Source organism: Ipomoea nil, unplaced genomic scaffold (genome assembly GCF_001879475.1).
Source record: "Ipomoea nil cultivar Tokyo-kokei standard unplaced genomic scaffold, Asagao_1.1 scaffold1074, whole genome shotgun sequence".
Lineage (NCBI taxonomy): Eukaryota > Viridiplantae > Streptophyta > Magnoliopsida > Solanales > Convolvulaceae > Ipomoea > Ipomoea nil.
Genome location: NW_017617502.1, coordinates 4,089,974 through 4,234,152, shown reverse-complemented (window position 1 = coordinate 4,234,152; position 144,179 = coordinate 4,089,974). Strand labels below are relative to the sequence as shown.

General features: G+C 37.5%; 11 protein-coding genes and 1 pseudogene across 19 annotated transcripts; 7 read left to right on the top strand and 5 right to left on the bottom strand.

Annotated features, from left to right (window-relative positions):
- Window positions 1-2,369: 2,369 nt before the first annotated feature.
- Window positions 2,370-4,105, bottom strand: LOC109182673 (E3 ubiquitin-protein ligase BAH1-like). 2 transcript variants are annotated; one of them, XM_019332824.1, is made up of 5 exons: window positions 3,681-4,105; window positions 3,458-3,650; window positions 2,999-3,136; window positions 2,864-2,922; window positions 2,370-2,760 (listed from the first exon to the last, which is right to left on the bottom strand). In XM_019332824.1, exons 1-5 carry the CDS (start codon window positions 3,965-3,967, stop codon window positions 2,652-2,654), a joined length of 786 nt encoding a protein of 261 aa, XP_019188369.1. In that variant the 5' UTR covers window positions 3,968-4,105; the 3' UTR covers window positions 2,370-2,651. The 2 variants fall into 2 exon arrangements, with proteins under 2 accessions (XP_019188369.1, XP_019188368.1); XM_019332823.1 differs by having other exon boundaries at window positions 3,458-4,105.
- Window positions 4,106-18,271: 14,166 nt separating this feature from the next.
- LOC109182510 (pleckstrin homology domain-containing protein 1-like) lies at window positions 18,272-20,296 on the top strand. Of its 2 annotated transcripts, none has more exons than XM_019332637.1 (2): window positions 18,272-18,829; window positions 19,969-20,296. In XM_019332637.1, exon 1 carries the CDS (start codon window positions 18,367-18,369, stop codon window positions 18,823-18,825), a length of 459 nt encoding a protein of 152 aa, XP_019188182.1. In that variant the 5' UTR covers window positions 18,272-18,366; the 3' UTR covers window positions 18,826-18,829; window positions 19,969-20,296. The 2 variants fall into 2 exon arrangements, with proteins under 2 accessions (XP_019188182.1, XP_019188181.1); XM_019332636.1 differs by having other exon boundaries at window positions 18,273-18,829; window positions 19,981-20,296.
- Window positions 20,297-25,215: 4,919 nt separating this feature from the next.
- LOC109182914 (anthranilate synthase alpha subunit 2, chloroplastic-like) lies at window positions 25,216-29,959 on the bottom strand. The gene is made up of 11 exons (XM_019333167.1): window positions 29,638-29,959; window positions 29,368-29,552; window positions 29,008-29,197; window positions 28,553-28,704; window positions 28,064-28,179; window positions 27,720-27,966; window positions 27,544-27,600; window positions 27,224-27,376; window positions 26,425-26,505; window positions 26,068-26,154; window positions 25,216-25,835 (listed from the first exon to the last, which is right to left on the bottom strand). The coding sequence occupies exons 1-11, from the start codon at window positions 29,804-29,806 to the stop codon at window positions 25,512-25,514; spliced, it is 1,761 nt and encodes a 586-aa protein (XP_019188712.1). The 5' UTR covers window positions 29,807-29,959; the 3' UTR covers window positions 25,216-25,511.
- A 4,349-nt stretch (window positions 29,960-34,308) lies between these two features.
- LOC109182660 lies at window positions 34,309-36,036 on the bottom strand. The gene is made up of 3 exons (XM_019332810.1): window positions 36,027-36,036; window positions 34,737-35,915; window positions 34,309-34,628 (listed from the first exon to the last, which is right to left on the bottom strand). The coding sequence occupies exons 1-3, from the start codon at window positions 36,034-36,036 to the stop codon at window positions 34,309-34,311; spliced, it is 1,509 nt and encodes a 502-aa protein (XP_019188355.1).
- A 7,996-nt stretch (window positions 36,037-44,032) lies between these two features.
- LOC109182659 lies at window positions 44,033-45,181 on the bottom strand. The gene has a single exon (XM_019332809.1). The coding sequence runs from the start codon at window positions 45,179-45,181 to the stop codon at window positions 44,033-44,035; it is 1,149 nt and encodes a 382-aa protein (XP_019188354.1).
- Window positions 45,182-47,098: 1,917 nt separating this feature from the next.
- On the top strand, window positions 47,099-51,867 carry LOC109182658 (annotated as a pseudogene).
- Window positions 51,868-56,199: 4,332 nt separating this feature from the next.
- LOC109182657 lies at window positions 56,200-57,012 on the top strand. The gene is made up of 2 exons (XM_019332808.1): window positions 56,200-56,644; window positions 56,804-57,012. The coding sequence occupies exons 1-2, from the start codon at window positions 56,200-56,202 to the stop codon at window positions 57,010-57,012; spliced, it is 654 nt and encodes a 217-aa protein (XP_019188353.1).
- A 4,413-nt stretch (window positions 57,013-61,425) lies between these two features.
- Window positions 61,426-63,196, top strand: LOC109182554 (60S acidic ribosomal protein P0-like). The gene is made up of 4 exons (XM_019332702.1): window positions 61,426-61,762; window positions 62,065-62,133; window positions 62,261-62,359; window positions 62,450-63,196. The coding sequence occupies exons 1-4, from the start codon at window positions 61,505-61,507 to the stop codon at window positions 62,990-62,992; spliced, it is 969 nt and encodes a 322-aa protein (XP_019188247.1). The 5' UTR covers window positions 61,426-61,504; the 3' UTR covers window positions 62,993-63,196.
- A 904-nt stretch (window positions 63,197-64,100) lies between these two features.
- LOC109182553 (cell division control protein 6 homolog B) lies at window positions 64,101-68,596 on the bottom strand. Of its 4 annotated transcripts, none has more exons than XM_019332700.1 (17): window positions 68,163-68,596; window positions 67,961-68,066; window positions 67,524-67,744; window positions 67,047-67,121; window positions 66,865-66,971; window positions 66,614-66,720; window positions 66,438-66,497; window positions 66,234-66,307; window positions 65,769-65,819; window positions 65,540-65,589; window positions 65,265-65,388; window positions 65,072-65,161; window positions 64,896-64,958; window positions 64,704-64,799; window positions 64,513-64,602; window positions 64,389-64,428; window positions 64,101-64,336 (listed from the first exon to the last, which is right to left on the bottom strand). In XM_019332700.1, the coding sequence occupies exons 1-16, from the start codon at window positions 68,385-68,387 to the stop codon at window positions 64,396-64,398; spliced, it is 1,572 nt and encodes a 523-aa protein (XP_019188245.1). In that variant the 5' UTR covers window positions 68,388-68,596; the 3' UTR covers window positions 64,101-64,336; window positions 64,389-64,395. The 4 variants fall into 4 exon arrangements, with proteins under 4 accessions (XP_019188245.1, XP_019188244.1, XP_019188246.1 ...); XM_019332699.1 differs by having other exon boundaries at window positions 64,101-64,335; window positions 64,393-64,428; XM_019332701.1 differs by having other exon boundaries at window positions 64,101-64,372; window positions 64,412-64,428.
- An 11,979-nt stretch (window positions 68,597-80,575) lies between these two features.
- Window positions 80,576-81,007, top strand: LOC109182656 (metalloendoproteinase 5-MMP-like). Its single transcript, XM_019332807.1, has one exon. The coding sequence runs from the start codon at window positions 80,576-80,578 to the stop codon at window positions 81,005-81,007; it is 432 nt and encodes a 143-aa protein (XP_019188352.1).
- Window positions 81,008-94,921: 13,914 nt separating this feature from the next.
- On the top strand, window positions 94,922-98,381 carry LOC109182900. Of its 4 annotated transcripts, none has more exons than XM_019333142.1 (4): window positions 94,922-95,062; window positions 95,301-95,345; window positions 95,440-96,820; window positions 97,654-98,381. In XM_019333142.1, exons 3-4 carry the CDS (start codon window positions 95,448-95,450, stop codon window positions 97,886-97,888), a joined length of 1,608 nt encoding a protein of 535 aa, XP_019188687.1. In that variant the 5' UTR covers window positions 94,922-95,062; window positions 95,301-95,345; window positions 95,440-95,447; the 3' UTR covers window positions 97,889-98,381. The 4 variants fall into 4 exon arrangements, with proteins under 4 accessions (XP_019188687.1, XP_019188686.1, XP_019188690.1 ...); XM_019333141.1 differs by having other exon boundaries at window positions 95,301-95,351; window positions 95,434-96,820; XM_019333145.1 differs by lacking the exon at window positions 94,922-95,062 and adding an exon at window positions 95,125-95,215.
- A 345-nt stretch (window positions 98,382-98,726) lies between these two features.
- LOC109182654 (zinc finger BED domain-containing protein RICESLEEPER 2-like) lies at window positions 98,727-137,276 on the top strand. Its single transcript, XM_019332806.1, has 6 exons — window positions 98,727-98,804; window positions 102,809-104,220; window positions 104,312-104,895; window positions 104,972-105,022; window positions 105,116-105,239; window positions 136,919-137,276. The coding sequence occupies exons 1-6, from the start codon at window positions 98,727-98,729 to the stop codon at window positions 137,274-137,276; spliced, it is 2,607 nt and encodes an 868-aa protein (XP_019188351.1).
- The last annotated feature ends 6,903 nt before the right edge of the window (window positions 137,277-144,179 follow it).

Sequence of the window (144,179 nt, the reverse complement as noted above, 5' to 3'; positions counted from 1 at the left end):
AGAGTCGGAGCCCGTGGGAGATGGACAAACCGAGTCCCAAAAGGCCGGCATCAAGGGGGGAGCCACCGGCCCAGCATCTCTCGCGTAAGTCTCCAGGAATCGAGCATAATCAGCGTCCGACAGTTGATCGGTGGATGGCTCGGTAGGATCGTAAAGAGGGATCGTGAAGGTCATCTTAAAAGACAGTTGCTCTGGAACCGCCACGTCCACGAAAGTCCCGTCCTCGGTAGTTACCTGGGCGGTAGTCGAGCGAGGAGGGTCAGCGTTTGGAGGCGGCACATCCTCCGTCATGCGAGGCCCAGAGGAGGAAGGGCCCACGGAACGCTTGCGAGAATGAGACTTCTTGGCCTTCTTTTTCCCTTGTCAGGCTTCTGCCGCTTCGACGGTGGGGAGTCGGAAGGCGAGCCGAAGTCGATCTTTTTTCCATTCAATGGAGGACAACCCCATGGTGGGAATAAAAGAAGAATGAGGTGAAGATATGACAGTGGAAGGAGTCCATTTATAGGCTCAACGGCGAATCAGAATTAAAGAAAGGAAATCAATAGTGATTACGGTAAATCAGGCGGCGATCTGGACAATTAAGACATGCGCGTGAAAAAGGGAGGATAGAGTTAATTTCGCAGAAGATAGATACTTTCCAATACTCGGACAAGAAGGGCCCGGTTTCGTTAAGTGAGGAACTAGTTGATGGGGTGCGGACCCAACGGGCTTGGGGCCCAAAGAAGAAAGAAGACAAAGAAGGAGCGAAGGTTGAGCCCATGGAAGATAGGGCCCAGCCGTAGGAAGTTCATGAGCCAATAGGCATGAGCCCAAAAAGCTAAAACACGAGTGGGCCGTCGGCGCAAGCGTGGAGTCGGCGCGATTAGGAGGACGGCTCAGCAGAAATAGCCGTTGGTATTTAAGGTCCCTTTAAATTTTAGTCAAACGGGCCATTGGGAGACCCCGGTAACGGCAGCCTAACGGCCCTTAGGCATAAATGGGCTACTTTATGGCACTTCAATGCATTTAAATAGGCAGGGGGTAACCCACTATAAAAGGGAGCCCCATGAGAAGCAATAGTTATGCTGTGCAACCGAATGTACCATGCGCATGGTGCATACGATGCAAAACGACGTCGTTTTGACTAAAAACGCGCATCCCACTTCCAAAAAAAAAAAAAATCAGGCTCGATTCTCGGCAATAGCATTATTGTGGATATATAGTTACGAATTTCTGGATATATAGTTATAAATTTGTGGATATATAGTTATGAATTTATGGATATTTAGTTCATTCATTGTGGATTTTTACTTTATTCATTCATTCATTGTGGATTTTTACTTCATTCATTCATTCATTGTGAATTTTTACTTCATTCATTCACTGTGGATATATAGTTATGAATTTGTGGATATATAGTTATGAATTTCTGGATATATAGTTATGAATTTCTGGATATATAAAAATGCTATTGCCGGGAATCTAACCTGATTTCTTCTTTAAGTGGGACGCGCGTTTTTTTAACCAAAACGGCGCCGTTTTGCAACCGTATGCACCTTGCAAGGTGCATTCGGTTGCACAGCATAATTTGCGCATGAGAATGTAAAGGGCAGATTCCTCCTAGTAAAGAATCCCGAGAGATATCAAAAAGAGACCAAAAGCTAGACAAGTCATTCCTTCGATCATTTCAATTTTGTGTGAAAGGTGAATCCACCAACCACAGTTGTGTTGGACCTCCCTGGGCCCAAAAAACCCTAAAATCAACAATTACTATTATTATTGTTATTAGGAATAAGGGTCAAATATGCCACTGAACCTAAAAACCCAACAATTATGTCCCTAAACTAACAAATTTCAAACAATTCTTTCAATTTGAAGGTTTTTAACAGGTCATCCTCACAAATTAATTATTTTTTTAAACATAAATTATAAAAATTAATTATTTAAATAAATAATTTTTTTAAAAGGACACGGCCTCCATGGAGTGTTTTTTTAAAAAAAAAAATTAAATAATTAGTTTTTAAAAAATAATTAATTTGGGAGGGTGACCCGTGACCTGTTGACCCGTTGGAAACCTTTAAATTGGAAGAATTGTTTGAAATTGATTAATTTAGGGATCCAATTGTTAATTTTTTAGGTTCAGTGGCTTGTATTATCGTGTGCAGTGCGATGGCCTATTTGACCCTTATTCCTTGTTATTATTATTATCTTTGTTGTAGAAATGTACAAATGCTCTGTGGGATGATTGTATTTAATAAAATAGAAAATTAGAGAAATGAAAAAATAGAAGAATGGAAAAATGAAAAACTGAAAGAATGGAGAAAAAAATTGAAAAAATGAGAAAATGGAAAACTGCAAATGAAAAACAGAGAAGTAAAGTAAATGACCCCTTAATCTTACATTCCGTGAACCAAACAACCCCTTAGTCTTTAATTTCAACAGATTTTGTTCAACAAGCTAGAACTTTTGCAACATCATATACCAGCAATAGAAAGTACTATACGTACGACTTTAACAAGACTATTATTATACAAAACTACAAAAGTGATGTTTACCCATAGCACATCCAATAGTGATTGCAGACACACACACAAAAAAGAAAGACTTTAACGTACACCACTGCTTTGAGGGTTATATGTGGCCTGGCTTATTAGTTATTAGCTCTGATCTGCTTAGTTTATCCCCACAAAAGCACGATGCTTAGATTCCCAGTACTCCTTGGCTTCTTGTGTCCTAGCTTTCCTTTCTTTGTGCCGTCGTTCTTTCCAATACTCCGGCAGCCTGCATGTGTATATGTACTTAGTAAGTATCATAATACAAATTAACCACAACCAACTTGATCAGATCACTTGGATCTATAGCAGCAATATACAACACTGCTTACTTTCTACTAAGCAATATACTCAGCTCCTTCATTCGCACTGCGTTTCCAAATACGCTTTCCTAATGACAAATTAAAACTATAATTAGGTTATGTGTAAGTTAAATTTCACCCTGACAGTACATGTAGAGAACCTACTTTTCGGCATAAAGGGCATTTTCGGTTTGAGTTGGCCGAGCCAAGTCCATCGATAGTGGTGACAGAGGCAGCAGAGCAAGCACACATGTAGCAGTATATGTGATTACATGAAAGGGAAACTGGATCGAACACTGTTTCCTGTTGTTCAACAAAAAGGGACAGAATAAGAAGGATCAGATGTGTTTCCAATTGAAGCATGTCCTCCATCTCAACTGAAAACTAAAAGTTTAAGCTGATAGTTGTGCTCAACACGCCCCTCATGTGCCGTGGGTTCCAAGCAACATGTGGACCATAGTCGCTTACCGGGTGACATAGATACTAAATTGAATCATGTGCTCCATCTCAACTAAAAGTTTAAGTTGATAGTTGAATTGCACATTAATGATTATATGCTCAACATTTCCTGTCTCGACTAAAAGTTTAAACTGATGATAACTGGAAAAGTACAGAAACCCTTACTAGGCAGATGGAGCAAGTGAGATCAACGTTAAGCACGGTGGAGTCTTGAAGTGTGACGGAGAGAGAAGGCGGCCCCCCGTCGTCCGCCAGAAACAACCACTGATCAAACAGCTTGGAGTTAATCTGGAGAGCCATCAACTCTAGAGCGCAGGCGGACTTCATCATCACCTGCATATCTGTACATTCAAACATCCTGTTTATAACTAACCCATTATAATACAACACTTTCTCGTACTTCTTCAAGATCCTAAGAGCAGCCTTGGATTTCATAACCCCACAGATTAATGCTGGGTTAATCTGCTCCTGCAAGGAACAACCTGCTCTCTGCTGCTTCTTCCTCCTCGGCGATTTGAAATGCTTCTGGAAAATTCTGGAAACCGGTAATGACTTGGAGATAATAACAAGGAAATCAAGAACTGGCGTGTTGAACTGCTTAACCATCTTTGTCATCTGCTTCATGCTGCTGTGAATTATTGATGAATTTTTCATTATTTCTGTACTGTGGATCATGATGATGATCAACTGATATGATCCAGCTGCTAATTAAACAATAAATGTTTAATTTCCTTTATTTCACAATCAGTAAATTGGAGATGTTGCATTTTCAAGATAAGGCATACCCTTAAAAGATCGAGTGGAATTGCATGCCATAATGGATATACTGAAGAATATATATATTTTATCACACACATGCTTAGAAAAGATTAATATATAATACTTACCCTTATGCCTTATCTGCGAAGTCGTTGTCTTTCCACTATGTTATTGGGAAAGCCGACGAGGAGGGCAAATTATGCTCGGGAACCGTGTCCACCTTAGCTTGCAAGGTGGACACAGTTTCAACTGTCATATTATAAAGGGATAAGGGTCAAATAGACCCTTGAACTATTAATGAAAGTGTAATTAGCCCCCTCAACTACAAAAAGCTTCAATTAGACACTTTAACTTGTTAAAAAATTACAATTAGATCTTTTTATAGGTTACCATCAAGTAATAAGTTAAAATTAGATGACTTGGCATCCACATATATCTTAAATGCTGACATGTAATCAAAATTTACCATTTTATTATTATTATTATTATTAAATGGTAATATATTTAAATAATTAATAATTTTTTTTTCATTATTGGTTGCAGTCTTCTTCCAGTTTGGAAACAGTCGTGCCGCCTGAGAAAAGTCCCACCGGCGGCGAACCGTTGAGGAAATTATCGTCAAGGAACAGCCGCCGTAGTCACTGCGCAAGGATTAGTCTTCGAAGCCGGTTGTAACGCAGGGATAAAGACGATAGTACAAGATAAGATGCGAAATTCACGAAGAGATTGCCCTCGATTTTGTTGAATGACATGAATACCATATCGAGGGCGACGAGGTCGCTGTTGTGTTTCGTGGGTGTGGACGGAGATGCCTGTGAAGCTGTTATTTGCCAGGTTGACCTGTTGTAGGGCTGGGAGTTGAAAGAACCAGGATTCCAAGGTTCCGGCGAACGAGTTCTGGCTGAGTTTGACGACTTACAGCTGCATCAACATGTTAAATGACGATATCTGCAAAGATCTGATCAAAGAATTGGCTTTGATTGCAAGCTCTATCAGATTCGACGGCAATGGCGGGATGGACCCCGCAAGTCTGTTGAAGCTATGATCGAGTCTTCTCAAGGTGGCGAGCGAGATCATGGAAACTGGCAACGACCCGGAGAGGGAATTTTGAGAAAGATCGAGGGTCAGAGGATTTCAGCATGGTAATGGAGGGCGGGACTGAGCCGGAGGAGATAGCTCGGAGCATAACGCTGCCATGGAAGCTTGATTTCAATAATTAAAAAAAAATTTAATTATTTAAATATATTACATGTCAGCATTTAGGATATATGTGGATGCCAAGTCACTTAATTTTAACATATTACTTGATGATAACCTATAAAAAGATCTAATTGCAATTTTTTAACAAGTTGAAGTGCCTAATTGAAGCTTTTCGTAGTTGAGGGTGCTAATTGCACTTTCATTAATAGTTCGAGGGTATATTTGAGTCTTATCCCTATTATAAATATGGAGTTCAAAAATTATATAAAGTTGGGAAAAGGGTCAAATAGGCCCTCAAACTTTAGCTTAAAAGTCAATTAGGCCCTTAAACTTTTTAAAGGTGTAATTACACCCATCAACAATTCATTTAAGTGCAATGAAGTCCAAAAACAAATTAATGACCTGCTATCACAGGTCATTAGGGTTCAGGCCACCTTCCGACGAATTTTCCGGCAAAAAAAAAAAAAAAAAAAAAAGTGACCGGCGAAATTTTCGACAAATCTGGGTCAGTTGCTGGTCACATTTTTTTTGTCGAAAAATTCGCCGGAAGTTGGCCTGAACCCTAATGACCTGTGATAGCTAGGGGTGTAAACGAGCCGAGCCGAGCCCGAGCCTGGGTAGGCTCATGCTCGTGCTCGTTAATGATAGCACTTCTCGAGCTCGAGCTCGAGCTCGAGCTCGTTCGAGCTCGTGAATTGATGCTCGAGCTCGAGCTCGAGCAGCTCGATTGTTCGAGCTCGAGTTTAGGCTCGAATTTGAGGTCAATTTTGATATCAAATTTGACCTGTTTGATTCAAAATTTAAACTACTTTGTTTTATGACTTTTATCCATACATAATTATTAAAGTATTTTAATTTCACTCCCCTAATTATTATTTTTATATACTAAATATAATATAATTATATTACATATTATATATTATATAATATATTATAAGGCTCGCGAACGGCTCGTCGAGCCGCGAGCCTACAATACCTAAGCTCGGCTCGTGCTCGTTTAATCCACGAGCTACTCGAGCTCGAGCGGAGCTCAATTTTAACCGAGTTCGAGTCGAGCGTTAACCGAACCGCTCACGAGCGACTCGCGAGCAGCTCGGCTCATTTACACCCCTAGTGATAGCAGGTCATTAACTTGTTTTTGGGTTTCACTGCACCTAAATGAATTGTTGATGGGTGTAATTGCGCCTTTAAAAAGTTTAGGGGCCTAATTGACTTTTAAGCTAAAGTTCGAGGGCCTATTTGACCCTTTTCCCTATAAAGTTCTATAATTATGAACATAGAGTTCTATAATTATGAACACAGAGTTCTGTAATTGTGAATATAATGTTAAAAAATTATGAACATAGTGTTTAGTAATTATGAACATAGAACCGCAAGGTGGACACGGTTCCACGTCATAACAATTGTATGAGGAGTTGGATAGACATTGCTAAATAAATCAAAGTTGTTTATTCTGGCTTAATTCAATGGTTTAAGAGTTATCTTAAAAAATTTACTTTAATAGTTGGGTGAGATTAGTCTAGTAGCTTAGTTTAGTATAAGTTGGAAACTCAATGTATTAAAAAAAAAAAATAAATCAAAAGTGTGTACTCCCTAGCTCAAGAAAGATATTATTAGAATGGACTCATCTCTCCTCAACTTGCAGCATTTTAGATTAGGGATAAGCTAGCGAATAAAACTATTCGAGTTGAATTCGAAAAAATATTCAATTCTATATGGATTCGCTTATTGTTGAATTCAAGCTTCAATTTTTTAAAACTATCACACTTAGAAAAAATGTCGTTTTCTATTAAGTTTTTTTTTTTATCATTCAAAAGAGTAGTTTAAAAAGTAGAGATTATTTACAACTTCTGTTTGAAAGGATTTAGGGCAGTAGAAAAATTCTCGTCTCTGATATACATGTGCATTAAATAGGTTTTGGATTGATTTTTAGTACTATATGAGTTCGGGTAAAATTCATTCATGTTGAGATATGTAGTTCTTATTTTGATTTAAATTTATAAATAGAGAAAGAAAGAAGTACCTATTGTCATTTCTAATAACATAGGTAAACATAAAATATTATATTCAGTCATAGTGTTGAATATATAGATCGCATGAATAATAGTGGTGATACTAAGATAAGTAGATATATGTGGTAATAGAGTAGGTAGCTGGTGCATGAGAGATGTATCTTCATAGGTGGTTGGGTAGATGATGTTAGAGCATTCATATCAGTTATTTTTTTTCACCGTCTTTTAAGTGACATTTAGGAAAGAGAAAGGATGACAGGAAAAAAGGGAGAAAAGAATAGAAAGAACGAGAAAAAAAACTGACAGCAAATTTTATTTAAAAAAAGCTTTATGCATTAGAATACGTGCTCAGTAAGCACGTGCTATGAACGCGCCTACTGGGCGCACTTCATGTGCTCTACGCGCAATAATGCCTTTGTTGTTTTCCCTTTTCTCTTACATTCTGGGCCCAACAAAAATACATGAATAACAGGAGAAAAATTCAAAAAAACAAAAAAATAGTCTTCCCCCATCAATGAAAAATCACCCTCCTAGTTTTTTACTATTATAAAACTCACAAAAATGTGCTAGTGTGGATGCTCTTAGTAGATAGATAACTCAATGTTATATGTAATAATAATAGCGATTATAAATGAAGTTATGTGTAATTTGTAGATGAATTATACTGTGGACCATGGTTCATGTAGCAATGTGGTCTATGAGTCAATTCCATTTAACAATATTGTTCTGTTTTCAGTTTCATTTTTCACACACACTAGTTTCATTATACCAATACCAAAATATCATTTTAATTTTACTACAGTTTCATTTAACAATATACATTATTGCATTAGCTCTATTTTGTAGTTTTATTTTCCACACACACTAGTTCAATTGTAGTAATGCTAAAGTATTATTTTAATTACACTCAAGGTTCATTTGACAATATATGTTATTATATGACTCTGAATTTTAGTTTCATTTTCCACATACACTAGTTTTATTATTTTTTTGAAACCTTGTGCTCAGATGGCATATAGTAACTCTCCCATATGGGAGGTCATGAGATCGAGCCTCTGTGGAGGCGGTGTTGACTCTTTGTGTTTTAACAGGTTGAGGTGAAATTTTGGAAGAGGGGGATTTCTTGTACGCAGTGAGCAAAGGTTTAGCCTCTGTGGTTCATGTTCAGTTGAGTTATCATAATTTACATCCTCCCAAATACTCTATTAGGTCGAAGTGTGAAAAACTCTTAGGGGTTCAACCTTTTGGAAGAATTGTATGTCTATTCAAGATTAACTGGTCGAGGGCATGAGAGTGAATTTTCTGAGAGTGACGCTACTATTTCTTATGATGGCCTCATTTTTGTAATGATAATGGTTTGGAATAAAATAAAATAACATCATTAGTCGTCCATTTAGTGGCACTGGAAAATAAATATGTCACATTCTTAATTATTCTTCAATCACCACTATACATGATGAGAATATAATTGTGTTGTATTCAATGATAATGTCTGAGAGTACATGGAGCGAATATATAGAGATGCTAGATAGAATTCTAGTCTAACACGAATAATATAGTCCTAGTCTAATATGGATAATAGAGTCCTAATAGTCCTAATACTCCCCCTCAAGCACAAGGTTGGTCAACCAAAACATTGAGCTTGCAACGGAGTAAATTAAAACGTACAGACGAAAGAGACTTAGTAAAAATATCCGCTATCTGATCTTTGGTAGAAATAAAATTAACTTGTAATTCCTTCTTCGCGACTTTATCACGAACAAAGTGGTAGTCGATCTCAATGTGCTTGGTGCGAGCATGAAACACCGGATTAGCACACAGATAAGTAGCTCCCAGATTGTCACACCAGAGTTTGGGCACAGAAGGTGGCGCAAACCCGATTTCCTTCATCAGAGAGACGAGCCAAGTAACCTCTGCAGAGACATCAGCCAGTCCTTTGTATTCAGCCTCAGTTGATGAACGAGCCACAGTACGTTGTTTTCGACAAACCCATGAGACAAGATTGGTCCCCAAAAATACAGCAAAACCACTAGTAGATTTGCGATCATCAGGATTGCCAGCCCAATCCGAATCAGAATATGCATGAATATCTAGAGAAGGAGAAGACGTAATCTTAAGACCAAGATGTAGTGTCCCATTTAAATATCGTAACACCCTCTTGAGAGCCGCTCACTCCGCAGTAGAGGGAGAGTGCATGTGTTGACATAAACGATTGACTGCATAGGAAAGATCAGGCCGAGTTACCGTAAGATATTGCAGAGCACCTGCAAAGCTGCGATACTGAGTGGGATCAGCGTATGGTACCACGGCATCAGTCTCGGCCTTCGTGGTTGAAACCGGAGTAGCCACGGGCTTGCAATCAACCATACCTGCTCGTTTTAGAATATCCTTCATGTACCGTTGTTGAGACAGAAGCATGCCATCAGACAACGGAATGGTCTCAATACCCAGAAAGAACGAGGGCACACCCATATCACGAACTTTAAACTCAAGAGCCAACTTGTCAATAAGAGCAGTCACATGAGCCGGATCAGATCCCATAACCAAAATATCATCCACATAAACCAGAAAATATAAACGAGTATTGCCATGTGAATATATAAATACAGAGACATCCGTCTTGGAAGGTGAGAAACCAGCAGAAACCAGAAAATCATGCAAACGAGTGAACCAATCACGGGGAGCTTGCTTAAGCCCATATAAAGAACGTTGAAGGAGACAAACGTGCCCGGGCATCGTTTTGTCTTCATAACCAAGGGGCTGGCGCATATAAACCGTCTCAGCGAGATTGCCATTTAGAAAAGTATTGTGTATGTCCAACTGTCGAATAGTCCATCCACGAGAAATAGCTAAAGATAAAAGAAGACGTACCGTAGTCGGTTTAACAACGGGACTAAAGGTCTCAAAGAAATCCTCGCCGGCAATTTGATTGAATCCGTTGGCAACTAACCGAGCCTTGTAACGCTCAATCGAACCATCAGCCTTTCTCTTGGTTCTAAACACCCACTTACATCCAACTACATTCATACCTGATTTAAAGGGAACAAGCCTCCATGTATTGTTGTGCACCAAGTCATTAAATTCCAAATCCATTGCATCCCGCCATTCAGGAAATTTAACCGCTTGAGTAAAACATGTAGGTTCAGGAGTAACAGCAGTAGCAGATAAAGCAACATGATCATGTGGTCCCGAACTTCTCGTATTCATTCCATGAGAGCGAACGGGTGAGGGAGCGTGACGAGACCGACCACGAGGCCGGCCTCTTGGCCGAGGAGCCGGCTGGTCCGTGACTGTTCGCTCGGACTCGGTCACGGGCTCGGCAGTAGCAGGTTGCTGGAGGTGGTGGTCAGAAGCGGCTATGGGTGCGGCAGGAGGGTCACGAGCCGTGACAATAGTCGGATCACCACCAGAAACAATTGGCGCAACACCCCATGGCTCCGGGCGTGGTTTTGGAACCTGCGAATCCACAGAAGCAACAAAAGGAAAGACAGCCTCATCGAATCGCACATGGCGAGAGATAAAACCCTTGTTAGTGTTAGTGTCTAAACAACGATAGCCACGAAAAGATGGAGGATATCCTAGAAAGACACAAGGGGATGACCGAAACTGTAGTTTGTTGCGATTATAGGGACGCAGATTTAGAAAGCACAAACACCCAAAAACACGCAGATATGAATAAGATGGAGGAGACCGATGCAAAAGATAATGAGGAGATTTATCAGATAAGACAGGAGTGGGCATTTTATTGATTAGATAAACCGCAGTTTCAAAAGCATAATCCCAAAAACAAGACAGAACAGAGGATTGAGCCATTAATGCTAGTCCCGTTTCAACAACATGCCTATGTTTACGTTCTACCCTGCCATTTTGTTCATGAGTATATGCACATGATTGCCTGTGACGAATACCTAAGGACGCAAGAGTGGAACCAAGCTTTTTATATTCTCCCCCTAAATCAGATTGAAAAGAAATAATCTTGCGAGAAAAGGAACGTTCAACTAGTGACCGAAACTTATCAAATATAGCATACAAATCAGATTTAGCACGCATGGGATAATACCACATATAACGAGTGTAATCATCCACAAACAACACAAAATATTTAAAGCCAGACGCAGAAAGTAATGGCGCAGGGCCCCAAATATTTGAATAAATTAATTCCAAAGGATGCGTACTAATAGTTTCAACACGAGACAAAGGACAACGAGAAGATTTTTCTAATTGACAAGAGGAACAGACATTGGGAAGATCACTAGAATTAAATGTACCAACAGACGAAGACGCTAGAATTTTACGTAAGACTCGAGAATGAGGATGCCCCAACCGCATGTGCCAAACGTAAGAGGACCGTGCAGCAACAAATGCAGCAGGGGAAGCAGAAGACGCAGGCCATGTGTAGAGACCCCCAGACGCATGTCCCTTAAAAAGAACCTTCTTGATCAAAATGTCTTTCACATAGAAACAAAGAGGGTGGAACTCAAAGAAAACATTATTGTCCTTTGCAAAACGCTAGACAGATAATAGAGAAGAAGAGAGACCAGGGACATGCAAAACATCATGTAACTTAAAACACATAGAATCAGTGGCTAACGAAGCAGAACCAACATTAATAATAGGCAAACCTGTACCATTGCCGACTCGCAGAGTCTCCAGGCCATCATAAATTGTCGCAGAAGTCATCAAAGAAGAATCAGGCGTTGCATGATTTGTAGCACCAGTGTCAGGGAACCACTGATGAGGACCGTTGGAATCACCATTATCACCAGAGACGGCCACATTAGCCTGAAAACCCGGAGCCCCTGAATAACGCCGAAAACAGTTGGCTCCCGTGTGACCAAAACGATCACAAATTTGACACGGATCATCACAGTGCCAAAAACAATTGGCTCCCGTGTGACCAAAACGGTCACAAATTTGACACGGATCATCATAACGCCAAACACAATTGGCTCCCGTGTGGCCGAAACCGTTACAAATTTGACACGGATCATCAACGTCACGTCGTTGACCGGACCGCTTCTGATACGATGTATCTTGGTTTGATGCCATCAGCTACTGCTACGAAGTGAGGAACATGGATGTTGGAAAAGAAAACTCTGGCTAACTGATACCAGATGAGAATATAATTGTGTTGTATTCAATGATAATGTCTGAGAGTACAGGGAGCGAATATATAGAGATGCTAGATAGAATCCTAGTCTAACACGAATAATATAGTCCTAGTCGAATATGGATAATAGAATCCTAATAGTCCTAATATGGATAACGTATGTTCACCATATTTTAATTCGGCGCAATATTATATATCCTTTTATTTTTTACTCTATTTTTTTTTTCAAGATAACACAGACGTATAAAATGTTATAATGAATGCAAAAAAGAAATGTAGATCACAATTTTTATTTCTTTTATTAAAAAAAATCAACAAAACCAAAACATGTATTATAAAATTTACTCATTATCATTTTTCGGATAGACAAACCGGCGGCAATATTCTATGCACCTCAACTAGGATAACAGGATATTCTTTTGTGTATGAATATTCCTTAATAATGGACTTAGTTGGGTACGCAATGCTGTTACTCTCAAGTTATGTGGGATGGGAACTGTGAATTTACTTAGGCCCTGTTTGACAAATGGCTGTTAGCTGTTAGCTGATTGAGTTAATTAAAGGTCGGGTATAATTAGTTGAGACAAATTATGTTGTGCATCTGTATGCACCGTACATGGTGCATACGGATGCAAAAACGATATCGTTTTGCATCAAAACGCGCGTCCTACTTAAAAAAAAAAAAATCAGTTTCAATTTCCAGCAACAACATTATGTTATTCATTTTTTAATTCATTCATTCTGGATTTTTAGTTATGAAATTCTAGATGTGTAGTTATGAAGTTATGGATGTGTAGTTGTAGGAACCGTTGGTAGAAGAAACAAATAATAATCAAATAAAATATGATTATTATTTTCTGGAAAGAAGGGAAGAAAAAGGCTAATGTTTGGTGTTGGGTTTTTGCAAGGGTCAAGTGAGCACTCTTTCCTTAAAACCTTATTTGCCACATCCCAAAGATGCTAGGAGCGTTGTGGCCTAGGCTTCCCAGGATAAAACTTGTTAGTGATTCAATGTTCGAGCACTCAAACAAGGAATCCGGCGAGCAACTGACCAAGACACGGTTATGAACACAATAGACTAAAGAAGGAGTAGAAGCAGAGAGGTTTTGAGGCTAAAAGATGAACTTTCGTGTTCTATATTTTCTGTGTAAATCTCTACTGCCTCTACCCTCTCTTATATAGGGTTGAAGGATTAAATAGCTTTTATTAGGGCACTTTAAAGCTGGCTCTCCAACAGCTATAACAGCAGGCCACTACATGAGAATTGAATTCAGAATTCAAAATTGAAGTTAATATGATATTAATTTCGTAACAGATGAATTCAACCCCCATAACAGTCAGAACTTTCGGGTTCCAGACCGTTGGCGTACAGGGTTCGGTCTCAACTTTCGACCTCACCCAGTTTCGGCCTTTATACTACAAGTGGGAGCCGAAACTACAAGTGGCGGCAGCCCGCAATGCCAGCCAATTTCCGGACGACATTCGTGCCCGCAGGTGCCGGCGCACACGAGCTCGGGCTTGAATCAAGCCTTTTTTCTATCAGGTTTTGAGGCTAAAAGATGAACTTTCGTGTTCTATATTTTCTGTGTAAATCTCTACTGCCTCTACCCTCTCTTATATAGGGTTGAAGGATTAAACAGCTTTTATTAGGGCACTTTAAAGCTGGCTCTCCAACAGCTATAACAGCAGGCCACTACCTGAGAATTGAATTCAGTATTCAAAATTGGAGTTAATAGGATATTAATTCCGTAACAGATGAATTCAACCCCCATAACAGTCAGAACTTTCGGGTTCCAGACCGTTGGCGTACATGGTTCGGTCTCAACTTTCGACCTCACCCAGTTTCGGCCTTTATACTACAAGTGGGAGCTGAAACTACAAGTGGCGGCAGCCCGCAATTTCTACAAGCTTAAAAAGAGCTCTTGTATATAAGGGGGGAAATCTTCATTCCAAAGCAATGTGGGACAAAAGTCACTTTTTCCCTTCATTTTCCAACTCAAATGTGTCTACTTTGAGAATCAATATCTCATTCACCCATTATCCGTTTTGAGCGTACAATATATCGATCTCTTCGTCTCACTACGAAGAATCCGAATCCACTTTGACCCGACCCAAATCGGAAGTGGACCCACTTGATAATTGTACCACAAAATAGTCACTTAACATGCCATTTTTTCCAACAGTAGTTATGCAATTCTGGATTTATAGTTATGAAGTTATGGATGTGTAGTTGCAATTCTGGATGTATAGTTATGAAGTTATGGATGTGTAGTTATGCAATTCTGGATGTATAGTTATGAAATTATGAATCTACAGTATAAATTTTTTTTAATGTTAATGGCTCTATTACATTGTAGTATCTGTTCATATACTTTCTCAACCTACTGAAACACAAAGAACCAATAACACCTCAACTGAGGCACGAACTCACAATCTTCCAAATGGAAGTCCAACCCGGGTACCATTAAACCACATAGTCTTGGTAATCTACAGTATAAATTTTATAAATCTAAACTATAGAAATTATGAATCTACAATTTAGAAATTATGGATTTATAGTTTAGAAATTCATCTGAACCTACAGTATAGAAATTATGAATCTGCAGTATAGAAATTATGAATGTATAGCGTGTCCACCATGCACATGGTGAACACGGGTCCATAGCATAATTTGCCATATAATATTCATCAAACTAAATTGCAGGCCCAAAACATAACAATAACATGATAGAATCATTATTGTTCTTATTGTTATTTAATAAAAAAAAAAAAAAAAAAACCAAAAAAATATTTTTAAAAAGATTTTTTTTTTTTTTTTGGGCACGGTCCATCTCATTAAAACAAATAGGCTCAATTTAATTTGTTTTGTTTCGTTGAACGAATTGGGCCGGTCCAGCCCAACAAAAACAATCAATCTCTTTTGATCCTTCAATGAGCCCAACAACATAGATAGGTCCAAACAATAATCCATATATATACATTCATTCTATGAATGGTGATATTGCTTTCGAAAAGTTATATCATGGACCGCGGTGCATGTGCACCGCGATAAAAAATGGCGTCGTTTCTTTAACTAAAGAAATGGCGCGCCGTTACAGTTAACGGAATGTGTATTTTTTGTGTATTAATTACCAACTGAAACTACAGTGTATCTAAATTGACACTCTCTCACGTATTATTTTTATATTATCAAGTGAAACTGCAATTGAAATGAAATAAAATGAAACTGTAGTTGTAATGAAACTACAGTGTATACAAAATGAAACTGAATAACAATTTCACATATTTGAGCGTATATTACCCAGCGAAACTGTAGTTATATCAAAATGTACTGTAATTGTGTTGAAATGAAACTACAGTGTATATAAAATGAAATTGAATAAGATTTCACATATTTGAGTGTATATTATGCAATGAAGCTGTAGTTATATCGGAATGATCATGTAGTTGTGTTTTAATGAAACTATAGTGTATATAAAATAAAATTAAATAACATTTTCACATATTTGAGTGTATAAATATCGAATGAAACTGTAGTTATATTGAAATGAAACTGTAGTTATATTGAAATGAAACTGTAGTTGTGTTGAACTGAAACTGCAGTATATACAAAATGAAACTGAATAACATAGTTACTTTTTGCGGAACGAGAAAAACTGGTGTCATTTCTTTCATTAAACAAAACGACATCATTTTGAAACTCTGTGCATAATCGATTATGCACCGCGATCCACGATATAATTTGCCATTGCTTTCTATATTTAAACACAAAAACAACCATATTCATGTACACAAAAGGCATACAAATTATATAGTAGAAGCAAATGCATATTAAAACATACGAATTGCATATATCATATATCAATTATGAAGAAAAAAATGCATATTCGAGTAAAAGGGCATTTGTACTGTTCACAATAATTAAGCGTGTTGATAATGTGTTGTGGGAGATTATGCCCGATGGCCTTTAGCTCTTAACCGATGAATATTGCAGAATAGATGATATTGAAAAGAAGAGAGAAAGAAGATATGTAGAGATAAAGTAACAATTCTTATTCATCGTTAATATTACAAGAAGATACAAGCACATATATATTGTACAAGGTAATAAAGGTGTACTTAATGGTAATAATTATATACCATTTATAACTGTTATAAAATAGGTAATAATGTCCACAACAACGTAATCCTTTATATAATAAAGCTATATGGTTTTGGGAAATAATTAATGTTATAATTAATGCCATAACATCCTTTATTATAAAAAAAAAATGAGAAAGCACAACATTTAAAAAATAAAATAGCTATATATTATATAATCATATAAAAAATATACTTTTGAAAAATAAAATAGCTATATATTATATAATAATCATATAAAAAATGTGTTCAATTAGAGTTTAAATTTACACATACAAAATTTGAAATTTGCTTTCCAAATGTAATTATCTTAGTTATTATTCGTATTGTGAAAATTATAATATAGATGAAATACAATTAAGAATAAATCAATGTAATTATGTAAATTCTCTCTATAAGTTTATTTGAATATGCACATAATTAGAGATTATATTAACCATACAAAATTTTAATTTTAATTTTAATTTTAATTTGGAAAAATTGTAAAAAATGCCCCTTTATAATATGCCAATTATCAATGTCACCCCTGAATTATGAGTGGTGTAAATGTTGCCCCTCAATTATCAAAATGGTGCACATATAGCCCCTCCCGTAACGGATATGTGGTTCCCCACCGCTGTACATCGCAGGTATTTCCAATCGAGGGAGGGAAAAAACAACTAAATTACATATTTACTCCGACTTAACGGTGCCGTACACTAACGAGGAACCACATGTCCGTTACGGGAGGGGCTATATGTGCACCATTTTGATAATTGAGGGGCAACATTTACACCACTCATAATTCAGGGGTGACATTGATAATTGACATATTATAAAGGGACATTTTTTACAATTTTCCCTTTTAATTTTAATTGTAATTTTGTATTCTATAAAAATAATAAATACTTGACCAATGGAAGCTCAAAAATATTATTATATTAAATAATTTAAAATATTTTAATTTTTCTATTTTTTATTTATATTTATAATAACATAATTTTTTCCCGTGCATCGCGCGGGTGAATTACTAGTGTTTATAACAATCTAAAACTTTTGCCAAATTAAATGGGATAAAGGTACCAGGACTATGTGGTCCAATGGTACCCGGGTTGGACTTCCATGTAGAAGGTTATGAGTTTGAGCCTTCGTGGAGGCATTATTAGCTCTTTGTGTTTCAGTAGGTTGAGAAAGTATATGAACAGATACTACAATGTAATAGAGCTAGTAGCATTCAAAAAAAAAAAATGGGATAAAGGTAAAAGATTTAATTTCAAATTTGGTCCCTTAACTATTCCATTTTTATTTTTGGTTATTAAATTTAAATTTATTTGATGTTAAAACTTAAAAGTAAAGTATTTTTTTAATAGTAGGAAAATTAAAAATAGCATATTAGTCTGTTTTTAAATTTTAATAGTTGAGAGATTGATGAGTTTAAAAGTCGTAGACCAAAGTTATTAGTTATACCATAGTCGTAGGATCAAAAGTGTAAATTTTTATTATTTTTTTTTATATTTTGAATTCAACAACAACAACAAAAAAATTGCAAGATCCACCAACCCGCGTGAAGCAGGCTAAGATTTCATGAATCCTTGTCGACGAACCGACCCACAAAAACCCGTCAAAAATTAAGCCCGCGGTAGTGCGGGCGGGCCCGTCTTGACATTACTACCCTCATGTAGAGACAAAGGAGTGTAGGGACCACTTTCAATCGTGTTTGGACAGGTAGGGTAGCACTAGAAGTGTAGAATTTAGAAGTAGAAGTAGAAGTAGAAGTAGAAGTATACAAAAACCGGAATTGATGCTCGCTCGCCACGACTCTCACCACCACGCACTCACGCAGACGCAGAATCCAAGAAACGGCGTGAGATCAGATGTCGTCTACTGTAGAGAGCCTGTGGAGATCAGTAACGGGTTCCAATCCCGACCCGTCAGACTACTCGGGGATTGAGTTCTGGTCCAACCCGGAGCGGGCCGGGTGGCTAACCAAGCAAGGCGAGTACATCAAGACCTGGCGCCGTCGTTGGTTTGTTCTCAAGCAGGGAAAGCTTCTGTGGTTCAAAGACCCCGCCTCCGCCTCCACTCCCGACGCCGTCCCGCGCGGCGTCGTCGCCGTCAACGAGTGCCTTACCGTCAAGGGCGCCGAGGACGTCCTCCACAAGCCCTTTTCTTTCGAGCTCTCCACTAGCCGCGACACCATGTACTTCATCGCCCACTCCGAGAAGGAGAAGGAGGACTGGATCAATTCCATCGGCCGCTCCATCGTTCAGCACTCCAGATCTCTCGCCGACTCTGAGGTCGTCGATTACGATAGCAGGCAGCCCGTAGTTTGACAAGGTATTCTATTTCTCCTTTTCAAACCAATTTTATCTCAATCATTTTAATTATTCCAACAATTAATTAATTGTTTGTTTTTTAAATTTAATTTTATAAATGTTCTAGTTGTTCAAAGTAATAGGAACATATGTTCCCTTTCTTGTGGATGAAAATTTCCTTCAAGTTATTCAAATGCACTGTGATCCCACTTGATTAATTGTTATTATGGTATATATGAATTATGGTTGTGGATTGTGAATAATCAATCAACTTTGAAGTTAGTAATGGATTAGTGTTCTATGTAGTCCATAATGTTTACATGTACATTAAACACTACTTGGATCTAAAGCAGAAGGGATGTATACTTTGTTGTGTACTTGATCAGTGAACAGGGAGGGAATTTATGTTGGTTAATTTGTCTTCATGTTCACTATTTTTTAGTTTTGAGTCTTCAAAGAATGATTTTCTACGTTTTTTATTCTTTGAAATGGGATTATCTACATGTTACCTGGGCTGGTTTTCAGTTTACTATGGACTTTCTAGTGAGATTAGTCCTAACACTATGCTGTGAGAGATTTAAACCTCGAGAGATCTTGCCAATTGGTTGCTAGTAGATAAATCATAGAATTTAGCCATTTTTTTAAAACGGTGGTACCACAAGTGACCCACAATCCCATTCTAGTTGGCCCCAAAGGATTAATGCTGAATGCCAGTGCCATAAAGAATCAGGTAGCAGGATATTAAATCAATGGCTCACACTGATTCAAACTTTTCCCCTTCTTGGATATTTTGAGGTGCTAAGACGCATCATCCCTTTCAGCTTATTCAGTGACGTGTTAGTGTCAACCTTTTGTATTAAGTGGATCTTTGCTTTTAAATAAGTTGTGGGTTTCTAATGAGACTGATTCGTAATGCTGAAGATCTCGTTAAGACTGTTAATTCATTTCTAAGAGAGACATTTGTTAAACTTTAGCAATTAGCATTCTGGCATCTGCATCTCCATCCCTGTTGCCATATAATAATTAGCTTATGGTATAATATTGTTGTTGAGTTTGCATTATGTTTCACTGATAATTTAACCTCTGGCACCAAAAGGGTAGAGGGTTGCACACTCTATAATGAGCATTGATCACTTGTGGGAAGTTGTTAATTTGTTATAGTTTATTTTGCAGATAAACATTGCGAATGGATGATCTTGCAAGTGTACCAGTTGTTTGAGACTCGAGTCATCTGGCGCCGGGAGTGTTTTCTTTTGTTATTAGTTAACGACTTAACGTGGTAGATGGTGTATGGAAATGTGTATTGATCGCGTAGAGTAGGTCTAGTTCAAGTAATGGAACAGTGGTTACGGGTTCTTGAATTGTTATTTGTCAAATTGCTTTTCTTCAACTGAGAGGTCATCACAGCTTGGATGAATCCGAAACTAAACAATTTCCTCTGCCTTTCTCTCATATTATAAAGGTATAAATATACATTCTTTTAATTTTTTTCTCCAAAAATGAAAGATTAGAGATAAAACAGATAAAGAATATGTTTATTTGTAATTTTTTTTTTTTAATTTAAAAAATTTCCATCATATTAGGGTTTAGGTGAGGCAAGTATCTAATTTTACCTGCTTGTTATCATCTCTATTCAAGATAGTAATTGGTATTAATGTATTATTATTATGATTAGAACCATTGAGATTTAGGAATGGTGTTAGCTTATTGTGTTAATTAGAGGGTATTAACTATGTGTTAATTAGAGGGTATAACTAGTTGATAACATTAGTTGATTGTAGAAAAATTTTTGGTAAATTAGTTGTTAGCTGATAGCTGTTTGATATAATTTTTTTTCTCAAAAAGCTAATTTAATATGTTGTTTTGAATAGTTTTTTGAATTTTAGCATTTTGGAGTATAAAAAGCTAATTAATCAAATATTTATATTGATTTTTAAATCAAGTCAAACAATTAATAATGGTTAAATAAGTCAATATTGATAGTAATGGTTAAATAAGTTAATATTGACATATACGCTAATTATTTTACCAAACAGGGCCTTAATATATTGGATATATTTTGATTAATTGGGAATCAACTTATTATTATCATACATATATCATATATGAGAGTTGTTTTCCAAGAGGCTGTTGCTCCGTATATATACAATATACTGAACCATCATGAACAAAAAAATATGCAAACAATATTGCCATGTTAGAAGCATTTCCATCTCGATGTCGACCGATGACAGATGGATCTGATGATACCTTGGATAAAGAACTTAGATCACGTGACAATGTAAATTTTGGTCCCTAAAACAAGATTATTGAATGATACATATTGACAGTCAGGAGAAATTGTTTTTTTTTTTTTTTTTTTTTAAGTTACTGGCTCTATTACATGTAGTATCTGTTCATATACTTTCTAACCTACTGAAACATAAAGAACCAATAACGCCTCCACTGAGGCTTGAACTCATAATCTTCCAAATGGAAGTCCAACCCGGGTACCATTAGACCACATAGTCCTGGTAGTCAGGAGAAATTGTTATTCCAAAACGAAAAGGATCTTTCATTTTTCTCCAAAAGAGTTAATTACCAAAATGATCCCTTGACTATAGCGAAATTATCAATTTAGTCCTTGACTAATTTTTTTGTCCAATTAAGTCCCTCAACTTTAAAATTTTTAATCAATTTGGTCCTCTGTTTGTTTGACCGTTAGTCAACTATTAACTTGGGACCAAATTGGTAATTTGCTATAGTCAAGGGACCATTTCGATAATTGACTTTAGGGGTGGACAATTCGATTCGATTTTCCCGAACTGAACCGTACCGAACCGAACTAGTTCGGTTCGGTAATATACCGAACAACTGAACGGTATTGGATTTTTGTAAACCGAACGGTTCGATAAAAAAACCGAACTGGATTGTTCGGTAAAAAATCAAACCGAACTGAATACTGTTTGATTTTTTTAAAAAAATATAATAATAATAATAATAATAATAATAATAATAATAATAATAATAATAATAATAAAATTAAATCAAATTCGGTACGGTTCGTTTCGAGAAAACTTAATCGAATTGCCCACCGCTAAAGTTAATTACCGAAATGGTCCCTTGACTAGTGGAATTATCAATTTGGTCCCAAGTTAACGGTTGACTAACGGTCAAACAAACTGAGGACCAAATTGATTAAGATTTTTAAAATTGAGGGACTTAATTGATTAAAAAAAATAGTCAATGATCAAATTGGTAATTTTACTATAGTCAATGGACCATTTCGGTAATTAACTCTCCCCAAAATGTAACATGATTCTAATAAATTTTGTATAAACTACTAAGAGCATCCACGCCAAAGGTTAATAAGGGGTTAATGTCAGATGAATAAACTTGGATGGGGATATTAAAAGATGTGGGGTGGGGTTATTTGAGGGAAGAATCCTCCTGCAAATGCAAAAATAATGTCAGAAGAAAGAAAAAAAATAAAAATAAATAAGCAACACAGGTTGTGCACGTTTGTGTACAGCCTGTGGCCACACGCGCCCGTGTGCATGTCAGGCACGCTGTGTCAGCGCGCCTGACACTTCAGTTTTTTATTTTATTTTTTTTCAATTTCAATTTTCTCTTTATTTTTTTCTTTTTTTCTCTCCCCTCCCACTTTCTCTTTCTTAATCACTCTTACATTATCCCACAATTCTCTCCAACTCATGCGGATGCTCTGACATTTGGTACCCATTGATCTTTAATTTGATGAGATTTCCGATACATTGATTTGATTGACGTTTACCTTATGCAGGACTATTTGCAAGGGATAGCTTTTATGTTAAATTCAAACTTTTTTAAAAAGTCCACTAGTACTAACCCACAATATTTTCCAACCCCAGTTGGCCCTGTATAAGTGCTCGAAACACACAATGTTGCCTAGTCATGCAACGCCAAGAGAGGTTGAGGAAGAAGTAAGGCCGAAGTGACAACAACAATAAACAACATCTCCCGAAACCAAAATAAGCAACAGAATGATCCAACTCGTTGAGGAAAAACCACATTCATCAAACCAGAACTATGGCCCAGCAACAAAGTGTGTTTTAAGTGTGGGTGTAAAAGGCACTGGTCACGTACAATCGTTATACCCTACACCACGGCGCGCGTAGCACTGTGCGCCGCGCGCCTCCCAAAACGACGTCGTTTTGGGAGGCGCGATAGGAAGTTGCTGTGATTATGTGTATTTGTTCACACAATTATGTACATTTTTTTATACAATTATGTACATTCTTTTTATACAATTATGTACATCCGAATCAGAAAATTTGTGTGTATTATGTTAAGAGTTGATGTGTATTATGTTACAAATTTATGTTTATTATGTATTATGTTAGATTATGTGTATTATCTTTTAAAAGAGTATGTATATTTTGTTATATAATTATGTATATTCATGTATACAATTATGTGTATTCTAGTATAACATTATGTACATTTTTGAACAACGGGTTTTTTTTTAAAGAAAAAATTACTGCCATTCACTGGGGCGGGAAATTTAAAAAAAAATAAAAATTTAAAACGACGTCGTTTTGCATCTGGGCGCACAGTGCAACGCGCGCCTTGGTGTAGGATATAAATTGTCGGTCACATATGTGCCACACCCTGAGACATTTTGTCGAAACCTACCAACGAATGTAAAAGCACGATAATGAACGACACAAGGTTGAATCCAACCATGTTGCATTGCCTAAAGCAAACGCTCTTGTTGGTAGTGATGATGACCTACTGAAAATTTAGCTCGATGATTGAGCATTATTATCCTTCCTTCAAGAAAAATGTCTTATGTCAAAGTTTTCCCTATTTTTCGGGATTCATATATATTTGAATTCATTCAACATCTTTTTAGTGGTGTTTTCTTTTGGATAATCTTTATATGCAAATCTCTAACTTCTCCCTCCAATTATTGATAAGGTTTCCTTTGTGGGCCCCGGTAGAGCTTCATTTTTTTTTTTAAAGACATTAGGACAAATTGGTTGTCATGATGAAATCAGAAATGTTCATAACTTGAAATACCTTATCATAACCCAAATTGTTAACGGCAGAAAACAAGAAGTCGAAAAACTTGCTTCTTTTTCTTCATGATTATTACTACATTCGACCTGAGGTTCTGTGCGCTACACTTACTGTGAGTTTGATCTCAACTAGGATATAACCTACTTCGATCAAATACCCTTTGCCCAATAAGTATATATGTGTTACTTGTCTTTCACAAACTACAGAGTCGAATATGAGTCGCATGTTTAACCTGTGCAGATGGATGATTAATACTGGATAATGCCCAATTTCCTTTGTACATGAATGATGATGTTGGAATAAAATTGTTATCACTTTCTCCCTATGTTACTATCTTCTTCTTCCTTTCATTTGTATTGTTTTCATTACGAATACAATCCGTTTCTTCGAGGATGGTTACGAGCTAAAGCAATAATCACAACAAGTTTGAATTATTTATGTTAGAATCGATTAAGTCAAGTCCGACAAATATTTAATCTAGAAATTAATTCTAAAAAATAAAATTTGAATTAGTTCTGTTAGAATCGATTAAGTCAAGTCTTTTTCAGGTTTATTCTGTGATTTGATTTGTACCTCTTGCGCGGAGAGAGTTTCTAAGTTATAAAATTCAAATTCTCTCTTAAACGGTATTGTATATATAGTGGTGCAAATCTACTCTTTTTCGAATGTGGAATGTGGAACAAAGGCTATTTACAAGTCTACTTTAAGAATAAATTTCTTCCTGTTTTGAGCGTATAGTATATCAATCTTTTCGTCTCACTACAAATAACCCGAATATATTTTGACCCGACTCAAATCAGGAGTGAACCCCACATATATTTGTACGACAAAATAGTCACTTAAACTGTCATTTTATGCTATTTTTTCAACACATAATAAGTAAACGGTAGGTAAATAGTTAATTAAAGGTTCATAAATTAAGTATTGGACATGTAATCATAATTATAGTATAATTTTAAGGGACATTTGGTTGAAAATTAACAAAATTTTTATTATGAACTTAAAGGTATTTCTTTTTATTACAAAGGAAGGGGATATCCATACAAACTATGCCGACAACAAGACTCGAAACCTAGACTTCCCACATAAAAAAACAATTGATTACCAGTGAACCACAAGCCACTTGGTGAACTTAAAGGTATTTGTTTTATAAATTTGTAATTCACAAATTCTGTATATATAATTTATTTTATGGACCAGATCCCCACGATATAATGATTGTCATTTTATGAATATTTGAATAAATATTTATTTTAAATGAAATAAACATTATATGAACTTGCTTTTTTTTTTTTTTTTTTTTTTAAATTGCACAGTCAAAAATTTCTGACAATTTACAAAACTTACAACATACCAAAAGAAGTCAAGTTCACCAAATTCAAGTATTGATAATATATAGATTCATCGTTTATATATTGGGATATTTCTCAATCCATAAGGCTAAGTTCTGGCGGGCAAAAACGCTCATAGCATTCAAAGGGGGAGAGTATGAGCAAAACATTGATGAAATCACTGAGATTTGCATTGCCGGGGTCATTCCCTCTAAGCATTCTAAGAACAACAAATAAGACCTATCATCCCTTCACTCTCCTAAACTTACTTTTTTGAGTTTTTTCGCTGTATTTCACGGCTAGAAACCACGACCTCTACACTAGTCCAAGATACTATTTCTCAACAAATGAAGACTCTGCGAGATCAATGGCTCGGGCAAGAGCTGCAGCTTTGTTTTCACACTCTCTTTGTTCATCACCAGGATCACTATCGGCAACTATACCCGCCCCAGCTTGGAGATGAGCAACCCAATCTCGTCGCTTATCCACATCCTTGTAAGAGTACATAGTGTCGTGACGCATTCCAGTGGGGAAAACAATGGTTCTCAAAGCTAAGGCAATGTCCATATCACCAGAAAAGGAAATGCCTCCAAATCCACCACTATATGGTCCACGCCTTGTTACTTCCAGCTCATCGATCAATTCCATGGCCTTCACCTATTTTACAGCAATCACAATGGAAAGAAGTTAAGTATATGCCCCATTATTTAAAAAAAAAAATGACAGCACAAAATCTCAGTAGTAATTTTTCTTCACGTTGAGCTTCTCGTTCAATGGAGTGGTTAACTCAGTATTACCATAGAAAATTTCAAATTGAATCATGAGATGAAGTGCAATGACCATTTAAATATCATGAAGCACAACAAACAAGATAAAGATTATTAAGAACCTTAGGAGCCCCGCTAACAGTTCCAACAGGCAGTGCAGCCCGCAAAACATCCCAGCTACTTAAATTTTCCAGTTTATCTCCAGTGACCTGCAAAGTTTGGCATAAGAAGCAGAACAAACAACAAGATTCAACCATATCCACTTTCTACATGTGTTTTCACAGTGAAATAGGCAGTAAAAGAGATGGGATGGCTCACCTCAGTTTTAACTTAATGGTTCTATGCTCTTCCTATAATTACCTAATATCTTTAGTGACAGTACGACATATTATTCTAATAAGTATACCAACTTTCCTTCTAAACGAGTATAAATTTTGATTCTAATTATAAGATGCATATCAGGCTGAGGAAGAACAAACCGTGGAGCTGATGTGCATGACATGGGAATAGCGTTCAATGTTCATTAGTTTCTCAACATTCACTGAACCAAATTTAGAAACCTGATGAATAAAAAAAGACTGCATTAGTGAAAATGATAACAGCAAGGAAACATAGATATTTGGAACATTGGAGCGGTATTGATGTTGAAGGCATGAAAAGGAAAAGCAATCAGCATTCTCCAAGAACTTAATAAGTAAAATAATCAAATGAGAGATGCTGATTGCTTCTCTTTATTAGATGAGAATACAAAGGATTGGTTAAGAGGATGCGGTGCATCCTCAATTCCTTAACAATCAGCTTCCAAGCAGTTTATATAAACAGAATTGGAGAATGTTTAATAGGATTAATGAACAGAAGTAACATGAAAAATCAAATAATTAGATGTTTAGAAAAAGTAAGCTCATTATCAGGAACAAATAACTACATGCACTTTGATCCTTCAAGATTCTAATGAAGCAATTTGAAGATTAGCAAGAATCACAAAACACACTAACAAAGTGTAATCTAAAGAATCTCTGGAGTCCAATGATATACACAATGCAATTTGAAGATAAAAATCAAGAAACTCTATAATGGAGGAAATGAGCTCAAAGCCATTCATATGAGTATGCTTTTTCATTATTTAAAAATTTAGACATTCATATTAGGAAAGTAGGAAACTAATTACAAATACATTTACAAAGTTGATCATGCTTCTGGAAATCGGCTTTGAAAAGATTATCTAGTTGATGTTTCTTGGTATATATTTAGTAAAGTCAGATTTAAAAAGCACTTAACCTTTCCCACATCATTTCTTCCCAAGTCAACCAACATTATGTGCTCTGCACACTGCTTTTGATCATTCAAAAGAATCTTTTCCTGCATATGGTCTTCTTTAGGTGTTTTTCCTCTCCTGACAGTCCCTGCTAATGGTCGATTTGTGATTTTTCCCTAAAAGAATGATAATGCTGAGGTTATTGAAGTGAGCTGATCTAAAGGATAAGTAAATAAGAGATGCCATATAAAGCTGAAAATGAATTTAAGTAAACAAAACATGAGATTAGCTCAGAAATTAAGCAAAACAGGTTTATTTACTTACTAGCAATTATATTGATTACCTTCTTAACTCTAGTAAGAATCTCAGGACTTGAAGCAACTAAAATACACCCCCTCGCCTGATAATAATAAAATATAATTAGAATTGTTAAGTAAATATATTTGATTCATATGTACGCACACACAGATTAATGAAATCCAAGAGACAGATTTTGCTGAAAGAAAACAGCATACAGACCTGTAAATAAGTCATATACGGGCTGGGGTTTACAATTCTCAATGCCCGGTATACCTCAAATGGATCAGCAAATGTTCTCCTTTCAAACCTTTGACTGAGAACTATTTGGAAAATGTCCCCAGCTACGATGTGCTCTTTTGCTTTCAAAACAGCCTTTTGATATTCTTTGCTAGTCATTGTTGAGTTCTTCAATTTAGAACCAAAGAGGCCAGTATGTAAATTGATTGATCCCGCAGCCAGCCTAGGACTGAAATTAATATGTAAAATATACTTAGTCAGAGCAACAACAACAACAACAACAAAGACAACCACATGGCCTATCAAAAATGAAGTAGACAACTTACGGCACTATATCGTGCACCCTAGACATAAGAGCTTCTAATCGGTTCATTCCATCATTATAGGCCTCTTCAACTGAAGAAAAACGATCCAACTGCACCCAGTGTATGACATATGCTTTCTGATATTTAAAAAAAGAAAAAGAAGTAAAAGTAAACTATTACACACCTTAATAGCTGCAATAATTATCAATCTAGCAACACTGATGTTTCTTAAACAAATGCAGAAGTGAAATTTTGATTATTGGAAAATACTGTATTATTTTATTAAAAAAATCTACCAAGGTAATCCTAAATGGGGAAATACTAAGCAAAATTTAAAATATATATTCATAAAAATATTTAGGATTCATTGAAATGTCCGCATTCAAAAGGAAACAAACAAACAAACAAAAATACAGAAGAGAAATAGTAGCTCCAAAAAACTGCTGTTAATATTATGAGTAAGACAACATATCTATGGAAATACTAAACATTTAGGATATAAGATATAACCTTTTCCACACTATCAAACACAATAATATCATCATAAAGTCCTATATGAAGGTCAGGAAGGTTTCGATCATCCAGAGGGGCTTTTGAGAATGGCAGTTTCTTCTTCTCAACATAGCGTACTGTATCATAAGAGAAGTAGCCAACCCAACCACCTGTTAGAAAAAGAATGCAATGTCAAATAACTGTAAATCACAATGAATAACAATTCTGAAGGTAGGTGATGTCCAGTATGAACTATAAGCTAAACTATGTTTTCACTCTGGTGCAAGTGCTACATACACACAAGCTGGTAATAAAGGAACATAAAAATCAATACACCAAATGGAGCATAAAATCCTAGGCGAGGCAAATTAAAAGGTTAAAGCTTCTTTCACAGTACTAACTCAGATGCTTACTGATTTTCCAGAATAAACACAAGCTGCACAAAAACATACATAAAGACAACAGTCCATTACCACAAAATGCCTCAGGGAGTTCATCCAGACGTTGAGGGTTCCAGTTCTCCATAATCCTACGGGGAATGACCATCGGATCCTCTGCATATTCTTCTGTCCTTTTTCCTTGATGGTGGTCCATAATAGTCACCATGTTTTCTTTTGCAACAATCTCCATAGTTGGCTGAGCACCAATCACACTATACCTCCCCTAACATAATGAATTCGTTGTTACACAAAAGATTAAGTTGCTTCTTTAAATTTTTTTTCTCTCTACACGAACTAGATACCGAAATGACAGGAATATTTAAGCAACTTATTGTTGTTGTTATCATCCTGCATTTTCTCAAAGAATAAGGAGGGAGACTAAATGAAACTTACGACAGCAGAAGCATCAAGACCAGGCTCCACAGACTCGAACAAGAAGCTGGGCGCATCCCTGTCATCTTCCTTCACCAAACATCGGTAAGCGAGCACCGGAGTCAAGTGATCAGAGAAAATTGACCTGAAGAGAGGAATCAAATTCCCGTGCTGCGCAGCTTCCTTGAATTTCTCCGAATGGTCGACTGCAAAATCCGCAACATTTTAAAACAACAAACGGACGAATCATCAAATCGAAACAAACACGAGCAAAACGCAAAGAGAGAGTACCTAATGAAGGAGGGGCAGAGATGGCGGCGCATTTGATAATCGGGAAGCGGGCGGCCGAGGAGGAGGCGAAGAGAGAAACAGAGGATTTAGAGGCAGTGCGGTGGCGGGAGGTAATGCCGGAGCGATGGGCGGAGCTGAGCGGAAAGCGAGAGAGAGCTAGGGTTTCCATTTTCTAGTCAGAGCATTTGAGAGTTCAAAACTGGAATTTTATATAGGAGTTGCAATGCACAGAATGAACAGCGCACAAGGATTTCTGAGAGAGAAGTTCGGCTTTTACTTCAAAAGGAGTAAGATTTTGAAGTTAGGAATAGTCTTGGACTGGGGAATTTATAGGAACCGTTTGGTAAAAGTATTTATTGCTCCCTCCCCCTCAAAACTAGTCTATACGGAACGGAAGCAAATGCAATAATAGAAGAATTCCACACTGAAAATTGCATTCACGTGTTAAAATTCATGGTAACTCTTAATTTTGAATTAATAATCAACCCATCAGATCCTAACTCTTATAGAAGAATTTTAAATTAACAATTGTTATAAATATTATACTTATTATGAATATTATCATATAGTATTGCAACTATAATTATTTTCATTATTGCTTCCGTTATATTACCTTGTATATATATGTATTCTTACAATAGAAAGAATGAATGAGACGACTCTTTTCCCCCTTGTCTATTCTGGATATTCTTTCAACACGTTATCGGCGCTTTGCTCTAACCAAAATCTTCTCGTCTTATTTCCATTATTGCTTCCGTTACATTACCTTATTTATATATTATGTGTATCAACATTTTTATTATAAAACTAGTTGGAATAATGCCCAATGATTATTTTTAAATAAGTATTTCAAAGTATATCAATACAATATTATATCGAAGATGTTCATGCATAGGTAAATAAATATTGAATTTGTTTATTTAAACCAGTAATTTAAAATATATAAATGCAAGATAATATATGAGAGATTGATTTTATTATCACTAAAATAAACGTTTGCAACTTTGTAATAACACTAGTCTAAATACTTAGTCTAAAAACGATAGTCTAAATAAATACTATTTGGTTTAAATTTCTCTAATTCTTTTTAATTCTCTTTTGGGGAGCATTGTCATTGTTTGCATCTTCAATACATGTCCTCTTTCTTTCTTTTTTATTGGTAGCATGTCATGTACAATTGGGTTACTGGTGGTAGCATAGATGAATTCATCGTGCAATGAGATTATGGTATAGAAAGCTTTAAATAATGTAAAAAGAAGGACAATGGACAATGTAGTGAATATAATAAATTAAAAAAATTGAAGGTAATGAATCTTTGAATTGTAGAAAATAAATATAATATAACTAATGAAATTATATATCTTTTTAAATGTTTTTATAATGAATATTTTTTTTAAATAAAGGCATTTTATAGACATCTAATTCTAAATTAATTAAATGCATATGTATTATTTTTTGTTATAGCTACTACTTTATTTATAATTTAATAAGAGTAATAAAGTGGCATACATACTTTTCATCAACAATAATGAAATCATTGACTTTTTTTAATTTACATTCGTTGTTGAGACAAATTGTTTTGAGAGTTTGTACAATTGATACAAGTCATGTCAATAGAGGATAATAATAAATAATTCAAATTATATAACTACAATAGATATTATTATAATGATATAGTAAAAATTAACTTACAAATTTCTTTAGAAGTTTTCATGCATTGATAAAATTCTGATGTGTAAACTTATTCAATTGGAGCCAATGTGATGTCAACATTGTCAATTCGTTAGAAATTGGTCCTACTGTTTTTGAGTCCAGTTGTAATTGTATGTATGTATGATCAACAACTTTGTAGTTAGGTCGCGTAGGTCTGACAATGATGTAAGAACAATTTTGTCCAATAAAAAAATAATAGTATAATATTTGTAAAATAATGTACAATGGTACCATTATAAAAATACATACAAAAAATATTAATACCATAACGACCTAAATCATACCAATAATGCAAAAGTATAATTGAAATATTAAGTTTTGTTATGATCTTTTCTCAAACTACTGAAACACAAAATACCAATAACGCCTCTACTGAGCCTCAAACTCACAACCTTCCAAATAAAAATCCAACCCCAGTACCATCAGACCACATAGTCTTGGTAGTTTTGTTTTGATCTAAATAATCAAAAGAAGATTAATTAAACGGAAAAAAAAAATTAACCTAAATTTGTTTCTTTTTTACTGACTAAAACACAAAGAGCCAATAACACCTCTACTAAGGTTCAAACTCACAACCTTCCAAATGGAAGTCCAACCCGAGTACCATTAGACCACATGATCTTGGTAAATTTGTTTTTTTTTTTTTTAAATGCATAAAAATCAAATGATTTTTAAAGTTCTTGATTTATAATCTTTGATGCTTAACTTTGAATGTTATGTATTTAGCTGGACTAATTATTTGAACAAAGTTTATGTTAAATTTTAGATTATATATTTTTTTTAAATCTATTTTAACGTATTCGTAGTATATGTTTAACAATTATGCCAACTCTAATTGGGATGTGGTTTGAACCTTAGACCTTTCTTATATAAATTAATGAGTAAGTTAAAAATAATAAATAGTTAACAGAATATTCCGTTACTAAAGTTTATACTAACGGAATTTAGGTTGTTTAAGGGAAAAAAATAATATAATAGATGGTAAATAAGGAAAACCATTAAAAATGCTAAAATCAAAATAATATGGACCATTCATTTTAAGAAATAATACTACCGACATTTTTTTTTGTTCCAGTTAAGGGCCTAACATTATTGGCTGTTATTAGAATGGTAGAAATTGTAGATAGGAATAACTCAAATTGAAGCTAAACTAAATTTCCCTTTTTTTTTCCATCAAATAGTTTACTATATGTATATATGAATTTACATAATTAATTCATGGAAGATTGAGTTAATTCATATATATATATATATATATATATATATATATATATATATATATATATAATTAAAAATAAATTCTTCTTTCTACCATTTTCCCGCCCCAACTTATTTTACTGGTTAAAGTAATGATGATTTTTATTTGGTAAGAAAATGATGCATGAAAATTGGTAATATTGCATTGTAATATTTGGTAATATTATGTGGTTCTTAATCATGATTATACTAATTAATTATAAAAATCTATATTTATATTATTATTATTATTATTATTATTATTATATAATTAAAAATAAAATCTTCCTTTTACCATTTTTCCGACCAAACTTATTTTACTCGTCAAAGTAATGATAATTTTTATTTGGTAAGAAAATAATGCATGAAAATTGGTAATATTGTATTGTAATATTGTGTGGTCCTTAATTATGATTAGACTAATTAATTATGAAAATATTATTATGTAAATAGAAATTGTGAATTGGCAAAAGAATTTTAGACTATGAACGTAATAATTAACGTAAATTTATATAGAAATATTATTATGTTAATAGAAATTGTGAATTGGCAAAAAATATTTAGACTATGAACATAATAATTACCGTAATTTTATATGGAAATATTATTATTTTAATAGGAATTCTGAATTGGCAAAAAATATTTAGACTATGAACGTAATAATTACCGTAAATTTATGACTACTAAATAAATGTAATAATTAATAACATAGAATAAAATATTACAGTAAATTTATGGCTACAAAATATTAATATTAATAACAAAGAATAAAACAAATAAACATAAGAATATTAACGTAAGAATAATATATATATATATATATATATATATATATATATATATATATATATATATATATGCAAAATTTCCCTACATCATTTTTTCGCTCAACTAATTAAATATTTTATTGGTCAAATAATTAATAAATCTTATTTGGTAAATAAATTTTTAATGGAAATTAATTAAAATGCATTAATTGTAATATTGAATAATTATGGTATTGCATACGTGAATATTATGTAAGGTTTGCATTGTTAATACTAGTTTTTTTACGCGTTTTGCGCGAATGGGATAATGCCCAATAATTATTTTTAAATAAGTATTTCAAAGTATATCAATGCAATATTATATTGGAGATGGTCACGCATAGCTAAATCAATGTTGAATTTTTTTATTTATTAAATCGGTAATTTAAAGTATATAAATGCAAGATAATATATGAGAGATTGATTATAAATGTCACTAAAATAAATGTTTGCGACTCTGTAATAATGTTAGTCTAAATACTTAGTCTAAAAGTAATAGTCTAAATAAATACTACTTTTGATTTAAATTTTTTAATTATTCTTAATTCTCTTTTGGGTAGCATTGTCACTGTCTTCATCTTCAGTGCATGTCATCTTTTTTATTTTAGTTTTTATTGGTAGTGTGTCATGTGCAATTGGGTTACTGGTGGTATCGCATAGAGGGATATATCGTGCAATGAGATTATAGTGTAGGAAGCTTTAGATTTGTCTTGTTGTATATATTATTGGGATACTATGAACTTTTTATCTTAAAAGCACATATTGATATTTGGTAGTGGTAGTTTTTCCCCTACATGTTTCATTTGTTGTGAGATGTGTATTGTAGATTATCATATGAAAGTATTGAACAAAATATTAATATTTCCTATATTTGTATAAAATATTTGGTAAGATCCACCCATCTACCATCAAAATCCTATGCTATTAACATATTACGCAAGAAGGGCCACTCCATACAGTCATATGTTTTCGCCATATCCAGCTTTAAAGCACCCCACCCCACCATACCATACTGTTTCCTGTTCAAATAGTGATCAACCTCTGCAGCAATTAGAATATTATTCGTAATCAATCTGTCAGGTATAAATGCACTCTGTGTATCAGAAATAATTTCATCCATTAACAGCTTCATCCTAGCCGTAATCATCTTAGCCATGACCCTGTATACCACATTACTCAATGCTATGGGCCTAAGATCTGAGACCAACTCTGGGTTTTTCTTCTTTGGTATTAAAACTATATCAGTGTCATTCAAACTAGTCGGGAAGGACCGAGTATTTAGACAATTCACAATAAAATCCGACACATCCCCTCCCACCACATCCCAAAAATGTTGATAAAAACCCGGATTCATTCCATCCGGGGCAGGTGCCTTGTCCGGAAACATGGCAAACAGCGCTGTTTTTACCTCAGTACTCTCAAAAGGGCGCAATAGGGCATCATTCTGTGTTTGTGATACCCGGGGCAAGATATTGGCATAAAAATTTTCATCTCTTTTGGCTTGACTTGATGAGAAAATATCCCGGTAATAATAAAAAATAACATCCCTCATGGCCCCCCCTTCCACCCAATCCCCATTATCATTCATAATTTTAGAAATTGTATTCTTCTTTTTACGGTGAGAGGCATACATGTGATAGAGTTTCGTGTTCGCATCTGCCCCCTTGAGCCAGTGCTGTTTTGCCCTTTGTTTCCAATACGCATCCTCATGTATTTCTATTCGAGCAAGGCGCTCCTCTAGGCGCTGATATTCAGTTAATGATGCATGGTCCATACATCCACGTAATCGCAATTGCTCCTTACGGAGACACATAGCTTGCTCACCAAATTTATGGAACCAATCACCTCCCCATCGTGATAACCTGTTGCCACAGAGCTCGGTACAGGCCTGTAATCCTCTATCCCTCCCCTCAGTCCATGTCCTCTCAACTACACCCCTACAACCCTCATCATGAAGCCAAGCCATCTCAAAACGGAACCCTCTCCTCCCACCACCCGCCCTTTCCCGAAGATTCAGAATCCCAAGGAAAAGAGCAGAATGATCCGAGCGTCGGGTTAGAATATTCAAGACACTGGCATCTCTTACCACTTCACGCCATTCCTGGGTAACTAATACCTTATCCAACCTCTCCTCAATCCAGTCCACAGTCCCTTCCCCCCTTTCCCATGTAAATGGATACCCCTGCATAGGCAATTGAGCCAAACCACATTCGTCAATAGTGTCTCCAAAGCCACGTAATAGTGCCTCTGGATGGGGATTCCCCCCTCGCTTCTCATACTGATATAAGAGATCATTAAAATCCCCTATAACAACCCATGGTAACTCAGAGCGGTGAGATAATGATCTGATGAGTCCCCAAGAGTCGTTTTGTCTTCCCCTCTGAGCGAATCCATAATAACCTGTCATTCTCCATTTATCAAAACCTGGCATGCTCACCTCCACATCCACATAATTTTTTGAGTAGCTCAACAAACTTGCCGTACCATTCGTCCTCCACAATAACGCCAAACCACCACTCAAACCTGTATTGTCAACATAAAAAAGACCATCAAAACCAAGTTTCACCCGGAGTCGCTCTGCGTGATCCCGGCCTACCATGGTTTCCATTAAAAATACAAAGTCGGGTTTCTTACTGGACACCATGTCTACAATTTCTCGAACTGTTCGTGGATTACCCAAGTCACGACAGTTCCAGCTCAACGTACTTGTTGGTTTTATGACTTCTGGGCAGTCAACGGCAGGCCAACACTACCGTTAGAGTAACGAGAATATAGGAGAAATATATGGCGAAAATATAGGAATGTTGTATTGATGAGTATTGCTCGTGAATTGCTGAGAGTTCTCCCTTTCTCCTCTATGTGAGTGGTCTATTTATACATATTTTGGGCCTAGAGCCCTACAAGGAATAAAAATTCTAGACTGCCTCATATTGAGAGTCTTAGTTACATAATGAGACCTAGTTTTATTATACTATAAATAATGAGTCCAATTCTAATTATATTAGTAGTAACAGATCCAATCTTTGAGAAACTATTGGGTTGCTCTGTGTCATGTGTCTTTCTTGGGCTTCCTTGATCCAGTTGCTTTCTTGGGCCGGTCCGAGTGGTCCTGGCCTAGTATTACTATCCATCATCCAGTCCTCCACTTTCTTGAGATTTCGAGGAGTCGATATCTCAGGAAAGTATCTCGAACTATTTCCTCGTCTGATAATAACAATAATAACCATAATAAAAATGATAGAAAAACTAATGATGTTAATAATAATAATAGTGATAAAAATGATAATAATGCTACTAGTAGCAAAAAGTAATAATGGCGTTAACTCCATTATGAACAGGAAACCCTTAAAAGCTCCAGTGTTTATAGCTATTGTTATCAACGTAGGCATATGTAGTATATACATATATTAATCAGGGCCGGATTTTAGGCTGTGCAAGCTGGGCTACCGCACAGGGCCCCCAATTTTAGAGGGGCCCCAAAATTTAGAGGTTCAATATTTAATTTTTACCTAGCTAGTTTAAAAATAAAAATTAAAAAGTTTTCAATTAAACTTTAAAGGTTTTATGAAGAGATGGTAAGAATGTGTATTTATTGTATTTTAACTTGGAGGTCAAAGGTTCGAAACTTGCATGTATTAGTTTTAAAAATTATGATTTTGGTAGGGCCACATTTATTTACTAGAACAGGGCCACCAAAACTTAAAATACGGCCCTAATATTAATGCGTCTTATATGCTGTCATACTCTCAAGTGGGTCCAGGGAAGTCAAAGCTAAGCAGAGAAGATCCGTTTTATCCATAGGGTCATGTCCTGTTTGTCAGTTTTAGAACTTGCAAAGCCAAAGTCTTGCGAAACAGCTGAAAAGGAACAAGATCGATAGAAGCTTTGTAAGAACAAACCAAGTTCAAAATACCATAAGACATAGGAAAACTCTCTCTGCATCCTCTCAAGCCATTTCTCTTCCCTTCTTGTTGGTGAAGCACGGCCATTTCTCTGCAAGCAATATTTGGCTAAGGGAAGTCATCGCTGTGGTGTCCGAGACTTGCAGCGACAGCGAATGGCGAGCTCGGGTCCGTGCTAGGCAGATTTCCAGTGCATCCCCTCAAAGGAAATTTCAGGCGCTGCTCTTTGCTTCAACTTCACCGATAGAAATATTCAGGAAGCTTTGTTTTCCATGTCTGCTCTAATCTTGCAGGTTGCGCAGCTTGCATTCGGTTATTCAGCCTTACAGGTTTGTATCCGACAGCCCTTTCATTAGTATAATATATATATATATATATATATATATATATATATATATATATATATAGAGAGGTGGGTTATTCGGTTATTCAGGTGCGGCAGTGTCTTACGGTGCGGTTATTTCTTACGGTGCGGCAACACCAATAGTTCACCAAATATGCACCATCAACGTTAGGAAATACACCACACAAAACAGAGTAAACAGAGCCCTGCATCACCAAACACACACCATTAGGTGTGAGTAAAAACACCATACACTGTTCGGAAATACACCATTGGGGGTGGTGAGTTATATGATGTGTTTTTTTGAGTCTGTGGTGTATTTTGTGATTTATTACATTTCATTGGGGTGTGTTTTTATTACACTGTTGGTGCATATTGTTAACACTGTTGGTGTATTCTGGAATTTGACCGCACCGTCGCACCGTAAGACCCCGCCGCATATGAGCGTTCTTATATATATATATATATATATATATATATATATATATATAGTCTTTATGTCTTCTGTTTCCGATCTTACTGCAACACCTACTTCTTCTCTATATGGAATCTCCATAAAGTAATCACATCCTACTCTACCCATATATGCTTATTTAGACCTGACAATACATACAATAAATGCATAATATTGTATACTTACGTACATTCACTTGGTCCACTGGGGTATTGCATATATCTGTGCAAACGGTGAAAAAAGGAGGATAGAGAGCAATGGATAAAGCTGCGCTAGTCATGTGTATATACATTCTTGCACGCAAAGAAACCATATCTTCAACAGGTCAGCTTCAAAGGCATGTGCAGGAACTCATTACAAAGACTTCCAAAGAGAACTGCATTCTGGGAGACAACTCTCTTCTTTGAAGTCTTACCCACAAGCGGACTAAAGAAATCAAATAGCAAAATTATAGCCCCAAAACAGCAGAAGAAACTTGCCTGCGGTTTTTTTTTTTTTTTCCAGGCTCAGGATCTGGAACAGGAAGTGGTATAGGTTGTCTGGCAGGAGGTGGCTCTTGAAGGATGCACAAAGTTCCTTTTATATATATATATATATATATATATATATATATATATATATATAATACATGACCTGTGAAGTGAAAGGAAGGAAAATTTGTATGTGCTGTGTACACAAGTACATTGAATTAAGGTTTCACGCAGCCCCGTACTCTAACATGCAAATAACCAGTGAGCACTACCTACACATATATGTAAAGACAAATTAGAGGGTGGTATCACTTTTGTATGCTTCTACGTGTCTGGCAGATGAGGTACATAGGATGGCAAGATGGCAGAGGAGATACATAGACTGCAACATTGATTACAACACCTACGAAGTAACCACTGGTCCGGACATGTATACTTTGTACATATATACACACTCCCCTCGTGCGAAGTAACTTAAACATAGGCCTTGGGCTATAAGACACATATATGTATGTTGGTCCCGATAGGGTGGTGAAAGTCTAGAGGGGGGGGGGGGTGAATAGACTTTCAAGCTTTTTCAAATCAAATAACTCTTTGGTAACTTCAACTCTAAGTAATAAGTAAATAGAGCAAGTTTGTACTGCACAGCGGAATAATAGTAAAGAGTTGTGCCCAACTAGTAAATTAAGTGTGCATGTATAAGTAAGTTAGGTACAAATGATATGTAAAGTGACAGAGATATCTTGAATATATAAAGGAGATGGTTCACTCAATATATAATGACAATATTCAAGATTGTAAATAAATATCGTATCACTTCGACCGTGTGACGAATGTTACATGCAGCACGTCAAACTTGCTTAGAATAAATCACTATTTAAGCTTGAGAAGTTTGAGTCACATGTATACGTGAGAACACACTAAACCCGGATGATTAAGATTAACTGTGAATAGTAAACGGGTTAGTCGGATGAGATAGATAGATATAGCAAATAATGTAAGTGCGGTATGTAAATGAGAGAGGCAATTTATAGTGGTTCGGAAGTGGCGTAATCTTCCTAGTCCACTTTTCTCCTTTCACGTCTAGGAGAAATTCACTATTTTCCACACACAGTTACAATAGTGAACAAGTGCTACACAGGCACTTCTTCCGGATGTCTTGCACACAGCTACACCCTGCTCCGAGTGTCTCGCACACAGCTACACTCAACTCCCGAGTATTTCGCACACAGCTATACTCAACGCCAACTAAGTGTCTTGCACACAGCTACACTTAGCAACTACGAGTGTTTTGCACACAGCTACACTCACTAGAGTATTTTGCACACAGCTATACTCTTTCTACAATTTACAAATACAAGGATTTGTATTCCTCTCTCCAACTAGATTTGAGACTATTCAGACTAAGTCTCTTAGAATATTTTGAGCACTAGCACTTTTGAATTTTGCACTTGTATTCTATCTCGTTTTTCTCTATTCTTCTCACGCCATTTGTCTTCAAGTCTTCATGGCTTTTTATAGTCAATCAAATATATCCGTTGGAGTGAGATAATTTGATATTTGAAATTTGAATCTTCATAGCCTGATATTGTTGACAGTAGTAGATCTTCAATTTTGATTTGATTTGTCAACTTGCCTGACAAAGTAATTATTTCTAGCACAACTTTGATTTTCTAGTTGTTTCTAAAAATATTACTTTAATTGTCAATTTGAATATCCAACGAATCTTTGAAATAAATTCATCAGATAGAATTTATTTCTAGGATAAGTTTTTATATTCATGCCTTCATAAATATTTTTTCGTTCTGATCAAATGTCTTTCAGGCAATTTTGGAGTCTTGTGGCATGTGGGTGGACTTGGAGTAAATTCCTTCGAATTTATCCAATTTCTGATCATCTTGCTCTTTTGCCACATTGTGCTCCTTTGACTTGAACATCGTGCTCCTTGACTTTGAACATTGTGCTTCTTTACATTGTGCTCTTCTGACAACATTGTGCTTCTTAGACAACATTGTGCTTCTTAGGTGGCATTGTGCTCCTTAGCAGCATTGTGCTTCTTATCAGCATTGTGCTTCTTAGCAGAATTGGTCACATTGTGCTCTTTTGGTGAGCATCGTGCTCCTTCGGACACATTGTGCTCTTTTGAGCACACATCGAGCTCCTTCAAAAATTTGCCTTATTAAAAACATAGGTCCTTGGGGGGAATCAATCTCGGGTGTGATCATTTAGAGTAAGGACCTCTACCATTTCGCCGTTAGGCTCATCCGATCATTCCTTGCAACGCCATTACTTTATGCTTCTTTCACGGATGAATACTCGTAGGACCAAAATTAATTTCTCAAATTAATTTTGTTCTTCCTATGGTAGATTCCTTCTGATTTCAATATTCTGATTTATGATGCTTGTACCAAAGACTTAAAAACTAAGGGGATCTAAAGATACATTTGGCTCATCAAAACTTACAAAAATATTCCTATCAATGTATATGTACTATATATCTGCCTAGTCCGTAGCGGTGGAAAAGAAAGGTGGCCAACTGTGCTTATATGCATACTGATTCACGCAAGGAGCAAGGCTTTGTGAAAGGAGCCAATACTAGCGAGTGAAGATTGATAGTGGATTTCTGAATTTCCCCAGCATATCTGCATCTGAGGTGATAACTCCCCACCTTACTCATCTCCATGGATCTTCTCATTTCTTCCCCTCACCCTCTTTCTCTACTCTTTCTCTAGACGACCTGGCTTTGTACTCTTCTTCTATTCTGCCCCTCTTTCCGACGCCAACATGGTCACAGCTGCGGGTGAGCCACTCTCTTGATTTTTCTTTTCTTTCACCTTTGTAACTCCTAGGGTTCTTCTTTAATTGTTTTTTTTCTTTTAACTGATTGGTTCGGTTGGACTAGTCGGTTGGTCACTCTGTGACCAACCGATTGGTCAACTGTGTGACCGGGACCAGTCACCTAGTTGGGCGTGACCAGCAGGTCACACACAACTTTTCTTTCACTCCGATCCCTTTTTTATTTTTGTTTTTGGGTGATTGGAGAGTGGACGGGGGCTCCCTTGCCGCCAGTGCTAAGTGACCGATTGGTCTTAGACGGTAGCGGGCCAAATGGTCATCTGTCTGACCGGTCGGTCAATTATTTCGGACCTGACCTCATCTACTTTTGGTTGTTTGGTAGTTCTTCTTGTCTCTTGTCTATTATCAGTTGAGTCTTTTTCTTGCTATTTATTTAGTTGTTTCTTTTTCCATGTCAATGTGATGCATGTAGTACTGTATTCATCTTTTGAGTCGCAACTTACTCCTAACTCGTCTTTCTCCTAGTTTTGGATTGTCGCAGGGCTTAAGTGAGTAGTGCGAGATTCCATTGACCTTGATTATCTGGACTCGACCACCAACCTTCAAGCGCTGGCTGGTATTTCCAATGTTGATGTGTCTTCTGGGCAGCTGGATAGTGTAGGTCCAAGAGCAGATGAATTTTGTTGCCAGGATGAACCGAGCGAAGGGATGTTATTGCCTGCCTTCCAGATGACATGTAACAGTTTTTTTTTCTTCTTTTTTGATTGCTTGGGTGTTGTAATGACGATTTCTAATATACTCCTTCTGTTTTCTTGTTTGTTGTTTGCTCCATTTCCCGGTTATGCGTTTAATAGCTCTTTAGTGATTCCCGAGAGCGTATCCAGTTCTCAGTTTAATCCCAAACGTCTAGTATTTCTCTCCACCATGATTTTTGAGAACGTCGTCCGTTCTCTGCCAGTATGCCCAATCGCCAAATGATTTTTTTGAGAACGTCGCCTGTTTTCTGTCAGTACTCCGCCAATGGCTTTTGAGAACGTTGCCCGTTCTCTGCCACTATGCCAAACCGCCGAATGATTTTTGAGAACATCGCCCGTTCTCTTTCAGTATGCCACTCTGGCAATGGCTTTTGAGAACGTCGTCCGTTCTCTGCTAGTATGCCCATCCATCAAATATTTTTGAGAACGTCTCCCGTTCTCATCCAGTATGCCCATCCGCCGAATATTTCTAAGAACGTCTCCCGTTCTCATCTAGTATGCCCATCCATCAAATATTTCTGAGAACGTCTCCCGTTCTCATCCAGTATGCCCATCCGCCGAATATTTCTAAGAACGTCTCCCGTTCTCATCCAGTATGCCCATTCGCCAAATATTTCTGAGAACGTCTCCCGTTCTCATCCAGTATGCCCATCTGCCAAATATTTTTGAGAACGTCTCCCGTTCTCATCCAGTATGCCCATCCGCCCAATATTTCTGAGAACGTCTCCCGTTCTCAGATTATGATATCTCATACTCCATTTGACCACTTTCTGTCAACCATGCTTTATAACCTACTGTCTCCTAGACTCTGCCCTAGACTTTATACCGACTAGACTTCTCTCCTATAAACCCTAGACTCTACACTAAACCCTTCACCCGTAACTCCCCGTTATCTATTAGATTCCCCATCATCTGATATTCAGGTTCTTTACTCCGGCAGTTATATGCATTTGTTTCACTATAATCTGATTACTACTCCATGCATGACGACCACTATGGGGTGGGAAGTCCGTCGACTACCGAGTCGTGGGAAGACGAGTCGACCACTGAGTGGTGGAAAGACAAGTCGACCACTGAGAGGTTGGAAGGTCCGTCGACCATCGAGTGGTGGGCAAAGGAGTCGACCACTGGGAGGTGGGGAGGTCCGTCGACCACTGAGTGGTGGGAAGGCGAGTCGACCATTGAGTGGTAGGAAGGTCTGTCGACCACTGAGTGGTGGGATGACCAGTCAGGATGACTAGTCTGGATGACCAGTTGAGGTGACTAGTCTAGCCGCGTAGTTTTCCCAAACTAACTGCCAGAATTCAGAGGGCATTTGAGGCGGTTTGTTGGTGTTGCAGGTAGGTTGTCTCTATTCGTTTGATCGTTTTACTCTAGATGATTTTATGTATATTAGAGGTTATTGTCGTGTGACGCTCCCTATTGTCTTTCTGCGGTGCCTGTCCTAGAGAGTGGCAGGAATACCGCGGTGCGAGTGACCAACAATCTATCTTCCTTGTTGTGGCTTTTGAATGCATTTACTTCATGTAAAGGGTAGGCGTGGTAATCCTTTCAGATCGAACTGATGACTTCATTATGATACTATGATATGATAGTCTATTGTACATAGTAACTAACTATGCGAGATTATTTTCCCAACCATTTATAGTGTTTCTTGAACCGCCCTGATTTTTGAATGTGTATTCTTGGTTTGGATTCATAGGTCTTGCTTTCCTAGCGGGTTATGGGCTTGTGTTTCCAATTTCGATCTTCTTGTTCCTCGTAGTCGTCGTCTTGCCAATTGGGACTTTCTGGTGAGGGTTCTATTTTTTGTTCAGTAGGGATAATGTCCCCTGCTAGTTGCATGGGTAGTAGTGACCATTGGTTGGGGCGAGTGACCGGTCTCCCTATATGGATGGGATCCTCAGCTGGTTGCGTGGGTCACCGTGACCACTGGTTGGGGCGAGTGGCCTGTCTTTCTCTATGGACGGGATCCTCGGCTGGTTCCGTCAGTTGTCGTGACCACTGGTTGGGGCGAGTGGCCTGTCTTCCTCTATGGATGAGATTTCCGATTTCCTTTTGTAGAGTGGTGCATTCTTCGGTGGTGTGACCTGCCTTCCGGTGGTAGCGACAATATTTAGGTCCTCTAGTGGTCGGTTTCATATACAGTGACCAGTTGATTGGTTGTGAGAGAGGTGGTAGTGGTCGGCTCGTGGCTGATGTATGGCGAGGTAATTTTGCATTGTACGCTGGTCGGGACCCTAATTCGGGGACCGCTCTGTAACAGTGGTTGATGGGTTCCTTGTGGACACTTGATTTATTTTTCTTTTCAGACGGTCGATCACCCAAATGTGTTCTTATATCTTTGCAAGGCCGTTCTTCTTTCCTCTTCCTTTTCTGTCGCAAGGCTTCCTCTGCATCTGCGTATTTATGGGCCCACTGGATGGCTTGGGCATAGGTCTCGGGGTTTTTCCTTCGCAGGCTAGTGGGTAGATCCCCAGACCTTAATGCTTCCATGAACAATGTTAGCGCTGTTCGATCGTCCAAGCCCTCTGCTATCTGTATTTGTTCTTGCCATCGCTTTAGAAAGTTTTTCAATGTCTCTAACTCTTCTTGTTGTACTGAAGTTAAGGCTATAGAGTATTTCTTGTCTCTTATGTTTCCAGCGAAGTGCGTTAAAAACTGCTTTGCCAGGGTCCTGAAACAATTGATAGATTGGGGTGGTAGTGACGTGAACCATTGTTGCGCTGCCCCACTTAGTGTTAAGAAGAAGGTGTGGCAGCACATAGGATATCCAGCCCCTATTATTCTCATCCTTGTTCGAAAGTTGTTCAAGTGGTCATCGGGGTCGCTTGTTCCGTCAAATGCGGGCATCGCCTGGCATTCAAAGTCTTTTGATATGCGATATTCTTGGATTTCTATGGAGAATGGGTTGGTTGACATCGGAGATTGAGTGGTTGGCCGGTCCTTTCTACCCTCGGCTTCTATCTGGACGTCGGGGGTCTCACCCCAACTTTCTACCAGGCCATCCGGAGAACTTTCTCTATTGCGCTCCACCGCTTGCAATTCTCGCGCGCGGGAGCATGCCATCTGAGCAGCCCTCACACGTCGTTGGGGGTTGAGTCTTGTTTTCCGTCGCGGTAGTTTAATCGTGAGGTTTTTTTGTCCTAGTTGTCCGGTGGGGGATTGTTGGCTTGAAAGTCCTGCGCAGTCAAGGATTAAGACCGTGCGGTGATGTTCTTTGGGTGACTCATGCATTCTCTCAAGTGGTATGTCCTTGTTGTTTGCTTTGTCCGAATGATATTGATGAGGGGGGTCCAGTGGGGACTCGCCTCTCAGTATGCAGTCACGCTGCAAGACTCCCAGGAGGTGCTCAGCGGCCTTCACTACAATGGGTGGAAGTTCAACCGGTTGGCTTTGTGAGACGCCAGCGACCGGTGAGGGTGTGCTCGGATGAATTGTCCTCTCTTCTCGAGGATTTTCCAGGTTGATACCTTCCCTTGGGGGCACTGACCGACCGGACACCATGCGAATGGTAGGCCTATTGAGGGTTTCTCGCAGATCCCGAACGGACTAGCCAGTGCGGGTGTTACGACGAGTGCTCCCCATGATTAGGGTTTCGATAGTGTGTTTTAGGTTTGAGGGACGAACGTAAACTTTTCATATCGATCCCCACAGACGGCGCCAATGTTGGTTTTATGACTTCTGGGCAATCAACGACAGGCCAACACTACCATTAGAGTAACAAGAATATAGGAGAAATATATGGCGAAAATATAGGAATGTTGTATTGATGAGTATTGCTCGTGAATTGCTGAGAGTTCTCCCTTTCTCCTCTATGTGAGTGGTCTATTTATACATATTTTAGGCCTAGAGCCCTACAAGGAATAAAAATTCTAGAATGCCTCATATTGGGAGTCTTAGTTACATAATGAGACCTAGTTCTATTATACTATAAATAATGAGTCCAATTCTAATTATATTAGTAGTAACAGATCCAATCTTTGACAAACTATTGGGTTGCTCTGTGTCATGTGTCTTTCTTGGGCTTCCTTGATCCAGTTGCTTTCTTGGGCCGGTCCGAGTGGCCCTGGCCTAGTATTACTATCCATCAGTACTCATGATGATGGGCGGGCCTGGGAACCAGTACCCGCCATATGCAAGGTTTTTGAAAGATCAACCATCGTAACATCACCACTTCCCTGTCTCAACACACCACCGTCCCCCTCCCGCCGGCGTTTTGCCACTGCCACAACCGTGCTCTCAATCTCACGGCGCAGTTCTGGTATCTCACGGGATGCCACCTGCCCTCCATCGCCAACCTCAATCCCCTTCCCTTCGGCCGGCACCAACCACTCTTCCCCGACTACTCTCAGTCCCCTCCTCGATCATGCCCGTAAATCCGCTGAAAACGGGTACTGTTCAACCAGAATAGTAGCATTCCGTGCATGAATGCAAAATTTATATAGATGTCCCAACAGCCCGCAATAAAAGCATAAATTATGTAAACGCACATATTTGAACGAGACCCAGCATGTAGATTTATCACATTTAACAAAATTCATACGCCTCTTGATAGGTTTGTCAACAGGAATAGCCACACGAATACGATAGAAAGCCTTCCACGGCACATTCACAAAACGGTCATCTCCCTTAACAAACGTGCCAAGGTAATTACCAATATGCTCAAGGATCTTGTCTGAAGTATGTCCGATAGGCAAACCATGTACTTGTACCCACATATCAACCGTATCCAACACCACATCAAACGGCAGCATGCCATCAATGACCTGCCTACAAACTAGGGTTGCATTCTCATACGCCCAGGGCCCATCATCCGAGACACGCTCCATATCCGTTTTATGGAAGAAAACAAACAGGAATAAACGTGGTTGGATTTCTGTTACCTGGACACCCTGTACCGGTTGTCATACCGAAGCCAGAACCTCCCGCGTGAATTCCAACTTGACTAGCTTCCGTGTTAAGAAACACGCCCGACCAAGGACCATGTCTGCCTTGCGTTCGCCGGCGTCTCCTCACCGTCGTCATGCACCGGCTCAAAGCGTGCTGCCTCCTCCTCCTCCAACGCCAAGTCGGCCAATCTCCTCGTCATCCCCTCCATCGTACTTTCATCAACCGGCAACGCCATGCATGCTATGGATAAAGTACCCTGCGTCCTTACCTCTCAGTTTTTCTGCTGCAAAGATCCGGCCGAGAACCGCCGTAGGGAAGCAAGAAAGGTGTAAAGAAAACCTAGGAGAAACCCTAGTAGTGGAGAGAAAACCCTAGATTTCTAGAGAGAGAATTTGATCAATTCTGTGAATAAGTGAAATATTAATATATTGATTCATTTTTCCTAATATTTCATTTCCTTTTGAATATATTCATTTCCTTTTTTCTTCATAAAAAGAATTAGTATTAAATTTTACATCCCATTAGCTTGATTTCCGTGTCAATTAGTAACAGAATAATAATAACAGATTTATATGTGTAATAGTAATTTCCTTTGTCGTTCATAAAAAGAATTAATATTCATTTCCACATAATCTATAATCTATACTATATATAATAACAAAATCCTGAAATTTTAACTTCCCGCCCAATTCTTAAAAAATCTCTCTTCCTAATAAAATATATTGATTTCTACTTTCCCATTCGTACAATAATTCTGCGTTAAAATTCTATTCTAAAATTATAAAATAGTGTAATACAATTCCCTTTGCACATCTATACTATATATAAAAATAAAATTCTGAAATTTTAACTTACCGCCCAATTCCTAAAAAATCTCTCTTCCCAATAAAATATATTGATTTCTACTTTCCCATTCGTACAATAATTCTGGGTTAAAGTTGTGAAGTGTCAAAAGTTCGGCAAGGCATAACTTTTGACTCTGATGTTGTCTGTTTTGGATAAATGTTTTTTTGAAATCGCGCATTTTTTCGGGATATATCCACCGCAAACTGCCGTAGGCGGTTTGACACACCAATTTCTAAAAAAAAATGCTTTATTAAATAGTTTCTAAGAAAAAACTATGAGAACCTTATGTTTTATTAATGAATTTTTAAATTTTTAATTAAAAAATTGTCCTGTGCATTATTTAATAATCTCTTTTTTATAATTGGTCAAATTATTTAATTATGGTAACTTAGGGAATAATTAATGATGGTAATAGAAATTCTAGAAGAATATAGAATTGAAAAATATTTAATTATTGTTATATTATTATTGTGACTCACGGAATACAATACAAGAATATTTAATTATGATTATATTATTATTGTGTGCCTCACGACCATTATATTCTAACAAAACCTTAAAAGAAACTAATAATAATAATAATAATAATAATAATAATAATAATAATAATAATAATAATAATAATAATAATAATAATAATAATAATAATATAATAATAATAATAATAATAATAATAATAATAATAATAATAATAATATAATAATCATATAAGTGGTAAAAATAATATCTAAAAGTAATTAAGTGTTAATAATAATAGTAAGAATATTAACGTAAGAATTATAACATAGAATAAATCGTAATAATTAATAACTATAGTCTAGGATTAAATTTAGAATTGTTAGGAAAGATAAGCGACTTCTGGTGAAATTAACTATTAAATAATTATATATCGATTTAAATATTCTTAATATATTACAACAATTCCATTCCGTGCATCGCACAGGTGAAAATACTAGTTAAAAAATAATACAATTATAAAAATATAATTACTGATTATATTTCCAATGAAATATTAATATATTAATTTCCTTTTTCCTTCATAAATAATTAATATAATTATAATAATATAATTGCCGATTATACTTTCAGTGAAATATGAATATATTTATTTCCTTTTTCATTCATAGAAAGAGTTAATATTCATTTCTATTTCTTTTTCCTTCATAATTTTCTACTAATATTTTATTTGGTGGCTACTAATTTTTTTATGGAGAAAGCTGTGTTATATTTCTAATGAATTTTTAATATTAATTTCCTTTTTCATTTGACCTAATTCACATGCGTATTAGTAATAGAATATTAATAATAGATTGCCGCGTGTAAAATTCATTTCCTTTTTCGTTCATATAAGGAATTACTATTCATTTCTATATAATTAAAAATTAATATAATTATGAAAATATAATTGCCGATTATCTTTCCAGAGAAATATTAATATATTCATTTCCGTTTTCCTTCAGAAAAAATATAATTGTCAATTATATTTCACTTTATGAATATATTCATTTCCTTTTTCCTACATAAAAAGAATTAATATTCATTTCCGTTCATATTTCTACATAAAAAGAATTAATATTCATTTCTAGTCATAAAAACAACCTGGTACGTTTGTAATATTTATTTTCATTCATAAAAACAATTTGATACGTGTTTAATAATCATTTCCTTTTTCCTTTGGCCTAATTTTCGATTTGTTAGCAAAGGAATTTAACTTTGCAAGCTTTTAATTTTTAATTTTTTTGCTTAAGTTGTCAAAGTTTGCTATTTGCGAATACTTTTTCTATTTTCTTAGATTCAAATCATTTCTATGTTAAACAACTATTTGGACTTAACAACATTGTCCTTGAAAATTTATCAATTAGCGAAACTCAAATTTAACTTGATTAATTATTGTGTACACCACTGCTTTCCAAAGCTTTGAATTAGTTATTCTGTAGATAAATAAATTCTTCACGTTTCAATTTTGTATCTAAGGCATCATCATGTATATAAGTACTTATAATTTATGATTCCTAGAGGCATAAAGAGTGTAGTGTTACTTAATCTTTTTATTTAAAGGAGACCTCTATCAGCTTGCAACTCCATAATACTTACATCCTCTATTTACTAAGGTATAATTTGTTATTGAATTACGTATTGCAGGTGGATGAAAAGGGAGGTCACCAACACTATAATACTAAATTCCATATTTGGAGATTGCCATGTAAGTTTATACCTAGTTAAATTATCTCTGATATATTGTTTTGATAATAGTTTGCCACTTAGTACTTAAATTATCTTTGATACTTCTAGGATTTTTAGATAACATTGTTTGTTCATCATATTATGAGTGTCTGTGTACTTTTCTGTGTATGTTTTCTATTACTGTTACTACTTAATATAATCAATAAGTTAGTGGCAACCACATTGAAATGTCAGTTGCATTTATACTTAGACAAGAAATTCAATATTAAAACTCTAAAACTAAATAGTGAGTGGTATAACATAACTAACATTAAACTCAATACCTTTCCCTAAAAGTCTAAAACAATAGTACTTTGAGTAACACCATATGAGGAGCATAGTTTCAAAAATGGTTAGTGATTAGCATAGAATACCATATTTCATTATAAATATTTACAGTGTAGTGAAGCATTCTCAGTTAGTCAGTATGACATTTTTTTAACATTTACTGTCTGCAATGTATATTAGAAAGAGTAACTTATTACTGTGCATCTTCTATGACAAAATCAATAAGCCTACATGTTTGACTAGCAATGATTTTATCTTGGGGTGAATATATCTCAACAATACAACCAATCACATCTATAAATGCAAAAGGAGTTAATTCCAGCAATGGTCCTCCAACTATTGCAATTTTCCAAAACTGGTCCCTGACTTTTAATTTGGACGAAAAAGACACTTGACTTTCGAAGTTGTTCCAGCAATAGTCCTTCCATTATCCATCTGTCCCTTCACCATTAGTTTAGGGGCCAAAATAGTCTTTTCATCTGCTTGCTCTCTTCTCCCTCATTTTCGATTTGACGCAGAGAAGCAATAGGAAGAACTAAACACAATTGAAGTCCTCCCAGGATCTGGGAAGAAGAAATTGAGAGTATTGGAGTGCTGATGGCGATTCCGATGAACCCGTACTTGGAACAGGAACTCGACAAGCGGTTCAAACTCTTCCACTTCTGGAACTTCCCGCAGAAGAAGGAATTCCTGAGGGAGAACGCCAACGCGATCCACGCTGTCGCCGGAAACGCCTCCGTCGGGGCTGACGCAGAGCTGATTAACGCGCTCCCCAAGCTGGAGATAGTCTCCAGTTTCAGCGTCAGCTTGGATAAGATCGACTTGGCCAAGTGCAGGGAGAAGGGAATTCGGGTTACCAATACCCCCGACGTGTTGACGGAGGACATCGCCGACTTGGCAATCGGGTTGATGCTGGTTGTGCTCTGAAGGATTTGCGAGTGTGATCGAGTTGTGAGGACAGGGTTGTGGAAGACGGGTGACTTCAAGTTGACTACCAAGGTTCAATCGCTTCTTTTTATGTCATTTTCTATAGACAAAGTACAAAGATCGAATTTTTAGCTACAGAGAACAAAACTGTGCTGGTTAAAATAGTTTAATTTTGGTCCTCTCTGCTTTGTTTACCCCTATATGCCTTCTAAGTGCTTGGTGAAATATTCTGAAATAATCTACATTCAGGACTAGAATTTTACGAAAGAATGTTAGAAGTTTGTTTAAAAGTATAGAGCTTGTATTCATTTAAGGATGGACACTTTGATACTCATTCTAACCTTATTTGTTGCCATCATACTTTGCAGTTTAGTGGCAAAACTGTTGGAATTATAGGGCTTCGAAGAATTAGTTTAGCAGTTGCCAAGAGAGCAGAGGCTTTTGATTGTTCAATCTGCTACCATGCCAGATCAGAGAAACAATGGAGTTCTTCCTATTGCTTCTCTACGTCACATATACGGACGAAAATGAGGGAGAAGAGAGCAAATTTGAAAATACTATTTTGGCCCCTAAACTAACGGTTAAGAGACGGATGGATAACGGAATGACTATTGCTGGAACAAATTTGAAAGTCAAGTGCCTTTTTCGTCTAAATTAAAAGTCGAGGACTAATTTTGGAAAATCGCAATAGTCGGAGGACCGCTGCTGGAATTAACTCAATGCAAAAGTATGGAGTATGTAAAATATAGAGAAAAGATATAGGCACTGTATTTTAGAGAACAACATTAGCACTGTATTGTAGATACAGCGCTATACACTGTATTATTGGAGCCATATTTACAGTTTATTGAAGCATAGTCAATAAATTAATGGCAAAATACAGTATGTAAAGTATATCACTGTATTGGAGATAGCAGTATCGTTATAAAAAATAGAATATGTAAATGAAAAAATCAAGCAAGAAATCTTACCAATAAGCTCTTTCTCATTTAGTGGTTGGTTACCTTTCAAACTAGTGAAGGGCCTTAGGCGATACATATGCCATAGAAACTTCTCTGAATTTAACTCTTTCAATATTGAAGTTTGTAATGACAAAGAAATTTTTCAAACCATAAAATAGGAGGATTTTATTTTATATATATATATATATATATATATATATATATATATATATATATATATATATATATAGATTTATAACACTAATTACAAATATAGATATTAATTAATTGATACTTTTCCTAATATATCTTACCTAAAAGGCTTTCTCTGTTTTTTATAATACTAATCCATATGTTAATCCGTTCAATAAGGTGATCTATATAGGTAATTACCATATACTATTTACCATATAAATAACTCGTGGTAATTACTAACCGTATTTAACATCTAAATTTATTATAGTAATTAAACATAGAGAGTCCCTTCTTACGACGATTTTATATTTTTTTTACATCAAATAATATAAATTACTCGTACACTTCCTTTGACTACTTTTAAATAAAATCTTAAAAATTATGGCAATTAAGAAATTAATACTTTCTGTAATATAAATTTTATCTAATCAGTTACAGGGCGTTTGGTTGGAGAGGGGGAATTATGTGGAAAAGGAATTGCAATTCCATGGGAGATGAATTACTGGGAATAAAGTGGAATTTAAATTCCAATGTTTGGTATACATGGGAATTGAAAGGGAATAAGTAGTATAAAGTCAAAAATGTCCATTGTTGTTGTTAGGCATTAATTTTAAGTTAAAAAAGGAAGGAGTAATTTTGACTCATCACTATCTTTTTTTCTTTCTAAAATTCCAGGAATTAAAATACCTGGGGGGGGGGGGGGGGGGGGGGACATGGGATTTTAATTCCATGAAAATGGGGGAATTACAATTCCATGGAATTGTAATTCCTTTCAACCAAACAAGGAAATTTTGTGGCCTTTGGAATTAGGTGGAAATTAAGTGGGAAGGGAATTTAAATTCCCTTCAACCAAACGCCCTGTTAAGGAAATTGATAATACACATATTACGTCCATAACTAAAGGAGATTTAAAAAAATTATGATAATTATTCCAATTCACATGTAATTATGCTAATTCACAGATTATTACATCCATACAATTATGTAAATTATTTCAATTCACATATTATTACACATATAAAATTATGCTAATGGTTACTTTTGAATAAAATCTTAATTATTATGGGAATTAATAAATTAATTCACAAATTATACTTTTATTAATCTATTTTTATACTTGCCGTAATATCGATTTTATCTAATCAATTAAGGAAATTAATGGTACACATATTACTGACATAATTAAAGGAAATTAAACATACACATATTACGAACATAATTAAAGGAAATTAAACATACACATATTACGTCCATAATTAAACGGACGTCATAATTAGCATAATATTAATTAAGAATAACATATACTCATTAATTACCATATAGTAATCATAATAAAACGACCTCAATTTTATTAGAATTAATGATAAAAAAATTTCCCATATAGGAAATTAAACATACACATATCACGGTGGGTAATTAAAGAAAAATAAACAGAGAGAGAGATGCTACATGTACTCCCATTTTGTTTCCCACCGCCTCCATTGAGGTTCAAACTCACAACCTCTCATATGAGAGTACCACTTGGTGCCATTAGACTACAAAGTCTTGGCTAGGAGTAAATTAGTATAATTATGGATTATATAATAAAATAATTTTTAAGGTATTATTTTAAAAAACTATTAATGAAAATATTTTAATAATAAATAATATCAATAAAATAATTGAATATTACAATCTCCCCCTTTAAAAGATGTTTTGTCCCAAAACTCAAACCACGACTTAAACCATAACAATGCCAACCAAAATCATAGGTCAAAACACACCGAAGATAACAATGGATGACACCACATAGATGACACCAAGCCAACATAACCACACTTAATACTAAATCACAGAAAGCAACGCATAGACAGACAACAATTCTTATACAAAGAACAATGGTGTCAAACTTTCCCCCCTAAAGAAAAGGTTACGCCCTCGTAACTAAACATGTACCTGATTGAAACAGCTCAAGATATCGATTCCTCATATCATCTTCCATTTCCCAAGTAGCCTCCTCAATTTGATGATTAGACCACATTACCTTGACCAACTTGATAGCTTTCCTCCTTGTCTCACGTGTCTTTGTATCCAAGATCTTTAGTGGTCTTTCCTCTAAGTCAAAGATTCATCCATCTCTGCCATGTCTGGACAAATAATATGTGATGGATCATGCACATACTTCTTGAATTGTGACACATGGAACACATTATGAACTTTGTCCAATTCAGTTGGCAATACCAACCTATAAGCCACTTTTCCAACCTTCTCCAAAATCTCATATGGACCAATAAACCTCGGGTTTAACTTTCCCTTCTTACCAAACATCATCACTCTTTTAGTAGGTGAAACTCTTAGCAATACCTTCTCTCCTTCTTGAAATTCAACTTGTTGTCTATTCTTGTCAACATATTATTTTTGTCGATCTTACGCAGCCTTCATCTTTCCTTTAATAAGTCTCACCTTCTCTATGGTATCTTGTAAATACTGAGGCTCTAATACCAATGCACCACTCATATCTCCTCAACACAGTGGGCTCCTATACACTTTTGACCATATAAAGCTTGATAAGGTGTCATTTGTATACTAATCCATTCTAAACGATTAGTGCTTTTATATTTTTGTTTTGATTTTTTTTTTGTTCATGTTGGTGCTTTGGATGTCATTATATTAGGATCAATTGCCTTAATTTTTTATTTTTTGTATTTTTAAAACATTTATCCTCATTATAGGGTCATACATAACCAAACATCAATATTGGTAATCATTCCAATTTCACCCTACTACCAAACATGAAAAATACTTTCACCAAAACTCATTACCATTACCAAGTATTTGATTCCGTTTCCGTAGTGCGAACCAAACACACCCTTAGTCTTTTCCTTGTTCACCATCAATTTAGTATTTTCCTTCTTCATCAACTTTAGGTGATTCGGGATTTTGGCTCTTAGGTAAGATTCATGTTCACTAAAATACATTTTTTCCGAATTAATTTCCGTAAGATTTATGTTCACCAAAATTCTTACCCAAATAAAATCTTTTTTCCTAAGTGTTTATGTGCAAAATCTTTTTAAAATCCCTCAAATATATATTTAGTAATTGTGAATAATTGGCTTATGTGATTCATGAATTTGTAGTATTTGTAATATTTAAAGTGGGAAATTATTTGTACCTTGTTTCTTATATGTAATTTTGGGCGTATAAGTAATTAAGGCATATCTTCGTACATACTGTGCGTATTCTTGAATCTATATAATTTGAATGTTTATATCTATATGTATATTCAAACCTATGAATGTCAGGTAGTGTATGTGTTATTAGAACTCTATGTATTTGAGTTTGATTATGATTCTCTATCCCAGTTTCTCTGGGACAATCCTTCTTATATATACTTGTAATCTGTACATTGTATTATTTCATTTAATACACAACTCTATTAGCTCTCATATGGTATCAGCTAAGCTAGAGTTTTCTTTCCAATGGCTGACGGATCTATTAATTCCTCTTAACGGATCGTCTCTAATGCTCCTATCTCTTCTGCTACGTCGGTGGTTAATTCTTTATCCACCGGCTCACCACTTCATCAACATTAAGTTGACCTACAAGAACTACCTATTTTGGAGAGCCCATGTTGTTCATTTTCTTGATGGTCACGATCTTCTTGGATTTGTTGATGGAACGAATCCATGTCCTCCAGCCACCCTAAACGGTGACGGCGGTGATACGACAACCGTGCAGCTCAATCCGGCGCATCGTGCGTGGGTCCGGCAGGACCAAGCCTTATTGTTTATGTTGATGTCGTCCTTCTCCGATGAGGTCATGCCTCTCGCCATCGGCCACCGCACCAGCCGGGTTGTTTGGACTGCTGTGGTTGGTGCACTCGCGTCGTCTTCCCGCTCCCGGGGTCTCAATCTACTCGGACAATTGCAGACACTTGATCAAGGAGACATGTTCGCTGCTGACTACATCGGCAAGGCTAGGGTTTTGGTGGAGGAGCTCGCTCTCGCCGGCCGACCTATGACACTCGAAGAACAAAACTTTTACGTTCTTCGGGGGTTACGGCCAGAGTTCAGGGGTCTCATATTGTCTCTCAACGTACGCGGCCAGCCTATTACTCTCCAAGAGCTTGCAGATCTCTTGGGCACGGAGGAATTTATGACGCGCGGTGGTCCCGGAGGTGGCTCGCCGGCCGCTTTCACGGCGCAAAAGGGCAGCCAGAAGAGCCGCAGTTCTGGGCACGGTAATGGTGGCCGTGGTTCCAGCTAGAACAGTGGTCAAAACAGCGGCCAAACTGGCTAGCCGCATGGTGGTGGCGGCGACCGCGGGTGTGGTGGCAGTCTATGTGGTGTAGGACGCAACGGCAACTGGCAACCTAAGTGTCAACTTTGTCATGTGTTAGGTCATACTGCTTCCACATGCCATTTTTGGTGTGCCAAGGATCCTCAAGCAAATGTCATATATCAAGAAACTCCTTCGGATCCTCAAGGGTCCCAGACCTGGCTTCCAGATACAGGTGCCACTAATCATGCCACTCCGGGCATCGCTGCTCTCTCTTTCTTGGAGGACTACAATGGTAATGACACATTACGTGTCGGTGATGATATGTGATTACCTATTAGTCGTATTGGTCATGCTACCTTTAATTCCCCCTCTAAATATTTTGAATTGTCTAATATCCTTCATGTTCCTAGTTTGTCTACATCTTTGTTGTCTGTTCAAAATTTTTGCATCAGATAATAAGGTGTTCTTTGAGTTTCATCCATTTTTTTTTTGTTGTGAAGGATATCAACACCAAGGAAATTCTTCTACAGGGTAATAGTTCTGGGGGGCTTTACAAGCTTCCCATTTCGAGTTCGTCACCAACTGCGTTTCTTTTGGCTAGAGCCTTAGCATCTGTGTGGCATGATCATCTTGGTCATCCTCATCAACGAGTTCTCAGTCAAATTCTTTCGTCTTGTTCAGTTAGTGGGTCTAGCAGTAATATTCGTTGTTCTTCCGGTCTATGTAATGCATGTCAGTTAGGGAAATCTGCACGATTTCCCTTACCACGTGTTGAGTCCTCTAGTTTGTGTGTCCTTGATTTAATTTACACAAACATTTGGGGACCTGCTCCCATTCTTTCTACTAACGGATATCGTTATTTCGTTATCTTTGTTGATGACTACCCTCGTTACACTTGGTACTTTCCTATGTCACAAAAGTCTGATCTCTATGCTATCTTTGATAAGTTTCGGGCTATGGTTGAACGTCCATTAAATCGCAAATTTAAATCCATTCAGTCTGATCTAGGATTTGAATATAAAAAGTTACGCACCACCTTGGCTCAGTTAGGCATTCTTCAGAGACAATCATGTGCGTATACTCATGAACAGAATGGCCGTGTCGAAAGAAAGCATAGACACATTGTTGAAACTGGTCTAGCTCTCTTAAGTCGTGCCTTCATTTCTTATAAGTTTTGGGATTATGATTTTGAGACTGCGGTTTATTTAATTAATAAAGTGCTGATAAGTGTCAAAGACACACACTTTTAAGGTCCTTTTAGAGTGAATTCTAGGCTTAAAGTAATCCTTTGGGTAGCAATTATGTGCCAATTAGCTATGTTTTACATTATTTTGGAAATTATCACCGCACTTTATGTTTTACAAGTTTTCAGGTAAGTTTTGGGCTTAAACGAGGCGAAATGGCACAACCGGAATCAAAGAGAAATAAAGAGTCAAGCCGGGACTGAGCAACGAGGCCACAACGTGCGTTGCAGTGTACGTTGTGGAGAAGTGAAACATGGTTGATTTCCAGTAAGTTCAACGCACCGGACAACGTGCGTTGTGACGGACGTTGGGCAGAATAAGTTCCCGAGCAACGCACGTTACTTGGGTGTTGGAGGCTGCGTTGGAATAGCTGCGGAAGGAATTGAAAGGGAAGGCTATTTAAAGTGTTTTAGATCATATTTGTAGGGAGGGAACCAATTTTAGAGAGAGAAATAAATAGCTTAGCATTTAGATTGAGAGAGAAAACACTTTGTAGAAGGATTTCTAGAGAGATTGCTGAAGGAAGAGCTTGGCAAACTCCATTTCAAGGATCTTGCAAGACTTAAATTCCAATTCCTAGTCTACTTTGGTATAATTTCTACTCTTTGCTATTTTCTATTTGCTTTTGCTATATTTAGATCTATGAATGCTTTGATGTTTGATATGCCTATGATGGGCTAGCTTAGTTAGGGTTTGGATTGTGTAAGTGTGTGTTGATGATGCTTTCATGACTTATTTCTTGAATTAGGGATTGATTGATGGCTTTTACTTCTATGTCTTGTTGTTGAGGATTGACTTGTTTGAATCCTAGGAACTTGATCACCTCCCATGGTGTTTGAGGGATTGACCTATGCTAGGTCAATCCAAACTCCTATCCTTAGCATTTCTTGGCTCAAGGAACCCTACGGGGCTTGGTTAGGAAAGAGTTGAAGGCAAGGTGTTTGCGGAAAGGTTTAGGTGAATCCTAAACAAAGTCCTAGTAATCTATGTTATGAACGGACAAAAGCCACTCTCTAGACTTAGTAATGGCTCCCTCTCGCCCTATGTCAAATGATCCCTTTAGCATCTTCATCCACACTAAGCAATCCAACCATACTTGTTTTATATTGTTTGATCACTTACTAGTTTTAATCTTGTTAAACCACTACAACGTTAATTCAATTGTGTGCATGTGACATGCTTGCAAACTTGGGCAATGTTGTTACTTTCCAACATTAGCAACTTAGGGCTAACTCCGAGCGGCCATCCCTTAAGAACGATAAAATTCGGGGTTCATCCCCACACAAGTTTGATGCTATCTCCCGTTTGAAAAAGCGTAAGAGAAAAGAAGCTTATCAAGTGTCATCCATTGTGACAAATAAATCCAGTCATCATCTTCTATTGCATAAATCCCCTCCATCCTATTATTTTCTTCGTGTCTTGGGTTGTCTGTGCTATCCTTATTTGCATCCCTACAATCGTCATAAGATGTCTTACAGGTCCTCTCCATGTGTCTTCCTAGGTTATCCTGAGTCATTTAGGGGGTATAGGTGCATAGACTTTCAGACTAACAAGGTATATATATGCAGGCATGTTAAGTTTGATGAGAATGTTTTTTCTTTTGGCAAGACAGTTTTGCAGGCACCACCAGTTCAAACGACTCGACCATGGGCTAAGTCTGTACTTGTTCCAACTTCATCATCCATCTCGACTCAACCGGTCTCGCCTGAACCGGTCCCAGCCAACAGCGAATCTAGCAAGCCAGAACCGGCCCTCGACGGACACCGAACCTACTGCCGCTCAGCGACGCCGTGGCCGGCCGAGAGGTCGGTCGTCGTGCCCCACGGTTCGGACTCACTCCATGGCCACTCGTAGTCACGCTGATGGTCCTCTCTTAGCTCTATCAGCCCATGTTTGCCCCACTGAACCTACTTGTTATACATAGGCTATTAAACATGATGAATGGCGCAAGACTATGGGTGATGAATTTAATGCGCTCCTTTAGAATGAAACCAGGTATCTTGTCCCATCTCAGTATAATATGAATATTATTGGGTGTAAATAAGTTTTTCGCACCAAAACGAAAGCTAAAGAGAGAGAGATTTATAGTGGTTCGGAGGTAATGTAATCCTCCTACTCCACTCTTCTCCTTTCACTCCAAGGAGAAATTCACCTTTAGTGCCTTGAACACTAAGCCAGCACTAAACACAACTTAGAGTGCCTTTGCACCAAGCTTGCACTCCTAGGATTTTCACAAACTCCTTTGTTACTCAGCCTTCTACCTACACCAAGTAGGGAAACTACTTTTTACAAAAACAATAATTTTCTCTCTTTTTCCAACGTGGAGGCTCCTACAAATATTATCAAGGAAGGATTTTCTAGCTCTTTTTCGTGTATAGCACTTGTACTGACTTATATAGCTTGCTTTCTCACACTTGTGTTCTTCTCTTCAAGACTTATATAACTTTATTTGTAGAGATGAAATAACTTTATTTGTAGAGATGAAATCGTGACCTCCACTTCTGATCAAAGCATGACCTCTCTTAGGAGAAGCGTAACCCCCTTCATAAAAAGTATGTTTTGCGTGACCTCTCTTAAGAGAAGCGTAACCCCCTTCTTAAAAAATATGTTTTTAAGAGGATTTGAACCTTACACCATAAATAACAATTTCCATGCAAAGTTCTTTAACCAACTAAGCCAATTAGACCTTTGTTAACTCTCTTGTTCCAATTTCTATTTCTCCTTTAGAACTTAGAAGCAATCCTTAGCCTCCAAAGGTGTGACCTCTTCTTTCTTCAAAAATAGTGTGACCTCTTCTTTCTTCAAGAATAGTGTGACCTCTTCTTTAATTAAAATAGTGTGACCCCTTCCTTCTCTTCAAATTGCCGTGACTTAAGAAAAATGTAGTCTCCATCATTTTGATCCCTTAAATTGCTATATCTTCTTCCAAGAAAATATATAACCTTTAATACATAAATTCTTTTCGAATTAATTTGAGACAATAGCTCAAATTAATTTTCTTTGCATAATTTCATATAGCATCAATCTTCTTTTCTTCAAAAATAATTTTCCTGAACTTGTTGAATATGGCTCAAAATAAAATAAATAAATAAATAGGAGACTAATTTTTATCCTAAAAATACATTTGGCTCATCAAAATCTAATTACAATTTATTCCTAAACACTCTTTTATCATGCATATATTGGCTAAAAGGTTTGTTGGATGAATGCCGTGAAAAAAGTAGAGAGTAAAAGAAATATAATGAAATTACACCCCCCCCCCCCCCCCCCAAAAAAAAAAAAAAAAATATAATGAAAAGGAGTGAATGATGAGGTGAAGCAATTATCCAGGAACAGAACCGTTGAGTCAGTCCAATAATATCCAGAAAATCTCATCAGTGGTTTGGCTTCTTCCCTAGCTCCCTGCAATCCATTCTTTACACGTCTGTATAGTACTGTCGTCACTGCAAATTGCAAAACCACCCAACCGTTTTAGGGTTTCTGAGCGCGCATATATTTATATATATCTATCGATCACCCACCCTACAATAGGAAAGCTCATCTCATTTCTCTTTTTTCTCGATCTCTTGCTCAGAATGGCGGTGAAGGTGACTAAGGCGCAGAAAAAGATAGCTTATGACGCCAAGATCTGCAAGCTGCTAGATACCTACTCTCAAATACTGGTGGTGAGCGCCGACAATGTAGGGTCCCGGCAGTTCCAGGACATCCGCAGGGGGCTCCGTGGTGATTCCATCATCCTCATGGGTAAGAACACCATGATGAAACGCTCCATCCGCATGCATGCTGAGAAGACCGACAACTCTGCTATTCTCGCCCTCATTCCTTGTCTCGTCGTCAGTTCTCTCTCTCTTCGCACAACCTTTTTCCTCATTTTCTTCTCTTTTTCTATATATATATATGCTACTTGAAATTCTGAAATTTCCGACCACCTGAAAGTGATCTTAAATCAAGTCGAAAGTCTTGTTCCGATCACTTTTGATATCAGGAAAAACCTTGGTTGCTATTTCCGACCACTTTTTGCTTTCAACGTGGTCGGAAATTTCAGAATTTCCAGTAGTGATATATAGTGTGTGTGTGTGAGCTTTAATTTGCGTTTCGTGGATTATTATTGTATATTTTTCATGTAAAATAACAGAATAATGTGGGATTGATCTTCACTAAAGGAGATCTGAAAGAAGTGAGCGATGAAGTTTCCAAGTACAAGGTATATTCAATTCGATAGTGTATTTTTGGGTTTATCTATGTAAATTAAATTAAATTTAATTTCAAAGGTAGGTATATATGTTGTTGTGTATATAATCGGTTGATCTGACATGCATGCATGCATACAGGTTGGAGCACCGGCAAGGGTTGGCCTCGTTGCTCCAGTTGATGTGATTGTTCCACCGGGAAGCACTGGACTTGACCCTTCTCAGACCAGTTTCTTTCAGGTCGATCTTCAATCATTTCTTTCTTTAATTAATTTCCGATCCGATCCTTTAATTTGCTTGCATATATGCATGCTTCAATTCATTCTTCAGGTGTTGAACATCCCTACAAAGATCAACAAAGGGACAGTGGAAATCATTACCCCAGTGGAAATTATCAAGAAGGGTGAAAAGGTGGGGTCGTCTGAGTCTGCTCTTCTCGCAAAGCTGGGCATCAAGCCATTCTCATACGGATTGATTGTGGAGCATGTGTATGATGATGGGTCTGTGTTCGATCCCAGGATTCTTGAGCTCACAGAAGATGATCTTGCCGAGAAATTTGCGGCCGGCTTGACCAATGTCATCTCCCTCTCCATGGCTCTTGGGTACCCAACTCTTGCCGCCGTGCCCCACATCTTCATCAATGGATACAAGAATCTTCTCTCTTTTGCGATAGCAACAGATTACTCCTTCCCACTGGCTGATAAGATAAAAGAATATTTAGAGGATCCAACCAAATTTGCTTCTGCTGCCCCGGTGGAAGATGCTGGTGCTGATGCCGCCGCTGAATCAGCTCCTCCGGCCAAGGAGGAGGAGAAGAAACAAGAATCTGAGGAATCTGACGATGACTTTGTTGGTGGATTGTTTGGTGATTGATTGAGTAGTAGTTAATTTAAGTCACTCCCTTTGATGTTAGCTTTGGTGTATGCCATGCTAGTTATTAGATTTTCATATACATTAACCTAAATTTGGTTTAGTTTCTCATCAACAAGTTCATCAACTAGCAACAATTATTGATCAGTTTCCCTTTTGTTTAGTGAAATACACTACACACTCTCATCTTCTTGCAAGATTTATATATTACTATACAATTATTGATCAGCTTCCCTTTTGTTTAGTTCTTTTGTTTTTTGCTTGTTTTAGTTTCATAATTAAGTCTAGTACCGATTCAGTCACCACCCCTTCAAAAAAGTTGCGGTAGCCCTAAAGATCTAAAGCTTAAGGATTCCGCCAGATCAGGATAAAGAAGTGATTTGATCGGGAAAGTTGCGGTACGAGGGTGCCCAAGTTACGGACTTATGCGGAATGAGGGCGCCCAAGTTGCGGAAGTTGCCCAACTTGGGTCTTCAACGAGGAATTCCTAGTAAGCGCGAGTCATCAGCTCGCGTTGACTACGTCCCTGCCCTTTGTACACACCGCCCGTCGCTCCTATCGATTGAATGATCGACGTGGGCGGTTCGCTGCTCGCGACGTCGCGAGAAGTACACTGAACCTTATCATTTAGAGGAAGGAGAGGAAGGAGAAGTCGTAACAAGGTTTCCGTAAGTGAACCTGCGGAAGGATCTGTGTTTTTCTCTCATTTGTGTGATGGGTTTGTTTTTTCACTCGTTTCTTTTGGCGAGTTCTTTTCTTCATATAAGTTGGTCATGGCGTATATGAACTTTCTTCATATAAGTTGGTCATGGCGTATATGAACTTCATACAAAAATGACAATGTGAAAGAGCATCTGGATGAATATATTGTCAATGAACGATAGATGGAAAATATATACTCGGTGGTGTGTGAAACATATAAGTTGGTCAATGTTTGATATTAAAGAAAAGTTAAATTCATCTAACGAATTTAACTTCAAATTTGTAAAACAGGATTCAAGTTCTTTGTAGTATTGCTAGAGAAGTTGTTTTAAAGAATGGTAAACCATTCAATCAATCTTATTTGTAATCACTTCAGCTTATGATTAAATGAATAAACTTCTTTATTTTCAAAAAAAAAATTGGCTTCTTTTGTATAGACCATACATAATGGTTGGTTGGTATACAAGGCTGTGCTCCTCAAATTTATCTATTAATCATAAGCAAACAATACACAAGTAGCATTTGACTTTTTGTATAGGACATCCTCTATATAAATTACTCTTCCTTTAATTTGTTAGCAACTAATTCCTCTCCTCTCAATGCACAGCAGCATTGAAGCAAATACTAGATTGCCATTCAGCAGCCAAACAGTTGTGATTCAATTCTTATTGAAGACAGTTCAGAAAACGGTTGTGAGTCAATTCTTATTGAAGACAGTTCCGAAAGAAGCGAATCCCCTGTTCCAAAAAAAGTGTAAAATATACAGCCTTATGAGTTATGACATGTAAGTAAAAGCAAAAATGAGGTTGGATTGCACCTACCTGCAAGGCAAAAGTAATGTCTGCTTCATCTACCTTTAATGTTACTCTCCTTAATTTAACTTCTCGAGATTGTCCCATCTTTAGAAGACCCTGCACCAAAATTGTCCACAAGTTTTTTCTTCAATTTCTTTGCTCTTTTCTCTAAAAGGCAATCTGAGGAAATTATCATTATACAAGGGTTTAGTCCTTACCTGGTCAGCAAGCACTCTGCACATACTTGACAGTTCCATAACACCAACAGCTGGGACTAAAGTTGATCTACAGACATCTATGTAATATTTGCTCAACTACACCAATATAACACACTTGCATCAATATCATATTTTACAAATAAAAAATAATGCTTAAAGTTAATATAATAAATAATAAAAGCATTATTTTACCTCGCCTATTGTGGCATCTTTTTTCCCCCCTCGAAACAGTTTTACAGCAGAGCAAAGAATGATCTGTTTCAAAAGATCAATTAAGTAATGCATAGCTAATGGTGTGTTTGGAAGCAAGTAAAGCACCAGCATACAGTGGAGCATGCTTGACAAAAATGTGATGAAAACAAATATACCTGTTGATGTTGTGGAAGAGATTGTATGGTGTCCACTGCTGGAGATTTATATGCGTTTGATAAGGCCCTAGCAACGTGATCAACCCTAACCTATAAAAATTCTCCACCATTGTAAGAGCAAGTTACAGACTGGGTAAGAGTAATAGCAGCAAATCAGAATCCTAATTACAATAATGCACCTCAATTTACTTACAATATTGTTATCTGGCATCCGCAATATATTGGAAGGGGCACCAGAAACCCCGGTCTCAAGGGAAGTCAAATTTAGGCTGTTGATAGAGTCTCTAATCTCAGTTTCCAACACCTCAATTGCACTCCTAAAACAACAGTCAAAGAAAAATACAATATTTAAGTTTCAATGGCTAGTAATAAACCATCCACCTCCATATCTGGGAGTAAACTCCTTTTAGGGGGAGGAATTTCTTGTTTTCACTTGATTAATGAAGTTGCTGGAATGTTGTCACCTACCTGCAAATTGACAGTGCTTTCCTCATATCTCCAGATGCAGATGCAATTTTCTGTGATTTAAGAAGCACAATGAGTAAATGCACCGTGTCAAAATAATAAAACAAATGTGCAGCATACATTAAATTTCATATTGAGCTCAACATTTTGGAAAGCAATAATCAGAACTAGGAAATATGAGAGTGGACTATAAATTCAAATGTGGTAAGAAAATGGATGCTAGTGAGCCTACCCTAGCACAAAGCTCCAGTGCTTGAGGCTGGAAGACAATGTATGGAAGTGTCTGTAGAAGAAAGCAAAAGGGAGTATAAATAATTAGGCAAATATTATCAAGATAGCTATCAGACATTATTCTCAAAGAAAATTCAACAATGGCAAAACAATGAATATGGTAAGATGTTACTAGTTATAGTAGGTTCCCTCGAAGCCCTGCCTAATTAACTGAGCACAGAAGAATAGGATATGACCTCTGATTATAACTTAAGTTTAAGATTCAGCATGAACTATGTCATGAATAAATTTCATTCAGTTTCACTTGGAATAGACCCCAAAAGCATATGTTTCCATCTGAGATTACTTGTCTTGATTTAGTATTTATCACAAAGGTATCCAGTAAAAGGTATATGCTGAAAAGGAAATTAGAAAACTAAAGCTTAAACTAACACTCATTTTGTAGGTAAAGAAAAGACATAATTACCGCTAATCTTTGCCGAAGAATCATGATGATTTGGTCCTTGGAGTATGCACGAAATGTTATGACCATTGGCTTGCCTAGTAAAAGAAAGCAGGACATGTTAAATTGTCTAATATAGTATGCAGCATATGTGTTGTATCATTGGGGATGAACTGCAAAATGAAAAGCGGTAAACCCAGCATAAAGGTAACTTAGAAAAATACTCACAGTTCAAGGATTGCAGTTTTGGAAGGAATCTATCAGCTAGGTCAATTGCATTAGCAATTCCTGTTAAGGAAGAAGCCAAAATATGAGCAATCTTGAGCAAAAACAACTTATTACCATCAGCATCAAACATGAAACATGCACATAACTAGAGAAAGAAACATTCTTATTTCTAGTACCTAATACAATACATCTGGAGGAAGGAAATGTTGTTAGCATGAATAGATCATGAAGCACAGCTCGGTCTTGGGTTATCAAATAATCCAACTCATCAGCAATTATTAACCTGTTTAACAATTAAACATCACTATTAGTTATTGAAGAATAGTATCAAACTTCCAGCAGATTTGGAAATATGAAAGGGATTGCAACTTGCGGAGTTACAAAAATTGTTCAAGTACATGACTTTTGAGTTCAGAATGTGCCTTACATCATGCTTGTACCGGCTTGCTGCTTAAGAGAGAATAGGTTCTGAAGAAGCTGCAATGGTGTTGTAGAGCCACTGAGTTTTTTCTTAGGTTGAATCTTTTCAAGTATCTGTAAAAGATATCAGAATGTAAGCACAAACAACCTTGTACCATAATGCATTTGAATTACTGACAATTGACAAACCTTGTTGAAAATTTCAGAAGTCTTTGTCAGAGAAGTGCAGTTGATGGATAATATATCTGGTTGTTGAAAGTTCACCTGAATACACAGAAAATAGTTTTTAGAGAACTAGTTTAGGAAGTTGGCTGAATACTATTACTACACATTCATAGTTATATCAAGTTTACCAGTATGTAAGTATAGACAGATCAAAGACAACATGCTTCCAATACTGTTTAAAATCAAGAAAATGTAATTTTCTTTAAAAAGAATAAGCAAGGTCTCTAACTTGCATACAATCTTACAAAGCTAACAAATGTGATTCACTCAGCAGAATATCTACTAATCAACTGATTTATAAACAATGCACATATCATATTTATATGGGAAAAAAACTGCAGCTCTCAAACATTGTGCTATATGTGTTCAGAATGCAATGCTCCTCATATTTCAGACTATCTATTATCATCCAAGTGATGATGATGATGATAAGAGCATTACCTTCTTAGCCCAATCAACCAATGCTTCTTTGACCTTTTCAATTGAGAGTGACTTTCCAGTCCCTGGACACCCAGAAACATACAAACTTCCAGCCTTCCCCTGCTCAACACATTGCTTGCAAAATTCCAGAACACGGTTTTGCTCAGCATCTCGACACATTATGGTTGATGGAGCAGTAGATACATGCAATGCCTCCTTCACATAATTTAATTGCTCGGGATCTATTTTTACAGAAGATAAAAATTAGTAAATCAAGCATCACTAGAGAGCTACAGTGATATTATATCTTCCAGAACACATAACTAAACAAAATTCAAACTAAAATTAAAATATATATATATATATATATATATACGGTGTATAATCAAAATCAGATAAACCACACATCATATATCCAATTAAATAAACTAAGTTAATACTAAATAAATTAAACTTGCCTCTAGGATTCCAGAGAGGTTTCTCAATAAAACTCTCCATTAACCTCCTTTTGACCGGAGATTTACTCATTTTTACTGCTTTATCACCAGTGTTTTCCCCAATTCCCTATAATCAAGAGTAAGCGCATCAATTAGAGCTGTGTACATACTTACAGATCTAGAACAGTAGACATATCAATCAAATCTACGCAATGAGCATTACCTTTGCGGGACTGCTCGGGCTGTCAATGAGGCATCGCCGAGGCGACTTCAATTTCGCCGGAGACCTTTCCACCGGCAGAGGAGTTGAAGAAACCAGACCATTCGTTATAGCAGAATCGGACCCGAATCTGCGTTTCTGAGGAGTAGAGACTTGCATCTCCACCGGATCTGCTGCTTTGTTCCCGCCGGCAAGTCTAGGCGAGCGGCGTGTGGCTAAAACCGTCATCTTGAAGCACGTCGTAGAATTGAATAGCCGTGAATGATCTTCAGTGAATGATCTTCAGTAAATGACGTTTATTGAGCAGATTAATACGGGTTGTGTCTGTATCCATTATATGCATATGGCATCCAAAGATTCTGCGCGCGAAAGAGGCAGGCATAGCTGGTGTATTTGGCGCCACTTTTTTGGGTGTAATTTTGAAGCCTCGTTTGCCTCTTGCCAGTTGCGCGCCGCGATTGGGCAAATTATATCGCTCCACCTTTAAAACATCTCATGTTATATTAAATGTCAATTAATGTGAATTAATGGTATCATATTTTATAATATTCATAATATTTGTTGTATATGTCCTTATATTTAAATTTTATTGTAATGTTTGGTTTAAAAAATTAAAATAAATAAAATAAATTTTTAATTAGAATATTATTATACTATTTAGTTCACACTTAGAATAAACATGAGATTACAAAAATAATACGGAGTAATATTTTTGTCTTTGGCTGGACCAATAAATATAAAAAGAAATATTATTTATATAATCAAAATACTCCTATTCAAAATACAACACATGCAAATATATACTTATTCATATATTTTATATATAAACACATATACATACACAAAATTTGTAGGAAACATAATAAACACATAAATAAATAAATAAATAAAAAGGAATAAGGTTCAAATTGACCACTGAACGTAACCTTAAAATGCAATTAGGCCACTAAATGTTAAAAAAAAAAAAAAAAAAAAAGTGCCGAGACCATAAATAAATGTATACAAACAGATAGATTTGAAGAAAAAAAAAAACAATAAGAAAAACAAGAACTATATATACACAGGCACATATGAAATTGAAAAAAATAAAAATAAATAAGAAATATAAAAACATAGAAACATATTACCGTGCATTAGCGATGATGAAAAGTGACAAATAAATCATATGAAGTTGAAGGATGTCTGAAAATATATGTAATTATATGAATGGTGTATAAGTGTATTTTTAAATTAATAAAAATATACAAATAATCAAGTATCATGTATTGTGATTTTAAGAATCTTGAGTGTTTCAAAAAAAAAAAATCAATCCAAAAAATCTAAGACTCCACCACCGGATTTCAAACTTATGATCACCCATTTGAAATAGTAATTGGGATGCCATCACAATGTGTGTGAAAAATGAAACAAAAAATATAGTAATATTGTCAAATATAACTTTTTTGAATACTACTGACTCAATTACAATGCAGTATCTGTTCATAACTACTTTCTCAACCTATTATCAAATATAATTTTTTTTTGAATGCATTATCAAATATAACTTAAGTGTATTCAAATAATACATATTGTATGGTCCATGTTGCTACATAGACCATGATCCATAGTAAAATTTGCCATTGTTGCTTAGCAGGCTGCTACACCCATTCAAGATAGAACTGGTCTAACCACCTACTGATAAACCCAATAGAAAAAGTTCACATGCCCAATTAATAGCATTCAAGAAAGAAAGAAAAAAAAAAAAAACATATTAAAAATCGTATGCTTATCAATGCAATGGGAAAATTATGCAATGGAACCATGTCCACCTTGTAAGTCGTCCAAGCTCATGTGCGACGCAAAGTAACTACGCTATAGGAGCAGTGCTAGGACAAAGAACGAAAAGGATGTTTCAACCTATTATGTATGCCAGGCCAGTTGAATGCTCACGAAACCCCAACATGCATACACCACAAATGAAAAGGAGCTCCTTGCGATCGTGTTCGCACTAGACAAGTTTCGGTCATATTTATTGATGTCCAAGGTTATTATTCACACGGACCACGCGGCAATTCGATTTTTGATGGCCAAACCGGAAGCAAATTAAAACCATGGTTGATTCGGTGGATCCTTCTTCTTCAAGAATTCGATGTGACCATCGTTGATAGGAAGGGCGCCGAGAACAACGCCGCGGACCACCTATCCCGACTGGAGACTGACAAAAATCAAGAGTGTAACACCCCGTGTTACGGCCTTCAATCCTGGATTAATTATTTAATTAATCCCGTTAATAATAATTAAATATGATTTAATTCGGTTAAATTTCTTTTAATTAATTAATAAAGTCCACCATGAACCGTGGACCTTGCCTAAATTAGAGTCCTAAGCCTATTAGGAATAAAGAAAGTAAACCCTTTACTATTCAGACTCTAATTAGGAATCCTAGACCTAGTTATCTATTAGGAATAAAGGAAGTAGGCCTTTTACTATTCAGACTACGATTAGGATTCCCTTTAATTAATTAATATGGTCCACTATGGACCATGGACCCTTATCCCTAAAATAAGCCCTTAGTCCTATAAGGAATAGAATTAGTAAACCCATACCATTTAGACCCTAATTAGGAGTCTTAAATATATAAATAGGGATATAGGAGGCACCTAGATCTTTCACCACCATAATCTCTCATCACACAAGAAGTTCCAAGAATCCCCTTAGGAGAAATCAAGAAAGAAGAAGGCTTAAAGAAAGACCCTTCATAGCCAAGGAATTAATTAAGGCTAAGAGGTAACTCATGTCTCAACAAAACCTATTTTCATAGCTATGATTCCCCTCTTAGGATTTCCCCATATTATTGTGTATTGATGATTTGTGATATTATTATTGATGATTGGTGGGATGATTCCATGGGTGATCTTGATGATGAGAGGTTCTTGATAATTATGGTGTTCTTGACGATTATATGACGTTCTTGATAATTATATGGTGTTCTTGATGTTCTTAATGATTATATGAGGTTCTTCATAGTTATATGATATTCCTACCGAATCTTAATTTTGGAAGATGAATTGTGTTCTTGTTGATTTAAAAATAATTAGAACCCTAGGTTATATCGTGGAATTCGTATGGTATTATTCTTGGTATATTGGGTGGGAATTCGCATGATTGGGTGTTGATTATGTTTAGAAAAGCATGATAGGTTATGTGCCATATGTTTCTTGAATTTGATCCGTTAATTGTCTACGTGTGTTATCAATTGCGTTTGAAAGTGTCTAAGCATGGTTTCGGGTTCCACAAAGGTTCCCGGGGCGTTTTTGGTGAAAAAGAGTCAGTGGGGGGTAGGGGACCCGCCACCTACCCGCGGCCTATTTGGGCAACGCCGACAGCGGGCAGTCGGCGGGCGGGCAGCTGCCCGCCGGGCACCCGCTGCCCGGAACAGTGCCGCCGGCGGGTGACCCCTCACCCACCGGCTACCCGCTGGTTTGTACCCCACCTTGGGATTTTGGCTTCCCCGTTTGATGTTCCCCCGACCCCTGTGGTGTCCCAACGGACTCCGTCTATCGTGCCTATGTCTAGTTTGATATTTCGGGTACCGTTCGTAGGTTGTATGAGTCTTATATATTGCATGCTAGTTGAATTGGTATCCCGTTGACCTAGGTGAAAGAAGTATGAACCCCTTAGGATTATTCTCAGTATGTGAAGGATCACGCATAGGTTTTTTTATACGTTTCCTCCCCCTTCCCAATGTGTTAATGTGGGTTGCATGTGCTTGCTATGTGTTATGTGTGCATGATACCCCAATTCGGTTGCGATCGGATTAGTTATTCCTGAGCTGCGGTCAGATTTACACTCTCGGGCTGCGGTCCACCGTTTGGTTGCGATCAAACGTTTCTACATGAGCTGCGGTTCATATTTCCTGGCTGCGGTCAGATGACATACTCTTGGGCTGCGGTCCACTGTTTGGTTGCGATCAAACTATGATGAGCTGCGGTTCATCGGTCGGTTGCGATCGACCCCTCCGTGTTGCGATACGGGGCAGGGTGCTGCAGGGCCGTGTTAGAGCTATATGCGCTGACCCTCATGTATGGGCATGCGATTGGTCCTGTGGCGCCAACAAAGTGTGCTTATGTGATGAGATATGGATGAGTTGTTGTTATGAGTACCTTGGGGTGTGACTATGGGATTTATGCTAGGGATTCGTATATGTTGGGTTAGGGATATTTATTGTGCTCATCTTTATCTGACGTGCCTGTTTGTAAACTGTATATGCTTGGTATAATTATCGTCTGTGCTTAGCTCTATCTGTTGAGTCTATCCCCGTTTTAAAAGCTAGAGTCTCGTAGGATATATCTTCACGCTTCAAAATGGTTTTCGTATATCTATATATATCTCTATATGTAATGTATTTCAACGCGTTGGAGTGGGTTACCAGCATCTCTCGCTGAACAGATATATTTGGCTTTCAGGTACAGACGAGTAGATCACTGGAGCGCGTTAGAGATTCGAGGCATAGTGTAGATAGTTTCCCTTTCGGCCTGCGTGCCATTTACATTATTACGGAATTTAGTTAGTTAGCCTGTGCATCTGAGTTCTCCAGCTCAGGTGTGGCATAGCACCCCGTACCTTTATGTTTAACAATGCTCTGTTTGGGATTTAATAAGAGAATACCTTTATTATATAAGTCTTTAAAAGTTTTAAAATTTCGGGGTGTTACAAAGAGGGCGTGGGTGAAATAGAGGAATACTTTCCGAAGGAGAAGTTGTTCGGGATAGACATTGCCCCATGGTACGCCGACATGCAAACTTTCTAGTAGGTGGAGTTCTACCAAATTATCTTGATGTTCATAAGAGGAGAAAGTTAAGAGCCGAGGCGAGATTCTATTTATGGGATGAGTCATACCTTTTCCGGGTTTGTGCGGATCAAGTCATTCGAAGATGTGTTTCGGAAGAAGAAGGACAAATCATAGTAGGAGAATGTCACAGAGTGCGCCACCACTCGGCGAATCGTACGACTAGAAGGGTTCTAGAAACTGGATTTTATTGACCGTCAATTTTCAGGGATGCTCAATCCTGTGTACAAAGTTGCGATCGATGTCAAAGAACCGAGAATGTGACACGTTGGGATGAAATGCGAAGTTTTTGATAATTGGGGATTGGACTTTGTAGGACCATTTCCGGAATCAAGAGGGAGTAAGTACATTTTGGTGGCAATAGACTATGTTTCAAAATGGGTGGAAGCCGAGGCATTAAGAGCAAATGATGGGAAGAGTGTCATAAAATTCCTTAAGCGTTTGTTCTCTAGATTTGGAATGCCACGAGTGATCATAAGCGACCGTGGAACCCACTTTAGAAACGTACCCATGAAAAGGATACTTCAACGATACGGGGTACAACATCGAGGAGGCGTCCCATACCACCCCCAATCTAGTGGGCAAGTTGAGAACGCTAATCGGGACATAAAGATAATCTTGGAAAAGACCGTAGCAAGGCACCACCGAGATTGGTAGACAAACTTGAAGATGCTTTATGGGCGTTTGGCACGGCATATAAATCGCCTATTGGTACGACGCCATATCGGCTAGTCTATGGTAAGGCGTGTCACCTACCGGTGGAGATTGAACACAAGGCATATTAGGCGATCAAGAGATTGAATGAGGACCTCCGTTTGGTCGGAAATGAGCGATTGTTACAGTTGAATGAACTCGAAGAATGGAGGATGTTGGCGTATGATACCTCTAGAGCATACATGCAAAGGGTAAAACAATACCACGATGTCCACATTAAAAGAGGAAAAGAGTTTGTAGTTGGGGACTGGGTCTTGTTATACAACTCGCTAAGACTCTTTCCGGGTAAGCTTAAATCGAGATGGTCCGGACCATTTGAGGTGACAAAAGTCTTTCCATACGGATCTTTGGAAATCTCGCACCCGGAGAAGGGCATCTTCAAAGTGAATGGCCAACAAGTCAAGAAGTACCATGGTATAGACCCGGCAAAAGAAGACAAGCATGTGATGAGTTTGGTTCCCATTGAAGAAGGCAATGAAGCATAAGACACCAAACACGTCGGGCTAAAGACGTTAAACATAGCGCTTCTTGGGAGGCAACCCAAGGTTTTCTATCCCATTTATTGTATTTTCATTTCAATTACGTCTTTTTCTTAATCATTTTTGTAGTACTAACTTTGCATTTTCAGGAAATAACACAAGCCATTAGAGAAGTGGAGCTGCAAAAGTCCATGGGAGCTTTCTATTGCAATCCAACGAGCCACCCACGTACATGGGAGAGGCTCGTGGAAGTTTCTGCTTCCCTCCAACGAGCCACCCACATGCGTGGGAGAGGCTCTTGGAAGTTTCTGCTTCCCTCCAACGAGCCACCCCACGAACGTGGGAGGGGCTCGTGGGGAATTCTATGCTCAACGTCATGAAAACTTTCGCACAAGGAAATTCATAGGATCTACTTTTTGACTTCTTGTTATGAGCTAACAAGGTATTTCTAGTGGTGTTTAATCTTTTAGCGCAGGTTCATAAGAAATTCAATTGTCATGATATGTTTGGAAGCGCGAACCACCTCAACTCACCGGATCCCAAACAAGGAAGTAACCATCATGGAACTTAAAAGGGGAGAATTCTAAACTTTCAAGTTAACACCTTGACTCACTTCTAATGTGTGGAAAGGCCATTTATCTTCTTTTGAGGGTTCATATACTCTCGTCTTTTGTTCTAAAGTGTGGAAAGCTTAGTGTCTTAATGCTCTCTTTTTTTTCTCCGCATTTCCCATGACTGCTTGTTTAAAGTGTGGAAAGGGTGCACTATGTGCATTAGTAGTAGTTATGCTCCCTTTTTGGTTAAAGTGCACTCGAGTTTGTAGTTTCCATGTTTAAAGTGTCGGTATGATTAAGCCATGTATGATTTTGAAATATGTGTTATTGGTGATATTATGATGGAAGTATGTTAGGTTGTGTGCAACAATTCAAAGAACCTTTGGAACGCTAGGGAAATCTATGCATATAGCACTATTAGGTTGGTTGCATAAGGATACATTTCATTGCACGCTTGTGTGTTGTTCATCTTTTATTTTGCCTAGACCTAAGTCAAGGATCTCTCGAAGTAGGAGTGTGCACTCTTCAACCTTGGAAAGATAATAAAAAACAAGGTTGGAAATGAACTTAAGCTTGGTAAGGTATATGGCAAAAAGTGAGCCTTTTGTGAGAATTGAGAGTAAACTTCCCGAATCTCGAGAAAAAGGCATGAGGGGGGTTGAAGTGAAATGATGAAAGAGAAAAAGGCAAGACCAAAAATAATGGCCATCTCTTGAGTTAAGAAACGAGGTGAGCCATCTCGCTAGGATTTGGGGCAAATCCATTGCACTATCTTCAAAAAAGCGTAGAGCTCTACATGAAGTCGGTTGTCCCGAAGGCGATGTCCTAGGAGATGAGAAGAGAGAGTGGAGGTGAGCCACCCCGCTAGAAATCGAGCACCCATAACACCGACCTTCAAAAGAGCATGTAACTCCATGTGAAGTCAGGTTGCCCGATAACGATTCTAGGGGGATGAGAAGAAAAGAGTGCCCGCCTAAGCCAATCGGCGGGGAGCGGTTCATACCAAACCCTCATTTTTACTTTTTGTATAGGGCCTTGGCGATATAAGGAGGGGATCGGTTGGGATGTGCACATCGTTTCCACTAGGGGGCTCGACTTAAGGCCTTCTCAAAATGAAAGGTGAACCCAATTTGGAAAATGTTTGCTTGAATAAGAATGCATGGAAAAAGAATAGATTACCAAAACTTCATCTTTTCTCTTTGTTTTCCTTACCCATCCATATGGTAGCATCCAATGTTGCAAAACACGCTAGGCGCCCCCTAGGCGCCAAGGGGGCGCCTAGCGCCTAAGGCGCCGATTTTTTATTTTTTATTTTATTTTTTTTTAAATTTTTTTTTTATTTTTTTAATTAAAAATAAAATTAAAAATTAAAAATTTTTAAAATTTAGTAATAAAACATAAGGTTTCCATAGTTAAAAATTTACGAAAGTGGTTGTAAAAGTGTTCAAAATATTATTTAACCCATCTAAATACATAAAAAACTAAAATTAAGAGCTAAAGAAGCATTTTTTGAGAAATTAGTGGACCAAACCGCCTTCGGCTGTTTGCGGTGGATAGATCTCGAAAAAATACGCGATTTGAAAAAAAAAATTGTCCAAAACGGACAACCGAGTCAAAAGTTATGCCTTCTCGAAAAAATACGCGATTAATCGGCGCCTAGGCGCGATTTTTGCAACATTGGTAGCATCTTCATAGTTCTTAAGGCATTGAAAGTTGTGCATGATCTACCATACTTGCTTCATAACATGAGACATTGTAACACCCCGTGTTACGATCCCTAAAACCAATTACCCAAAAGAAAGAATTAAATCACAATAATTAATTAAGAGAGGCCCACCATAGTCCATGGGCCCTTATCCCTAAACCCAATCCTTAGTCATAAAAGGAATAGAGTTAGCAAACCTATAGTAATTAGGCCCTAAGTAAGACTCTTAAATATATAAATAGGGAACATAAGGAGGCACCTAGAACTCCCACCACAATAATCTCTCACCACACTAAGAATTCCAATAATTCCCCTAGGAGAAATCAAGAAAGAAGAAAGCTTAAAGAAAGACCCTTCATAGCCAAGGAATCAATTAAGGCTAAGAGGTAACCCATGTCTCAACAAAACCTATTTTCATAGCTATGATTCCCCCTTAGGATTTCCCATATTATTATGTGTTGATCATTCGTTACATTGATAATTGGTGTTATGATCCCATTGATGTTCTTGATGATCTTGACAATGGTGGGTTCTTGATAATTATGGTGTTCTTGATGAGTATGTGGCGTTCTTGATAATTATATGATGTTCTTGATAATTCTAGGATGTCCTTGATATTCTCACCGAATCTTGATATTAAAAGATGAATTGTGTTCTTGTTGATTTAAAAGGGATTAGAACCCTAGGTTATATTGTGGAATTCGTATGGTATTATTCTTGGTAGATTGGGTGGGAATTTGTATGTTTGGGTGTTGATTGTGTTTAGAAAAGCATGATAGGTTATGTGCCGTATGTTTCTTGATATTGATCTGTTAATTGTCTACGTGTGTTATCAATTGCGTTTGAAAGTGTCTAAGCATGGTTTCGGGTTCCACAAAGGTTCCCGTGGCGTTTTTGGTGAAAAAGAGTCAGTGGGGGGTAGGTGGGGGTAGGGGACCCGCCACCTACCCACGGCCAAAAGAGGTCTCGCCGGCAGCGGGCAGCCGGCGGGCGGGCAGCTGCCCGCCGGGCACCCGCTGCCCAGAACAGTACCGCCGACGGGCAGCCGGCGGGTGACCCCTCACCCACCGGCTACCCGCTGGTTTGTACCCCTTTGGCTTCCCCGTTTGATGTTCCCCCGACCCCCGTGGTGTCCCAACGGACTTCGTCTGTCGTGCCTATGTCTAGTTGGGTATTTCGAGTACCATTCGTAGGTTGTATGGGTCTTATATATTGCATGCTAGTTGAACTGGTACCTCGTTGACCTAGGTGAAAGAAGTATGAACCCCTTAGGATTATTCTTAGTATGTGAAGGATCACGCATAGGTTTTGTTATACGTTTTCTCCCCCTTCCCAATGTGTTAATGTGGGTTGCATGTGCTTGCTATGTGTTATGTGTGCATGATACCTCAATTTGGTTGCGATCAAATTGGCTATACGGGCAGTTGGATGAGTTGAGAACCATACTGACTGTTAACCAGGCCGGTTGCGATCGGTCAGGTATATAAATATTATATAGGGCTGCGGTCCACCGTTTGGTTGCGATCAAATGGATTATACGGGCAGTCGGATGGGTTGAGAACCATACTGACTGTTAACCAGGCCGGTTGGGATCGGTCAGGTATATAAATATTATATAGGGCTGCGGTTCACCGTTCTACATGAGCTGCGGTTCATTTTCCTGGCTGCGGTCAGATGACATACTCTTGGGCTGCGGTCTACTGTTTGGTTGCGATCAAACTATGATGAGCTACGGTTCATCGGTCGGTTGCGATCGACCCCTCCGTATTGTGAGACGGGGCAGGGTGCTGCGGGGCCGTGTCAGAGCTATATGCGCTGACCCTCATGTATGGCCATGCGATTGGTCCTGTGGCGCCAACAAAGTGTGCTTATGTGATGAGATATGAATGAGTTATGATTATGAGTATCCTGGGGGTGTGACTACGGGATTTACGTTGGGGATTGTTTATGTGGGGTTATGATTATTGTTTATGCTCAGCCTTATCTACCTTGCCTGTTGCGAACTATATATGCTTGCTATAGCTGCCGTTTGTGCTTAGCTCTATGTGTCGAGTCTATCCCTGTTTTAAAAGTTAGAGTTCGTAGGATATATCTTCATGTTCAAAATGGTTTTCGTATATCTATATATATCTCTATATGTATTATATTTCAACGCGTTGGAGTGGGTTACCAGCATCTCTCGCTGAACAGATATATTTGGCTTTCAGGCACAGATGAGTAGACACTGGAGTGCGCTAGAGATTCGGAGCGTAGTATAGATAGTTTCCCTTTCAACCTGCGTGCCATGCTTATGTATTGACATTATTAAGGATATTAGTTAGTTAGCCTGTGCGCATGAGCTCTCTAGCTCTGGTGTGGCATAGCACCCCGTGCTCTTATGTTCTGATTTGGGATTTAATGAGAATTTACCTTTATTATATAAGCCTCAAAAGTTTTAAAATTTCGGGGTGTTACAGACATGACACTTATTTGAAACTCATACATGCTCTAATCGTTCTGACACTTGAGAAAGAAGATTGCTATGTTACGCCTTTGGCACTTGTTGAGCTAGAAAAGTGTTGATTCTCTTGCTTGGGGACAAGCTAGCCTAAAGTGTGAAAACCTTTGATAAGCGCCAAAAGTGTACATTCTTGAAGGCATTTTAGAAGCATAAAATGTGTGAGTCTGGATCATATTACATGGGAAATGAGGAGAAATTGGTATGTGTATATTAAACACACAAATAAGCAAGACATAAGAATAACGTGTTATGATTTCTTGCCGGTGATTATGGGAAAGACAAAACAAAAAGTAGGAAAGAAGAAGACGCGGAAAGGGGCAGCCCACGCATGCGACCCACGTGCGTGGGGTCATAAGTGACCGGCCCACGCACTCAACCCACGCACGTGGGGCGGGATCCCTCCAAAGCGCGAAAAGCAGAGGTATAAAAGGGGAGAAATTCAGCCTTTGGGGGGACACACCACACATTTTATTACATTTCCTGAAATTGTAGAGTTTGATTAGGAACCCTAGAGAGAGAAACAAGAGATTTGCTAAGAGATTGAAGAAGAACTTGTAATTGAATATTGGATTGTACATTTGATTTGTATTCCTTTCCTTTTTAGCATCTTATATTCTTGTTTTCTATCTCAATTCCTTACTTCTTTTTGAATCTATTCATGTTTAGAAGTATATTTCTATCCTCCATGTTAGGAAGTAGCTAGAACATTTGATTGGATTGCAATTCTTGGACTTATGGCATCCTAGGCATGCTTAATTAGTATTGCGTGGATGTGTTGATGAATTGAATTACTATGTGATGTGTTTGATTGATTTGATCTTGTCTAGTTGATGGCCACAATTAGGCAAGAGTATAAGATGGGGGATTGTACAAGAGATTGTCCTTCTCCCCTAGTCTAGAAGTGCATCATCCCCGCCCTACGATCTGAGAGGGCTAGGCCCGGGAGGGGAAGGTAGACAACGTGTTTATGAAAATGCCTTAGCCACCTTAGGAATTAAGAGTAGACTCTACGTAGTCTAGTGCAAGTGCCTTATACCCCCGTCAGAATTCGTGAATCGACCTTCCCGATATCTTGTACGGAATGCATGTTGTTTAGGGATGTTTGTCCAAGGAGGGCAATCCAATCCTCTTTCCATTAAGATTGTTATCTTTCCATTGCGTTGTATACTCGTGTTTTTCATACTTCACCGATTATGATTTCAATAGCATTAGCTTGGTTTAACTTGCTCGTGTGTTACTTCCCAAACGCGTATTAAACTCTCCAAATTGTCATCCTTTGAGAACGACACTCGAGGATCTCCATCTCCATTTACACTTTCCATCTACCACTAATTAAAACAACATCACATACTCTATCGCCAACAGTAGTTTCTGGCTCCTGCAGCTTCCATCTTACGTATGTACTAGTTTTTTATAAGCTCTGAGACTCTCTAACAATAGTTGTACCACCAGAAGAGGACAACATATCTCTGGTGAGAGATCCTCTCCTTCTATCTCTCCTTCAACAACCTCACTTACACGATGAAAAACAATCGTAAATTGTATCTCCCTATTAAACCTATCTGCTGTCATAACCAATCAAACCAATTTTAACCTCAACTCCACCGGAGTCTAAGACGTCGCCACCCTATCCGCGATGATGATGCCTCGATGTGGAGTGCCGGATATCATCAATGGCACGAATTGGATGCAACCGCAACGTGTTTGGCCCTTTGAGGTGGTGCCGCAATATGCTTTCTTTCCCGGCAACCCCAAGTGGCCACATCACAAACACGCGCTCACATATGGATTTGCAGACGGTACTACCGACAAGTTTTTCTTCCCTATGAAGATGGCCTTTGCAGACTGGCATATGGTGAGCCATTTCTCATTTAGAAAAACTAAATTTAATAAAGCAGATTTGAAGTTCCATTTGTTTTCTGGTGATCATGGAAATCGGCGCCCGTTTGATGCACCCACAAAAGGGATTTGTCACTTTGATGCAGATGAAAACTGGGCAGAATTTGGTCCGCCAACCGATGTTGTGGACATACGAAGTGTTGCCTTGCATGAGATCGAACACTTGTGAAGATGACCTTTGCAGACTGGCATATTATAATTGTTAAGATTATAATTCTGTCAAAATCCGATGTGATCAGGGGCGATGGGCGACTCGCAATGCAGAGAAAGTGGAGTGATATAGTGATATGTACTTGGGATTTTAATTGTTTATAGTAAAAATTAGAGGTTGACTTAAAAAGAAGGTCTACGTGCTAATAACTTGGGCCATGTCATTATAGTAACCCGAAAACCTGTAAAAAGTGCTAGGCAAAAAAAAAAGTTAATTATCGATGTTCCCTTGACTATGAGGATTTCACCACTTTAGTCATCGACTTCCTCGACTATGAGGATTTCACCACTTTAGTCATCGACTTTCAAAATTGACCAATTTAGTCCCCAACTATACAATTTCTAACCGAGTTAGTCATAAGTCTAAACTGCTGTTTGACAAACGTTATAATCGAGGATAAAAATGTAATTTCATTGTCTTTGCCTTCTCCGTTTTTCAGTTTTTTGCTTCGTTACCGAAAAAAAAAACCCATATGAGATTCCAACGGCGACCTTCAAGCGGTGCCCTCCGCTTCCTCTCCAACGGCGACCTTCAGCCCACCTCCGGCACTGGACCATCTCCCTCCGTTATTTGGACCTCCAACACCGTCGACCGCGGTGTATCCTTCGCCCGCCTCGACAAATCCGGTAATCTCATTCTCAAAATGCCACCATTTCGAATATTTGGTTTACTTTCAATAATCCCACCGGACAATCGCTAGAATCTGGAAAACTTCCAGAATAATTCCCGAATGCTAGAATGGTGAGTTGGGGGCTGTTCCGAATGGTCTGCCGCCAGAATTTATGATGTTTCCTAAAATAATGCGAGATCGTCAAAATTAGACAAGTCAAAGCTCACCTACAACAACAATTGGCATGAATCAACAACACATATGCAATCAATCGACAAAAACTATGAGAAATCAAGGAGTAATTTTGGGAGACCAAATGCCAGTTGCGACAAACACAGATTCTCAATCGAGACTTGGCAAACCAATTATGAGAATTATGGAGGATGAATAGCAGATCCTTGCTAAAATTGAGGGAAAGGTTATCTCTTGATCAGATTCTCCTCAGAATTAGAGTGTAGCAAGGTTTTAGCGAGAAATAAAGGGCCAATTGAAGGCAAGTGCATTTTACTCTGAATATTTGGCAATATATTCGCCACCGTTTCAGTTCGCTGGTGATTTTCTATTTCTCGCGACGTCGCTTTAATCGCCGGCCAACAAATGGCTTTCCATAGACATCGAGCACAGTGAATCACCAACGGAGCTGCTCGGTGATGAAATCCATATTCGACAAGCTCTGAGCTTCTACAATATTCAAGTCTAGGTCGCCCTCTCGTCCATTGTACCACAAGCCTATTATCATCTCCATGGCAACCCAACAACTCAAACACGATGATGGATATATTAGAAATGGCCCAATAATAATAGAGACCCGGGGTCCGGGAATGTATAACCCGAGCAGCCCAAGAAGAGTGTCAAGTTCAGAGTCCGTCTCCGAGCCCAGAATAATGGGCCTTGACTTAGCATGCGGCCCACATCATGAAATTGGCATGTTGGTTAGGATTTAGTTTGTATAAATAAGCATTGTACGATATTTACACGGGATCATCTTATATCTTTTGTCCTAAACTACTACTGGTAATGGCATTACATTCTCCTTGTAATAGCTTGATAATCGCGATCCATTACATACACTTTGTCATGAAACCATTGTAATAGCCAATTTACGACATTTAATACAATATACGGTCTCTACGGCCTTTACAACATCGTTTTGTATTATTTATTTATTATTTATATTACGTTCGTATCCGAATTTATTGATTCGGGTCTACCCCGGATTAATTAAATCCATCATTGGCTCTCTTGTTGAGAGCTGCTGTATAAGCTTGAGCGTGCTCTATCTTTTTTGTCTAACACGACTATCACAATCAACTATCATGTTAATTAATTATATCAAGCTCGTGCGTGCCCCTACTTTTGGTCTATAACCACCGTTGCAATCAAGAATGGTGAGGTCTGCCTCTCCCAATTCCATCATTGGTGAATTCGGATGAAGCCGTGACCTTGCATGGAGATCTCAGTTCTACACAATCATGAATTCCAGCAAAAGGAAAATTTTACAAAATATCTCATTCTTTAAGCAATTTCCATTCATCATCACCATTTCCTGCCACTATCTTGGAGTCTTGATTTTCTTGAATCCACTCCGATTCGAATTCGGGACAAATCGATTGCCATCGATCTCCATCACATTATCTAATCTGAAGTATACATCGGGCCTCCGCGGCGCAAAACCTTGCGTCTTACGTACTAGGGATCCAAACTCTTCTTCTCAACCTCACTGGTTGTTATCTGAGAAGGCGCGTGATGCAGGAAGACCTTCACTGATGCTGTATTTACGAGCTGCATGCCTCCCCGCCATCTTCCCAAATCCATGGAGCGTACGTTTCCTGCGACATGGCCATATAAATGGGCATGCCGGATTGAAAAATCTGTTGGAAAAAATGGCATGTTAAGTGGCTATTTTGTGGTACAATTATCAGTGGGGTCCACTTCCGATTTGGGTCGGGTCAAAGTGGATTCGTATTCTTCGTAGTGGGACGAAGAGATCGATATATTGTACGCTCAAAACGGATAATGGGTGAATGAGATATTGATTCTCAAAGTAGACCCATTTGAGTTGGAAAATGAAGGGAAAAAGTGATCTTTTGTCCCACATTTCTTTGGAATGAAGATTTTCCCCCCTTATATACAAGAGCTCTTTTGAAGCTTGTAGAATTGTATAGCATAGAGGTTATTTTTCGCGCGCGCGCGGGGGGGGGGGGGGGGGGGGGGTGCAAATCAAATTCCAACTAGCAGAGATTGAAAAAGGCTTGATTCAAGCAGCCCGAGCTCGTGTGCGCAGGCACGAATGTGTGTTATGCCAAACGGACTGTCATTTTCCAACAAGCCACTGTAAGATGTAGCTGAAACTACACCTTGGTTCGGCCTTGTGGCCGAAACAGTAGGTAGTTTCGACCACACCTTGGTTTCGGCCTTGTGGTGGCCGAAACCAGTAACATGCAGTTTCGGCTATAAGCCGAAACTGAAGTCTCTGCCTTGCGGGCCGAGACATGATAAGGGCCCATGGCCGAAACTTCTAGTTTCGGCCTACACGAACCTGTGCAGTTTTGTGACCGTTGGGTGTTCAATTCTATTGTTACGGAATTAATTTTTTGAGTTAATTCCAATTTTAATTTTGAATTGAAGGCCATGTTAATGGTGCTGTTACAAGAAGGTGGAGGGGTGCCCTTAAGTGCCTAATTAAAAGCTATTAAATCCTTCACCCCTATATAAAGAGGAGTTGGGCAGTAGAGTTTTAGACACAGAAATAGAATACGAAAGTTCTTCTTTTTAGCCTCAAAACCTCTCTGCTTCTACTCCTTCTTTAGCCTCCTGTGTTCATAGTCGTGTCTTGCTCGCCGGATTCCTTGTTTGAGTGCTCAAACATTGAATCACTAGCAAGTTTTATCCTGGGAAGCTTAGGCCACAACGCTCCTAGCATCTTTGGGAGGTGGCAAATAAGGTTTTAAGGAAAGAGTGCTCACTGAACTCTTGCAAAAACCCAACACCAAACACGAGCCAAAATTCTCCATCTTTCCTTCCCTTCTTTTCCAGAAAATAATAATCTTATTATTTGATTATTATTTGTTTTCTACCAACGGTACCAACAGTCTTAAAACCTTATTCTTCGTTTTTCAATTGGTGGTCTTCTCCGAATTTCCTTGAAGAAAAATGGACCCGTACTGCCAATCAATGGGGAGGATAATGTTGTTGCGGACAACAATGGAAGAAACGGCAACAATAACGTTGTTGCAGATAACAGTGGAGGAAATGGCAACAATGTTGCTAATTCCCAAGCTACACCAGTGAATGTTGGTTCACAAGATGGTGGGAGCACTGAGGGATATATTCCCATGTCTCGGGTACCTTCGGTACCGAGTGGTTCGGCTGAAAAGCCGGAGAAGTTCACCGGTGTTGGTTCGAACTTCAAGAGGTTGCAACAAAAAATGTTGTTCTACCTAGCAAATCTCGACTTGGCAAGGTTCTTGTCCGAGAGTGTTCCTGAGTTGAAGGAACAAGATGCACAATCCGTGATGGCAGTTGGCTATTCGGACTTTCTTTGCCGAAACTACATCCTTAATAGATTGTGTGACATGCTATACGATGTATATCAAAAGATAAGCACATCAAAAGCGGTGTGGGAAGCTTTGGATCATAAATACCGAAGTGAGGATGCCAGCTCAAAGAAATTTGTGGTTGGCCGATTCCTCGACTTCAAAATGGTTGATTCAATAACTGTGCTAAGTCAGGTAGAAGATTTGCAATTAATCTTTGATGAGATCCGTGACGAGGGCATGGTGCTAAGTGAAGCCTTCCAAGTGGGATCTGTGATCCATTTGTTGCCTCCAGGTTGGAAGGACTTCAAGAACTACCTTAAGCATAAGCGAAAGGAGATGAATCTGGAGGACCTGATCCAGCGACTCAGGATTGAGGAAGGGAACAGGACGAATGATAGGAAAATTCCTATCGTTGTTGGCGCTAAGGCCAACGTTGTGGAGCACGGTAAGAGCTCCAAGAGGAACAAGAAGGACAAGCGAAAGCTAGGTCCGAAAGGTGGCGTTACCAAGAACAAGTTTCCTGGTGAATGCTACAATTGTGGCAAGCATGGCCACAGAGCATCTGAATGCAAGGCTCCAAGGAAGAAGAACAAGAGTTCTGAAGCCAATGTTGTTGGAGATAGCAATCAGAAGGAGGTCGAGATTAGCCTTTCGGCTATGGTGACCGAGGTGAACCTCGTGGGCTCAAACCCTCGTGAGTGGTTCATTGATACCGGTGCAACCAGACACTTGTGTTGCAACCGAGAGATGTTCAACACCTTTGAGACCGTTGATGGTGAAAAGGTGTGGATGGGAAACTCTGCTCAGTCTGCTGTGGAAGGCGTGGGCAAGGTGGTTCTGAAGATGACTTCCGGGAAGGAGCTGACGTTGAACAACGTGCTGTATGTTCCTGAGCTGAGGAAGAATATTGTGTCTGGCTCTTTGTTGAACAAGCATGGCTTTCGCATGGTGTTCGAGTCAGACAAAGTAGTTTTGTCCAAGTTAGGGATGTTTGTTGGTAAAGGATATGTAACTGATGGACTGTTTAAGCTCAGTGTAATTCCTGTTATCAATAAAAGCGAAGTTAATTCTGTTTACTTACTTGAGTCTTCCAATTTATGGCATGGTAGACTAGGTCATGTTAATTTTAATTCTATGCGTAGATTAATTAGCATGGACCATATTCCTAACTTTCAAATTGACACAAATAATAAGTGTGAAATTTGTGTTGAGGCAAAACTAACGAAAGTACCTTTCAAATCGGTTGAAAGGGAAACTGAACCACTAGAATTATATCCATAGTGATTTGTGCGATTTTAGATCGATACAAACGAGAGGTGGTAATAAGTATTTTATCACATTTATCGACGATAGCACACGATACTGCTATGTGTATTTGCTTAAGAGCAAAGATGAAGCCGTTGATAAATCCGTTCTTTATAAGAACGAAGTGGAAAACCAGCTTAATCGGAGAATTAAGAAGGTTAGAAGCGATAGAGGTGGTGAGTACAAAGCACCAATTGGTGACTTCTATGCAAGTGTAGGTATAATACACGAACGTACGGCACCTTACTCACCTCAATCGAACGGTGTTGCCGAACGAAAGAATCGTACATTGAAAGATATGATGAATGCGATGCTTATAAGTTCGGGCCTACCTCAAGATGCGTGGGGTGAGGCGATTTTGACAAGTAACTACCTTTTGAATAAGGTACCCCGCAAGAAGCTCGATAAGACTCCTTATGAGCTGTGGAACGGTAGGAAACCTTCCTACCAATACCTGAAAGTGTGGCGGTGTCTTGCCAAAGTTTTGGTGTCAACACCTAAGAAAATAAAGATAGGTCCTAAGACGGTGGACTGTATCTTTATTGGCTATGCACATAATAGTAGTGCTTATCGGTTCTTAGTACACGAGTCCAATAATTCGGATGTACACGAGAACACGATAATAGAATCAAGGAATGCATATTTCTTCGAAAATATATTTCCTTGTAGGTCCAACGAGAGACCAAGTACGTCAAAATGAACGTTTGACGAAACTATGGATAATGATAGTGGGGAATCTGAGAGAGAACCCGAGCTCGAGCAGAGACGCAGTAAGCGGGCGAGAGTTGGAAAATCATTCGGTCCTGATTTTCTAACTTACTTGTTAGAGTATGATTCGGGTACTCTAACTTGTTTATTAGAAAATGAACCCGATTTTCTATCTTGTTTGATAGAGAATGAGCCTCGAACGTATGTAGAAGCTGTGACTTCTACAGAAGGACCAATGTGGAAAGAGGCTATAAAAAGTGAAGTGGATTCTATCCTACAGAATCACACTTGGGAACTCGTTGATCTTCCTCCGGGTAGTAAACCCTTAGGATCCAAGTGGGTCTTTAAAAGGAAGATTAAACCAGATGGTTCCATTGAGAAGTATAAGGCTAGGCTTGTAATCAAGGGTTACAGGTAACGCGAGGGCCTCGATTACTTCGACACGTATTCTCCCGTGACGAGAATAAACTCCATAAGGATGATACTTGCCATAGCCGCGTTGCGGAACTTGGAAGTTCATCAAATGGATGTGAAAACCGCTTTCCTAAATGGCGAATTAGATGAGGAAATCTATATGGAACAACCTGAAGGGTTCGTGGTTCCGGGCCAAGAAAGGAAAGTGTGTAAATTGGTTAAATCTCTCTATGGTTTAAAACAAGCGCCTAAGCAGTGGCACGAGAAGTTTGACCATGCGATGTTAACTAATGGGTTTAAAATAAACGAAAGTGACAAATGTGTCTACGTTAAGGAAACGATAGACGGCTATGTCATCCTTTGTTTATATGTTGATGATATTCTCATCGTTGGTAGTAATGATCGGATGATCAAGTCTACTAAAAACATGTTAAATGCGAGATTTGACATGAAGGATATGGGTTTGGCTGATTTAATCCTCGGGATTAGAATCATTAGAAGACCTGATGGTCTCGTGTTGAGCCAATCACATTATATTGACAAAATCCTTGAGAAATTTAACAAGGATGATAGTCAAGTGGCTAGGACACCATTTGATACAAACATTCATCTAACCAAGAACCACGGAGAAGTTATTTCACAAGTGGAATATGCTCAGGTTATTGGTAGCTTGATGTATCTTATGAGCTGTACTAGGCCGGATATTGCCTATGCGGTTAGTAAACTCAGTAGATATACGAGTAACCCCGGTGCTATGCACTGGAAGGCAATAGTAAAGGTTATGAGATACTTGAGGTATACTCGTGATCTTGGACTGCACTGCGGGAGATATCCCGCTGTACTTAAAGGGTATAGCAACGCGAATTGGATATCTGATATTAAGGACTCTAAGTCCACGAGTGGCTACGTGTTTACACTAGCCGGTGCAGCCGTTGCGTGGAAATCCTCTAAGCAAACTGTGATAGCTAGACCCACGATGGAATCTGAGCTAATAGCCTTGGACAAAGGTTGTGAAGAGGCTGAATGGCTACGCCATTTTATAGAGGATATTCCTAATTGGGAAAGACCGGTACCTCCAATATGTGTGCATTGCGATAGTCAAGCCACAATTGGGAGAGTACAGAGTCATATGTAAATACCATTAGACAACTGCTCACAACTGGTGTTGTCTCGATTGACTACGTAAAGTCAAAAGACAATATAGCGGATCCGCTGACCAAAGGGTTAGGCAAAGACGTTGTGGAGAAGTTGACACGAGGAATGGGTCTAATGCCCTTGGACTAAAAAGTTCTATAGTGGATACCCAACCTAGCTGGCACCTAGGTTCAATGGGACAACTAAATTATGGAACGGAGCGCGTCACTGTGGGGGTCTCGGACTCCCTACTACTCCTCGTTAAAACAGTGACTCCCACAAGAGGCTAGCATATTAATGCTTTAATGATTCTTGAGTATGCGGGATACTCGAGAAAGAATCACCTATGTTAGAGAGAAGTGAGGGTCGCTTCAAAGGAGAATTGTTGGGCACAAGAGCATGGTTGGGAGATTCCTGTGTGAGATATGTCATCGTCTACACAAACGGCAGTCGGTTCAAAGACATCGCATTCTACCGTACAGCCAGTAGAGTAAACATGTCTTTACAAGGGAAGGTTCAAAGGGTATAGTGAGTCCCTACCTATCCTATGCAGGGATCGACCGTTTGAACACAGTTGTTTCCGATTTCAAAATACCCCGAAAATCAATTTTTCATTCATGTGGGGGATTGTTGGAAAAAATAGCTTAAAATGGCATGTTAAGTGGCTATTTTGTGGTACAATTATCAGTGGGGTCTACTTCCGATTTGGATCGGGTCAAAGTGTATTCGGATTCTTCGTAGTGAGACGAAGAGATCGATATATTGTACGCTCAAAACGGATAATGGGTGAATGAGATATTGCTTCTCAAAGTAGACCCATTTGAGTTGGAAAATGAAGGGAAAAAGTGAGCTTTTGTCCCACATTGCTTTGGAATGAAGATTTCCCCCCCTTATATACAAGAGCTCTTTTGAAGCCTCTAGAATTGTATATCATAGAGGCTCTCTTGCGCGTGCGCGCGGGGGGGGGGGGGGGGGGGGGTGCAAATCAAATTCCAACTAGCAGAGATTGAAAAAGGCTTGATTCAAGCAGCCCGAGCTCGTGTGGCGGGCATAAGTTATGCCAAACGGACTGTCATTTTCCAACAAGCCACTGTAAGATGTAGCCGAAACTACACCTTGGTTCGGCCTTGTGGCTGAAACCAGTAGGTAGTTTCGGCCACACCTTGGTTTCGGCCTTGTGGTGGCCGAAACCAGTAACATGCAGTTTCGGCTATAGGCCGAAACCAGTAGGTAGTTTCGGCCACACCTTGGTTTCGGCCTAGTGGTGGCCGAAACCAGTAACATGCAGTTTCGGCTTATAGCCGAAACTGAAGTCTCGGCCTTGCGGGCCGAGACATGATAAGGGCCCATGGCCGAAAGTTCTAGTTTCGGCCTACAAGAACCTGTGCAGTTTTGTGACCGTTGGGTGTTCAATTCTACTGTTACGGAATTAATTTTTTGAGTTAATTCCAATTTTAATTTTGAATTGAAGGCCATGTTAATGGTGCTGTTACAGGAAGGTGGAGGGGTGCCCTTAAGTGCCTAATTAAAAGCTATTAAATCCTTCACCCCTATATAAAGAGGAGTTGGGCAGTAGAGTTTTACACACAGAAATAGAATACGAAAGTTCTTCTTTTTAGCCTCAAAACCTCTCTGCCTCTACTCCTTCTTTAGCCTCCTGTGTTCATAGTCGTGTCTTGCTCGCCGGATTCCTTGTTTGAGTGCTCAAACATTGAATCACTAGCAAGTTTTATCCTGGGAAGCCTAGGCCACAACGCTCCTAGCATCTTTGGGAGGTGGCAAATAAGGTTTTAAGGAAAGAGTGCTCACTCGACTCCTGCAAAAACCCAACACCAAACACGAGCCAAAATTCTCCATCTTTCCTTCCCTTGTTTTCCAGAAAATAATAATCTTATTATTTGATTATTATTTATTTTCTACCAACGGTACCAACAAAATCGATCTAATTGGAGTAGTGGCGCGTTTAAACAGAAGGAACTCCATACCACGTTTTCAGCGCCTCCACATGCCATAAACGTGAAGATGGCCTCCCACATCAACGGAGACGATTGCTCCGAGCTCTGCGATGTTTTCCTTAATTCCCTGTGATTTTCCTGTGACGAAGAGAGGAAGGTGAGAAATTAGTGCAATCAGTTCCGCGACCACTGCAATTCCCCGGCAAAGTCGACGAGAACCCATACTTGCAAGCTCCTTGGGCCCTGTAACCAGGCAGGGGTAAATCTGCATGTTGCACTTGACAACGTCAAGAGGGGTGACGGTCGTGTGCATGAGGCCGCAGCTGAGGATTCCGCCGAAGGTGCAGGCGGCATAAAACGCCGGCGAGAACACCTCGATCTTCTTAGAGGGCTCCTTGGGCGCCGGGATCACGGAACCTTTTCCGCTCCTCCATCGCTAGCGGCGGCGGAACGGAAGTCCGAGATTGGTCCAAGCTGACAGACTGGGAGACGCCAAGAAGGACGAAGGGGAAGAGTAGAGGAAGCCGGGGATCAGCGACTTAGCGTGAGAGTTTTCTAGGATCTCCATACTGGATCGGAGTTTCGCAGTGTTGCAGTGTTGCAGTGTTCTGTACGTTCGCTTATCTATCCAGATCAAAGTACACGTAAACGAAGCAGCGCTCGTTAACGCTCCTTGCTCCGGCCGTTACGTTGGAATCCTCATCAATCGTGGACGTCCGTACTGGAATGAATGCGCTTATCTTAGATCATCGTTGTATTGTATTTCGGCAACCCAGGTGGCAGATCAGAGAAGCCATTGCGTAGAGGAGGATTGATGAGTCTTATCAGATCGGCGGCGGTGACGTGCATTTGACTGTGAGAAGCGAGGTTCATTAATATTCCGGCCGGGGGAGGACGCAGGCATCGGATGTTGATCCTATGGGATTCATTCGCAAATTATAAACGCCAATTCAGTCGTGATTTCTTGGGTGGTGCTTAAGGGGGGTTTGGTTCCACAAGATTGCAGGGCCTTTTGGAATCTGCAGATATGGCTACAGTGACATGGCTGAACAAGGGTAGAGGTACGTTTTTTCAGTGTTGGTGGTGCAACATGCAGTGCCCTCTAATCGAGAGAATGAGCCAAATGATATGATGGATAAGGAAGTGTATAGGAGGAGATTTCGACGGGCATCGATATTGCAATGCATGTTGTACCGATAACTACCCCAACCCATCAGTGTGAGTACATCATGTTCATGTTCCCCTGGGACTTCTGTGGTTGGTTTCTAAATACTGCGGCATAGAACAGTGAATTTTGACGGTGGTGGTTTAACTCCACATGTTTTGGACAAAGGAGCTTGAACCCCGATAGTGTCTGTAAAAGTGAATTGAACCGCCAAGTTCATTATCAACAACCGCTCCTCCCATGTACTCCAGGTGCTCTTCTTCAATTCGTCTCCATTAGCTTTGACATGGCAATGCTAACATAATTATCTTCTCTACAAGATAATTATATCAACAAAAACAATAAGACACATCTTATTTCATAGCAGGCAATTTTCTACGTCATCTTATTGTTGTTATTTTTATTATTGGTTCTCCCTAGTAGCGGTGTGAGGTCCGACCTCACCTAACTCTAGGCAAAATAATCAATCCATAGTCACGGCGGCGCGCGCCGGCCCTGACCTTGGCATTCCCTAGCGGTGATACGCAGCCCGCCCCGCTCACTATCTAGCCTATTTTTGGCTTATTACATATATGTTGGTCCGACCAACAATTTGTTTTTATTATAATGAAACATTTCTTGATTGTAAAATTAGTCCGAGTTCGGCAAATCTTACCCTTCTGAAGCAATCATTATTGTGTGGACCATGGTCCACTCAAGTTGTGTGGACCATATTTTGTCTACTATAAAATAATGTACATTCAGTACCAAAGTAATGTATATTCAGTACAAAAATAATGTATATTGTATACAGGGGATATACATTATTTTTGTCCTGAGTGTACATTATATTGTATAATGTATATTCAGTACAAAAATAATGTACATTTAGTATATTAAAAATGTACTTTTTGTTATGGTCCACATAACTTTGTGTGGACCATGGTCCATACAATAATTTTCCCTTCTGAGGGAGGAGTCCGAGTCACGGGCCAATTCCGGTTGTGAAAAAAAAACATATATATTGCTCGCTCAATACATTCCCTAAGGATCAGCACGGGATCCGTACCCGCTAGCTATCCGACGGAAGAACCTTTCCGTGGTCAAGCCCTCGGCTCGGGAACGGAAACGTTAACATCACCCTAAGGGGGCACGAGGCCCGACCTCGCGTACCAACCCCGACGGAAGAGCCTAACGGCCCGGTGTCAAATGACTTGGGTCGAAGAGCTATCACCCTAAGGGGGCACGAGGCCCGACCTCGCGTACCAACCCCGACGGAAGAGCCTAGCGGCCCGGTGTCAAATGACTTGGATCGAAGAGCTATCACCCTAAGGGGGCACGAGGCCCGACCTCACGTACCAACCCCGACGGAAGAGCCTAGCGGCCGGGTGTCAAAAGACTTGGGTCGAAGAGCTATCACCCTAAGGGGGCACGAGGTCCGACCTCGCGTACCAACCGACGGAAGAGCCTAACGGCCCAGTGTCAAATGACTTGGGTCTAAGGGCTATCATCCTAAGGGGGCACGAGGTCCGACCTCGCGTACCAACCCCAACGGAAGATTTTTTGGACCAAGAGTACCCTTGGCCAAATAACTACATACTATGTAAAAAAAAAATCACGCGAGCAAGAATCTAATAAACGACTCTGCGTCGTCCGGACAGCCCACCCTCGAATGGAGAAGATCGGATCACGGATTAAATTGTAAGGCTAAAAGTTTTACAGGTGTTGGAATAAGCAAAATATTCCCATTCAAGTTGACGCCGTAACATTCATCCAAGCATGGAGCCCGAGTAATTTCAATTGGGCCAAACGGTTACTCTCTCTCGTTGTCGACTTCTCGCAACTTAGAGAGTGGGGGACTGATGATGGATATATTGGAAATGACCCAATAATAATAGAGACCCGGGGTCCGGGAATGTATAACCCGAGCAGCCCAAGAAGAGTGTCAAGTTCAGAGTCCGTCTCCGAGCCCAGAATAATGGGCCTTGACTTAGTCATGCGGCCCACCTCATGGGGCTTGACTTAGTCTTATGGCCCATCATGAAATTGGCATGTTGGTTAAGATTTATTTTGTATAAATAAGCATTGTACGATATTTACAGGGGATCATCTTATATCTTTTGTCCTAAACTACTACTGGTAATGGCATTACATTATCCTTGTAATAGATTGATAATCGCGATCCATTGCATACACTTTGTCCTGAAACCATTGTAATAACCAATTTACGGCATTTAATACAATATACGGTCTCTACGGCCTTTACAACATCGTTTTGTATTATTTATTTATTATTTATATTACGTTCTTATCCGGATTTATTAATTCGGGTCTATCCCGGGTTAATTAAGTCCATCACACAGAACAACAATCGTAGAAGAAAGATTTAGTTTATGGATTTTGCGATTAGGTTTAGATTTCTCAAGTTTTTTGCGATTAGGGTTAGATTTTGGAAGGGTTTTTTTTCGCTCTGCAAACATAGCATAGAGTTGAGATTAAACCAGCTACATCTGGGAAGATAAATAAAGTGAAATTACATTTCTGTCCTCAGTTTTAACGTTTAACTAATGACAGTTTGTACCTAGGACCATTTTGAATAAAAATTGTATAGTTGGAGATTAAATTGGTCAATTTTGAAAGTCGAGGATCAAAATGGTGAAATCCTCATAGTTGAGGGACCAAATCGGTAATTAACTCCAAAAAAAATTAATGGTAGGTGACTCTAAATATATGTTATGAAAGATCATAGTGCGGCATGAACAATTTGATATAATTCATGGTGCGGAATGATACTTTTGCCTAATTAATAAGAATTGATTAGTTATTTTTTAAAATATAAATATTGAGCATATATTTTTGTGATCTGCACAAAAAGAATTTATTAATTAACCAAGGATCTTGTGATCTAATGGTACCAAGTTGTTCTTCTGAGTGGGAGGTAATGAGTTTAAAAGCCAGTAGCTTGTAATCTTGTATATTTGGGTATTCCCCTTCTCTTGTAATAAAAAAATATTATTTATTAATTATTTTTAAAAATATAAATATTGAGTAGTGTATATATTAGCGCTGAAATGAGCAGCTCATCTTGATAAGTCATAAGTGAGAGGGTACGGTGCTCGTACTTCGCTTCCAATAAGAAGCTTCCGCCGGCGATTGTTTCTCTGACTCGTCGGAGAACTAAACAACTTTTGAACTTCCGGCAACGTAAGTTTCTTACAGCTTACATTGAGATTTGTACTAATTAATCTTTTCCTGGGCTTTTCTTTTTTCATTTTCTTTTACTTTCGCATTTGGGTTGCTGCTATGATCCGATTTTTATGGCGAGAAATAAGAAAACAAGGAGTGGGTATGTTCATTGTAAGCTTAGTCTTCGAAATTCGAGTGTTTTCGAGAAAAATTGCGAACATGGGTTGACTAGGAATTGCTGGTTTTGTGTTTCCAGGTTACGAGTTGAGTTGAAAGGTGGAAAGCAGAGATCTTTTTCAAGGTTGCCAGGAAAAAAAAATTATTCTTTTTTGTTAAAGTTCTCAATGGTATTTTTTTCTTGTTTTCTCAGATTGGTCTGCGTTTTCTTTGTTTAGGTGTGAAAATGGGAGTGAAAGTTGCGATTACGTGTTTACATTGGTCGAAACCTTCGGCAGCTCAGTCGCCGTCTTCTTCTCATGCCCTCACCACTCCTACTTGGAAAAGGCGTAATTTTACAAGCAATGAAGGTGGTCTCACATGGCGGTGTGTGCATAATATATTGAACCGGTCGGCTGTACTCGGACCCAATTCAATGACGCTTTTCAGGTCCTTCTCTACTGAGCTGCCGAAACGCAGAGCCCGAACACTCACACGCTCCTGTAGCGACACCTTAGACTCGTTCTCAGACGAGGAGTTTTCCAAGAAAATTCAAGAATTGGCTCTGAGGTTTCAGTTGTCTGGGGATGAGTATGAAGATTCGGACAAGGAAGAATTGGTGGGTGATTCTAGGCAAGCACAGTATGAGAGCAGTGGTTCCATGTTTTTAGAGAATCGGAAGGTTTTTGATCCATTAGAGCCACCGGATTGGGTTGAGAGGGAGGAGATTATTCCAGAATGGAAGGCAAATAGTGTGGATCTCCCCTTCTCTCTTAGGATTATAAGGAGAAAAAAGCAGTGGGAAGAGGGGTTTCGCGAAGAAGGGGAGTTAGAGTTAGAGTTAGCCTCTTGCTCTGTGAAGAGAGCGTTTTCGAATATGGTGTTCATAATCCGGGAACTCCATAGCTATACCTTGCAGATGAGAGAAATGTTGTGTTATGAAGATTTGCAGGGGGTTTTGGTGAGGGTTCAGAAGGAGATGCATGCCTCTTTTGTGTGGTTATTTCAACAAGTGTTCTCTCGCACCCCGACTTTAATGGTGTATGTGATGATACTCCTCGCCAATTACAGTGTCCATTCCATGGCAATGGCTGGTGGTGCTCCTCCCATTGCAGCCACCGAGGAGGCGGTTTCTGTGATGGAAGATCAAACTAATGCAAAACAAAAGTTCGATTCTTCTTCCATCAAGACCTTTTCGGTGTCCTCTTCTAATGGGAAAACTACCTCTATTGGTGGAAGCAATGGTGGCGGTGGAAAATTCAGGCCAACCAAAGGCGCTACAGATGATGATGGGGGGACGTTTAACTGGCGAAGAGTCACAATTGGAGGAGAAGAGTCGGTTTCTGGTCAGGTTTCCCGGGAAGAAGAGTTGAGGTTATGGAATTCTATTGAAGAGGAGGCTTCAAGATTGCAGTCTGAATTAAGAGATGAAGGTTTGGATCATGAGACCATGCTCGGATTCGTATCGCCAATAAATGCAAAGATCGAATCAGATGATTATACTGATTATTTCAGAACTGAGCTGCTGTATCAAACCGGACTTGCCCAAGAACCAAACAACACTCTTTTGCTTGCCAATTATGCTCAGTTTCTATTCCTCATTGCCCAAGATTATGACAGGTAAAAATTTTCTTCGCCCTGTTTGGTAAAAAATTGGCCTATAGGCCAATTTTGGCTTATTTGATCACTGTTAATTGTTTGATTTAGTTAAAATATCAATATAAATGTTTGGTTAATTAGCTTTTTGCAATTCCAAAAGGCTAAAATTCAAAAAGCTACTCCAAACAACTTTTTCAATTAGTTTTTTGAGAAAAGAAATTATATCAAAAAGCTATCAACTAACAACTAATTTACCAAACACTTTTCTACAATCAGCTAATGTTATCAACTATTTATATCCTCTAATTAACACAATCAGCTAACAGCTAACAAGTATCAGTTAACAGCCATTTTACCAAACAGGGCCTATAGCATATTAGTTCCTAGCTATATTAATCAATCTTTGCATTAGTTGGAGGATATTATTGTATGTAGTCCATGACTTTTATGCTTCCTTGCTTGTAAAATGGTCAAAGATATGTTGCTTCATTTAACAAAACTGTTATAGTGGGTAAGTAAATGAACCTTAATGGACTACTTTTCGGGTATAATTTGAATTTTTGTAGAGGTTGAGTACAATCTTGATAAGGGAATATGTGGTGTAAGGCTGTACAAGTTCATTGGATGATAGCAAGCAATTTGCCAATTTGTAGCATGTCTAATATGCTGAAAATATCATCAATCTCTATACATATAAATCTTTAGTCCCTATATGGCTATACTTCAACGTCGTGGACCATATATAAACTTGTGAAGTAGCTAAAAATATTGAATTTGCGAATGGAGATATTCGTTTTCTTCTTGTTGTTATTCCTTTTAAGCAGATGTTGACCTGTGTTGTTGAAAACGTACAGAGCGGAGGAATATTTCAAGAGAGCAGCTGAAGTGGAGCCTAAGGATGCAGAAGCATTGAACAAATATGCGACGTTTTTGTGGCAGGCGAGAAACGACCTCTGGGCTGCAGAACAGACCTACCAGGCAGCCATGGATGCCGACCCAAACAACCCCTTCTATCCTGCCAATTATGCTCATTTCCTGTGGAACACGGGCGGCGAAGACACCTGCTTTCCTCTTGATAACAATGGCTAAACCCAAACCCGAAACCAAGAAAAATATAACCATACACATATATAGTTGTTCACTTGTTCAATATGTGTTTTTATGAAAGTTTTTGTATCAAAGTAAAGTCGTTTTCACATGGGCTGCTGCCAGGCTTGGCGTTTTCTCTTTGGTGTTTCAGATTTTTATAAGCTGAAAGCTGGAAGATAGGGTCGCGTTTTATTTATTGTAAGGCAGACCAAACAATTTTAGTGGGTTTTTCGGAGGATGGCTGTTTTGTCGGCTTCTCTCTCGTCTATCTCTCCGAACACGTCATTTTCAGCTGCATGATTTGACGATCTGAAAGTGCCACTGCCAAAGAGGACCACTCTCTGCTTGGATTTTTTTTTTTTTTTTTTTTTTTTTTTTTGGGCACAGTTACTTGAGTTGTATGTTCTTTGTAATTAAGTTGCAACAGAATCAGATGGCCAAACTGTAATTAATCGAACGGTGATAGATGCTTTAAACAAAATTTTGAAACCAACTTTCTTTTTATAAATAAAAATTTGAAATGGCCGTTTGCGATAGAAAAATAAAGGTAATTGCTTCTATGAATTAATTTTGCATACACTTACAAGTTACATAGAAAAGTAGAAACAATTGATTCAAGGTGGTGGAATTCGAGGTTGGTGGTGTTGACGGACAACCCTCCGAGCATACGGATCAAGGCTTGTCTATTGATAGTTTGCATATCTTCGTAGATGCCGCTGTTTTCCCAGAAAGTCATGAGGCTAGCTATGAAATTTTTATTAAATATTCAAACGGGGTGTTTTTTGGAGCGCGCCATGGCCCTATGAACTGTCTAGATGATGCTCACCTCGCGGAATCTATGGCGATTAAGGAAGCTTTGTTGTGGGCTAAGGATTTGAATCTTACAAAGGTTATAGTGTTTTCGGATTGCCAGACGGTATGCAATTTCTTTAAGAGCTCTTTGCCGGACTTTACTTACACGGGTTGTATTTTGAACAAGTGCCGGGAAATTCAACGAGACTTTGATTCTATGTCTCTTTGTTTTGTGCCTCGATCAGTGAACATAGTCGCCCATACCTTAGCTAGGGCTGCTCGTTCGTATTCTGGTCCTCTTACTTATTTCAATTCTACTCCGCAATGTATTGAACATTTGATTTAATGAAGTTTGTTCCCTTTAGTTTTCAAAAAAAAAAAAAAAAAATTGATTCAAGTTGCATATGGATAGTGCATACTCTGTGCAAGAAAGGTACTTTCAGACTTATGATCATGCTTGGACCAATTGTTATACAATAGGTAGGGTTGTTAACGAACCGAACATAAACGAACGTAGGTTGTTCGTGTTTGTTTGTTAAGGAATTTGGAGTGTTTGTGTTCGTGTTCGTTTGTTAAGGTTTTTGAAAATCATATTTGTGTTCGTTTGTTAAGTGTTCGTTAGTGTTTGTTAACGTTCGCGAACATGTTCGTTAACGTTAACGAACATGTTCGCGAACGTGTTTGTTAACGTTCGTGAACACGTTCGTTAACGTTAACAAACACGTTCACAAACATGTTCATTAACAAGTACGTTCATGAACGTAACATATTCATTTACGTTCATGAATACTTAATAAACAAACACCTGCACATGTTCATGATCACAATTCGTTCGTGAACAATAAATAATATACGTTCACGAATAATAATAAAACAAACAACACAACTACAAAACTAATATAATATAATATAATATATGTTCGCGAATATTATTAAACGAACACAAACGAGCTTGTTCACGAACATTATTAAACGAACATAAACGAGCTTGTTCACGAACATTAGTAAACGAACACAAACGAGCTAGTTCACGATATCTTAGCAAACGAGCTTACAACTGTTCAAGCTTTGTTCGTTTATTAACCGAGCTCTAAATTTTGTTTGTTAATGTTCGTTTACCTTAACAAACGAACATAAACGAACGCTTACCGAACACGAACACGAATAGTTTTGCCGAAAGCTCTGTTCGCTAACACCCCCATAGGCTAGGATTCACCTAATATTGCATGTGAGTCTTTATTAAAAAATTATGTGTCTGTCCGGTCCAAAGAATCAATGTCTCTATCGACCATCCATTTGGAATGATAATAGAAGTGTTATTACACTATATAGTAGTTGATACTCATTGGTCTCATTATTATTATTATTATTATTATTATTATTATTATTATTATTATTATTATTACTATTTTATTATTATTATTATTATTATTATTATTATTATTATTATTATTATTATTATTATTATTATTATTTTCACTTGAGAAAAAATTATGTTGCCAATAAAAAAAAAATCTAAATTGAACTATCATGCACATAATATTTTTGCCTTAAGTATTCGTGCCAATGCCTCATTATAGGTTTTACGCCCTATGTTTTTACAAAGGCATTAACCACCCTAGGGCCGTATTTTAAGTTTTTTTGTGGCCCTGTTCTGGCAAATAAATGTGGCCCTACCAAAATCATAATTTTTAAAATCAATACATGCAAGTTTCGAGCTCTTGACCTCTAAGTTAAAATACAATAAATACACATTCTTACCATCTTTTCATGGAATTTTTTAAGTTTAATTGAAAACTTTTAATTTTTATTTCTAAGCTACCTAGGTAAAAATTAAATATTGGACCTCTAACATTTGGGGCCCCTCTAAAATTGGGGGCCCTGTGCGGTAGCCCAGCTTGCACAGCCTAAAATCCGGCCCTGAACCACCCAACGCTTCATGTAGCCATGGACCAATCGTCAACTTTATTACAATTGTTATATGATCTACAATGGTCCACAGAGTTGTGTAGACTATGGTTCAAAAACGTCAATCGTCAACTTTATTACAATTGTTATATGATGTACAATGGCCCACAGAGTTGTGTAGACTATGGTTCAAAAACGACGTCGTTTTTATAAGTAAAGAAACGTTGACCGTTATTTTTAACAAATCTCGTATTTGTGATGTGCTTATAATAAAATAAAACTACAGTATATTTAAAATACAGTGTATCTAAAATGAAACTGAATATGTCTCATGTATTGAGTGTATATTATCAAATAAAACTGTAGTTGAATTGAAATGATATTTTAGTGTGCTGTGTGCTCAAATAAAACTACAGTATCAGTATGTGATGGATGGTATACTAGGCCTGAGCCACATGCATGGACTGGTCCAAAAAAAACAACTGGATCATGGAAGCCCAAGAAGGATACACAGTAGGGACTAGGGAGCAACTCAAGAGTTTGTTAAGGATTAAGCCTATTATTCATAATGTAATAAGGAATTATTCATAAGGCATTCTTCCTCAGAATCTAGCTCAATAATTTTGCTCACAAGATAATACAACTTCGTGTCATCTTATGAGGAATTACTTTCATCGATTGAGGATGATTCTTCTAACTCATTTGGTTCAACTGGATCACTTTCTATAAGTGCTTTTTCTTTTGTCTCTCTTGAATCTTCTATTTTTGGTTTCAGAATTTTCCTGTGGAAAGTTAGCTATATTTTTACTTACATTGGGATATGCATATTCTGCCATAAAATGTCCTGACTTTAGGGGTGTGCAAAACCCGAAAAATCCGACCCACCCGACTGACCCGAAACCCGACGGGTGAGTCCGTGGAGTGAACCGTATCCGAATACCCAACCCGATCCGACGCTACGTTATTAGACGGATGCAAGGGGTTCGGGTGGGAGGCAGTAAACGCCACCCGAACCCGTCCGATTACCGGATAAAACCCTAGGGTTTTTTTCCGCTATATAATACGATGTCGTTTGGTGTATGTATATATATTACTCATTTCATTGAGCGCAGCCGAGCTCTCAGTTCACTCTTGACTCTTCTAGACTTCTCTCAATCTCTCATCTCTCATCTCTCATCTCTCGTTCTCTCTTTCGCTCTGGTCTTTGAGACTTTGAGTCTTAGACTCTTAGTGTCTTACTCTCTAAGACTCTGAGAGTCTTAGTCTCTGTTTGTTAGTCTGGTGGAAGCCCTATTCGGAGACTCGGAGTAGCGACTGGCTGAGTGGTTGAACGGTGGAAGCCCTAGACCCTAGTCCGGTCACCGGAGTCTGGTGGAACTGTTGAACGGTGGAATAGTGGATTTGAAGCCCTTTGTTCTTGAGGGATTAAATATGAGAAACGAAGTAATTACTAAACCCTATTTACATTTCCGTTATAGATTATTGTGTATTTGTCTTCTTGATTAGGGTTTCTAATTTTTATGATTATGTGGACTGTGATACTTGTAAATCCGTTGAGAAGTTCCGGATTGCATGTCACTAGTCCTTTGAGTTTGAATTTGTGAATTGTGTGATTAGGGTTTCTAATTTGTAACGTAAATATGTGGACTCACTGGACTATGATACTTGTAAATCCGTTGAGAAGTTCCGGATTGCATGTCAGTAGTTCTTTGAGTGTGAATTTGTGAATTGTTTGATTAGGGTTTCTAATTTGTAACCTAATCTGTGGTGGAAGCCATACTACCCTAGCCCCTTGCCACTGTGTGTTAAATACTGAAATCCATATAAATGTTAAGCATGATGGTATTTGTGTGGAAGCCATATAAATGTGGGAGTGTGTCTTGTACTTATGTGTGACTGAAATCCATATAAATGTGGGAGTGTGTGACTGAAATCCATATAAATGATGAGCATATAAAGTAGCATACACCTACTTAGCTTGAATGCCTGATTATGGATTTCATTGTAAATTGTAATTTGTAAGTTGTAAGTTTATGGATATGTGACCCTTAAATCATTTATGTGCAATTCTGCATACATGATGAAATGTTCAATTCACTGAACTCTGCCTGTTTAACACTTTAATTGATACATGTGTGTATGTGACAAAGCCCATTCTCTGTTGATGATTTTCAATGAGTGATTTCCAATTCTGTGTCACTAATACTTTCCCCTTTTTAGATGGAAAGTGTTAGTGGTGTTACTGGTGTATCTGGAACCCAACCTGAGTTGGAAGCACCTGCTGTAGAGACTGTTACTCCTCAGTCTCAGCAGCCTTTGCCTCCACCTGTTCCAAAGAAAAGGAAAGAGGTTGAATCCAGGGCTCCATGTTGGGATCACTTTGAAAAGATCAAAGATAGTGAGGGCATTGTCATCAAAGGAAAATGTATATATTGTGCAAAAGTGTATTGTTGTGAGACCAAGAAACATGAGACTTTTTCTCTCAGACTTCATGTGGTAAACTGCCTTAAAAATCCTCACTCTAAGGAGACAATGCAGTCCCTACTCACATTCCAACCTGCACCTTCTTCTGTTGGAACTCAAAGTAGTGAAGGAACTGAAGGGGTGTTGGGTACTTGGGTGTTTGATCAAGACTTGATAAGGAGAGCCTTAGCTGAGATGATTATTTTAGATGAACTTCCTTTTAGGATTGTTGAGGGACAGGGTTTTAGAAAGTTTGTTTTAGTTTGCTGTCCTAGGTTTAAAATCCCTTCAAGATGGACTATCAGTAGGGACATTTTCAAGATATTTTCTGATGAGAGGGTCAACTTGAAGAAGTTTTTTAGGACTAGCAGTCAGAGGGTAAGTATCACAACTGATACTTGGACCTCAGTCCAGAGAATAAACTACATGTGCATAACTGCACATTTCATTGATAGTGAGTGGAAGCTGCAAAAGAAGATTATTTCATTTGTTCCTATATATTCCCACAAGGGGGAAAGTATTGCAAAGGCTTTAGAGAGTTGCCTTTTGGACTGGGGTTTAAAATCAGTGTTTAGTGTGACAGTAGATAATGCTTCCAGCAATGATACTGCCCTAGGATTCTTGAAGAAGAAGTTGGGCTCTTGGGGTTGTACTGCTGTTAGGTGTAAGTATTTGCACATGAGGTGCATTGCTCACATTCTTAACTTGGTGGTACAGGATGAGTTGAAAGAATGTGACAGTTCTGTTAAGAAAGTCAGGGATGCTGTTAGGTATGTGAGGAGCTCACCTGCTAGGTTGCAGAAGTTTAAATCACTAGCTGATCTAATTGGGGTGGAAGCTAAGAATTCTCTGTGTCTAGATGTCCCTACAAGGTGGAATTCCACATATATGATGCTTAATACTGCATTACTGTTTCAGAAGGTATTTGAAGCCTATGATGATCATGACAGTTCATTTAAATCTGATTTGGGTGGAAGTGTACCTGATTTCTTAGATTGGGAATCCATTCAATCTTTGGTTATGATTCTGAAATCTTTTTATGAAATGACTGTTAGGATTTCTGGATCATTGTATGTGACTTCTAATACCTTCTTCTCTGAGATTTCTGATTTGTCTTTCTTGTTGAAAAATATGGAGGAAGCTACAGAAGATAGTGTTAAAACTGATGGGTAAAAATATGAGGGCAGAATTTGATAAGTATTGGGGTGAGCCTGAAAAAATGAATTTTTTGATATTCTATGCAAATATCTTACACCCCAGGGACAAAATTGAGTATATGCCCATTCAGTTTAACCAGTTATATGGTGAGGACAAGGGTAAAACAATGTTTGATAAGGTGATTGTTGGCCTTAAGGAGTTGTTTGAAGATTATGTTGCATGCTTCCCTGTCCAGTCTGTTGAACAATCTGAAAAATGTTCTCCCTCAATAACAATATCTGATTCAGTTTCTGTTGGGAGACCTCAATCATTACTGAAATCTCAGATTAAGAAGCAAAAATTGGTGAGTGGGGATTTGTCTAGGAAAAAAACTGAGTTGGAAGCGTATCTCTCTGAGGTTGTTGTGGATGAGGATGATTCATTTGACCTTCTAAGATGGTGGAAGCAACAATCTGAAAGGTTCCCTGTCTTATCTAAAATGGCAAGGGATATTCTAGCTGTTCCAATATCAACTGTTGCTTCAGAATCAGCATTCAGTACAAGTGGAAGGGTGCTTGATGCCTTTAGGAGTTCCCTAACTCCTAGAATTGTTGAGGCATTGGTGTGTGCACAGGATTGGCTAAGGTTAAGCAACCAACCAATCTCAATCGAAGAAAATATTGAAGATGTTGAAAGGATTGAGAAAGGTATATACTTCTAACTTCCAGCAATGATCTGCTTAATTGTTTAAGTTTTAATTTCCATTTTGTTTTTGTACTGCAGAGTTGTGCTGCACATCCAGCACTGGAACTGGAATGCCTACAATTGTTGTATGTTTACAGTTTCCATTAATTTATTTTGAAATCTGAATTTGTGATTACTTATTTACTTATTTGATTTCATGATAAATTTATGCCTCTGTATCAGTGTATCATGTATGTGTATCAATGATTCAAATCAATGTCCCTCGTGAGGCTGGGAAGTTTGAACTGGAAACTGGAAAGTGCTCATGGCAAGGTAACATTTTAAATGTTGCTGCCATTGAGCTCAGGTATCAGTATAAGTACTGACTAAATGTCTAAATGTGACTTCTGACTTCTGACTCACTATACTTATAATTTATACCTGTATAAATGTTCATTATTATGCTATGATGATGCTTCCACCATGTTCTCTGAATATATAGAATTGGGTTTGGTATGTTGCCTATGAAGTGTGGTGTATGCCATTGTAACACCCCGTGTTACGGCCCCTAAAACCATTTAATTAATTAATCAATAGCCCAAGAGAAAGAATAAATTATAATGATTAATTAGGGAAAAAGGCCCACCATAGTCCATGGGCCCTCATATATAAACCCAACCCCTAAACCCAATCCTTAGTTCCAAAAGGAATAGAATTAGCGAGCCTATAATATTAGTTCCTAATTAGGACTCCTAAATATATAAATAGGGGACTTAAGAGGCACCTAGAACTCCCCACAAGATTAACGCCCCACCACCCCAAAAAGAGCTCCAAGAATCCCCTTAGGAGAAATCAAGAAAGCAAGGAAGCTTAAATAAAGATCCTTCATAGCCAAGGAATTAATTAAGGCTAAGAGGTAACCCATGTCTCAACAAAACCTATTTTCATAGCTATGATTCCCCCTTAGGGTTTCCCCCATATTATTGTGTATTGGCGAGATATTATGATGATTATTGATGTTTGACGTGATCTTGATAATCTTGATATTGGGATATTCTTGATGATTATATGGAGTTCTTGATGATTATGTGTTGTTCTTGATAATTATGTGATGCTCTTGATGTTTATGTGTTATTCTTACCGAATCTTGCAATTAGAAGACGAACCGTATTCTTGTTGATATAAAAGTGATTAGAACCCTAGGTTGTATCGTATGATCTTATTCTTAGATTATCGGGTGGGGAAATCGCATGTTTGGGTGTTGATTATATTTAGAAAAGCATGATAGGTTATGTGCCGTTCGTTTCTTGTATTTGATTCGTTAATTGTCTACGTGTTGTCGTTAATTGCGTTGTAAAGTGTCTAAGCATGGTTTCGGGTTCCACAACGGTTCCCGGGGCGTAAAGTGTGTGAAAAGAGTCAGTGGGGGGTAGGGGACCCGCCACCTACCCACGGCCGTGAAACACCGCCCGGCAGCGGGTAGCCGGCGGGCGGGCAGCTGCCCGGAACAGTAAAGACCGGCGGGTGGCCCCCCACCCACCGGCTACCCGCTGGAAATTATCCCACCTTGGGATCCCGGCTTCCCCGTTTGATGTTCCCCCGTTCCCCGTGGTGTCCCAACGGACTCCGTTTATCGTGCCTATGTCTAGTTTGATGTTTCGGGTACCGTTCGTAGGTTTATGAGTCTATTATATTGCATGCTAGTTGAATTGGTATCCCGTTGACCTAGGTGGTAGAAGTATGAATCCCTTAGGACTATTCTTAGTATGTGATGGATCATGCATAGGTTTTGTTATACGTTTTCTCCCCCTTCCTAATGTGTAATGTGGGTTGCATGTGCTTGCTATGTGATATGTGTGTGTGTTACCCCAATTCGGTTGCGATCGGATTGGTTATCCTGAGCTGCGGTTCAGAAGCTGGCTGCGGTCAGATTGATACTCTTGGGCTGCGGTCCACCGTTTGGTTGCGATCAAACGTTTCTATACGAGCTGCGGTTCGTCCTTTTTCCTGGCTGCGGTCAGATGACATTCTCTTGGGCTGCGGTCCACTGTTTGGTTGCGATCAAACACTATGATGAGCTGCGGTTCATCGGTCGGTTGCGATCGACCCCTCCGTGTTGCGATACGGGGCAGGGTGCTGCGGGGCCGTGTCAGAGCTATATGCGCTGACCCTCATGTATGGGCATGCGATTGGTCCTGTGGCGCCAACAAAGTGTGTTATGTGTTGTGACGGGGACGAGTTGTGATTACGAGTATCTTGGGGGATGTGACTATGGGATTTATATTGGGGATTGTTCATGTTGGGTTATGATCATTGTTTATGCTTTGCCTTATCTGCCTTATCTGTTGTGAACTGCATATGCTTGTTATAACTGTTGCTTGTGCCTTGCCTTATCTGTCGAGTCATTCCCGGTTTTAAAGCTAGAGTTCGTAGAATATATCTTCATGCTCAAAATGGTTTTCGTATATCTATATATATCTTTATATGTATTGTATTTCAACGCGTTGGAGTGGGTTACCAGCATCTCTCGCTGAACAGATATATTTGGCTTTCAGGCACAGAAGATTAAGTCACTGGAGTGCGCTAGAACTTAGAAGTAGATAGTTTCCCTTTTGGCCTGCGTGCCACGTTTACGTATTTACGCTTTGAGGATATTAGTTAGTTAGCCTGTGCACTTGGGTTCTCTAGCCCAGGTGTGGCATAGCACCCCGAACGCTTGTATTTATATCTTGGGATTTAATAAGATTCTACCTTTATTATAAGTTTTAAATGTCTTGAAAATCTGGGGTGTTACAGTTGGTATCAGAGCCTAAGTTTGACCCTAGGAAAAGACCCTTAAGACGGGCTTTAGGACTTTAGGCTTGAACTCTAGGTACCTAGGAACATAGGACTCAGGAATCTTAGGACGCGCGGTGAGATTGTGAAACCTACACATAACTTCTCTACATTTTACCCTTCCTCATTCTAAAACCCTTCCCCACTTATCACTTCATAAGAAGTGCGTCAGACTCTAAATTAACGTTCTTATAAACACTGACCAGAAAGACGATAGCATGGCACCGAACAGGAGACAATCAAGAACTTCGGAGCCCGCCACAGACGACCCCTTGACCCAAACCCTACGACAGCTGACACAAGTCGCACAAGCATTAAGTGACGCGGCCCTTCGCAACAACAGGCCCCCACCACCTCCATCAAACGCAAACTCAGACATCGCCCGACAAGTTTCAAATCACCGACCACCCACGTTTTCGGGAGAAGAGGATCCCGCGGTCCTAGAAGAATGGATCCGAACCCTTGACAAGATTTTTGGGGTAGTAGAATGCTCGGAGGAACGCCGCGTAGAGATAGCCTCGTTCTACTTCGGGCACGAGGCCGATCTCTGGTGGATCCACGAGGGACCCACTTATCAACAAGGACCGGGGTTCAATTAGGAGAACCTCAAGACACGACTACGAGAGAGATTCTATCCAACCCACGTAAAGGCATCCATGTACGAAGAGTTCCTTCATCTAAAACAAGGAACGACCACCGTTGTAGAATACCATAAACGATTCCTCGAGCTGGCACGCTTCGCACCAGAGCTAGTCCCCACCGAGGTAACCAAGATAGAGAGATTCGTGTCGGGCCTCAACTTCGAAGCTCGGAAGGCGCTAGTGGTAAGCAGACCTCGGACCCTCAACGAGGCTTACTCCAGTGCCGCGAACCTCTATCGAATCCAACTACTCCAACGCGGAGTTCAGGAACAAATACGAAGAAGAAACACCGGAAGTGGGGCACCGCCAGTGAAGAGAACGAGAAACGACACCGGCATAAGGACGAACAACCCGACCAACCAAAGACCGCCCCTGGGAAACAACGAAGCTAATCCAAGGAGCTTCCCTTGCCCGAGATGCAACAAAAGCCACAGGGGCAAGGATTGCGCGGGCAATCCCTGGCGATGCTTCAACTGCGGAGAGGAAGGACACAAGGCCTTCCAATGCACTCGACCCCAAGGACCACGCCCCGCCACCGTGGGTCAACACGGGGGCACCGATCATCAAGGGAGTTACGGCGCTCCCGGGAAAGTATTTGTCATGAGCCACACTCAAGCCAACCTCGGGAACGAGGAGGACCTCGGAGAGGGAAACCCAATCCCGGAAGACGAGGACCATACGGACCCCGCAGAAGAAAACCAAGAAAACGAATACTGTCTAGGATAAGCCGTCACACCCCCTTGTAACCACCCCCCCCCCCCCTCTTTTGTCATAAAGACCACTTACTTAGCTTAGCTATTTCGGAATTATTATGAATAAAGATTTTTGATCAAATTCCAATTTCCACTACAAAGGTAAAACAGAAGTTATACTATCAACCCAACCTTCCCTCCACTAAAAGACGAAACAAGGAAAAAGACAAAAACCACACCATCAAGAAATACTTAATGTTACCATTAGGAATAGAACCTTAGACCTCCCTTCTACAAGTTAAAGCCTCAACCGCTAGCCCATGAGTGTTTCTTAAAACCTTAAGGGGATACTCCCTTGTTAAAACCCCCCCAAGTTCCTAAAACCCACAAAAACCCCAAATCAAAAACCCTTCTCCTCCTTCTTCCTCCCCTTCTCCTTCCCCACTCCCTCTCCTTCTCCCTTCCACACAACCCGCCGTCCCACCGTAGCAACCACCCTCAAACCACTCGACGCCACCGCCGCACGAACGCCGCCGCCGTCCGACCGCCTCCCGCCAGCCCGCGCCGCTGCACCACCGCAACAGCGCCCAGCCGCCCTCGCCCGAAGACCGCCCGGCCACCGCCCGCTGTCTCGCTGCGCACCACCCCGAAGTCGCCTCTCTCCCTCGCCAAGGCCGTCGTCTCCCATCACCGATCCTCCACCGGAGCACCACGAATCGCCGCACGCTCGGCCACCAGGAAGGACACGCCGGAGCCCCGCCGTCTCGCCGGAAAAGTTCGCCGGAGGTTCACCGGAAAGGCTGCCGGAAATTTTGCCGGAGTTTCTCACCGCCAAAGAGAGATTCACGATGCCGAAAAAGCTCCTCGGAATCCGCACCCTGGAATGGAACAACGCCGATTACACCGTGATCGGAGGTAAAAGTCTTGAACCCGACCAATTCTCTCCGGAATTGGTCGATATGCTTAAACACCAAGGGCTCCTAGATGCATACCTCACCATCAAAGGGGATACATACCCCGAGTTGGTGAAGGAGTTCTATCAACACCTTGTGGCCACCAAACGGGGTGACAAGATAGAAATCGCCACCAAGGTCCGTGGCAAGGAAATTGTGCTTTCCGAAGGCCGGTTGGCCAAACTCTTGAAATTGACCACCACGGGTGTGTCTAACTATGACCGAAAGGGGTGGATTGATACCCAAACTACGGGATACAAGGACTATCTCGGGTACTTACTCGGGAAAGAGGACGGGTTCACCTCGGCTACTCGACCAAACCGAAAGTGGCTATCGGCGGAGCAAAAGATATTGGTTATGATTCTAACCGATAGCCTCTTGCCCACCAATAACAAGAGCAAGGATGTGGGGAGCTTGGAGTGCATCTTTGCGTATCTCCTAAAACATAAAATCAAGTTCAACCTGCCGGCACTCATGCTAAAGCACATAGAGTTCTGCAAGACAAACAACCGGCTTAGCCTACCCTACGGGATGATCCTAAGTTGGATCATGGAGAAAAAGGGGGTAGACCTAAGCCACACCGAGGTCAAAACCGCCAATGGCATGGTTTTCAATGCCCAAAACCTCCGCCGCAACGACATCTACTACACCGAAGGAGGACACTATCTCACCCTCGAGGAAATTTGCCAAAAACCCGAGGAGGAACGTAGGGAATTGGTTGATCGATTAGACATCTCCAACAAAAAGCTCAAGCGAGCCATGCAAGATTGCGGAGGTACGGAGGGAAATGAGGGACAAGAGGAGGAAGACGGGCCTAACCCGTCAGTGCACCCACAGCCAGGAGGGAACCCGAGGGGACAAGACGAGGGTTCGGTCAACGAAAGCATACTCGCACAGCTCGACCGGAAGAATCAAATCATGGAAGAAGGGTTCACATCCTTGATTCGCACCGCACGCGCACTCGATCAAAGGGTAGCAGCGATCGAGGCCGCCTTGGGCACTCGCGGTGCATCCAGTTCCAGCGCAGGAAACTGAGGTACAACCAAAAACTTCCCTATCACAACACCATCAAAAGTTCAGCCTACCCCAAGCCAAGACAAACGTAAGGCCGCAACCCTAAATCAGGAGGCCGAGCTACGAGGTGTCTAGGGGTGAAAGAATGGACTATAACACCGGGCTTCGGGGACGAAGCCCCTTGTAAGGGGGGGAGAGTGTAACACCCCGTGTTACGGCCCCTAAAACCATTTAATTAATTAATCAATAGCCCAAGAGAAAGAATAAATTATAATGATTAATTAGGGAAAAAGGCCCACCATAGTCCATGGGCCCTCATATATAAACCCAACCCCTAAACCCAATCCTTAGTTCCAAAAGGAATAGAATTAGCGAGCCTATAATATTAGTTCCTAATTAGGACTCCTAAATATATAAATAGGGGACTTAAGAGGCACCTAGAACTCCCCACAAGATTAACGCCCCACCACCCCAAAAAGAGCTCCAAGAATCCCCTTAGGAGAAATCAAGAAAGCAAGGAAGCTTAAATAAAGATCCTTCATAGCCAAGGAATTAATTAAGGCTAAGAGGTAACCCATGTCTCAACAAAACCTATTTTCATAGCTATGATTCCCCCTTAGGGTTTCCCCCATATTATTGTGTATTGGCGAGATATTATGATGATTATTGATGTTTGACGTGATCTTGATAATCTTGATATTGGGATATTCTTGATGATTATATGGAGTTCTTGATGATTATGTGTTGTTCTTGATAATTATGTGATGCTCTTGATGTTTATGTGTTATTCTTACCGAATCTTGCAATTAGAAGACGAACCGTATTCTTGTTGATATAAAAGTGATTAGAACCCTAGGTTGTATCGTATGATCTTATTCTTGGATTATCGGGTGGGGAAATCGCATGTTTGGGTGTTGATTATATTTAGAAAAGCATGATAGGTTATGTGCCGTTCGTTTCTTGTATTTGATTCGTTAATTGTCTACGTGTTGTCGTTAATTGCGTTGTAAAGTGTCTAAGCATGGTTTCGGGTTCCACAACGGTTCCCGGGGCGTAAAGTGTGTGAAAAGAGTCAGTGGGGGGTAGGGGACCCGCCACCTACCCACGGCCGTGAAACACCGCCCGGCAGCGGGTAGCCGGCGGGCGGGCAGCTGCCCGCCGGCGACCCGCTGCCCGGAACAGTAAAGACCGGCGGGTGGCCCCCCACCCACCGGCTACCCGCTGGAAATTATCCCACCTTGGGATCCCGGCTTCCCCGTTTGATGTTCCCCCGTTCCCCGTGGTGTCCCAACGGACTCCGTTTATCGTGCCTATGTCTAGTTTGATGTTTCGGGTACCGTTCGTAGGTTTATGAGTCTATTATATTGCATGCTAGTTGAATTGGTATCCCGTTGACCTAGGTGGTAGAAGTATGAATCCCTTAGGACTATTCTTAGTATGTGATGGATCACGCATAGGTTTTGTTATACGTTTTCTCCCCCTTCCTAATGTGTAATGTGGGTTGCATGTGCTTGCTATGTGATATGTGTGTGTGTTACCCCAATTCGGTTGCGATCGGATTGGTTATCCTGAGCTGCGGTTCAGAAGCTGGCTGCGGTCAGATTGATACTCTTGGGCTGCGGTCCACCGTTTGGTTGCGATCAAACGTTTCTATACGAGCTGCGGTTCGTCCTTTTTCCTGGCTGCGGTCAGATGACATTCTCTTGGGCTGCGGTCCACTGTTTGGTTGCGATCAAACACTATGATGAGCTGCGGTTCATCGGTCGGTTGCGATCGACCCCTCCGTGTTGCGATACGGGGCAGGGTGCTGCGGGGCCGTGTCAGAGCTATATGCGCTGACCCTCATGTATGGGCATGCGATTGGTCCTGTGGCGCCAACAAAGTGTGTTATGTGTTGTGATGGGGACGAGTTGTGATTACGAGTATCTTGGGGGATGTGACTATGGGATTTATATTGGGGATTGTTCATGTTGGGTTATGATCATTGTTTATGCTTTGCCTTATCTGCCTTATCTGTTGTGAACTGCATATGCTTGTTATAACTGTTGCTTGTGCCTGGCCTTATCTGTCGAGTCATTCCCGGTTTTAAAGCTAGAGTTCATAGGATATATCTTCATGCTCAAAATGGTTTTCGTATATCTATATATATCTTTATATGTACTGTATTTCAACGCGTTGGAGTGGATTACCAGCATCTCTCGCTGAACAGATATATTTGGCTTTCAGGCACAGAAGATTAAGTCACTGGAGTGCGCTAGAACTTAGAAGTAGATAGTTTCCCTTTTGGCCTGCGTGCCACGTTTACGTATTTACGCTTTGAGGATATTAGTTAGTTAGCCTGTGCACTTGGATTCTCTAGCCCAGGTGTGGCATAGCACCCCGAACGCTTGTATTTATATCTTGGGATTTAATAAGATTCTACCTTTATTATAAGTTTTAAATGTTTTGAAAATCTGGGGTGTTACAGCCATACTCATTGAGTAGTGTTCCCCCAATCCTAAATTGATATGAAAAAAAAAAAGTATCTGAGCACTCTTTGAGTCTTTGCTATTTAAATATAATTCATTAGTTGTTCCAGTATAAGTATTATTCTGCTATGATGATGCTTCCAGCATGTTCTCTGAATATATAGAATTGGATTTGGTATGTTGCCTTTGAAGTGTGGTGTTTATGCCATACTCATTGAGTAGTGTGCCCCCAATCCTAACTTGATATGGAAAAAAAGCTATCTGAGCACTCTTTTAGTCTTTTACAATTTCAGTTTGTGTGATTGTGTCAATTCTAACTAACTACAAATGTTTTGAACTTATTGTGTTTTTATGTGTTCACTTATCAGGAAGAAGAATAGACATAGAGTACTCTATATTATATTAATCATATATTCATATATTGCTTTTGGAGTTTTGGATATCTGGCTTTCTTTTGCTCAATGCCTGAAACATGAAAGCTGAATGCTGATGTGCTGATTGGAGACTGATGCAGTGATGCTGTTGCTATGAACAATTAAAATTCTCATTACAAGTTTTAATTTTGTAACTTGTAAGTTGTAACTTGTAAGCTAATCTGCTGATTATATGTAAGCTAATTTGTATTTTGCTGATTATATGTTTACACTTTTATAAGTTTACTTATGTTATTTACTTATTTTTGCTGTTAAGTAGTTAGTAATTACTAGTTAGTGGCTTTTAGTACTTAAGTAGTTCATTAGTTAGGTACTTAGGTGTTCCATCATCCATGAATAGAATATTTGCTTTTAAGTTTTTTACATTCTGATAAAACCGAATTACAACACGGATATCCGACTGATCCGATCCAATCCGAAAATAAAAATAACCGATCGGATTAGTCAACAAAAAAAAAAAAACGGTTAGGGTGGTCAAAATTGAAATCCGATATCCGACCGGGGGTCTCAGTCCGCAATCCGATCCGTCCGATCCGTCCGACTGCACAGCCCTACCTGACTTTCTACAATTGTAACATATATTTGTGTTGTCTTCGTATATTTCCTTTCTTGGCCTTCTAAGTGAACTTCTTTGGTTTCCTTGTGAAGAGTTCTTGAAGTTGCTCTTCCTCCTGAACTTCTTGAATTTCCTGACAAGTAGAGCAATTTGTTAATCAGTAAAAAAAAATTATTATTTCATACTAACCTTGAAGTGGGTGGTCGTTTGGCTTCTAAGGTTGTGTTTCTTTATTCACGTTTTCCCTCATTTTTTGCTTTCATTTCAAATTCATATGCTTTGAGATCATTGAATAGTTTCTCTGTTGAAAGTGTTTTTAGATCTATATGATCCAGCATAGCTGTTACATTTTCATATCCTAGCTTGAAGGGATTCCACGAAGTATTTTGAGAGATGTATCCAAGACCATTAATTTCTCCCAAAAATTTTATGAATCGAGCTTCCATATCATCGATACTTTCGTTTGAAAACATTTTGAAATCTTCAAATTACTTCATTACAATGGTGAACTTGTTATCCTTTTCTTGTTCATCTCATTCGCTTATTTGGATGAGAACTTCCCATACTTCTTTTGCTGTTTTACATTTTAGGATCTTTGGGAAGATTGTATCATCGACAACTTTGAACAAGATATATATCCTTGGCTATATTATAGAAGTTACTTCATATCCTGTTATTTTGAGTCCACTCTAGTTTTGGCTTTGGAATATATGGTGGTACATATGGACTTAGCATTGGTGCCGTATTATTCTTCATAATCTCAATAGGACCATCTGAAATAACTTCCCACATTTTGTCATGGAGAGTTGATAAGTGTACCTGCATGCGTATTTTTCAATCATCTAATCTGTCGAGTGAGAAAAGTAAGTTTTGAGCTAAATCTTTCTTGATTTTTGAAGTTAAGATCTGTTTAGTAGTCAAAAATTGACTCAAATAGATAATTGCTTTGATACCACTTGTTGGTCCCGATTGGGTGGTGAAAAGTCTGTGGGTAGGGGGGGGGGGGGGGTACACTTTTCAAGCTATTGAAAATTTTATAACACTTTACCATATTAACTCCAAGTGAAATACACTTAAGTAAATCTAACTTAGAGTGCACAACTAATGAATGTATGTAAAGTGCTATGTTCAAAAATGAAGTGTTAGTGAGATGATCAATGTCGAGTATATGTTGTACGAGAGAGCAGTAAGTATAGGAGAGAGAGAGAGAGAGAGAGAGAGAGAGAGAGAGAGAGAGATAGATAATTTATATAATGGTTCAAAAGTGGTGTAATCCTTATACTCCACTCTACTCCTATCTTCCAGGAGGAATTCACTATATCAATCCCGCAGATACAATAGTGAACAATCAATTGCTAGTTCACCAACTCAACACTTTTACAAGTCCAAGTGTTTTTTTTGCGCAAAGCTTTCACTCTCCACAAGGTTTTCACAAACTCCTTTTGTTATTATTCCTTCTATCTACATTCAGTAGAGATATTTGATACAAGAAAAATGAATTTTCTTTCATATCCAACTTTTTGAGACTTTTTGTAAAGAATAGTCTTTTTTTTTCTAGATATTTCTATGAAGAATTTAGAACTTGAAGATTTTTTTTAGTTGCTCTTGCAAGTATTGCTTCGTGCTCACTTTGCGTCAATTTTTTTTTATCTTTGTCTTCAGGGGAGCAACAATATTCTAAAGAATGAACAAATTGACTTATTAGTTCATAAGAAAAGTTCACGGTTGCACTCTTTTTTCCACAAGATTTTTCTTTAGTAAGGTTTTTTTTAATGAGGCAACCAGTACAACATATGATTTTACAAATATCATGTACTATTTTCCTCAACTAGGTTTTTCCCACATGATTTTTCTAGTGAGGTTTTTAACGAGGCATGGATATAATTATCCATAAATCTTGTACTCTTTTCTTGTTTAGGTTTTTCCCACAAGATTTTCCTAGCAAGTTTTTAACGAGGCACGATTGTGGACAAATAATGTCTAAGGGGGAGTGTTATAGTTATGGACATTATTATTATTATATATAAATTGTAACGTTTGTAACAACTTGTAATTATTACCATTATGGCTTTCTTAATTACCTTGTATATATATATTCGTATATTCTTTCCAACTCTTAAGGGGTCCCACACCTCGGCCCGACAGAGCATCTGTGAGGATATAAATTATTATCCATATGTTTGAACGTAACAAATAGGCTAATCACAACAATTATGAGTCATTATTATAATATGTAGGTTGATTATAACAATAAGGTTTATTAAGATGAAATAAATTTGCGTATTATCATTTACACATATTATTCTTTATTTTTTGTATAAATAAAATTAATGTTACAAAATATATATATTATTAAAAGTATCTCTCATTAGGATTTTTTGAAAGATACTCATATTAATATATTTTGAATATGAGTTATTTATTGATGAACTTGCAATATTGGTAAAATAAACCTCCTGAATTGTGAAAATTAACTCATGTTATCTTCTTAATAAACCTATTTTTGGTTCATCAGTATTATGTAGTTACATTATTATTGTAAAGATGAAAATCTTTGTATAGTAAAAATGAACCACTAATATTGTGAAAATGAACATGCAACGTTTTACTAATGAATATATTTGAAATCCATCATTATAACTTAGTTGTATTACAATTGTGAAAAATAAATATTTGATATTTTAAAAATAAACTTGTAGTATTGTGAAAATGAATATATTGTGATTGCTTAATAAACTTGTTGAATGTTTATCAGTATAATAAACCTATAGCAGTTTAAAATTAAAATTAACTAATATTGTAATGAAAATGGACCTAATATAATGATTTAATATAATCATATGTTAATTTAAAATATTAAAATAAAATTTTTTAATATGATGTATGTCATTTAAAAAATCTTAATTAGAGTTTTTAAAATTATATGTATATATATATATATAGAATTACATCCATGTAAAAACATAACTTAAAATACAAACGTATGGACATTTCTGGATCGTTGGATTTTGGAATCTAAGGTTGTGATTAGTTTTTATGTTTTTCTGTGTTGTGTCCGCCTGTGTGCACGGTCGTTCATGGACGTGTGCACACTGGCCCAAATACTGTGGATTCACACATACATACCACGGATGTGTGCACACCCACATTTAGGTGTGTGCACTGTCGTCCATAGATTTGTGCACACCCGCATTTAGGTGTGTGCACGGTATATGTCCACATGTTTGTATTTTAAGGGTGTTTTCATGTGAATGCAACCCTATATATATATATATATATATATATATATATATATATATATATATATATATATATATATATATATATATATATATATATATATATATATATATATTTTATTTGTATAAATATGAAAAAAAAAACATAAATAAATATAAGTTGCATGAAAAAAAAGAATTTAATACAAGGACAATCAGTGGTATAACAATCACGTACAATAATACTAATAATCAGACCCTTTGCATTGCATTTATTTCACTGCTCAGAAACTTTTCCTCTTGAGGCATGGGGAAATTGAAGTGCATATGCATTTAATTTCCACCTTTGTATGGTTATTGCAAGTAGATGGGTACATGATATATGAACAAGCTAAGCCGTTTTCAAAAAAGAAGAAGAAGAAGAAGATATATGAACAAGCCAAGCCAGACAGAGAATGGCGATTTTCTTGCATGTGTTTCGGATGTTCCCACATTAGGCTAAAGAGAATCTGACAGTCCATAAGGACCATGCATTGCCACCTTTCTTTATGTGTTACATCCATCATCTGTTGTCCTTTTTTCTTTTTTTTTTTTCTTTTTTTTTTTTTTAATTAAGAAAATCTGTTGTTGTACCAAGACTATGTGGTCTAATGGTATCCGGGTTGGACTTCCATTTGGAAGGTTATGATTTCGAGCCTCAGTGGAGGCGTTATTGGTTCTTTGTGTTTCAGTAGGTTGAGAAAGTATATGAATAGATACTACAATGTAATAGGGCCAGTAACATAGGTTCACATGCGGTTGGCGCGCAAATGTGCGGTCCGGTCATGATATATATAGGTTCACATGCGGTTGGCGCGCAAATGTGCGGTGAGAGGAGAGTCATTGATTTTGATTAAATCAAAGTTCATGATTACCAAAATTAAAAAAAAATGTGGTGACAATTTGGTAATTTTTGCATTTAGGTCAAATTTAAGGTGCGTGGTTTTTGTGCTTAAGGTGCGTAATTTTTATGCTTAAGGTGTGTGCGTTTTGTGCTTAAGGTGTGTGAGTTTTGTGCTTAAGGTGCGTGAGTTGTGTACTTAATGTGAGTAGTGTTGAAACTTAAGGTGCGTGAGTTTTGTGCTATAGGTGCGTGCGTTTTGTGCTTAATGCATCTGTTTAATTTACTACCCCATCCATATTTCACAACCAATTTTGAACTGTTTTGTACTAGTGTCCATAAATGAAACCCTTGAGCTGTTTTACACCAAAATTGTGCTTAAGGTGCGTGCATTGTAAGTAGTTGTTGAAACTTAAGGTGCGTGAGTTTCCTTCTTAGGGTGCGTTGTTTTCTTTCTTAAGGTGCGTGATTTGTATGCTTAAGGTGCGTCAGTTGTGTGAAACTTAAGGTGAATCATTTTAATACATTAGGTGCGTGGTTTGTGTTCTTAAGGTGCTTTGTTGTGTGTTTAAAGTGCGTGATTTGTGTTCTTTAAGATGTTTTGTTTGTGTGCTTAAGGTGTATGATTTTGTGTATTAAAGTGCACCATTTTAATGCTTAAGGTGCGCACCATTTTAATGCTTAAGGTGCGTCCTTCGCACAACTGCACGGGAACGCTCCCCCGCACCTGAACCCTTCCCTATATATATATCATTGATATGCGCTCTAACTCTACATTTTCTAATATTCAAGGGTTCGGTTCTCTTTTTGAAAAACAAGTTTGAGACAAATAAAAATAATGAATATCCATTAGTTTTTTTTATTACTTGTGAAATTAGCTTTGATATTTCAAGTGGCGGTTGCAAGTGTTGGAAGAGTTTTTTCAACAACGAAAATAGTGAAGAATAGATAACGCAATCGAAAGAGAGAAAATTTGATGAATGATTAATTGGATATTTTTGTTAAAGAAATGCGTTTGAAATCATTGAAAATGCACGTGTCGTGAATAGTTGTAAAAAAATATTTATTTATAAATGTAACTTATATTTGTATATCATTGAGAATAATGTTAAGATTAGTATATTGACACGATGACACTACTTAATTTGAATCTTGCTTTTGCCACCGGCAGAATTTGCCACTTTGCAAAAGTAATTAATCAAATGAAGCTGTAGGTGAGAAGTAATTAACAAAGCATGTAATTGATGAGAACTTTCACCTAAAATACAGAAATAAAGCATATGATCAGACTTTCCTCTTTCAGTTCAAGAAAAATCCAGGCAGGAACTGTAAAAGCAGGAGAAAACAAGGAGAAATTGTAGCTAAAAGGAAGAAGAGGATCCGCAATACTCCTCAAACTAACGTCATTAAATTGTTTTCTTTTCTTGAAGTGGGCGGTACATAATGCAGGATGATTTTGTTGGGGAGCATTTGTCTCGAGGAATTAAGGAAACATGATTTAGAATGAACCTAAGTGATGCCCTATGGATCAATATCTGTCAACATCATCTTAGGTTAAACATGGGGTCTCCCGCCAATAGTAAAAGAATGATACACCTACTAATAATACTAAAGGAATATATATATAGGGTCAGGTTCCTGTGAGGTCAGGTCTTCCCGTGCGGTCAGTGCGGCATACACTATTAGGTATGCATAAATGCACCACACAGTGTTCGCAAATACACCATTATGTGGTTTTTTTTTTTTCTGTGGTGTATTTTTTGGCATTTCATTCTGGTGTATTTTCGAACACTGTAGGGTGCATTTATGCATACCTAATGGTATATGCCGCACTGACCGCAGGGGAAGACCTGACCTCACAGGAACCAAAATCTATATATATATATATATATATATATATATATATATATATATATATATATATATATATATATATATATATATATATATATATAGAGGAAGGTTCAAGTGCGGCAGTGCACTTAGGTGCGGCGGTGCGGTTAATTGTAGGCCATTAGATTAGATAAATTCAACGAATCACATTCATTCAGGTTTTTCCGATATTTTCGCGCACGTTCACACACTACGCGAACTGCAAGGTTAAAGTCGTCATTGAGCACCTGAATAGATCAAATCATAGTGTTGTGTGTTTTATGTTCGTTATTGGTGCATTATTAACCTTACTGTGGTGTATTTGAGGATTCGTGTTGGTGCCAAGTTCAGGTGCGCCCGCGCCTTCCCATGCAGTCAGTGCGGGTGCACTAATAGTTATACAAATTAAATATACACCATCCATGTTAGAAAATGCACACCAAAAAAACATGTCACAGATTAGATACGCATCACCAGAACGCACCATTAGGTATGAATAAAAGCATCACACAGTGTTCAGAAATATACCATTGGGATGGTGAGTTATATGGTGTATTTTTTTGGTGTGTGTTGTGTGTTTTTTTGTGTATTTGTGCATTTCATTGTGGTGCTTTTTCCTAACACTATTGGTGTCTTTTGTTAACAATGTTGGTGTATTCTGACAAGCGACCGATATAAATGACCACTACAATTACCATAACACCCCCCACTTATCAGGACGTGCTTAAATCTTTAAATCTTCAGAAATTAACCGCTGCCGTTAGATTAACCAAAATGGACGATGCTGATATAGCCGCACCGCCGCACCTAAAGCCACTGCCGCATTTGAGCGCTAATATATATATATATATATATATATATATATATATATATATATATATATATATATATATATATATATATATATATATATATATATATATATATATATATATATATATATTGAATCTCGTGAGACCACCCCAATCAGGTGAGATCATGAGATCCCATCTCATCCATTGATAAAGTTTCAATTGATAGATAGGATTGAAAGTCAAACAACAATTAAATAAGGATAGATTTGAAAGACAAGGATGAAAAAGTAATTGTATTTTGGTTTTTAATTTTGGTTATATTTAAAATAGATTCTTACCAAGGGAACCTATCAATAGTAATATTTAATTATATTTTGTACATTTGTAATTTTTAATTAAGGGAAATTTTATGATGGTGTGTGCGTGGGTTTGTAATGGTGTGTGCGTTTTACTGTAACAGGGCTCGTACACCATGGCGTGCTGATTTTTTCCATAAAATTATGCGTTTTGGTATGTGCATTTCGTGATACAAGCATGTACATTTTGGTTTGTGTGTTACTAGTTTCGGGCGTGTGCAAAACGTATTCAAAAGAAAACAAAAATATACGAATCTAATTTGGGTATCGGCATTTGAATTTCGAGTAGATAATCAGTGCGTAGTAGATATAGTATTGGGCTTGTTGTGTGTGTTTTTTTGTTGTTTTTTTTTTTAAATTGTGGGAAATTTTACGATGGTGTGTGCACGGGTGTGGAATGACGTGTGCGGTTTTATGTAACAAGAGGTGTACACCATGGAAAACTATAAAACGCACACATCATTCCACACCCACGCACACACCACCGTAAAATTCTCCATAATTTAAAATTTCAGATGTACAAAATATAATTAATTATTACCATTGATAGGGTCCCTAATAATTTAAAATATCAATTTTCATTCTTAATTTCCCTAATATAATGCTTAAGATTCCAATTGAATTATATCCATAATTAAATATAAATCTACAGTTACTATTTAATTCTTTTGATTTCAATATATCCTTAATTACTTTCACAATCTCTTATAATCTCAACCATTCATGGAAAATGAATCAATGGATATCATGAAATCTCATGGTCTCATCTAGTATAGGGGTTACACCAGATTCGAAGCATATATATATATATATATATATATATATATATATATATATATATATATATATATATATATATATATATATATATATATATATATATATATATATATATATATATATATATATATATATATATATATATATATATATATATATATATATATATATATATATATATATATATATATAGCTATTTTATTTTTCAAATGTTGTGTTTTTTTTTTTTATAATAAAAGATGTTGTGGCATTAATTGTAACATTAATTACTTCCCAACCATATAGCATTATTATAGTTAAGATAAGATATATATATATATTATAATCATATAAAAAATGTACTTTTGAAAAATAAAATATCTATATATTATATAATCATATAAAAATGTGCTCAATTAGAGTTTAAATTTACTCATACAAAATTTGAAATTTTCTTTCCAAATGTAATTATCTTAGTTATTATTCATATTGTGAAAATTATAATATAGATGAAATACAATTAAGAATAAATCAATGTAATTATGTAAATTCTCTCTATAAGTTTATTTGAATATACACATAATTAGAGATTATATTAACCATACAAAATTTTAATTTTAATTGTAATTTTGTATTCTATAAAAATAATAAATACTTGACCAATGGAAGTTCAAAAATATTATTATATTAAACATTTAAAATATTTTAGTTTTTATATTTTATATTTATATTTTATATTTATATTTATAATAACATAATTTTTTCAAATAGGCTTAGGTCCCATCCATGATAGCACACCCCCAAAAAAGAAAATTAAGAACTAATCTCAGCCTTACATCAATAAATATCAAGCAAATCAATTAATTAGGTAAAATTTTTAAAAAGAATATGTACGGTAGCATTTTCTTAATTGTTGTCAACTTTACTTTGCAACTTAAAACACTGTGAGTTAATCCCAAAATGGTCCCCCGACTATGATCTTTTCTTAAATTGGTTCCTTGACTTTTAATTGCACCCAAAGTGGTCATTCGACTATTGAATTTTAAGCTAAAATGGTCATCCGTTAGATTTGGCGTGAAGTAGGTGTTAAAGTGAAGTGTAAAACATGTAATTCAGGTTTTGCACTCCAATTTAATGAATATGTGGCTCCCTTTAACCCGCCTGCGCATGTTTTTCTTCAAATTAGGTTTTTGTTCTCCTTAATCTGCGATCATCCACATGCTCTGCCGGGCCAGAAGGGGGGCCATTGGGGTTGAGGATTCACCACTTGGGAAAAGAAATAATAATAATAATAATAATAATAATAATAATAATAATAATAATAATAATAATAATGAGTTTGGTCCCTGAGTTATAATGGTAGTGACGACTCAATCCTTGAGTTATGACCGTATCTATTTTTAATCCCTTAGTTATGAGCGAAGTGGTGCATTTGGCCCCCGATTGTTAAAATTACGGAAAAATTAATAAATATGTAAAATTTTAGGGGTAAAGTATGAAATTCACATTTATTCACTTTCTTATATTGAAACTACTTTTGCGACATTATTTTGAACTTCCTAGCATTCTATTTCAAGGTTCTTCAACTCCAAAAGCAATTCAATAATCTTCGTATGACTTGTTAGTAACCTGACTCTCGTATAAGAAACTTGTGACTCAGTACAAACAAGAGAACACTTGATCATTGTCTTCAAGCATGTAAAACACATCATCCTAAATGTTTCTAATTTCCTTACTAAACATAATGGTAATCAAACCAGAGTGTATATATATATATATATATATATATATATATATATATATATATATATATATATATATATATATATATATATATATATATATATATATATATATATATATAGTGAAAGGTTCCCGTGCGGCTGATTAATGTACGTGAGATTTGTACTCAATGTGCGGGAGTGTTGTGCTTAATGTGCCTGAGATTTGTACTTAATGTGCGTGAATGTGTAAAATGCAGCATAAAATATGGATGTCAGCTTCTTCCCCATCCCCAGTAGCCATTGCCCCCTCCCTGATGATGAGGATGCGGAGGCGGCTATGGTGGTTAAGAATTATGGGAATAATACAACAGAAATCCACACTTAGTTGGTTCGCAAATTTTGCTGTGCGTGCGTCATCTATATAAACATTTGACTGCACTGTAGGTAGCTGATAATCCAGAATCCATGGCCAAATTGAAGGAAGAAGTAACAAGAAGCTTGGGCGTTAATGTGCGTGAGTTTTCTGTTCTGCTTCCTTCTGAACTTGTAATTCTGAACTACTCACACACATTAAGCACAAATCTCACGCACATTAAGCACAATACTCAAGCACATTAAGTACAAAACTCACGCATATTAACCTTACGCACATTAAGTATAAATCTCAAGCATATTAAGCACAACACTCACGCACATTAAGTATAAACCTCACGCACATTAATCCACCGCACAATCGCACGGGAAGCCACAAATGCACCTGATCCCTTCCCTATATATATATATATATATATATATATATATATATATATATATATATATATATATATATATATATATATATATATATATATATATATATATATATATATATATATATATATATATATATATATATATATATATATATATATATATATATATATATATATATATATATATATATATCCATCACCTCCTCTGTCTTCTTAAAAATCAAAGTAATGAATGAGGAATCTAGGACTCAGTTATGAAAATTCTAAACACTGTTGTAACTTCTAAAATCAATTATTGACTAAACTACTGCATATGAAAAAATTTTACATACTAAAAATCTCCAAGTTATTCCGTTGTTGAATTTATCATAAAAGCAACTTGAGAAATTTGACATCAATTTGTATCTCAAAAGTTCTGATTTGATTACCTTTGTTACTTAGTAAAGAAAATTATTGAAAATTGATAGGATAGTGTGTTTCACACGTCCAAAGACAATGATCAAGTGTTCCTTTTTTGTGCTAAGTCTTAAGTTTGTTATACGAGAGACAGGTTCCTAACAAGTCATTCTAAAGTTATTGAAATGTTTTTAGAATTGAACAATCTTGAAATACGAGGCTAATTGAAAAATAATGTTCTGAAAGTGGTTTTGATATAAGAATGGGAATAAAATGTAAATAAGATGCCAAATACGCCACTTCGCTCATAACTGAGGGACTAAAAGTGGATACAGTCATAATGTCATTATCTAATACAATGTAGTATCTGTTTACCTCCACTGAGGCTCAAACCCACAACCTCCCATATGGGAGTCCAACCTTAGTGTCATCAGAGCATAAGGTCTTGGCCACTTTTATTATATATATACATATGCTTAGGAACAAAAAAAAAAAATAAAATTAAGAATTAATCTCAGCCTTACATCAATAAATATCAAGCAAATCAGGTCAAATTTTTAAAAAGAATACCATAGCATTTTCATAATTGTCGTCAACTTTACATTAATTTGCAACTTAGAACACCATACTATGCAGCAATTTATAACAACTACATGTGCATTCCTGGATAACTTTTAAAAAATCAACAAAAAAAAAAAATTTAAATCTAAATGGTAAATGCTAAACCTTAAGCTGTAAAAAGTGAACTCCTAAACCAAATAAAACTAAATAGCCCAGTCATAAACTCTAAAATCCAAACCCTAAGTACAATGCACTTTCACATTTTTACATGTGCAATTTTTTATTACTAAACATGGACTTTTTAAATACTAAATGTGCATTTTGTAACAACTAAATATGCATTTTGTAACAACTAAATGTGTATTCTTGGGAAAAATTTGAATAAGTTCTATAGTGTTCTAGATTGCATAGTAAAGTTGGCGACAATTACAAAAGTGTCACCACATTTTTTTTATTTGATCTTATCCGTTCGATTTTTCTAAATGTAAGGTTGAGATTAGTCGTTCTTAATTTTCTTCTAATGGCTTATTCTCTCTCTCTCACACACACACACGTATGTATTATTTATTTATTTGTTTTTATTTAAATTCGTATTTACTATCAAACAAAAAAAAACTTTTATTTTTTCACTTAAACCTATTAAAATTACCAAGTATTTGATTTCAATTGGAATTATTAATTTTAATGTTTGAACCAAACACCCCAAAATTTTATTAAAAATAGAAATATGAAAAGTTTACAAACTAAATTAATAAATTTGTTGGTATTGGTGTTATAACTACTGCTCCATTTATCCTTAATCTTTTAGTAGTGACCATTTATTTTGTCTTCTTTTTACCCTTTAACCAAGAAGCAAATTATACAATGTACCAGAGCTGGCATTCCATTGTAGACACTAGTACAGATTATGTACATGCAGTTAACATATTATGTCTCTACCAAAAAAAAAAGTTAACATATTATGTAGAGTTAATTTTTTAAATAATTCTTCGATTATGACCTTTCTTAAATTGGTTCCTTGATTTTTAATTGCACCCAAAATGGTCCTCCAACTATTGAATTTTAAGCTAAAATGGTCATCTCTTAGTTTTGGTGTAAAGTGGGTGTTAAAATGAGAGGTAAAACTAGTAATTTAGGTGTTTCAGTATAGTCAAAGGACTACTTTGAGTGCAATTAAAAGTCAAAGGACCATTTTGAAAAAAAGACTATAGTCGGAAGACCATTTTAGAAACTTTCTCTTTATAGTTCAAACATGATATGTACTCATTTTGATTAAAAGGGGTTTATTTTGTACATATTTTCATTTTCTAAATAAACAATCTTTTTATGTTAATTGTTAGTTAGAAAATTATTATTATTTTTTAAATAATTTAGAATAATTTTGATTATTAGCCTAGTACTTATATATAGTTTACAAACTAACATTAACTTTGAATTAACTCTTTATTATTCAGGAATGCTTGACATTATGTATTTGAATCATGATTTTCTATGATCATAAGTAGGCGTACATATAATGACAAAACTATTGTGAAAAATTACAACCAAATGGACATTAGACATAAACCATTGCTTATAAAAAGAAAAAAGAAAAAAAAAAAAAGACAACAGTTAAATACAAACGGATGCGAAAGATAATAAAAAAAATCATTGTCGATTACAAAAATACAATATTGGTTTATAGGGGCAGAACAAAAAATGTTGGTCAGTGGAGGCAAAAAAAAAAAATCAAAATGTGATAAAAGAATATTTATAATAAAATATGAAATGGTTGGAATAAATTGTATATCATCGCTATTAATATTATATTCATAAATTCTTTTTTTAATTTAATTAGATCAACTCTAAGTATTTTATATTAATTTAAATATGATAATTACAATTGAAACTTTTAAATTATATTAACTAGATAGTTCATAAAAATGAAATTTTCTTTTAAAATATTAACTGGATAATTCAAATTGATCATTTGATTTTTAATTGCACCCAAAGTAGTCATCTGACTATAGTAAAACATTGAATTACCAGTTTTACCCCTTATTTAAACACCCACTTAACACCAAAACTAACAGAGAACCATTTTGGCTTAAAATTCAATAGTCGAAGTACCACTTTGGGTGCAATTAAAAGTCAATAAACTAATTTGAGAAAATGTCATTGTTGGAGGAACATTTTAGGAATTAACTCTATTATGTACCTATAAATAAATTGAAGGTACATAATCTGTTAATGCGGATATATAATTTATTAACACTAGATATATAATAGTTAATTGCAGGTACATAATTGGTTAATTGTAGTTGTAATATGTACATAATTTATAAATTGTAGGTACATAATATGTTAATTGCAAATACATAATAAATTAATTGTAGTAAGTACATAATTTATTAACTGATATATACATAATTGGTTAATTAACTATAAGTGCGCAACTACTTCATAGCATAACACTTGTAACCAAGAGCTACCATATATCCAATAGGTTTTTTTTTTTTTTTTTGTCCTAAGGCGTAACTCTCAAGTCTCAACCAAATAGTTATATTATCAAATCCTTCTTGGATTGATATATTGATTTTATTTTTTATTTTTTTACATCAAAGTTGAGGGGATACCCAAAGAAAACAAAAAGCCTCACACTCCCAAAGAGAGAGCTTGGTTAATGCGCCGCATTGAGGATGCTCCAATCATATCGAGTGCAATCACACAAAGCAGCGTGGGTGGTGGTTCCTCAAGGATGTGGAGTCCCTGTTGTTCCAAAGTTGCCATGGAAGCCAGTCTATCTGTCAGCTTGTTTTATAACTCTAAATAACTCATGAGTAATTACTACAGGAAGTAATTATTTTTTTCTTTTACAATAACTTCAGTTAGGCCAAAAGTATTGAGAAAATATGACTTTTTCCCCGCTGAGTTATATACTTATATTATTTTTTCTCCTGAATTATTTAAGTGGCTGTCTTTTTCCCTGAAATGTTAAATAGACACATTTACCCTTAAAATAAATATTTAATTTATTTTTCTTCTCCAACAAATTATGACCACGATTTGATTCAAACCAAATAGACATTATAGCAATCAAACCGAAATATTCCAATTACAATTTAGAAGCCAAACCTGATATTTAGAGTTTATTAAAATTGCGAACTAGGCCGGTTCATGTTCAAAATACATTTATTGTTGAATTTAGACTATTTTAAAATAAAAAAATAAAATTTTAAAATAAAGACGGTTCAAAATTGTGAATCGGATCCGGAACCGCCGGATTACGGTGCAAGATCCAGTTTTTTTTCGATTTATAATTTTAATAAACTAAAATCCAAATATTGGGTTCTGATATGAATCATAACCAAAAACTTTCAATTCGATTGTTATAGTGTCCGGTTCAGTTCGAACCGAACCGTGGTCATCCCTACATATACGCAATAATTTGTTGGAGAAGAAAAATAAATAAAATGTTTGCTTTAAGGGTAAAAATGTCAATTTAATATATCCGGGGGAAAATCGCCACTTTTAAAATAATTGAGGGGACTAATGTCACTAGTACAGAACTGCACATCCGCGACCGTTGTAAAAGACATTACGCGACTATTGTACAACGGTCGCCTATGCGAGGCTCGCGGAAAGCCATGGACTTTACGCGACCGTTTTTAAACGGTCGCGCATTGTCAGTAATACGCGACCGTTATTGACCAAAAATTATTCATGTACTTACATGAATAATTCAAAGGAAAAAAGTACTATAAGTATATAACTCAGGGAAAAAAGTGTCATTTTCTCAATAAGTATTTCTTCTTTTCCCGTATTTATTTAAATGATTTCTAATAGTTGTCTTTGAAGTTAATTCCCTAAATCCTTGTTATTTAGCTACATAAACCTATGAATTTAAGTAAGAATTGTTATATTACATTTTTTATTTCCCTTGTATTAAAAGATTACTTGTGAATTGATAATGATAAATATACTATATTATTGGTCGCAGTGGCGGAGCTGTCATGGGACAGCTGTCCCCACCTAAAATTAGGCAGCCCCAAAACGAAATCGTTTTGGCTAAAGCATTTCATCGAACATCTAGCCTACGACTCATTCCGGGTCTTGTCCTCTTAGATCTAGGACGTGAATTGCAAACGAGTAAGACTTCGTGGAATCACAGTCTCTTACCAATTCCACTCTCTCACAATTCTCACTCATTGTGGCCATCATCGTGGCCATCAATGAAGAAAGAATCAATACAAGACTTCATTCACAACAAAAGCTCCTTGGTCACCTTCACCCACATTTCATCTCTCTAACAATTAATGGTCAAGAATGCATAGTCTCAAGTCAATCAAATCCAACTCCTAGTGAATCTAGCCACAAATCATCTTGAATTGAAAACACAATTGAAAGGAAATCAAGCTAGCAATATCGAAGATGTAATTGGGAAATTAAAAGATGAAATAGAAGATGTTACCAAACTTGAATCCACAAAGTGCGATGAATCTACAAATTGGAGAAAGAATGCTTCAAAATCTAAGCGAGTTGTCAATTCTCTCAAGCCCTAATTCACTCTCTCTCTCTCTCTCTCTCAAAATTGAAGAATAGTGATGTAACTAGTTGGCTCCCCCTTATAAAATTTGGAAAAATCCCCTATTAATAATGTTGAAATTCGCCTAAGAATGTTGAAAATCCCACTTCATGGTCCTGTATCACGATCGTGGCAGTCACCACTTAGTCGCCTGCCCGACTTCCCCACGATCATGGCGACCCGCGTAGAACTCTCTAAACTTCTGCCACGCACTCCGCCACAATCGTGGCGATCCGCATCGGATGCTCTGAATTTTTGCCACATGATTCGCCACGATCGTGGCGGAGGCTCTACTGTCCCCCTCTTGCGGTTTGCTCCAAGTTTCCATCATTTTAGCTTCACCAAACATGTAGATCATAGCAACATATCTTTTCTCATTCCAAATGCATCTTCTAAAGTGGTTTACACCCAATTATCTCTCATTTAGCAAAGGTATTGTCCACATTAGTGCAAAATATTCCTACATTGACTCTCAAGTATAAGCATCTTTGGCACTTATTAGGTATTGCGGTTGATGCCGTGATGGACTTATCAGTGATGGATGATGTACTGGTTTAATTTATGCTTATTTGGAAATTGAAATAATTAGTTATTTGTTTGCTGCTTAATGTTAGTTGCTAGAAATGTTAGTTGCTGGAAATGTTAGTTTCTAAATTCTAATTTGAGTATTGTTCGCTTATAATGATGGGTGATGTACTACTTAATGTTTGCTTATACAGAGCTAAAAAAATTGGAAAATAAAGTACCATTTAGTATTCAAGTTAGAAACTGAAATAACATACAGAAATTGAAATAATACTTAGAATCAGATGAATTATATGTTGACCCAGTTTTTTTTGTTTTGGACTTCCTTAATTAGTGAGTTAAAATATCATTTGTTATTTGTCTTGAGTTTCAAATTGATGATAAAGTACCTTATATTTGAATATTTTTTAATTTATTTTACCTTTACTTCTTCCGTTCTTTACCTCCACTCAAGATAAATCCTTACTTCACCTCTGATTTGACGGATAGTTTAGGATCGGTCAGGAGTCTTTGGGATAAGTGAGCTTGTAGGATATATTCTTAGATTTAGTACTGTGATTATTGAGGTAGGAGTTGGGTATGATCTTGAACGGGTCATAGTCTGATCGAGGATTCATAATCTTTCTAGAAAATCAGTGAGGTGTTTGTCCTCATCGGCAAATTATGCTATGGACCTGTGTTTATCATGTGTATGGTAGACACATTGTACATTCATAATTTCTATATTGTAAATTCATAATTTTTAAAGTGTAGTTTCATAAAATTTATAGTCTAGATTCATAATTTCTATACTGTAGATTCATAATTTCTAAATTATATAGTTAACAAATTATGAACACATAGTTATCAAATTATGAATTATGAATCTACATTACAGAAATTATGAATGTGCAGTATAAAAATTATGAATCTACATTATAAATTTTATGAATCTACAATATAAAAATTATGAATGTACTACATGTCCACCATACACATGATGGACATGGGTCCAGAGCATAACGCTCCGTCTTCATCTCACGTCCTCCACTAAGCCCAAGTGTTCAACTCACAATTGTTATAAGGATTAAGATTTATCTTTCATTTTAGTCAACATATCTTGTATTTTTTTGTTAATAAATTATATCCTTACTATAATTAACATATTATATATGTATCCGTAATTAACATATAATGTGTGTTTTCAATTTATTTGTGAGTATATATAATATGTTAAAAATATATATCTTAACTGCGGACACTTAATTTGAATATCATGGACCAAGATCTACATGTAATGTGGACCCCGGTCCATGGTATAATTTGGCAAATTATATCATGTATCACGGTACATAATCGATTATGCACCGAGTTTCAAAATAACGTCGTTTTGTTTAATGAAAAAAAACAGCACACGTTTCGTGCCGTTCCGCAAAAAGTAACTCTGTTATTCAGTTTCATTTTGTAGCAGTTTCAGTTCAACACAACTACAGTTTCATTTCGATATAACTATACTTTCATTTGATATAACTATAGTATTTAATTTTATTTTATATACACTATAGTTTCATTAAAACACAACTATATGATCATTTTGATATAACTACAGCTTCATTGCACAATATACACTTAAATATGTTAAATGTTATTCAGTTTCATTTTATATGCACTGCAGTTTCATTTGACTACAACTACATTATCATTTTGATATAACTGCAGTTCCATTTGATAATATATAAAATAAATCGTGAGGTAGTGTCAATTTAGATACATTGTAGTTTCGGTTGGTAATTAACACACCAAAAAATGCGCGCTCCGCTAATGATAACGATGCACCGTTTTAACCCCGATGCACGTGCACTGTCCACGATACAACGACTGGTATAATTTGCCTTCAACTCATGTCATTAGCTAAGCCCAAGTGACTAACCCATGTCCTCAAATGAGTTAGGTTCATCGTCCTAGGCAAATTATTGTGTGGACCATCATCCATACAGTATTATGTGGACCATAACAAAAAATTATATATTTTAATATAGACTAAAAGCACATTATTTGTGTACTGATTGTACATTATACAAAATAATGTACTTTTAGTACTCAAATAATGCACTTTTCCTGAATACAATGTACATTTTTAATATACTAAAAATACATTATTTGTGTCCTAAATGTACATTATTTGATAGTATGATCTACATAATAATGATTGTGCAAATTATTGTATAGATCGTGGTCCAAACAAATGTGTGGACCACGGTCCAAAACGACATCGTTAAATTTTATGAGTTTGAATAATGTACATTATGAGTTAGAATAATATATTTTATGTTTTATAATAATATACATTATATGTTTAGAATAATGAAACTTCTAGGTAAGATACGGTACTTTATGATTTAGAATAATATAATGTACATTATGTATTCGAATAATGTACATTATGCATTCAAATAATGTACATTATGTATTAGAATAATGTACATTATGTGTTATAAAAATGTTACATTGCATCGAATGAAAAAAAATTACAAAAACGACGTCATTTTTGAACTGTGATTCACACAGCTATGTGAACTATACTCCGCGTAATAACTAGTGAATGGCCTATGTCCACGTCATCCTCTGGCATCCTCGGATTGATGTACTCAAATAGTGATCATTGCTGGCATTTAATGCGGCATTATGTAACCGCTTTCGATAATAACTTATAATGAAATTAACTATTAGCCGTTACTATGTAATCCATCATTAGAAATTACATTTCTTGGAGTTGACACTGGAACACTTGACTAAGGTATTCAAACAAGAACTTTCGTAGTCTTTGTATGTAGAAATCAGTGAGGGTGCTTGTCTTCATCCTACGTCATCTACTAATTAAGCCCAAGTATTAAACACATCCTCGGTTAAGCGTTGGCGATCAGGCGATCGACCAATCATTACTGTCCACAGAGAGTTGTGTAAATCATATTTTTAAATAATGTACATTCAATATACAAATAATGTATTTTTAGTATAATAAAAATATATATTGTATTAAGAGAAAGTACATTATTTGAGTACTAAAAATACATTATTTTGTATAATATACATTCAGTAATATACAAATAATGTACTCTTAATATATTCAAAATGTATTTTTTTTATTATAGTTTTTTTTTTTTTATTATGGTCCACACAATAATTTACCTCAGTCAACGGTGTCCTTAGACGGGCTAGAAACATCGTCCTTAGCCCACATCATAATTCGACATCCTCGGATTAATATACTCAAACAGAGAACGTTGTTGGCATTAGATGAGTCATTATGTAACTGATTTTGGTAATAATCTTTTAATTATAATTGCAATGAAACTAATTATTAGCCGTTACAATGTGATTAATGATTAGGAATTATAGAAATTTGATCTCGTAGGGTGACAAGGAAACACTTCATCAAAATATTGATGCATATAATACACATTTTTCAAAATTTTTATAATTTTCTTTACCAAGTAAAGAAGATATTGAAATCAGAACTTTTAAATTACAAGAAGATTTCAAATTACTCCTGATATTTTTTAGAGAAACTCACCAATTGTGTAACTTGAGTACGTGATTTGTTTAGAAAAATTTCCTCATGAATTGGGTAGAAGAATAGTAAAATATTATGTAAGTTTACAATTGAAACTAGTTTTATCCATGTTAGGAATATTGTGTAAAAATATTAAAGGAACAGTTAGATCTCCTGTTGAGATAGTAAAATCATATAGGTTCTCTAAAACTTGAAGAAGGACTAGAGTATACATTCTTATTTTTCACTACTGTCATAAAGCGATGACATATACATCCAGAGTCCTACTACTATTTTTACACTTGAATCTCATCTATGGAATTTTAATTTATCTTCTCAAGGACTGGAATTTATCTACTTTGGAAAATCACTATCTAATTGCATTGAGAAGTTGCATGATATTTAATTTTCAATTTGTGAGAAAAGAGAAGTTGTTGAGAGGTTATGTGCATGAGATTGCATAAATAGATTTGTTGCATAAGAAAGAAGTGCATGATTTATATCTATATGTATCTAGTGTTAGTAATCCGGGATTTTGGAGGCCCGTTTGGACTATGTCCTTTCGGAAGAAAAAAGAAAGAAAGAAAGTTGAGAAAGAAACCGACATTGCGATCCGATGTGAAGTAACGAGGTCGATATTCCCGAGTTACTATGTTGGATACTACCCACCGGGCTTGGAATCCCGGTCAGAGGGTGTGCACACTGACAAGTACGATACCTAATTCCACAGAGTTTGAGAAAAGAACCAAGAGAGTGGTTCTGTGGGCGAGATGAGTATTAGGCCGGCTAGATGCCGAGCCTAGATAGGTCCGTTCACATTATAGTGAAGTTCCTACCTCGCCCACGAGTAAAAGTAAAGAAAGAAAGAAAGAAAGAGAGTCTATCTATGTGACTCAAGAGAAAGAAGAGAAAAGCGAGTCGTTGTGATTCTAAGAAACCTCCACCGAACAAGTGTTCCTTCTTACAAAAGAAAGATTGTATATATATGTATATCTATCTATACTTATGCTAAAGCACCATGTTATTTTATTGCATGATTATATGATTTGCATGTGTTGCATGAAAGTATGAGAAGAAACATGACTTTATATTGTCATTTGTTGATTATCTTGATAGCATGAGATTGCTTGTTAAAGTTTAAGTATATTTGTATCCATCAGTTGAGCATGAGTAATGTATTTCGCCTTGATAAGTTATATATGTGAAAACATGAGATTGTTGATGAGTAAAATGATTGAGAAAGCATGCCTATTTGATAATTAGGTTGCAAACATATAGAATTACTGTTGAATATATTTGAGTTGTTGTTTAAAGTGATTGAGAATACTTGATCTAAGTGTATGTGACAAATGTTTTTCAAAAGTATATGATATAGTACTTTACAGGGTTGACTGTTTGAGTGGCGTTATACTTAGCTTCGTGCTAACGGGTTGTTTTCAACTTGCTTGTTTGTTAACCCCTTTCAGGTGGGCCCAGTTCTTGAGAGCGATCGAGTTAGACTAGCTTAGCTTAGAGTGCTAGTTGTAGTCTAAACTCTTTTCAGTTATGTTTGTTGAGACTTGGTCGTAGATCTATTTAGATGTTTTGATGGTGTTGGACACCGGAAGTTTATTCCCCAAGTTTGTTTAAAGTTGCTTAAGCTTGACTTTGTTTAGATCTTTTCCTTGCCTGTGCAATCATCGTGTGTGGTGAATGTGGCGGTGACACCTCTTGTAGTTTGACTGTTAAGCTTTTGATGCGATCTTATTACTGATTAGTATCCTTTTTAAGTTAAGTCTTGTAATTAAAGTTTAAGAAAAGTGGGGTGTTACAGAGAGTACCCACAATTGCACTTAACTGTTGCACCTTCGGGGATGGCAAATTGGTTAAGGAGTTTAATTCTTGATTATTGCACATCAGGTGATGGTAGAAGTTAGGGATTTATATTGAATGCTTGTTCTTTCATTGTTTGGGTGTTAATATCACGGGAGTGAATATTCACTAGGGTATAGAGATTACGGGAGTAATTCTATCCACAGTTTGCATCCTCACACTTGTTAAACCCAGATTTTAATATTGTTCTTAAGATTGGCACTAGGTGATTAAGTACTTGAATCCCAGGAATCTCACTATTTCTCAATTGTTTCCACAAACTTGCATATACTAGTTCTTTTAGTTAGTTTTTGCCATTGCTCAATCATGTCTTTCGTTGGGATTAGCTTCTCGTGAATAAATTATTAGCTAGTGCTTAATACCCCACTTCCTTGTGGACCGATAACCCGATACTCCGGGTATTATTTGTTTGAGAAATATATTGCATTCAAACCCCCTTCTAAACTTTCATCTCTAGCTACAAATTTCGGGACCAACAAGTAGTATCAGAGCGGTTGTTCAAAAAATTGTTTTGAGTAAACTGAATTGATCCAAAAAAAATTTGTAGCGACTGCATTTTCTAAAATTATGGGACAAATTGAGGCTATTTAAGTACACCCACCAATAGACAGTGATGAATGACATGTAAAAATGCATTCTCACAACCAGAACAGTTGAACCTCAGTCCCTAGGAATGAAATATGGTAATTTCACAAATGATTGTACCCAACAAATCAAAGAATTAGCAGACTATGAAAGTAGTAGAGAAATCCAAGAACGGCCACTAATTGGTGAAGAATCTAAAGAAAGTTCAGATTCCAGCTCAACAACTAGCCCAAGCTCATTAGATGAAGAAATACTCATGTATCATATGACCAGACTTGAGGACGAGGAATCCATAACTGGGAGTATATCGAAAAACCCAATAGATCAAGATATCAAACAAAATAAAAATCACGACTTAGTAGGCCAAGATCAAAATACGGATGAGATAATGTCTGAATCCTCTGCCAATAATAACAGCTAATCTGGAAATATTCTTCTTGTATCTTTGAGCAAATTTGGGGAAATTAAAAAAGAACATGAATCCTTAAAGGCAAAGAATCATCAACTACAAGTTGATAACTCTCACTAACTATAAAACTCAACTTCTTACATAAAACAGACGAGAAGTTGTCGCAACTTAAGATGGAAAATCTTAGACTTACAGAGGAATGCAAATTAAGGAAAGAAAGAGAGAATAAGTTGAGAACGCTCATTGGTTCGTATGCAAGTAGCTCCAATACAGTGGATAAAATGATGGTTGTACAAAAACCAATTAGAGACAAAGCCAGGCTAGGTTTTGATTCTCAAAACTCTCTTAATCCTCTCACCGGTGCGCTGATGTTTGTCAAGGAAACAAATAAGCTAAAGGCTAGAGTAGAGAAACATGCATATGTACCAGCTTAGCTGGAACATAGAAGCAATCATGACAGTAGATGCTTAGGTTTTACTAGCAAACCCAAAAATAACCAAGTCAGGGGGAATGCTAGAAACCATGGAGGCCAACGGAAAAGGTGAAAACCTTCCAGTAATAAAGGCACACAAGACAAATAAGTTGAATGATACCAGCAAAGATGGGTTCCAAATAAGTCAAACCAGCTGATTCACAAAGCCAAAAGATCAATTGTGTTTGCCAAGAACAGGTATTCTCGACCACTCTTTACAAGTAAGGCAAGAACTCCAACGATGGGTGCTGGAAGGCTATATCCATCTGATCATTATTGGGCTATGGCTTACCACATGCAAAGACAAAGGAAAATCATAGGAGGTGTCTAAGACCACAACACACTTTTCGGATGCACCAAAAATTTCAAAAACAGCCAAATAATTTTCAAAATGGTGCACCCCAAAACTTTTATGAATTTTCATTTGATTACGATCTTGAATGGGAAAGAAGGATTGCTTGAGAACCTCACAATGAACTAGGGTTATTCTATAAATCCAACAAAACTAATTATCAAGGACCCAAATTTGCTTGGGTTCCAAAATCTTCTATCAACTGATTTACCAGAAGCAGGTAAAGAACATCTTAGAATGAGGATGAATGAGCTATCAAACATCAGTTGTTCATGACAAAAAGAATTCCAAGTGATGTCGCAAATAAGGATATTAACAAGCTGTATCAAAGAGTAATACCAACAAGTGGTGTTAGTTGTGACATGTGGTATCAAGCTTATACGGAACAAGTATAATGTTAAATTAGCATATATACATCCAGCTAACAAAAGTTCAAAACATCAGAACTAGTGTGATTAAGAAGGCATGGATTTCGATAAAAAGATAAACCAGCCTGTTGAGGAAACAAAGAATTTATGTTGTACCCGGATCTAAGGTAACAACAACTGAATTTTTTGAAGCTAACAACTTATCAAGGTTTTGCAGGTTTAAAGGAGACCAAAAGAGAAATTTAAGGACATGCTAGTTCATATGGGGGAATGCTCAATCTTTGATAATGTAAGTGTGAAATTAATACACACCCTTTTTGTTTGACTAATTTATATGACAAAATAAATTAGAAGTTTAATTTAAAAGCACTTGGACCATCCCCTATTTTAGTACAGTGAGTGGAATTAATTCAGAAGGCGTTATGTGGCTGTGGTTTATTCGAGAGTTTTAGAACAGACGAATGTGTGGTATGGTTAATTTGAATGGTGTCTAAAACAGGAAGTGAAGCTATAATGAAGGTATGAATTATTTATGGTTATGGTTAATTTGAATGAATGGCTAGCAGTAATAAGAGTGAAGGATGGCTGAAAGCTACTGCACTATAAAAGGAAACTATTTCATTTATCGAGTTTGGCGAATCTACATGTTATATTGAGAAGGAAATTGCTAAAATCATTTACTACTCTAAATCTGCTAAATACGTTGATTAGTCACAAGAAGCCGACTCAAGTTCTACATCAACACTTGAAGCTGAAATGGCATGCACGTACCAATCCTGATTTGGATGTTAGGAAGGTTGTAGTGATTGTGGTAGCTGATGAACTTTGTAAGCAATCCCCCTGTAACACCTTGGTGAACATCTAGTGGATTGAGCATATGTGGGTTGCCCCGCAGACGTAGGAGAAGTGCTCCGAACTGCGTAGCAATTATTGTGTACTTGATTTATTTTCTGCACCTAATTTTCGTTATTTATTAATGATAAATGACTTAATTAATGGAAATGATTACAACATAATATAAAATCAAGTAGAACCTTAGTACCATCTTGCATTCAAGATTCACAGCAATTTCAATTGGTATCAGAGCCAAGAGACTTAAATTACTAGTCTATCTATCTGGATATCCCGTGCTTCTTAAACTCAAGTTTTCAGCAATTTTTATTGCTTTGTTTATTTTGTTACTTTGTTCAATCTCACGGTTTGTTGAGTGTTTCAGAACGGATCGTGTTAAGGTTCTTTCCCAGTTAACGGGCGACAACAATGTTTATTGGAAAGCACGCACACGAACGCACGTAAAAGCTCAAGGAGAACTTGTTTGGCGTTCTGTTGTGACGGGTTGGACTCATCCGACTAAAGCTAGGATTAGTGCTGACGGTCCACAAGTGACAAAACCTGAAACTGAAATGACCCAAACTGAAATTACTAATGCTGGAAATAACGATAAAACACTAGATACTTTTTACCAACTAATACATGAAAGTTAATTTCCTATAATTGCAGGTTATGATTCAGCTAAAGGTGGGTGGGGAGCTCTTGAGTCAACCTATGAGGGCACGAATTCCGTGAAACAATCAAAGCTACAACTGGTACAGTCTGACTTTGAAGAACTTCGGACGAGTGAAGAAGAGAACATCACAAGCTTCCATAGCCGAGTGCAAGAGTTGGCGAATCATGCAATGGTCCTTGGTGAACCTTTTGCTCAAGCCAAACTGGTTAAGAAAATTTTGAGATCTCTACCGCCAAGATTCAGGATGAAGGTCACAGCCATTCAGGAACATGACGGCTGAGAAAATAAGACTGTTACTCAACAAATGGGAAACCTTCAAACTTATGAAATGGAAATTCTTACTGATCACACCAAAAGAAAAAATTCATAGCTTTTGCAGCTGAAGAAAACAATGTTGCCTCTGACTCAGATGAACCAGGTGATGATACAGTTGTGTTTTTGACTAAACAGTTTTCTAAAATTTTGAAACAGTTTTCACAAAAGAACTACCGAAACGGATCAAGCTCGAGTGCATAAAAAAATGGCTCCAAGTCTGGCTCGTCAAATTACAAGTCTGCCTCTCGTCCAGCTCGTTCCAAAGACAAACCAAACAACAAGGGGATTAGGTGTTACGAGTGTGAAGGCTTTGGTTACGTCCAAGCTGAATGTGCCACTTATCTAAGGCGAGCCCTAACCTAGAGTGACAATGAACCTGAATTGGAAGCAGCTGGATCTGACTAAGAGAAAATATCCGGTAACTTTGTTGCATTCACCACCAGAATTGACGTCTTTTCATAATTTGAAGATGTAGCTGATTCAGAAGGAGGCGAATTTACCTCAGCTGAAGACTTTGATTTACCTGCTTTGTCTTATGAAGTAGAGTTTAATAAATTGTATCCCAAGTGGGAAGCCCTACAAAAAGCTAATCGTACATTGACTAGTGAGATAGGAATATTAGCCAATGCTAGTAAAGTGTACAAAAACCAAGTAGCTGATAGGGATTTACTGCTTAAAGAAGCTTCTGACCGTGAAGAGAAACTGAAGCAGGAAGTAAAGGCGCTGAAGCAGGAACTAAACACCTTTAAAAGGCAAATCCAAATGATGGATACTACCTCGACTCTTGACAAAATACTCGATTCAGGAAGGCAATCCTCTACAAAATTTGGTCTAGGTTTCACTGATGGTAACAACAAAGACAAAACCATCTTTGCCAAGAAGATATTCCTAAGTCAAGTTCAGCGAGACAAAATCACGGTAAAGTATGGGACAATAAACTTAGATATAAATGTTATAACCCTGTTTGTCATTATTGCAGGATTCGAGGCCACATCAGACCTGAATGCTTCTACTTCTACAAAGATCAAATTGTTGAAAAATATATGCACAAGTATATTACACTATTTTCTAAGCAAATTTGGGTTAGGAAAACAGATTTTACGCATCTGCAATTGAAAATAACATGTATGTTAATTTTCTATTTATTTTATTTGTTATTTCTAATAAGGTTATTTTTTTTTCAGGAACAAAATACTTTATCAACCAAGGGATTTTTAAATTGCTTTGACTTCTAACCCTTATAATTTATTTCTCTATCAATTCGGTTCAACTTCGAGTTCATGTAAGCAATTTGTGCTTTCATTATCTGATCATTTAAATGTGCTTAAGATGAATTTTTCCTAATATTATGTGCGTATATTTGTATTTGAACTTGTTTTGGATGTTTTTGTGTGTTCACTAAATATCCTTATTGTTTGATTGAATATTGTGTATCTATTTATCTACTGCAATGATTGATGTCTGAATTTGAAATTATTGATTGTTTTTATGTTATCTGATTTCATTTTCTCTGTGTTATTTGTTTGGTCCGGTCATGACCGTATGTGTTTCTGTGTGTGTGTTTTCCGTGTTATCTGTTATGAATCTCTTTATATGAATTTCTAGCTGAATATGCTTTACCTGAATGTACTTCGTGATTTATTTGCTAAAATGTTTGTTTTGTTTGACCCAATTTGAAAATTTGAAAATTCTTCAATTTTTTAGTGCTTCTGTGTTATTTGCCGAGTTGTTTGCAAGTTGCATGTGCCTTGTTCTAGGTCTCTCGTTTCTATTTAGCTTGTGCAGGTTCAGACAAAGCAAAGAAAATTTTATGGAGTCCCAAGCAAAAGAAAATTTGGCGAAGAAAACAATCACGATGTACAATTTGAGGGGGAGCTCTTTTGGTAATCTCTTATAAATACATACAATGTGTATTTATTGGTCAGTAATATTTTCGGCTGCTTTGGGTTTTTTCTTGATTATATGGATTCTCTTACTGGAGTATGTTTATTTGGATTATCATATTGTTCAGACTATCTTATTTTGGATTATCTTATTCTTTGGACTGTCATATTCGGATCATCAGATTATTTGGATTATCATATTATTTGGATCATCTTATAATTTGGATGCTCTTGTTGATGAATGTGGGATCGCCTATTTTATGAGGAATATCTAAGTGATGAATGTTCTGCTACTATTGTGATCATGGGTGGTATAGGAAGAAATTATCTACTTGGTATATGGAAATTGAATTAATCAATATGATGGCAAGCAAATTAAGGGAGAGCAAGCAAGCAAGCATAAGGGATGATGGTTCTAACTCTACAGCCGCGAGAAGTGATGATGATGATGATGCTTCCGTTGATTCCTCTCACTCGGGCACCCCGTCCGCACGTTAGACCCTTTCCACAATGATGTTCACATTTTTGTCTATTATTTGGCAAAAAAGGAGGAGATAATTGGTGATAGGGGAGTTGGGGAGTTGTATTTTGTTTTGGTAGGATGGAAATAATGGAAATAATTAATTGAGGGGGGAGTAGAATGTTTGTGTTATGGATTATGGATGCTCATGGTTTTGTGTTTTGAAATTTGGATACTTGTGATCCGTGTTATGGAAATTGGATACACATGCTTTGTGTTTGTTTTTGATGGTACGTACATAAGCTTCTTATTATGGATTTTTTGAATATTTTTGGATGCTCATGGTTTGTCTCTTGATGATGGTACGTAAGACTGCATTTCTTTGGAATTAAAATATGGTAATGTCGTGTATGGTATACTACTATCTATCGGGATTTATTTTGGTTTAATTTGAGTGGATGATCTCTTTGCTATCGTTCTATATATTGGTTTTCCTTTGGATGGACTTCTTATTATGATTTTCATGGTCTATTGATCTCACTAGACTTCTCTATTTATTATTCTGATGAAGTATACACTAGATGTTCTGATGAGTATATGGATGGCTAAGTCTTGTGGATGGAGCATGGTCGTGCACTGGTAATTATTTAATTCTAATTCATAGGTTTTTTGTTAAGCACATATACGAAGGGCGTTTTTCTTAATAAATTAGCTTTTACGAATCTTTGCCCAAAGTATATATGCATTAGATTTTGTCAAATAAATTGCCAAAGGGGGAGATTGTAAGTGTAAAATTAATACACACCCTTTTTGTTTGGCTAATTTATATGACAAAATAGATTAGAAGTTTAATTTAAAAGCACTTGGACCATCCTCTATTTTAGTACAATGAATGGAATTAATTCAGAAGGCGTTATGTGGTTGTGGTTTATTCGAGAGTTTTAGAACAGAAGAATGTGTGGTATGGTTAATTTGAATGGTGTCTAAAACAGGAAGTGAAGATATAATGAAGGTATGAATTATTTATGGTTATGGTTGATTTGAATGAGTGGCTAGCAGTAATAAGAGTGAAGGATGGCTGAAAGCTACTGCATTATAAAAGGAAACTATTTCATTTATTGAGTTTGATGAATCTACATGTTGATATATTGAGAAGGAAATTGCTAAAATCATTTACTACTCTAAATCTGCTAATTACGTTGATTAGTCACAAGAAGCTGACTCAGGTTCTACATCAACACTTGAAGCTGAAATGGCATGCACGTACCAATCCTGATTTGGATGTTAGGAAGGTTGTAATGATTGTAGTAGCTAATGAGCTTTGTAAGCAATCCCCTTGTAACACCTTGGTGAACATCTAGTGGATTGGGTAGATGTGGATTGCCCCGCAGACATAGGGGAAGCGCTCCGAACTGCATAACAATTATTGTGTACTTGATTTATTTTCTGCACTTAATTTTTGTTATTTATTATTGATAAATGACTTAATTAATGGAAATGATTACAACGTAATATAAAATCAAGTAGAACCTTAGTATCATTTTGCATTCAAGATTCA

What these genes read in the sequence shown, in the direction of transcription:
- LOC109182659 (XM_019332809.1), bottom strand. Translation starts at nt 45,181, where the DNA reads ATGGCATGCTCCCGCGCGCGAGAATTGCAAGCGGTGGAGCGCAATAGA.
- LOC109182657 (XM_019332808.1), top strand. Translation starts at nt 56,200, where the DNA reads ATGTCGTCCTTCTCCGATGAGGTCATGCCTCTCGCCATCGGCCACCGC. An exon ending in GAGCCGCAGTTCTGGGCACG is followed by an intron (nt 56,645 to 56,803) that starts GTAATGGTGGCC and finishes GTCATGTGTTAG; the next exon opens with GTCATACTGCTTCCACATGC.
- LOC109182656 (XM_019332807.1), top strand. Translation starts at nt 80,576, where the DNA reads ATGATGATGCCTCGATGTGGAGTGCCGGATATCATCAATGGCACGAAT.
- LOC109182660 (XM_019332810.1), bottom strand. An exon ending in CCCGGATGGAATGAATCCGG is followed by an intron (nt 34,629 to 34,736) that starts GTTTTTATCAAC and finishes ACACTGATATAG; the next exon opens with TTTTAATACCAAAGAAGAAA.
- LOC109182900 (XM_019333142.1), top strand. Translation starts at nt 95,448, where the DNA reads ATGGGAGTGAAAGTTGCGATTACGTGTTTACATTGGTCGAAACCTTCG. An exon ending in ATTGCCCAAGATTATGACAG is followed by an intron (nt 96,821 to 97,653) that starts GTAAAAATTTTC and finishes GAAAACGTACAG; the next exon opens with AGCGGAGGAATATTTCAAGA.
- LOC109182510 (XM_019332637.1), top strand. Translation starts at nt 18,367, where the DNA reads ATGTCGTCTACTGTAGAGAGCCTGTGGAGATCAGTAACGGGTTCCAAT.
- LOC109182673 (XM_019332823.1), bottom strand. Translation starts at nt 3,967, where the DNA reads ATGATCCACAGTACAGAAATAATGAAAAATTCATCAATAATTCACAGC. An exon ending in TCACTTGCTCCATCTGCCTA is followed by an intron (nt 3,137 to 3,457) that starts GTAAGGGTTTCT and finishes GTTGAACAACAG; the next exon opens with GAAACAGTGTTCGATCCAGT. An exon ending in AGTATATTGCTTAGTAGAAA is followed by an intron (nt 2,761 to 2,863) that starts GTAAGCAGTGTT and finishes ATACACATGCAG; the next exon opens with GCTGCCGGAGTATTGGAAAG.
- LOC109182914 (XM_019333167.1), bottom strand. Translation starts at nt 29,806, where the DNA reads ATGGAAACCCTAGCTCTCTCTCGCTTTCCGCTCAGCTCCGCCCATCGC. An exon ending in TGTTTGATAGTGTGGAAAAG is followed by an intron (nt 28,180 to 28,552) that starts GTTATATCTTAT and finishes TTTAAATATCAG; the next exon opens with AAAGCATATGTCATACACTG. An exon ending in TTCTTACTAGAGTTAAGAAG is followed by an intron (nt 27,377 to 27,543) that starts GTAATCAATATA and finishes TCATTCTTTTAG; the next exon opens with GGAAAAATCACAAATCGACC.
- LOC109182554 (XM_019332702.1), top strand. Translation starts at nt 61,505, where the DNA reads ATGGCGGTGAAGGTGACTAAGGCGCAGAAAAAGATAGCTTATGACGCC. An exon ending in CCCTCATTCCTTGTCTCGTC is followed by an intron (nt 61,763 to 62,064) that starts GTCAGTTCTCTC and finishes GTAAAATAACAG; the next exon opens with AATAATGTGGGATTGATCTT. An exon ending in ATGAAGTTTCCAAGTACAAG is followed by an intron (nt 62,134 to 62,260) that starts GTATATTCAATT and finishes GCATGCATACAG; the next exon opens with GTTGGAGCACCGGCAAGGGT.
- LOC109182553 (XM_019332697.1), bottom strand. Translation starts at nt 68,387, where the DNA reads ATGACGGTTTTAGCCACACGCCGCTCGCCTAGACTTGCCGGCGGGAAC. An exon ending in AAAGCACTGTCAATTTGCAG is followed by an intron (nt 65,389 to 65,539) that starts GTAGGTGACAAC and finishes CTGTTGTTTTAG; the next exon opens with GAGTGCAATTGAGGTGTTGG. An exon ending in GCAGAGTGCTTGCTGACCAG is followed by an intron (nt 64,603 to 64,703) that starts GTAAGGACTAAA and finishes ATTTTGGTGCAG; the next exon opens with GGTCTTCTAAAGATGGGACA.
- LOC109182654 (XM_019332806.1), top strand. Translation starts at nt 98,727, where the DNA reads ATGGCGATTAAGGAAGCTTTGTTGTGGGCTAAGGATTTGAATCTTACA. An exon ending in TGTTGAAAGGATTGAGAAAG is followed by an intron (nt 104,896 to 104,971) that starts GTATATACTTCT and finishes TTTGTACTGCAG; the next exon opens with AGTTGTGCTGCACATCCAGC. An exon ending in GTTGCTGCCATTGAGCTCAG is followed by an intron (nt 105,240 to 136,918) that starts GTATCAGTATAA and finishes TCTCACAACCAG; the next exon opens with AACAGTTGAACCTCAGTCCC.